The following is a 144,179-nucleotide window of genomic DNA, read 5'->3' as shown; positions in this document are numbered from 1 at the left end:
CACAGATCATAACCGTACATGCAAGGATGCCGTATCTTGATGGTTGGCGTAGAATCCAAGTTACACAAGCCCAAATGGTTGACCATTTCTTTATCAACTACTGTTCCAGTGGGTACTAACTTATACTCATACTCCCACTCAACTAGATTTCGGTTGTAACCCAAAAAGGTGGTCTTTGCTTGGCACAAACTGCATTGATACGTTATTCTTTCTAATGATGTGCAATCTTCCAAATTCAGTTCACCTTCTACTTTTGGTATAAGTAGTTTGAGTCTTGAACAGTTGGAAAAGGAGAGTTCATTGAGCTTGGTAAGACCTCTGACACAAATTGGTAGGCTACAAATTTGATTGTTACTTAGATTTTGTCTTTGTAATGTTGAGGATAGGTTACCAAATTCGATAGGAAAAGCATCCTCCTAAAGATTGCATCCACTAAAACTTAAAGATACTAAAGAGCATGGTAAAGAACTCAATATACAAGGACTTCTTTGAGGCCATGATTCAATGGTATTCTCCCCAGTAGTAGTCTGTAATTGATTTATTGGAATTCTATTTGCTTCAAATACTTTCAGAGATTCCATGCTCCTCATCATCTTCATTGAAGATTCATTAAGATTTGAGCAGCCAGATATTATAAGAGTTTCAAGCACTTTAAGCCTAGAAATGGTGTTTGGAAGCATCCTAATGCTTTCACAATCTTTCATATTCAAGTAAACAAGTCTCTTGAGGTTTCCGATGGATTCATGGACGTCAATCCGGCTTCGACAACCTAAAAGAATAAGTGTTTCTAGATTGGGGCAAAGAGAGAAGTCAGCGATCTTAGTAAGGTCATGAGAATGGCTGACATCAAGCATTTGCAATGATGGAAGAAACTGTACATGTAAGGAGAAAAGAAGAGAAAAAAGAAAATACAGTTCAGGTAGTTAATTCTTATAAATGTAAAGCAAAATATTCATAAAGCTAAAAAGAAAAGAAACAAAAAAAAGGAAAAGGGAAATGGAAAGAATAGAGTAACGTACTTTTGTTCCGTTCCACATTTGCCTCAAGCTGCTGTACTGCATTTCAAGAAAGACAAGGTTCTCCAAAGTAAAATCATTTGGTATAGAACTCAAAGGAAATGCTACCCAACACAACCATCTTAATCCTGTAGGAAATTCTCTATAAGATCCATTGAGTTGTACATGACTAAGCCAGAGTAGTCTTAGTTTGTGCATTCTTGCAAATGCAGCAGTTTCAAAAACTCTGTTATTCAAGTCGATTAGAGCATTTGCGCGCATACTCATAGTAGAGCTTCGACTGTTTCTGTACCCTGATAAGAAAAACGGGGAAACGTACAATTGGCTCAGGAGTTGCACCAAAATAAAACATATATCCACATAGTTAAAGAATATATTTCTTAATTTTTTTTTTTTAAAAGGAATATATTTCTTACACTCTTTTCTTTTAGTACTGTCAACGAATCCTTATGACGCCATTATCTACTTCGTCTCCCAGGCTCCTCGGGAGACTCTAAGCGAACAATTCCTCTTCCCATTTCACGAAGCATTTCATGCATTTCTACATTTTCATACACATCAATTGTCACTAAACATCTATCAACGAGATTTTGAACGCCAATAGCTGTTTGGAATTCACATCCATCTAATACCCTACCAATGTAACCTTGGTTCTTTCCAACAAAGAAACATGCAATGTGGAGGAATAATTTTTGGTCATGGTCATCTTGTAAAGAGTCTTAGCTTATTCGAAGTTTATTCATGATTTCACTATGTGGAATACTTTCTAATTTCTGCAATGCACTTTCCCAGACAGCTTTGCTCTCCCCCACTAAAGAAGAAGCCAAAACTCGAAGTGCTAATGGGAGTCCTCCACTGTGGCTTACTACCTTTTTTGAGAGTTCTATGTAACCGTCAATGGGATGGTTCTGTGCAAAAGCATGCCAACTGAATAGCTCCAATGATTCAACGTAATCCAAAGTTTCAACATTATGAACTTTAGTAACTTGAGGATCCTTGGATAATCTCGAACGCCTGGTTGTTATGATGATCTTGCTTCCCGGATAAAACTGATTTTTCCTCATAAATACTGCATGTAGTTGGTCCATATGATCCACATCATCAAGAACAATAAGAACCCTTTTCGAGCTTATGGCGAGTTCAATCTTAGCTACTCCCTCACTGATACCATGTATTTTCCCTTTTCTCCCGTTCAAAATATCATAAACAAGTTGTGTTTGTATTTGAACTAAGCCATCAGGGAGTTTTGAAACTTCGTTGATATTTTAAAGATAATTGCTTCCTTCAAATCTTCCAAAGTTCAGATTATAAACAAATTTCGCAATCGTTGTCTTTCCTATACCACGCATCCCAAAAATCACAAGAATGCCAACATCAATTGATCCATCTCGTAACCATAAATTAATGTTTTTGGCCCGGGAATGGATTCCAACCATGTTTGGGGTAATACCTAAGGGTGTGCGCCGTAGTTTATTTCCGATCACTGTAACAATCTTGTCGATAAATTTTGACTCGTACCTAAAGATATTTAATGAAATTGAAAATTAAATCAAACATGTTATGATTTTTATAGTATTACACATAAATAATATACTTTAAGGTCTTGTTTGGTTAGCGGAAAGGAAAGTAATTCACTCGTCTTTCTTGTGAAAGAAAAATTAAATTTCGCGAGAACTTTCAATTCCATTGTTTGGTAACATAAGAAAAGTTATCAAGAAATTTATTAAAAGTTTTATATTTAATGTCATAAATAATATGTTGTAAGTAATAAATGTAAGGAAATACCGGGGAGGGGGGAGGGGGGAGAGTGATTCCTTTGGGATTTGGAAGGAACCACTTCCCCCTAGAGGTGGCAAACGGCCCGGCCCGGCCCGACCTGACCCATTTTAAGCCGGCCTAGTCATGCTTCATACCGTGCTTGGGCCGGTCCATTTATTATCGTGTCAGGCTCGTGCCGGCCTATTTACTTAAACATTAAACATGGTCCGGCCCATGGCCCGAGCCCATATCGTGTCAGGTCAATAAACGGGCCGCGCTTATGCCTACCCACTATAAAGCACGATTTTAAAATCTTAATTTGAACAGATAAAAATTAATTTTATTTAACTATTTAGAAAATTAAAATAAATTAAGTTCTACAACTTTTTCTTAATCTTAGCTTTTTAAGATTAGTTTTCTCATAATTTTTAATATTCCACTATAAGAGAGAAAGAAAGAAAGAAAAAAATAACTCAAAATATATTGTTTTTAGTATATTATTGTGAGATTAATCTTTATTAATATAATGAAAATTTAGTATCATATTATTTTTTCCTTTATTCTATAGTTGTATTATTATGAAATTAGTTTTTATTAATAAACATAAATTTAATAGAATAGCTAAAATGAAAACCCTCGAGAGCGAAAGCTCTCGCTGCCCTAGTGCCACCGAAGACAAACGACATCAATGGGAGTCTCCCCACCAACGGTCGCACCAGTGGCTAAGCATAGCGACAACTTTTGCCACCGCGCCTACCAGTTTCAAGCCGAGTTTCCTTCGATTTGGGGTTGGTTTGTGGCTATGGTTGATGGTCACAATTGGGCTGGGTGGCTTCTGGCCACGGCCTAGACGTGGCCTTCTCCGAAATTTATCTCTGGGAAGTAATTCGCTTATGCTTTGGTGGCTGTGGTGGTTGCGCTGGGTTGCGACGGTTCTGAATTTGCTGCTTGCGGTGGCAACAAATAGGGAGATAAGTGGTTATGGGTGTTGTCACACCCCGAATTTTGAAATAAGGATTCAAATCCGGAACATGACTAATAACAATACAAATAACGTTCTGAATTTTTCTCTCAGAAACAACCACACCTTACACCTCTTAATATTACATAAACCAAATCCTCAAGCTACTTATTACAGCACACTCTCATCAAATCAAATTGTAAGCTCAAATGAGTATAATTCTCCTCACAAAACAAATGCTGTAAATCTAATACTAATACTCTAAACCGCACGATCACTGCCCTGATTCTCTTGACCTGTGAGATTACCCGCTACACAATTTGAATAGTGTACCGGGATTGCAACAACACCAAACCCGGTAAGCTTTTTGCAAAGCTCGTGAGTAAACAAGAAAGAACTGTTGATTTATTTAATTACAATTACTATAACTCAAGTAAACAATCAACACACTCACAAGATAACTCCAAAAATCATATAAACATAAAAGTAGGTATTTTTCGATACTCTCTTTTAAAACTCAATCAGCAAATATTGCATCATTAATATGTGAAATAACATTAAAGCAATGCATGCTTGATTTTCTTTTTACCAACACTCTCACATATTCAAAATATATCATGGATAGATATTTGATCAATTTCACATATTTCAAATATATCATGGATAGATATTTGATCAATTTCACATATTTCAAATATATCATGGATAGATATTTGATCAATTTCACATAACACCTTCACATATTTCAAATATATCATGGATAGATATTTGATCAACATAACATAAGTCTTTTTAGTGAATTTTCAGATTAACTGGTATCAGATCATAAATCCACGTGTTAGGGTCCATAATACCAAAACACGGGAAAACCAGGTTGACTGGTATCAAATCATAAATCCACGTGCTAGGGCCATAATCCCAAAGCACGGGTAAGCCGCAGCATACCAAGGCCACCACCAAGGCATGTATACTCAAAGTAAGCACCCTTCCTAAGAGTATAATAGTGCACTATCTGAAGGGACTAGGGCCCACAGCTTAACAACCACGCAGCACCCCCACGAAGCATAACCACGAAGCACCACGAAGCACATTTACCAGTAATTCACTTAAGCACGGGGTTGTTGTAATCACCCGGCTTCATAATTATATTTTTCAGACATAATCAATTTCACAACATACAATCTTTATAAATTTTAGATTGTAAATATGCATATGTACACCCACATAAGAGACATATTATTTCAAGACAAATCTTTACTTCTTAAAATAATTTCCACATATTCACAATTTGGCATATGAAATAGCTTTCACACCACATGATCAACATTTCATTATTCAACAATTAAATGGGAGATTAATAGCTTGAATAATATCCAATCAATTCTCAATCATTTCATCATGCCAATCACACATCAACCAAAATATATATTCCACGTAAATATATATATACGTAATCATCCGCTCAGGAATGACCACTAATACCAACTATAGTTCAAGTATAAAAACCGTGAAATTCATTTGTATAATAAAATCATTTTACTTACCTATGGACCGTAGTTGATCAAGTCCATATGATTTAAAACAAATATTTATTCCATAAATATTTTCACATAATTGCGATATTTTCACACAATTGCGACAAAAATAAAGTAATTAAATTTATTCGGTTCGTAATATGAACCATGTGAGGTTTACTCACCTCTAATCCAGCTGCGTCTTCTAAAAAGTCGAATATATCAATATTCCGAACGCTCGTCAACTCAAACCGTCAAGTACCTAATCAAGTATGGTCTTTGCTTAGTAAACGAAACACGAAATAACCTTAAACGACGATCCAACGGTCGGATTCTAAAACAAAGACGATCCAACGGTCGGATTCAAAAATAAAGGTGATCCAACGGTCGGATCGAAATTATATGATGATCCAACAGTCGGATCCTCACGGATCGCCCTTAGGATCATCCTCCAAAATTATCACGAAGATCCAACGGTCGGATCTTCCTGAATCGTCCTTATAAACATCTCCACAAAATTTCATGAAAATCCGACGGTCGGATTCTCACGAATCGCCTTCCGAATCACTATTTCACAATTATACGAAGATCCAACGGTCGGATCTTCGCCCGTGACCTCACAAAGTCACCGGGACAGTCATACGATCAACATATCAAAACTACAAGTCCATCGGACGGTCCGATCTTCAAAAACATTAATTGGATTATTGAAATCGATCGAAACCGTAAAAATTCATAACTAAATCATACGACATCCAAAAATTATGAATTATATATGCAAACGATCGTATTGAAACGTAGAATCTAAAAATGTAAAGAAATCACATTTTTAACCCCCGGAGGTGGCCGGAAAAGGGCCGCCGGAAAATGGACAGAGTCGCCGCCGACCACCGCCAATGGTGTCGGGGCCTGGCTGCTCCTCTTCATCTCATCAAGCCCAACGATTTTCATAACTAGCATGAAGTCTGAAAATGACCGGAAGGGGTCGAAAATTACCTTGAACAGTATGAAGGTGGCCGGAATATTTCCAGAAACCGGCGAAGAAATGCAGAAACCGGCGAGCTTGATTTTCGACGTAAAAACTTCAATTTCAGGCCTCGATTCCTTCTAGAGAGTTGTTAAGAACATCAAGTTGAACCCACTGGATCAAGAATCAATCAAAACGATGCACTACAGCTCGAGATATCCCGATCGAAAGATTTTGGTTTCGGATCGAAAACTGACCGAGCTCCGACGAACGTGAAACCGGTTACTCCAGGTGCGATCCTTCTAGTATGATGATCAGCAGGTTGAGGGGAGTTCATGGAGCCAAGGATAGGAAGTTTTGGTGGCCGGAGCTAGGAGAAAACCGGCGTTGACCAAAATCGAGCTTAAATCGAAACCGGGCCGCCACCGCCGATAGGGGCCGTGCCGCCGTGCAAGGTTGCCACAGATGGCTTCGGAGAAGGGAGGCGAAGCTGCTGGAGGTGGTTTGGCGTCAAACGGTGGCCGGAGGGTGGAGAACGGTGGCCGGAGCTTCGTGCTCTGTTTTCGGTCGCCTCGGCCCCGAGCGGAAGAGAGAGAATGCTGGTTTCTGAAAATGGAAACCGGCTGTGATTTTTTTGGAAACTTCCAAAAATGGAAGTTTTATACCAACTTGGAAATATTTTCAAAAAAACATAACTAATTCACACGAGCTCCGATTTTTGCGTTCCGCATATGCACGCGATCGTATCGACGAGCACTACAACTTTCGTGAAGGAAGTTTTCTCAAATTCGGTACGCATAAAAAGTCACTTTTTGAGACCCCCCCTAAATAACGTTCGATTTCGAAATAAAACCGTTCGAATTACTTCCACAACTTCTCCAAGCTTCGTACTCGCTCCTAATACCGCGAAATCAAATATACAAATCCACGGAATTTAATTTGGATTTTTCGGGGTATTACAGGTGTTCAGATCCATTTGGGCATGCATGGCTGGTACTGCTGGGTTTGATAAAGGCTTTCCAAGGAGGTAGCGGTCTTTGATTTGGTGGCTGGGATGGAGGAAGACGACGTCTGACGGTGGAGGGTGGCTGAGTTTGGGTGCCCTTCTATGGGTGTATAGATCAATCTATAGTTTCCCAGATTTTAGGTTGCTATCAGGCCTATGTCACTCTTTTATCCCATTTTCACCATTTCGTGGGTCTGGATTTGGGACCCAGGAGACCTTTGTAATACCCCGAAAAATCCAAATTAAATTCCGTGGATTTGTATTTTTGATTTCGCGGTATTAGGAGCGAGTACGAAGCTTGGAGAAGTTGTGGAAGTATTTCGAACGATTTTATTTTCGAAATCGAACGTTATTTAGGGGGGCATCAAAAAGTGACTTTTTATACGTACCGAATTTGGGAAAACTTTCTTCATGAAAGTTGTAGATCTCGTCGATACGATCGCGTGCATATGTGGAACGTAATATTCGGAGTTCGTATGAATAAGTTATGAATATTTGAAATTTGGGAATTTTCTATAAATAGGGAAATTTTCTGATTTTTTTCATAAGGACGAAAAAAATCTGTTTTTGCGGAACAGTCCCCCCCCCCCGTCTCTCTCTCTCTCTCGCTCGAAACCCTCCCCAGGCCCGCCGACCCTCTGACCCGACCCGGCCGAACACGGCCCCTCCGGCCTCCTCCGGCCACGGACCCGGGCTCCCTCTGGTGTCGCCGTGCCCCGCCGCTGCTCCCAGCCTCGGATCGAAGAAGCTCAGCCGTGCGAAATCCGACCCGGCTGGAAAACCTCGACGCCGGCGATGCACGGGCCGATCCTTCCCATTTTCGTGATCTCCTCCTCCCCCTGATCATCCCCATGTAAGTCTTTCATCACGATTTTGTGTGTAGAACACTAGATCAAGGTTTGACTTTTTCGACGTCCCTGATTCAATCTAGGATCTGATCAGACGCACCAGATTAATCCAAACTTCAAAGCTTGATCTAGGGTGATCTAGACCGAATCTCGCTTAGCTCAAGGTATGAAAGTTGATCACCCTTTAATTCTGAAGAAGTTTGTAGTTGGTCACTTTGCCATCGGAGGTGGTTGGCCCGGCGTTGACTGCCGGCGTTGACCGCCGCTTGTGGCGGCGCGTGGCGGCGCGTCCGGCCGTATTTTTGTGTTCTGTTATCAGTTTATTCATCTATGCATCCATACGAGCGTTTTGATATATTATATGATTATTTTAGAAAAAATTGATAAATAGTGGATTTACGTTTTGACGTTACTATTTAACGTTTTTACGTTTTATCTTCGGTTTACGATCTGTGAAGATCAGACCATCGGTTTTACTTCAAATTTTAATATGATGATCGTATGACTGTCCCGATGACTTTGTGTGGTCACGGGCGAAGATCCGACCGTTGGATCTTCGTATAATTGTGAAATAGTGATTCGGAAGGCGATTCGTGAGAATCCGACCGTCGGATTTTCATGAAATTTTGTGGAAATGTTTATAAGGACGATTCAGGAAGATCCGACCGTTGGATCTTCGTGATAATTTTGGAGGATGATCCTAAGGGCGATCCGTGAGGATCCGACCGTTGGATCATCATATAATTTCGATCCGACCGTTGGATCGTCTTTATTTTCGAATCCGACCGTTGGATCACTTTTATTTTTGAATCCGACCATTGGATCGTCTTTATTTTAGAATCCGACCGTTGGATCGTCGTTTAAGGTTATTCCGTGTTTCGTTTACTAAGCAAAGACCATACTTGATTAGGTACTTGACGGTTTGAGTTGACGAGCGTTCGGAATATTGATATATTCGACTTTTTAGAAGACGCAGCTGGATTAGAGGTGAGTAAACCTCACGTGGTTCATATTACGAACCGAGTACCTTTAATTACCTTATTTTCTGTGGTAATTGTGTGAAAATATTTATGGAATAAATATTTGTTTTAAATCATATGGACTTGATCAACTACGGTCCATAGGTAAGTAAAATGATTTTATTATACAAATGAATTTCACGGTTTTTATACTTGAACTATAGTTGGTATTAGTAGTCATTCCTGAGCGGATGATTACGTATATATATATTTACGTGAAATATATATGTTGATTGGCGTGTGATTAGCATGATGAAATGATTGAGAATTGATTGGATATTATTCAAGCTATTAATCTCCCATTTAATTGTTGAATAATGAAATGTTGATCATGTGATGTGAAAGCTATTTTATATGGCCAATTGTGAATATGTGGAAATTATTTTAAGAAGTAAAGATTTGTCTTGAAATAATATGTCTCTTATGTGGGTGTACATATGCATATTTACAATCTAAAATTTATAAAGATTGTATGTTGTGAAATTGATTATGTCTGAAAAGTACAATTATGAAGCCGGGTGATTACAACAACCCCGTGCTTAAGTGAATTACTGGTAAAACTGTTTTGGGTGTTATGATGACGTTAAGCCTTGGGCCCTAGTCCCTACAGATAGTGCACTATTATACTCTTAGGAAGGGTGGTACTTTGAGTATACATACTTTGGAGAGTGGCCTTGGTATGCTGTGGCTTACCCATGCTTTGGTATTATGGACCCTAGCATGTGGTATCCCGTGCTTTGGGATTATGGCCCTAGCACGTGGATTTATGATTTGATACCAGTCAACCTGGTTTTCCCGTGTTTTGGTATTATGGACCCTAACACGTGGATCTGTGATTTGTTACCAGTTAATCTGAAAATTCACTAAAAAGAGAAATGTACTTATGTGAAATTGATCAAATATCTATCCATGATATATTTTGAATATGTGAAATTGATCAAATATCTATCCATGATATATTTTGAATATGTGAAGGTGTTGGTAAAAAGAAAATCAAGCATGTGTTGCTTTAATGTTATTTAACATATTAATGCTGCAATATTTGTTGATTGTTTACTTGAGTTATAAGAATTGTAGTTTAATCAATCAACAGTTCTTTCTTGTTTACTCACGAGCTTTGCAAAAAGCTTACCGGGTTTTGTGTTGTTGCAATCCCGGTACACTATTCATATTGTGTAGCGGGTAATCTCACAGGTCAGGAGAATCAGGGCAGTGATCGTGCGGTTTAGAGTATTAGTGTTAGATTTACAGCATTTGTTTTTGTGAGGAGAATTATACTCATTTGAGCTTACAATTTGATTTGGTGAGAGTGTGCTGTAATAAGTAGCTTGAGGATTTGGTTTATGTAATATTAAGAGGTGTAAGGTGTGGTTGTTTCTGAGAGAAAAATTCAGAACGTTATTTGTATTGTTATTAGTCATGTTCCGGATTTGAATCCTTATTTCAAAATTCGGGGTGTGACAACCTTCTACCGAGTTTTTGCTCAATTGTGCTATTTTTGTTCCTCTGGGTGTGCTGCTTTTACTTTCAGGTGGAATGCTCATTTCTAAATTCTACAAGGAGTTTCAGTATAATCACATTGTGAGTACCACAAGTGAGTGCCTTGGCGAGCAGTGTTCTTTATACTGGGACGAGTTTAGTTTTGATTGGTCTACCGATTCTTTGCATGCCTGGATTGCAAATTCTGATGGTTGGGTCTACAAATCTCAAGGTCGTGACAATAGTTCTATTGTTGGTAATTATCTTGAGGAGGCTAACGATTTACCTTCAGTTTTTGCTAGTTTCTCTAGAAAAGTTTTAGAGCATTGTTATAATGTACAAGGACAATTGGTTTGTGCACCTTCTAGTTTGTTCTACCTTAGCTCTAGGGCCAAGTCGTTTTTGGTCTTTGTATGCTCCCCATTGGGATGCCCGCTTGAGTGATTTCAATCGCTAATTCAATAAACTTTTCCATTAGAAAAAAATAAACATATATTTAATATTTAGAAAAAATACTTATGTCAAAACAATGATATAATGTTTTATTCCACTATTTGACAACATAAAAGAAATAGCATTGGTGGAATTGACATGAGATTTTAAATAAAGAGGTCTAATATTCAAGTCTCATCATTGTAGTTTTTAATATTTTTAAAAACAAAATGAAATTTTGTGTAACGCGCCGGCCCACAATCTGTAGTGCTCGGGCCATGCCGGGCCAATGAGCCAATATTCCTAGGCTCAACCCGACCCATTATTCTAACGTGCTCGGGTCGTGTCGGGTCATTAATGGGCTTGCTTTTAAGCGTGTCGGGTGATTACACGCATTTCTATGCATGTAATTATATCTAAATCACTAGAAATAAGCTAATCTTTGAGCCAATTATAATGTAATTAATCTATTTTTATTTATTTTGTAGAAAATAAGTGGAGTTGCGAAAATCACGATAAAAAGAAGCAAAATTGGAGTAATTTGGAGTCTTGACAAAAGAATGAAATAGTTTACGTGGGTCAAGCATGGTCAAGGCCATTAATAGAGTGTCTCTGATGGTATGTGCGGAATTGCAAAAAGAAGAGAAATGAAGAGAGAAAAAGAAAGAAAAAAAAAATATTTGTGCATCTTAATTAATTAAGTTAATTAATCAATTGATTAGTTACTTAATTAATCAAGTTATGTGGTAGTCATTTGCACGTGCAACATGCATCTTAATTATGCTAACCTTAATTAAGCAAGCTTTTCTTTTCCTTTACGTGGCAACCGTCAGATAGCCCATTTCTTTCTCTTCCTACATGGACCAGCCACCAAGTTACACCTTATCATCTCCTCCTTTTCTTCTTTACCGAGACCACACACAAGCAGATCACCTCAATTGATCATCCAACCCTCTATCTCAAGAAACGAATGGCCACCAACCCACTATATATATTGAAGCACCCTCTTTCTGTTGAAGGAGACATAGCGCCGCACTCCATCAAAACACAGCAACCCTTTGGGCTGCTCTCATTTTCTCCTTCCTCCTCCATTTTTCATGTTTTCTTTAATTTATTTTAGGAATTTGAAGGATTTACTCACCTAAAGCTTCAAAGATTCATCAAAGGCTTCTCCTCTACAAGATTCAAGACTTGGGTAATTGTGGGAGTTATAATTCAAGGATAGTCACGTTAGCTTTCTAGCTAATTGTGGCTACCCTTGTTTTCTCTTACATTTTTATACTCTTTTTTCTTTGAATTTTGTAATCTTGATATCTATGATTATGGGTTGTGAGTAATTTCCTTGTTGAGGGTTAGGGTTGTGTCCCTAACTCAAATTTTGTGTAAAAGTTGTTTAATTTAAGGGTTAAATATTGTTTAGTCCATGTACTTTGGCTCTTTCATCGTTTCAGTCCCTGACATTCTAATTTAATCTAAAAACTCTCTGACCTCACAATTTCCATCCAATAGATCCCGTCTGTGTCAAATTAGGAGTTGGCCTTGGGTGAAATGTCCAAAATACCCCTCTGTTATTTCTTTTTTCTTTTCTTTTTCTTTTTCCTTTTTAATTTCTTTTTTGCTTTTTCTTCTTTTTTTCTTATTCCTTTTTAATTTCTTTTTTCCTTTTTTTTTTCTTTTCGTTCTGCCTACTTTCTCCTTCCTCAACCCACCAATCCCATTCCGATCAAACTCCACAACCCATCTGTTTCTCTCCCCAAATTGAAACCAAACCCAGCAAAGACCTAGCTTGGCTGTGTATAGATGGACATCGAGTAAAAGCAAGAGGCTAGGAGCTGATCGATCACTTCTTCACCTTCTCTGAAGCCATCTCCCTCCGTTGTCTCTTAGCGGATCCGCCCTCATCTCCATTGTTGCCGACGCCATCTCTTAAACATAAGCAGATCCCAATCAGCTCGAAATTCATCGCTCAACCACTCTCCTCTTGTTTTCACAGCCTACTTCTCTCTCTCCCACTCAAATCCCACTTTTTCTCTCCACATCAGGCCTCAATTTGTAAACTTTTCACTGAAAACTACCATTTTTTCAGACTCTGAGGTTTTTGGGTGTTGCTCAAAATGGTGATTTGGATTTTGGATCTCGTTGAAATGGTGGTTTTTGATGGCCAAGTTGACCAAAACCAAAAGTGAAGAAGAAGAATAATGATGGAAAACAAAAATGGCCACCGGCGTGGAGAACAATAATTGGGGTTTCGGGTCGATCTGGATTGGTTTGCCGACGTGGTGCTATTGATGCAGCAGGATATGATGGTCATTAAAAAGAAAAAAGAAAAAAGAAAAAGAAAAAGAAAAAAGAAAAAAGAAAAAAGAAAAAGAAAAAGAAAAAGAAAAAAGAAAAAGAAAAAAGAAAAAAGAAAAAGAAAAAGAAAAAAGAAATTAAAAAGGAAAAAGAAATTAAAAAGTAAAAAAGAAAAATAAAAAAACAAAAAAGAAAAAAAGAAATTAAAAAGGAAAAACAAAAAAAAAAGGAAAAAAGAAATTAAAAAGGAAAAAAAGAAAAAAGAAATAACAGATGGGTATATTAGACATTTCACCCAAGGCCAACTCCTAATTTGAAGCGGAAGGGACCTATTAGAGGGAAATTGTGAGATCATGGAGCTTTTAGATTAAATTAGAATGTCACAGACTGAAACAATGAGAGAGGCAAAGTACAGGGACTAAACAGTATTTAACCCTTAATTTAATGTAATGATGCAATTTTCATATGATGGATGCTTATATCAATTATTGTTAGGTTGAAATGCATGTCTAGGAGCTTAGTTAACTCTAGGGTGTCTATTTTGAGCATGTCTAGGACGGAGTTAGAGGCTTGACCCCCTCTAATTCCTAAGGTAGAAACCTTCAATTTCGTATTCGAAGAGTTATAAGCATGGTGATTTACACCTGTTGCGTGATTGCGCGGGCGGGTCACTTAGTAGTCTAATTCCTCGATCTCTAGGCCTCTTGATGTGAATTAGTGACCCTTGAACCGGCTCTAATTCATGCCAAGTGAGTTCCTACGACCCCTGAACTGGAGTAGGAATACCATGAAAGGGAATTTCGGTCCTTGAGCCTTGAACCGCCTTGGACACGACTACCGCCAAAGTAGGAAATTTGCATCTACATTAGATTAGTTTCCGACACATGAGATTTGGTGAAAAAACCACTCTAAGACCCGACATTCTCATTTTTATTTTTATTGCTTTACATTTCATTACTATTTGTTAAGTTAGAATCAACCCCCAAACATTTAACTCTTCCACTCATTTGTGCATATCCACCACTAGGCTCTTAGTTTTGATTAGGCTTTGGTGAAAATCAAAACCGAGCATTACTAAGGCTTAGTGCCTTTGAGTAGAATTTTTGTTTATTTTGTTCTTCTTTTGCATGCTAAATGACTTTAGTTCCGACTACCCAAGGATTGTGGGTTAGCCACTAATCCCCGTAGTACTATAATTTTGGGCTTAATACTTCCCTATTTTGACACGATTCGTACGCTTGCGAGAGTATATGCATCAAGTCATCGGGTCAGTGCCGGGTCGGGCCAATGGGCCAATATTCCTAGGCCCAACCTGATCCGTTATTCTAACATGCTCGGGTCGTGCTCGTGCATAATGGCCCGTTTGCCACCTCTACTTCTCCCCTTACTTTTCCTTTCTTCAGGAAAGTATTTCATTTCCTTTTGCATCCCAAATGTAAGAAATGATCAAGTTTCATTTCCTAATGCTTACTTTCCACGAACCAAACAAGGTTTAAGTAGTTAATATAACGGTAACTAAACACGATAAATAACACTATGATAGAAGAAACAAAACCAACTACAATGGTACGTCTAGACTGCAACAAAAAGGTACATTAATGATTGGTTTCGTCAATCGAAACCGACGGTTTAGTCCTCGTTTGTAAAAAGTTTGTAGTAGCTACCAAAAACCACTTGCCAATACCATTGTTTTAAGTGACTCTTGTTTATTTGAAAAGTTTTTTTTTTTTTTTCAATTGGCACTAGAATAAAACATAATCAGTCCTTTCATTTTTTGTGTGAGAAGGTAAAATAACAATAATAATAACCAAGTTTGAAGGAAATTACCCATCGGCCTTGTTTTGTAAGATCATGCCAGCTGTCACGCCCCTGATTTTACACACATGAAAATCGATATATATAACCCCATAATTATATATGCGTGAACGTCCAGTCATCAATACAAAATACCTGGAATCTTTTTCCCTTTAACTTACACAGATATTGATGCACTGAACCCTCAAAGTTAATATACACTCGCTCGCGATCTATGTGATGACCAGCGAAATCTATGTGATGATTGCTATCTATGTGATGACCAGTGAAATCTATGTGATGAACGCTATCTATGTGATGACCAGCGAAATCTATGTGATGATCGCTATCTATGTGATGACCAACGAAATCTATGTGATGATCGCTATCTATGTGATGACTAGCGAAATCTATGTGATGACCAGCGAAATCTATGTGATGATCGCTATCTACGTGATGATCGCTATCTATGTGATGACCAGCGAAATCTATGTGATGATCGCTATCTACGTGATGATCGCTATCTGTGTGATGATTGGCGAGATCTACGTGAATCTATGTGATGATCCTTGAAATCTAGGTGATGATCAGTGTGATGATTGCTCGGTAGAGGAGCTGAGTTGTTATTAAGTTAACAAAGATTGAGAGGACTGCTGTGATAGTTGAGGTTACCTACAGACGTCAGAGTGTAGGATTACTACGATTTGAATTGCTTGACTTAATGTGACCTCCTGAACTAAATTATATGCAGGGGTTACTATGATTTGTGTGGCTTGTTTTGATATGTGATTGCCTTGTTTCTTCTTGATTGTATTGATTGATGGTTTGATTTATCTTAAGAGCATAGTGGTGACGAATTGTACTCTGTGTTGAGGATAGGAAGGTGACTCTTTGATTTTCACCTTTGATGTCATGTTGATGACAAAAGCTCCTAGGGGGGGGGGGGAATGGGAAATGAGTGTGATTATGAAATTCGCCGTAGTGCGTTAGGATGGCGTCAAACATTGCTTGAAGAAGTCTTGTTTGACTTAAATTTGTGTAATTGGATGCTAGGATTGAGGTTATGAGCAGGAGGCTTTTGTGAAATTTGTGTAATTGGTTTTGAGTTACTCATACGGGCTTCATAAGCTTACCGGGTTTTGTTGTGTGGAAACCCGGTGCACTATTCAATGGAATGGTGTAGGGGTTAATCTTGCAGGTCAGGGAAATCGTGGCTGAAGCTGAGGTGGCGCTTTTGCAGCTTTACGGTAGGAAGCCATGTTTGTGACTTTACCGTTGATAAGGACTTCCGTTGTATAGTTACTCTGAGCTACATTTACGTTTTATCTTGTTGTTGACAATTTAATTCGTAAGCTTGTGTAATATATAACTCTATGGAGCGAGTGTATATTAACTTTGAGGGTTCAGTGCATCAATATCTGTGTAAGTTAAAGGGAAAAAGATTCCAGGTATTTTGTATTGATGACTGGACGTTCACGCATATATAATTATGGGGTTATATATATCGATTTTCATGTGTGTAAAATCAGGGGCGTGACACCAGCTAAACTTGTAACTTCCGTAAGAGCCGCCATCCATTCCTGCACTTCGTTGGATGATTGAACTTTTCGATATCTAGCAAAAGCTTCTGCAAGACTTCTTGCCTGCTTCCTTAATTGAGATGGACCAATGTCGTAGAAGACTGGAAAGACAACATGATTAGAGGTCCTCTTGCGTTCAAGGATCATGAAAAGCTCTTCAAGGCACCATTTCGAAGATGTGTAATCTTTTGATACAACAATTACAGAACATTTTGACTGTTGGATGGCTTTCTCCAATTCCTGCTCGATATCTTCTCCTCTCTCCATTTCACTGTCATCTCGGAAAACCGAAAGCCTTTACCCACGAAAGCTCTGTAGAGGTGGTCGGCAAAAGTCTTGCGAGTATCTTTGCCTCTGAAACTCAAGAACACAGCATAAGTAGATCTAGGAGAAGAATCGGAAGTAATGGCGGATCCAGGATTGGAACCTTGGACGGGCTGGATTTCTTAAACAAAAAAAAAAAAATATATATATATATATATATATTATGGAGAATCTCGACGGTGCGAGAGAATTTTATTAATTTAAAAAAAAAAGGTACACCTAGTCAGGGGGGGGACGTAGTGAGCCTTACCCCTCAAATGTATATTTATACAAAACTAAAAAACAAAATCAACAACAAATAAACGTGCAATGCAATACAAGATCCTAAACTAACTAAATCTAACTCTACGAGTTCCACAAGCTTCAAAGTCTTTGATCACCGATTCATTGTCAATAGATTCAGTATATTCCTTCTCAATGTGATGGACCATACAATCACCAAGAAACTCATCTTCCATCTTGTTTCTAAGTTTATTCTTAATGATGTTCATAGCTGAAAATGCTCTTTCAGTGGTTGCCGTAGAAACAAGAATAGTCAAAACTAGACAAATCAATCTATAAAGCATAGGGAAAAATTCTGACTTCCTTGTTTGAACCAACATTCTGCACAAATCAGAAATGGGTTCCAAATTCTGGAACTTTGGATCACTACGCATATCTTTCTCATAATATGCACACTCTAATTCTAGAGCAAACATTTCACTATCAACAAAATCTTCAGGATAAAACTTCTTTGCAAGATTGCATGCATCTTCAGTTTTAAAATTCTTGAAGTTATCACTAGGATCCAAGGTTGAACTAAGTATAAGAAGTTCAGATGTTTGGTCTGAGAATCTTCTATTTAACTCACTCAACTGAAAATCAACTAAAGCATTGAAGACATCTATATGGTAATGATGTTCAACTGTAATGAAACCTCTTTGTTGGCAACCATGACCTGTACCATCCTTATAACGAGAATTCATATCAGGCATATCAATATCATGCTTTTCACAAAAAGATTCTACATTTCCTACTAAGTCATCCCAACCTTCTTCTCTCATCTCTTGAAGAAGTGATTTTGTATGTCCAACAAACTTCATAGCATGTATGAAGTCAAGAGATTTTCGCTGCAATGTCTGGCAAAGAACTTCAGTAATTTTCATCAATTTGTGCATTAGAAGCAAGCAGAACACAAAATCAAAAGACCTCATAGCTTTAAGAATAGACAAAGCTTGTCCTTGCAATTCCAAGGGTGCTTGCTCAATCATATCATCAAGAGTTTTTTGTTGTTGAACTAAACAATTCAATCAAACTCTTAATTGAACGAAAATGTGAGCTCCAACGTGTAGCAGCAGCTCGTTGCAAAGTACAAACTTGATTAGCACCAGTACCTGTTTGAAGTTGGCCACAAGCTACCAAATCTGCAATTTCTTCATTTCTCACAGCTTTTAAAGCAGAATGACACTTAGTAGAAGAATCAACAAAATTCACAATTACACTTAAAGTTGAAAAAAAATTGCCAAATGTCATGCACCCCTTTAGCTGTAGCATTCAATGTCAATTGCAAGCGGTGAGCAAAACAATGCACATAATAAGCATAAGGACACTCTTCAAGAAACAATGCTTGTAACCCATTATAAATACCTCTCATATTTCTAGCACCATCATATCCTTGACCACGCATATTTCTCACTTGAAGATTGTACATAGTAAGTACTTTAGAAATCTCATCTTTAAGAGTTTGTGAGGTAGTGTCAGGAACACTCACAATCTTAAAAAATCGTTCTCGAATAATACCTTGACAATCAACAAACCTCAAAATAATGGCCATTTGTTCCTTACTAGATGTATCTACTACTTCATCAACAAGAATACAATATTTGGAATCTCCAACTTCTTCACGTATCTTGGCCCTCACTTTATTACCAAGAATATTTAGAAGTTGCTTTTGAATTGATGGACTAATGTACTTGGCATTTCCGGGAGCATTTCCCAAAATAACTCTCTCAACCTCTACACTTATTCTTGAAAAGGATTTTATGACCTCTCTAAAATGTCCCGCATTCAATGAGTCTTCAGTTTCATCATGGCCTCTAAAAGCAACTCCTTGATTAGCTAGCAATCTTACACTTTCTATTGAAGCCTTAAGCCTCAATCGATTGTCCTCTATATCTTTCACATATTTTGGCTGAAAAACCGTTTCAATTTGTTTGGTAGGATTTCTTATTAAATCCCATTTTTGCATTGCAGCATGATGGGGAGAATTAAGGCCTCCTACATGCTTCATCAACACATTATCACTACCAGAAACCCTCTTCCAAGCCTTAAACCCATCAATGGTGAATGCTGGATGGTGAGAAACTTCAGTGTCAAATAGAAAACAAGGGAAGCAATATGCCCTATCAAGAGCAATTGAATATTCAAGCCATGGATACGACTTGAACCAAGAAAACTAAAATCTACGTTGTTGACTCCCTTGTTCAGCAAATGGAAATTCTAACTCGCGTTGAAAAGGACCCAACAAAACATAGGTTTTTCGAATACTATCACGCTCATTCACTGAATATTTCCATATGGCACAACGTAATCCAAGATCACGTTCAAGAGCATTGATATTATTTTGTGGTTCAGGAATGGAAGGTTGAGGTTCAACATCAATATTTGGAGAGGATATGGAAGGTTCAGAAATCACATTTGAACTTGAAGACTCAACATTTGTTCTTTTAAACCTTGTGTCAATGAATTTTGATCGCTTCGGTTTTGGCTCATGATGTGACATTTTACTCTAAGTCTCTAACACCTATAAATTAAGAAATTAACTTTGAATTAACTACTTTTGATAATAACTAATTTAACAAAAACAAAAGCCACAATTTTATATGCACAAATGCACAATGAAAAGAAAAGAAAAAAGTACCTTGGAAAGCAATAAGCATTAGATTGTAGCTACTCTAATAATGGAGTCCAGAAGTACTTCCATCCTGCACAACAGCACAAGATCATACATAGATGCACTGATGCACACATGAACAAGAAATTAAAACAAAGAAACCCCGAATCAGCCCACAGCCTACTTGATTTCCTCATTTCCAGTCTGCAACCTTCATTCTTCAATCCACGAAAGCTTCAATCCAAATATCCAATACAACCTACGAAATTGAATTTCACATCAATCCAGCCAATCCTTAACCCTATAAATTACCCCAAATTGGATTGATTCAATTAAAGTATTAAACAAAATTGAACTTACAAAATTAAACAAAGCATCTCCTTGATCAGTTCATCAGTTGATCTCTGACTCTTTGACTCTGAGAGAAGTGGAGAAGGGAGAACCGGCTGAGCCACAGGCGGCGAGAGAAGGAGGAAGTGGGAGAGAGTGAGACTGTGAGAGACGATCGATTCTCCAGTTGACACATTCACTGAGTCAAAGACCTAATTTGACTATCGTAGGCAATCCTCTATAAATCAGACTATCAGAGCCCTAATTTCAACAAAATCCCCAATTTTACTGAATCAAATCAGTAACGAATCGGTTTGATTAAGAGGAACTAGATTCAGAATCAGATAGCGAGCGAAAAAGAAAGAGTACCTGGTGTAGTCGGAGATGGAGAGTTGGAGACGATGAAGTCTAGTGGTAAAATTTCAAATAGGCCATAGATCTGTAGTCGATGAGTGGACTAGTGGAGTCGGGAGAGTCGGCTGAGCCGCAGGCGGCGAGAGGAGTGAGAGTCCGTCGCCTAGTCTCGATGAATGAGAGTCCGTAGCGTCGTAGCCATGTCTCGATGAGATCGAGAGAGTGACTGCCTAACTGGGCTTTGTCTGGACAAACCCCAATTAAAAAAAAAACATACATCTAATTTTTTTTTTGGGCTTCAAAATCTCGGACGGGCTCAAGCCCATTCTAGTCTATGAATGGATCCGCCCCTGATTGGAAGAGGAAGGATGTTGAGCTACTCTGACAACAACTATGAATACAAAACCAAATCAATACTGCTTGAGGTCTTGGTGCAAATTAAGGCTTTAATTTCCTGTTTCTTAGGATCGTGTACACAAGTAATTGAAGTAATGATATTGGCAAGCAGCTCGATCATTGACTTGGAAACCAATAGTACGGAGCAGCTGATACAGTTACGTCTTTCCACGCCTTTTTCTTTATAGCTAATTAGCTATAATTGGAGATCGATGCCTTTCTAATTAAACAACTTCGCATTACCTCAGGAAGTTCTTTACTAGTCTTGATGATTGATACATTAATCATTTTTAATTCATGAATTCAAACCCGCATTTACTGTTAACTCAATTAAAGTACTTCGTATTACCTCAGAAAATTCTTTAGTAGTAATGATGATTGATACATTCAGTGACGGACGCACATAGGGACGAGGGGGGCACCTGCCTCCAGTGGCTTTTCATTTTTTGGGAACTGGCTTCATATTTTATTGAGAGCAAACTCACCTGCCCCTAGTGGCTTTTCATTTTTCTGGGAACCGGCTTCATATTTTATTGAGAGCAAACTCAGACCAAGCAGAGGATGCTTCCTCCGATGCAAACTTATAGTGGGAAAATAGACCATCATGTCACTTCAAGTCTTCAAATCTTCAATAGAATTTTAGAGCCACATTATCGGGTCTCTCTCCAAAATTGTAGCATTCATTGAGTTTCCCCAAGAAAGAAGCCACAATCTCAAACTGTACTTATTGAACAATAATTGCAGCTCACATGCACGTTGTGGCTTCAGTTGGAGTCACGAAGATCCTACTTTTCTTGTACTATATATACATATATATATATATATATATATTGGAGGCTGCTGTTTCTAAATTTAAGCAAACAACCAAAAAAAAAATGCTGTTCTTTTCACTATTTCCCTTTGCTAGTTACACTGAGGAAAAGCTGTTTCATGAGACATGAATCCGGGAGAGGATCCTCTCCTAATATTCTTATCTTCCTAACCTACCTAACCTTTTAACAACAAAATGACACGTGTCAATACTTAGATCCAAGGGCTCATATGATTTAGCACTATATCTATCTATTTTTTATTCAATTAGTGTGACTAAACTACTCTCTCTCCCTCCCTCCCTCCATCTGCTTCGATTCGCTTCACAAGCCCTCCAAATCGCTCTCTCTCTCCATCTACTTCGATTCGCTTCACAAGCCCCTCCAAATCGCTGTGTGCCGCCGACAAGAAATTCGTTGTCAAATAGAAAGGAGGCTTTGAGCAACGATCGAAGGTATTTCATCCTCCATCAAGATCGATGGTTTAAGTTCACCGTCGACGCTTCGATTGGTTTGGTTTGGGATCTCTAGTTTGTTTGATTACTTTTGGTTGATTTTATTCTCTTTGTCTGGGCTTGTTCTTCATCCCTATAATTTGGGGATCTACATTTTGAATTGGAAGCACTTTTTTATTTTACATTGCAAAATTAGCCCCCTTCTGATCTGGGATAACTCTTAATCAACAGTTCGTCATGAGGTGTTGTCATGCAGAATTTGTGTTATGTTTTCGTTCCGTTATTATTGTTTACTCTGATTGTAAAGAATTGCTCTTGGGCTTCACATATGATAGTCGTCAATTATGACTTAAATCTAGGTTTTTTTATGTCTAGATGTGATCATTATATGTAGTTGGCAGGTCTTATTTTCCTTGATATTATGGTCTATAGTTTGTAGGCATATATCATGTCAAGATTTGATTATTATATGTAGTTGGCAGGATCTCCCAAGATTTAACAAACCAAGAGTGGTTCCTGAACATATCAGTATAAAACTATCTAAAATAGAATGAATATGCATGAACCTCCAAAAGCCTGCATATTCATGAAGCTATGTTAAATGAAATCTATTGCCAAGCAAATTTACAAAGACAATATTTTTACAAAAACTGCATATCTTTGAACTAGTTTTGTTCAGATGGTATGATCATTGTATCTAGTATTTCAGCCAAATGTTATTCCTAAAGCCAACTGTTTCGCTGATTTTGGACTTGATGGTGGCAGAGAGAGAACTGGAAGAGGTCAGAGAGTTGTTTGGTCAAGCAGCATATTGTTGTTTGAACTTGAAGAAACCAGAATGAAGACGGTTACTAGCTAGCATTCTTAATGAATCGAGGAGACTGCCATTGTTATAATAGAGTGTGTGTACAATTGCCTTCTCCTTTTGCAGAATTTTTTTGGGAAACCAATTTGTATAATGGAGAGTTCTTTTGGGAAACTAATTTGTGCTAGTTTGTGTATAATGCAGAATTCTTTTGGGAAACCAATTTGTATAATGCAGGGTTCTTTTGGGATACCAATTTGTGTTAGTTTGTGTATAATGCAGAATTCTTTTGGGAAACCAACTTGTATAATGCAGCATTCTTTTGAGAAACAAATTTGTATAATGTAAAATTCTTTTAGGAAAGCAATTTGTATAGTGGTGTCATGCATTTTGGGAAACAAGTTTGTATAATACAGAATTCAATGCAAGCACACTTGAACATATTGCCTTCATGATTAGTACGTATGAAATGGATCTGATTAATCTTAAAACTGAATAGCCCTCCCTCCATCGAAGCATCATCAAACAATATTACTACCTATTACTAAACCATTTCTTTCAAAAATGAAACAGAAGCAGAATAAGAGAAGACAAGCATACATATATTAATAATAACATATGTTACAGAGAACATGACCAATTACCCATTTGGAAATACAAAACCATAAAGTACCAGCTGCAGACTTTAAATGTTATCAATATCTTCATCCTCAAACTCTATGTAATCATTAGCAATTCAGCACCACCTTCGTTTTTATCTTCAAGACCCCCAATAATACCGTCGTTAAGACGTGTTCTCTGGAAGCTCTCCATAAGCCTTCAGCAGCCTACCCTTTTAAGGTTTGCAAAATCAACATAGCCCTCTCCTCTTACAAAAAATAAGACATATGCTGCACAATTGCCCTCTCCTCTTAAAAAATAAAACATAATGCTGCACAAATGCCCTCTTCCATTCTTACAAAACAAAACAGAAGGCTAAACAATTGCAGAAGCCTGCACAACCTGCTAAGAACAAACCACAAAGGACATATTCACATAAATCATAGAAAATGAAAGACCATAGTATCATATAAATTTCAGAAACGACAGAACTGGATAATCAGAACAACAGAAAATGAATGATCTAAATCAAGCTCATTCAAGAAGAAGGTACAGACTTGGATAATCAGAAGCTGTATTTGATATGTGATATTGGCACGGCTCAATCAAATCACAGAACTTTAAGAGGAAAAAGCTGATTTCTGATTGAACCGCACCAATATCTCATGTTAATTAAAGCAAGCTCCCTCCATTTTTGTACCTGAGAATACTTTTCTAGTTACAATCAAAACAAGCACATAAACACATACACACATATATATTCTACTCCTACCTCAGAGTAGATATACATGATCAAAGCACATATAGAAGTAGAAGCATCGAAGGGGTTTGAAGTGATAATTGATTTGCCTCAAAGAAACAACAAGAGAGATGGAGGCTAAAGAAATGAAGGGTTAGCTATGTTTTCTTTCATTGAGTGAAAATAGGATGTATGTTTTCCTGAGTTGTGTGAGAGAATCTCATATGCTAAATATGAGAGAGGGATGATAGAAGGTTGTTACAGGGAACATGACCAGTTGCCCATCTGGAAATACAAAACCATAAAAGTACCAACTGCAAACTCTAAATCTTATCAATATCTGTAGAAACAACAATAATAAATGACAGAATATTAATATACCTGACTAAGTAAAGAGGCAAAAAAGTCTTGTTCCAAAAATTGATCTGCATTACTTGTTATAACGGAAGCATCATTCTTTGGATTGTTTGTTAGATCAAGAGTAGCATTCTCTTCATTACATCTTGGATCAAAAGTCACATTGTATACATCATTCATTGGATCAGGAGTAACCTGAATTATAAAAATCAAAGAATAATATATGTAAATAAAATTAAACAAACTAATAAGGAAGTAGTTTTATAGAAATAACAATACCTCCATTGCTTTTTTACTGAGTTGCCTCTGTTATTTATTTTTGTTCATGCTTATCTCTTCTTGACTCTTGATTCTCCATTTTCTTCCTTTAGATGTTTCCTTCTTCTTTAGCCCTTTTGCATTCACCACATTACCATCTACATTGAGTTGTCCAGTAGGAGTGGATTGAGTTGTATGACCATTCTCATCCACATTAGCATTCATTTCAGATCGTAGCAATTCTTCAACTTCTTTTGCTAACTTCTCTGCATTTGTCATGATTAATTTGTATGCTTTTTCATTTTCAGAAGCCCTGCTTGATATTCTAATGTAGGTGGAACATAAAGATCTGCACCAAGAGGCTTGTTGCAACTTAGGGTCTGGTTGAATTTCACGCCCATGCATGTGTTGAACACTTTCAGCTCGAGCTTTTTTTGTCCATCTTTTTAAGATATAATGCTCAGGAATTTCTTTGATTTGCATCACTTCTCTAAGGACCTTGATAATGTGCCTACATACAACCCCTTTCATCTCAAATAATCTGCAACTACAAGAGAGTATATCATCACTATCTCTCTTCACTTGCGTTCTCTAGAGTAGCCATCTCTAATCACAGTATATATCTTTCCACCATCAACATCAACACAATCTGTTATAGAAGCTTCAAGAGATGATTCAAATTGATCTTGAAACTCTTCAAATATTAGTTTAGTGTAAACTTTTCTTGCTTCATATAGCATTTTGACATGCATTTTCAAAATAGGCAACCTGAAGCACATATCATATTCTGCTTGTAACTCCTTGTACCTTTTATCAACAACCATCCTCTCATAGTGTGTAAAAAACTCTGACAGATTGTGGTCAGAGTCTAAATATATTTTCAAGGCAGAGTTAAAACTCTCACTTAGTTGAGTGCTTCTTATTCCAGCTGACCATGCTCGCTTAATATACGGAAAGCCCCACTTTTCTCTTAAATCATATATGCTACTCAACCAAGTATTGTCACGCGCACCATATTTATCAAGCATAGCATTCCAAGCAGATATAAACTCATCTTCCTCCTCAATATTTTCCACGAACCTTGACAAAATACTTGTGATTCCACCATCCTCTGTCAAAAAACTACTCCCATGCTTTTATGGCATTTTGCATCATATGCCATTTGCAAAGCCTATGATATGCATCTGGCATAATATGTCGAAGAGCCTTTGCCATTGCAGCATCTTGATCTGTAAATATTGTCTTTGGAGCCTTTTCAAACATTGCCCTCAAAAAGGTCTCAAACAACCATATAAATGAATCTGTTGTTTCATCATACATTAAAGCCACCCCAAATATAATAGTCTCACATTGGTGATTGAATCCAACGAACACAGCAAGAGGTCGATTAGATTTGTTAATCTTGTATGATGTATCAAAACTAACAACATCCCCAAATTGGCCATAATCAATGATCATTTTAGCATTTGCCCAAAATAAGTTTGTTATTTGCTCTTCACTGTCTAATTGCATAGCATGGTAGAATGAAGGCTTTTCCAATGTTTGGTCTGAAAAATATTTCATAATATATCCAGCTTCTCCATACTCCAAGCTTCTTTGTCTCTATGATCTAAAGTAATTTTTCACATCTTGTTTTGTATACCCAACAACATCTCTTCCACCTGCTTGCTTACCCATAAACTCATATAGAGACGTGACACCAATTCCAGAATCGCATGCTAAGTCTATATCAATGCCTTGATAGTCTTGTACTTTCCATTGCGAAGGAAGCATGTGGGAACATTCTTTCACCACAAGAGGATGATTGTGCTCTTCAACAAAATGGCTAACAAAGAACTTATTGTTCTCCCTATTCAATTTAATACAAAGTTCAGCATGGCAACCTGTTCGTGTCTCTGCTCTGGATTTTCTAATCATGTAATCCCTCTTATCTTTAGATCAAATACCTTCCTTATAGCAAACAAATACTCTTGAAGTGATTTCACCAGTTTTCTTATTCTTAGCATGACTCTCCCTTCTAATACTAAACCCCTCTTTTCCTCCATATCTATTGTAGAAGTCATAAGCTGCTTGTTCAGAATCGAACTCCATTCCTTTTCTTGGTTTCCAATCCAATTCCAAATCAAAATTCTCTACATTAACATCTGCTGCACCCAATGCATTATCCATCTGCAACCAATTCCTTGTACAGTAAACTGAAAAGATACAATCAATACAGAGAACACAACCAATATAGCAAAAAAATTTGTCCCCTAGCCTCTCATACTTTTCACTTTACTAAGCAAGGCCAAATCCAATGCAACTACAGATACAAGAATTAGTCCAAAAAAAATAAAAAGTTACAAGAATAAGATTGCCTTGATGCTTTGTTTTGGTTTGATATCAATATATGAAAGACAATTGATACATGAATAGATCGAAACTTGAATGAAAACTGCATTTTGGGTCCTTTTTTTCTGTAATAATGAAGCATGGAATTCCTCTTTGTCAATAGCAAATATAGAGTTCCTAATCTCTAAAACACACAATATGAAGAGAGTTCAGAAAAGAAAACCCAAAATAAAAGGGGATTACACTTACATGTCGTAATGGAATGCAGGGAAAGTGAGATAGATAGAAGAATCAATTTCACGACTGAAGACACGGTGTTTCTACTTCATCAAGAGTGCCAAAGAACAAAAGAGGGAGAAAGCGAGGGAAACAAAACAATCGCGCGGCAACCTGAACTCAAATGAAAATGGAGATAAAAAAAAAACCTAAATTTATTGTAGGCCATTGGATGTAAGTTTGGACATGTGTCAGTTTGATGTTAAAAGGTTAGGTAGGTTAGGAAGATAAGAAGATTAGGAGAGGATCCTCTCCTGCAGACGAGGTTCACATTTGATGTATTATTTTGAGGGGGAAAAAAAGCTTTAGTTGCTAATTCTTACCACCAGGGTTGGACCCATTTTTTCCCTTCGTTAATTGTTCATCCTCTTCCTACTCTTTCAACGATTCTACAAAATGCTCCTTGAAAAAATCTAGAAAAAGATAAAATCAATTCCAAAATTAAGAGGAAGTTTAGACTTTATATTTCCTCATGTGATCAGATTAGTTGGTTCTAGGTTATTGGAAACTGCTGCCACGATCTTGCTATACATATACTCACTGAAATTTTTTGTATTCGTCATAATTTTATTTTGTGGTAGTTTATTTTTTTCTGCCCCCATAGCAAAATATTTCTACGTCCACCACTGGATACATTAATCATTTTTAATTCATGAATTCAAACCCGCGTTTACTGATAACTCAATATAAACACTACCTTTAACATTAAGGACAAAGAATAATTTTCTGTAAAGAATTTCGTCAACAACTATTAGATAATGTAGATCCAATTAATTTTCTATTTCAAGCAAAACTAGCGTTGAACTTCGTTGTTAGTTGAATGCCAGAATGAGGTGGCAGGTTTAGTAATGGACAGTCAGTGCATACGTATTCTTCAGGATTAATGGTGTATTCTAGGGCACCTTCCGCAGATTTAACCACTGCAATTTTGATTTTGGTGCTTCATGAAAATTTCAAATGTTATATATATATATACAGATCTCATCCAGAGCAGAGCTCCGTTTTGAAATTAACTTGTGAAGTTCGAGTTTTGGGTCACTTTTCGGTCGCATATCCACATCTTGACCGTTCAGTTTTTAGGTATTAGTGTATAGATCATCTCTGTAAATTTTCAACCAAATTGATGATCTTAAGGTATCTAAGTCGCTTAAACCAATGGACGGACTGAATCTGTCAACCTAAACCGTACTAGCTTTAAGGCAGTTATCAATGCCTTAACGATCATCATTTTGGCTGAAAATTTGCAGAGATGATCTATACACTAGTGCCTAAAAACTGAACGGTCGAGATGTGGATCTGCGACAGAAAAGTGACCCAAAACTTGAACTTCACAAGTTAATTTTCAAAGCGGAGCTCCGCTCTGGATAGGATCTGTATATATATATATATATATATATATATATATATATATATATATATATTTATATATATATATATAGAGGCTCAGCAGGCCTGTGCCTATGACCCCCCAATTTCATGGGCCCCAAGATTTAAGTTTACTCTCATATATATGTTAAAGAAAAAAATTGATTACATTCAGTATTGAGCTTCAGTAACTTTGCTTAATAGATTAATGTTTACTAGTAGATTTCAGTTATTTCTGATTGGGCTTGTCCCATCTATTGCCTTAGGTTGTGGTTGTGGGCTTTGGTTTTTCTATGTTCTTCTTCTTCTTCTTTTTCTTTTTCCTTTTTTTTTTTTTTCAAAAGGTTTTTCTAATGTGGTGTTAATGAATGATTTTATTGTTCAAAACAAAAATGATTTTATATTCCTTAACAAAGCAACTGTCATGTTCTCAATGAGCGGTTATGGTGATACTCTTTCAATTATTATTCAAGCCTCTCCCAATTAATGTCAAGTATTTTATTCTCCATAGAAAGGTAATTTAGGATTTAGGTAATTTGATTATCATTCTCATCACACCAACTGCAATTAGTTAGTAACAATTTGCATATTTACTTAAATTCCAGATTTATATTTATAGTATTTTGTTAAACTACATTGTGACTCCTACGTATATTATTATATTATAGTTTTTGAAAGGAAAAGAAAAAGCTTAAGGACATACATGAAGGTCAGGAGCCCCATTTATTTTGTTCGCGTAGAGCCCGGGAAATCTCAAGACCGGCCCTATATATATATGTATGTATGTTAATCAATATTTTGATACTTAAAAAAGTAGTTTAAATGATATTTTTTTGTAGTTTCGCAGAAAGTTAAACCCTTAATTTTGACTGCTGTTATAACACCACACTCAGGCTGGCATTCAAGAGGACCTTGAGAAAGTGTCCATTTTTATGGGTGACTTTTGCAAATGAAAAATGTGTCGGCAAAGTTGTGTTACACAACTCTTTTTGGTTTTGTCAGAAGAGGCTCTTAACAAATTTCCATATATGTACGTTAATCAATAGTTTGATATTTAAAAAACTAGTTTAAATAATAGTTTTTGTAGTTTCGAAGAAATTAAACCCTTGGTTCTAGCTGGCCTGCTATGATACCACCACCAGGGTGGCAGGTGGGCCTTGAGAAAGTGTCCACTTTTATATTTTTATGGATGGCTTTTGCTGCTTTGCAGATGAAAAATCTGTTGGCAAAGTTGTGTGTGTTTGTTTTTTTTTTTTTTTTTGAAATATGACGTTAAGCCTTTCATATATCAAATATAGGTGATTACACAACATGACTTACCCCCGAAAGAGCCACGTTAATATCAAGCCATGTAGGCTACTCTAGAGCAACCAAATGAAATCACTATGGTAATAGGACCAAGAACCAAAACCTAGATAATATTAGGGCAAGAAAAGAAAATAAAAAACCCTAACTTATTCAACGGATCCCAGGACCTCCCTACGCAGAGGGGGCATCCCTAGGATCCATAGTAACTAGACACAATGACGTGTCCTCCGCCATGGCAGCCTTAATCACCGCCATAAACTCCATCACCACCCTTCCCCGACGTGGGATCAACTGCCCCTTTGCCGACGTCCGCAAAAATTGCGGATCCACCATTCTGCAATCCTGACGTGGTAATACTACCACCTTCACCAATCTCTGAGCAGCCTGCAAAGTCGTCAAAACAGGCTCGTAGGCCTCCGCCACCGCCAAGATAGCCACCATCAGGACCCAACATCATGAGCAATAGATCCATACCCGCCTCAGATCCATCACCACCAAGCACAATCGTCGTGCCGCCTACAACCCAAGCAGCACAACCAGCATCAAACGACGTCCTCCCAATTAAGAACGGATCAGACCACCCCGACTCGAGTGAAAGGGAGAAACCACTAGCACGTACAGTCCGCACCAAGTCACCGCTGTCGTCCAACCCAGCTTTGTTGCCGTAAACCATAGCACCTTGGCCAGACAAAAAAACGATAGAAAGGAGGAAGGCAAAGCCAACCCATGACGCCAAGAAGAGGCGACGACGGACAAGGCGACCCACCAGGCAACTCATGCATGATCAGTTTGACGGCTAGGTAAAACCCTAGCAGAGTAAAGAGGCGCAAAACCATATTATTGATATAGTAAACTTCTTTTTTACTTTGTTACGAGATGCTCTTAACAAATTTGTCGACAAATGTATGTTGCTTTTTATTTTATTTTATTTGTGGGATGTTTTTGCCATCAAATCATTCTTAAAGTGTGTCTCTTTTTATTTTATTTTTTTAATAGGAGGCTCTATGAGTTAGTTGTTAGTAAAGGTACGTCTTTTTCTTTTTCTTTTTAGGGAGGCCTTTATTAACTAATCGTTCGTCGAAAAAAGTCTGTCCATTTTTATATTGTTTACAGGTGGTTGTTGTCAATGACACATTCGTCGGAAAAAGTTTGTCCGTAGATTTTATTATTTATGGAAGGCTTTTGCTCGATAAACAATTTGTTAGCATATGTGTACAAGTCCCTTTTTATTTTATTTTTTATAGGAGGTTTTGTCAGCAAAGGTATATTCTATAGGTGGCAAACAGGCCGGCCCGGTCCGACCCGGCCCATTTTAAGAGGACTTAGTCGTGCTTCGTGCCGTGCCTGGGCCGGCCCGTTTATTATTATGACGGGCTCGTGCTGGCCCATTTACTTAAACATTAAGCCCGGTCCGGCCCATGGCCTGAGCCCATATCGTGCCGGGCCGTGCTTGTGTTGGGTTAATAAACGGGCTGTGCTCGTGCCTACTCACTAAAAGCACGATTTAAAATCTTAATTTGAACAAATAAAAATTAATTTTATTTAACTATTTAGAAAATTAAAATAAATTAAGTTCTACAACGTTTTTCTTAATCTTAGCTTTTTAAGATTAATTTTCTAATAATTTTTTATATTCCACTATAATAAAGAAAGAAAGAAATAAATAACTCAAAATATATTGTTTTTAGTATATTATTGTGAGAATAATCTTTTTTACTATAATGAAGATTTAGTATCATATTATTTTTTAATTCCTTCATTCTATAGTTGTATTATGATGAGATTAGTCTTTATTAATAAACATATATTTAATATTTAGAAAAAATAATTATGTTAAAACAAGGATATAATGTTTTATATCACTATTTTGACAACATAAAAGAAATGGCATTGGTGGAATTGTCATGAGATTTTAAATAAAGAGGTCAAATATTCAAATCTCATCATTGTAGTTTTTTAATATTTTTAAAAACAAAATGAAATTTTATGTTTGTAACGGGCTGACCCACAATATGTCGTGCTCAGGCCGTGCCGGGCCCATTACGGGCTCGGGCAGGGCCAATGGGCCAATATTTCTAGGCCCAATCCTGCCCGTTATTCTAACGTGCTCGGGTCGTGCCGGGCCACTAATGGGCTTGGGCTGTGTCAGGTCGCTTTTAAGCATGCCGGGCCCGTGCCGTGGTCGTGCTTAGTGGCCCGTTTGCCACCTCTAGTATATTCTTTTTTTTATATTTATATATTTTTTTTCATTTTTATATGAGGCTTTTACCAACAAATAATTCATCATCAAAGATGAATCCCTATTTATTCTTTTATGTTTGTCGCCATAATTAAAGTGTGTTTTGGAGCTCATTAATTTGGGGCAACAGGCCTAGGATTAGCCTTGCACTAGGAGTGCCTAGGACATCTTGGCTCGATCATCTCGGATGTTCTAGATTCAGTATCTCGCATGGAAAGTACCTACACAACTCATTTATTATATTTATATATATGAGGGCCCTTCTAGTAAGAAATCCTCTTTTTTTTTTGCTCTTCTATTTTGAGAAATCTCTTGTGGAACCAACTTTTTAATTACATATCAGCATCTTAGCCACTGAAGTTTTAGATTCTATGCAAATTTTCAACCAAATTGATGATCATGAAGGTACTGAATTTGTCCAACCTGAAAAGTTTATGTTTATAATACTAAATCACGATTATGAATACCCTAACGAACATCAATTTTGGCTGAAAACTTGCAGAATTGTTGTATTCATAGAGACATAAATACTGAACGGTCGAGATGCCGATATGTAATTGAAAGTGGGTGCCACAAAAAATCTCTTAAAATGACTAAAAAAAGAGATCCTTCACTAGAAGGTTGCTTGACATTGAAATTGAATTTTGATGGAGCATGTGACGCAAAGCATGGAGTCTGCGTGATTGGCATGGTCTTTAGGGATGAACAAGGAGGTTTGAAGGGAGCTATGGCTATTCCTCAAGTTGGGAATCTATCAACAAGGTCTATTGAGGCTCTTGCGCTACTTTCTTGGACTTTTGTTTACTATTCATGTTGGATTCAGAAACCTGAAGATTAAAGGTGATGCCCTCACTATTATATATTAGTGCTTTGCAAAAACGATAGTGATGATTTGAGTTTCGAAGGTCATATTGTGGATGAAGTTAAGTCATTTGATTTATGCAAATAGTTGGCATTTTATGAAGTGAGAAGGCAACATGCCTTAAATATTAGTTAGTCTTTTCTTTGTTTAGAGTCGGCTGGGTATGCTTGGCTTCATTAGTGTATCAGTATGGACTTTGAGTTTGAAGTCTAAAGTGGTCAAGGTTAATTTTTCACTATCTCCTTTCTTTGGGAGAGGATGGGGGAATCTTTGCACGATATCTCGTTGAAAGCTTTCATTGTTAATGAAGTTCTCTTTTGACCGAAGATAAAGAAGGTTGCCTGAGAATAAGTTTGTATGACATTTTGATTAAAAGGTTAGTTTTCCAGTTGTAACACTTAAAAGTGACTATGAAAATTGTTATGCGCGGAAATCTTAATTCATGTGGATATGCTTTTTTTAAGCTTTTGCAGAAAGCTTTACGAGGATCAAGACTTCTTGGTAAGGTCACAATTTTGTGTTTAAAAACTGAAGAAGATCAAATTTCTTATCTTCCACAAATGATGGGTGAGAGAGGAATTTATTTAGGATTATGTCATATTAGAAATTTGATCTCCTTCAGTGTTTATATATGTCATACAAACTGTCACATTATAAATGGTGTAATAGATGTTCATAGAGGCACAAGTGGTTTGAGGGTGGTGATTTAAAATATGTTACAGGAGGCTTAATGGGTGCGTTGGCTAATGAAGGGGTGTTGCTACTACAAGTTGTTGAGGCACTTGCTCTTATGCATGGCCTAGACTTCTTAATGCTAGATTCCATCAAGATGCATTTACTGTGATTAACTCAATATTGGGAAAAGTAATAGAATTGAAGTAACAACTCCAACCACAAAAGGATAAATATGCAAAGAAATAAAAGAATAAAGGAAAATGAACACCGAATATAATGTTGTTCGGCAAGATGCATACGTCCACGGGGCAACAACAAAAACTTTCACTATGATATAATGGGTGGGTACAAGAGATACAGAACTTCAAGAACACTACTTGAAGGAAATCTCACACTTGTTTTACTTACTAACTACTACACTCTCAACTTGGATGAGATGACAATGAGCAAATGACCTCTCCTTATATTGGCCAAGCAGGAAACCTCTAGATGACTTCATTAATGCTCCACTCATCCAACCACCTCAATAAATGCACCTTCATGAATCTTCCACATTCATCTTGATTCATACACTCTAACATTATTTTAGAAGCATGTACTCCAACATTATTCTATAACCAATTAAGAGATGTTCTAAAGAGCCCTCATAAATTCATATTGGGAAACTAATGACATTCATGAATATACTTCGTATTTGGTCTGGACATTTAACACACACTTCAAGAGTTTAGTGACGATCTGAATTTGGAGGAAGATGTACTTGATAATGCTACCTTTTCTCCAGCGATGTTCATGGCAGCATGTCCGACGAAGTTGCAACCACGAGTCGCACGCAAAACTTGTTCTTTGGATTTGCCTATGTATTACATGAATATTGTGTGGTACTATTTATATACTTTTTTTTTTTTTTACTTCCTTAGATCAGACTAGGTTATTTGTAATTTTGTATGTTCTTCAAGCTATGAATGCAATTGCACTTTAAAAATTAGTCAAACTATTCAAATGTACATATTTCAGAAGGAGAGAGAAAGAAGCAAGTGATATTAAATACAATAAATTCATGTAGGAACCAAAATGGATTCCATGTATCTGTCTTTAGCGGAGAAAAAGAAGAACCAGCAAACAGATAAACAGAGAGTTAACATGACAGCAGCAATGATGAGCACCTTCCACTTTCTGGGACCCCGAGCACGGTTGTTACTGCCTTCAGTATGGGTTTCTGCTGCAAGGTTGTCATCTTCATCCCGTTGTTCTTCATGGTCTGAAAATGAGAGGAAGTGAATCAACATATATGTATGTTGAAGGATCTCGACATAATGTGTGCCTCTACAAACTAGGGTTTAGAGTTGTAATAGAAAAGCGTTCTAGGTATTCAATTGTATTCGGATTCTATTACCTATTGTGTACCTTGTAACTCCCTATATAAAGGACTCCTATTATCAATAATAAACACAATGAAAATTCTCCTACAACACGTTATCAGCACGAGTTCTAACCCTAGCCCAAAAGAAAAAAACTGCTGCAGCCTCTAACCCTAGCCGAAAACACCTAAAACCACCACAGCTTCCTGCCTGCGTCCCTAACTTAGGATTGAACAACCACTACAATCCTAACTTAGGATTGAAATAGCATCTGCAATCCTAACACGTCTGCTGCGTCCCTGCTTACTGCTGCTGCCCCTTGCGTCTCTTTGCGTCTCTGCTGCCTGCGTCCCTAACTTAGGATTGAACAACCACTGCAATCCTAACTTAGGATTGAAGTAGTATCTGCAATCCTAACACGCCTACATCAACACCCGCGTGTTCTCAAGCCCAAAATCATCACGTAAGTTTTTGTAATTAAAGTTGCTGCTTTCGTGTATTTAAATTCCTTTTATTTTCTGCAGAATATATGTTGCCAAATGATTTTGAGTATTTAACAAAGCGGAATTGTGGGGATTCAAGCTTAACGAACTAAGAGTGTTCGTATGAAGTAAGAGTGTTCATAATTAAACAAACTAAGAGCGTTCGTATGAACTAAGAGTGTTCGTATGAACTAAGAGTGTTCGTAATTAAACAAACTAAGAGCGTTCGTATGAACTAAGAGTGTTCATAATGCTTGGACTAAGAGCGTCCACAAGCATCAAATTGTGACCATATTAAAACATCATTGTTTGGTCCAATCCAAAAGAGATTCTTGGAAATTGATTTCTTGGTAGCATAGCTCGGAAATCTTATTGTTTTAGTTTTCGTGGAAGTTTAACTCCGAAACTAATATATCTTCTCTTCTTATTTTCAGGATGTCGAATGAACCTAGACTCGACTTTCCCATGCTTGACTCAACAGGCTCGGATTACCACAGTTGGGTAACCGATGTTGAGAACCATCTCACTTCAAAGGGAATATTACCCATAATCCAGGCACCTAACCCGGATCTTGTGTTCGTACGAACACCTACAAAGCATGCTCAAGTAGTTATCTTGATGCGACGCCATATGGATAAGGCACTCAGATTAGAGTATATGTCGATCAAGGATGCAAGAGAGCTATGAGTAGCGCTAGAAGAGCGTTTTGGCAATGTCCAAGATTCCCTCCTCCCTGACTTGAAGGTTCAATGGAACAATCTGCGCTTTGTTGATTTCAAGTCTGTTGCTGAATATAATTCAGAGGCTCTTCGCTTACAATCTATGTTGAGATTCTGTGGACAACCTGTCACAGAGCAAGAGTTAATTGAGAAGACTCTCTCCACCTTCCCCGTTTCAGCCATTGTGGTATCAAAGCAATACCGTACTGAAGTCAATGCTGGACGGATCACGAGGTTTCATCAGCTTATCAATATCATATCTGTAGCTGAGAAACATGATAACATACTCGTGAGGAATTATAATTCAAGGCCCATTGGAACTAAGCGCGTTCATGAGGCGAATTATAATGCACCCAAAGGAGGGCGCAAGGAGTAGAACCCTAGGAATATGGGACATGAGGGACGTATGGGTCCATATAACCGCCCTAATCAGGAAGGAAACCGCAAGTTTGGAGCGGATACAAGTGGTGGCAATGCCAACGTGGGAGAGGGGGTCGTGGCAACCCTAGCTGTGGTAGTGGAGCCATAGCTCGTGGTGATGGCACCATGGGAACGCCCGCAACGTGCACAACGTGCACCTCAATTAAAGGGAGGTAACCACAATAATGTGTGTCATCGATGTGGATCAATTGAGCATTGGTTCAAGTAATGCATGGCAAGCGAGCAACTAGCTGCAAGATACAGGGCATATAGGGACCTGAGGGAGCAAGAAGTGTACCTTGCAGAAGAAGAAGAAGAAGATGGTGGAGATGTCAATCTCACCATAGAGGACTTCAAAGTTGAAGATGAAGTGCACAAGGATGCAACAGACTTTGATTAGATTAGTCCTTTTTATTTTTCCAAGAACTTTTGTAATGGCAATATGCCTTAGTCAATAAATGACAATTGTATTAACTCTTTCTTATGTGGCGGACTCAATAAAATGTGATGTCTAGGAAAGTCATTGAGATTATTAGTACCACCAACATCTCTTTCTACTTTCCTGGTCATATTTGATCGGAGTTACCAAACTGATAGAGTGACTACAATGTGTCTTAGTTTGATTTTATTTTGGATTAGATTTTGGAAACTTTGATGTAATCATTGGCTATTAACAAAGTGTCAATTCTTTTACTTAATGTCTTGGACATACCTTAATTCGGTCTTTATTATATAAGAGCCAATGGTTTTCATGTGGAAACACATTATGAGAATGGACAGAGTTCCTTTGCATCACCTCTAGTGACTACGAACATAAACGAGTATTAGACAAACTTATGTGTCGCTCTAGTGGGTTGTATGCAACCACTATTCGAGTTATTGAATCCAACCATGCATGAGAGACGACTTATGGGATTTTGACACATATAGGCTTTGGCATGATAATCCGTGTATTAAAGACTTTACACGGACATCCATTTTCAGAATGAAGAAAAGTAAGAACCAAGAATTGGTTCGAGGAGCTGCACGTGTGCCTCATGGCGCCATGATTGTGCATAGACCGGCCACACATGGCCGACGCCGCCTACCTTTGTGGCAAATATATGGCATTGACGCCATAAACCCTTATTCAACTCCTCTCCCTACTTCTCAAGTCCATTGTGACATTGTGGCTTAACCAAAATCTTCATTGGTTGATTATAAGGCCCATGTTTCGTTCTGTAAAGCCTGTTATTTAGGATTGAGACCATCCTATGGAAAGGAGATTGAGGAAATAATTTCATTCTTACAAAGAATCTAAGGGAATTCTGTGGATTTGATCAACCAACTTGCGGACCGTATAGATGTTTTATGGTGTTGGTTGATACGCAAACACGCTGGTCACGTGTTGTGCTATTATCCACTCGTAATGCTACTTATACTACACTCCTAGCACATAACATATGGCTACGGGCTCACTACCCAGATCATCCCATTCAGTCAATTTGACTTGATAATGCTAGAGAGGTTACATCGAAAATTTTCGATGACTATTGCATGTCATTGGGTATTGATATCAAGTATCACATCCCCATGTACACACCCAATTGGTCTAGCAAAAAAGCCACCATTAAAAGACTACGATGGTAGCCCGGACTTTGGTAATGCTCACCAATATTTCCGTTTGGGTTATGCAATATCGCATGCAGCTATGCTCATTCGTCTACGACTCATAGCATCCATTCAACTTTTATTTGCGTTACAGCTAGTGACTAGGTTCGAGTCTAAATATCTCGTACTTATGCATATTTGAGTGTGCGGTTTATGTGCCAATTGCGCCGCCACAGCGCATCAACATGAGTCATTGCAATGAATGCACATATATATTTGTGTTGGACATAGGCCTCCAACTATAAGTCCGCTAAGTAAAACCCTTGACAGGCGATCTCTATTTCGCTGGATTTGCGAATTGTCACTTTGATGAGACAGTCTTCCCGTCGTTAGGGGGAGATTAGAATGTCAATGTTCAACAGGAACGACAGGAATTGTCGTGGTCTGTCCCCACTATGTCTCATCTTGATCCCCTAAAAGTGACGAGATCATATATACTTGCTGCAAACACGTCTGCAAGGATTGATGTCCCCACAAAAGGACATGGTGCCACCCAGAGAAGATGGGTACTGCACCACTACCATGGATGGTGGTATGGTGACGCCACAAAGGTGGCATAATGGCGTCATAGGCCATGGGTTCAGCTAGAGAGAGTAGGAGACCCATAGGTTCGATGGATTCTCGCCCTAAGAAGAGAGCAAGTTTGGCACAACTTGATCCATTGATCATTGATACTCAAAATCTGTCTCATGAGAATATTTTGGATTGTGGTTATGTCCAAGAGACATCGTTGGGGGACGCCTCAATGTTAGAACCAATTCCTGAGAATATAGAGATCTCTACGAACTACACTAGTGTACATGAGGACATGGAATTGTTGAGACCAATGACATCGAACCTTACTCCGTTGAAGAATGTCAATGTAGAGAAAATTGGCCTAAATGGAAAGATGCGATCCAGGTTGAATTGGATTCACTAACGAAGAGGAAGGATTTCGGGCCTGAGATGCCAACACCTCCTAACATAAAACCTATTGACATTAATAGGTCTTCGTTAGATAGCGTGATGAGAAAAAGAGATGGTTATGGCGCAAGGTTTCTCACAACGCCTTGGAATAGACTACGAGAAGACATATTCTCTCGTAATGGATGTCATTGCACTCCACTACCTTGTCAGTTTGGTAGTTTCCAAATAACTGAACATGCAGCTTATGAATCTGGTCACTATGTATCTCTATGGGGATCTAGATACGGAATATAATGAAGGTTCTTGTGGACTTCATTTACCCAAGTCAAGTGGCTCTAGACCATGAAGCGTATTTGCAACGAGGTTGAAATGCTCACTAAAATGACTACTTGATTGGGAAGAGATATGATGAACTATGCCCACGTGTTTCTATGACAAGTTCCGGATTTGCAATTTTCGCGGTTTATGTTGATAAACATAATTGGAACCCTTGAGAGTTAAGGGAAACCGCTGAACACCTGAAATCCGAGTTTGAAAGGAAGGACCTTGGGAGAACACGGTTTTGTCTAGATTTAGAACTTGTATACCGTGTCAATAGATGCTTAGGCATTTTTGATAAAGTTAAAGATGCACCATGGTAGTCCGTAGTCTTGGCCCTAAAAGGGATCCGTTTCGTCCTAGGGATGATGACGAAGACGTGTTAATAGCAGAAGTGCTTACTTATGTACAATAGGCGCATTATTGTACTTAGCACAATACAAGACCAGACACCTCAATTATTATGAACTTGTTGGCTAGATATAGCCCCGCGCCAACGCAACGCCATTAGATTGGTATAAAGACAATCTTTAGATATTTGAGAGGTATGATTGATATGGGTTTGTTCTATCCCTACAGAGAGAAAAAAAATGACGGAAGTGTGGGATCAGACCCCACAAGGCAAAATGCCACCTTCCATGCTCCTCCTCCCCTCCATCAAAATGACAACAAGCACTTCTAAATATTGAAGTGAACCAAATCCGATTAGAGGATGATGTAGCGGACTCATATACTAAGTCGTTACCAAAATCCACCTTCGAGAAACATGTGAAGAGCATCGGATTGAGAAAGTTATCCGAACTCCCATGATTGTGGCAATCAGGAGGAGATATTGACATCAGGGGGAGGCATGATGTCTACATGTTCGATCTCGAAGAGTGAAGGACGTGTTGTGCTCTTTTTGTCCTTCGACCAGGGTTATTTTTGTCCCACAGGGTTTTTGTTACCTGGCAAGGTTTTTAACGAGGCAACAATCAAAGCGTCATTACCAAATTTGAGCGGCACAAGGGGGAGTGTTGAAGGATGTCGACATAATGTGTGCCTCTACAAACTAGGGTTTAGAGTTGTAATAGGAAAGTGTTCTAGGTATTCAATTGTATTCGGATTCTATTACCTATTGTGTACCTTGTACTCTCTATATAAAGGGCTCCTATTATCAATAATAAACACAATGACAATTCTCCTACAACAATGTACATGTTTTATGGGGCAATTTCATTAGTTATTATGAAGAAAACTTGTGCTGCTAAAATTGCTAATGGCCTAATACCATTTGGTCTAGTGACCATTGATTACTTTATAAGTATAATGTCCTGAGTTTGACTCACGGATTAGTTGATATATCTATTCTTAGTTGTAATATATTTTCAGATGCTTATTGACGTTTCTACTCAAAATTTTAGTTCCTAATCTGTTGGCATTTTTGTTGCCTATTTAGTTGGAGTGAAAGCAAAGCTTTGTTGTCTAACACACCTGATTTAGCTAGATTTGTGTTGAGATCAGAGTCCTCGAAACGATGAGCAGCACTGATGGCAGCGGCAAGGATGAGAGCAGCGATGATGAGCACCTTCCACTTTCTGAGACCCCGATCGCTGTTGTTGCTGCCACCCCTCATTGCTGATTCAGGAATAGGATCACCCACTGCCTCTTCTTCATCATCTCCTTCTTTATCTAAGGAACACAAAAACAGCAGGAAATGATACCCCCCCTTAAATTTAGAGGTAAAACATTTTAGTGAAAGGGAATCCATATATCCATCTAGAAGTGTTTAATTGCTATACAAAGCAGCATTCAACAACTTAAATTATATGAACAAAATTAATCGTGTGATGCAAATTAATGGCAGTTTAATTTGTTGTCTTAAAAATATTTGGAGTAGGTCAAATGCGCGCGTCAATAAACAACACACCTTTATCTACAGTTGAATCAGGTTCATAGGACAGCAAGTATGTTCCAGTCAACGGCTCATCAGATGTTAACAAATCTCCGCCAGTGGCACATGGAAAACAAATGGGATTTCTGGTGTAGTGGTCGGTACACATCTTATCTTCTTGCTTCTCCTGTACAACCTGGATCCCCCACTCCTTTACTTGATACCGAAACCTTGCATGTTTTACCGAGAGTGAAACAGCCACTTGATCCCCACCTTTTACTTGATTCTTCATATTCCAATGGGTTAACCATATCATGTCTTCTCCCTTACCTGGAATACCGTGATATATTGGGGCATAATGCCAGTTGTCGTCATTGCTCTCATTTATGATTTTGATAGTTATTGAACCCTGGTCCCTACTAGAAGAATATCTTTCATCGTCGTTATCAGAAATTGCATAGATAATGAAGATGTTAAAGCCTCGGATTCTGATATCGGGAAGTGAAGGCAAAGGCAAGGTTAATGATATTGAGGAGGAGCCTTTGGTTCTATGGCTGAATTGGCCTGGAACCGCATTTCCAGGAAGAAATGTGCTGAACATATCTATCTTTCTTGCATTTCCTCGAATATATGAGTTTGTGCCATCATACTCATGCAGTCCCTGTGTCACATATGGTAATCACAACTTTGTCAACTTTTCATATATCATGAGGAGAGAGAGAGAGAGAGAGAGAGAGGCACCTGGATTCCACCCTGATGAATTATGTCGTAACCTTGATACGGCATGCACATCCGAATGGTTGGCATGAATTCGAAGTCCAATTTGCTCAAGCCCAAAAAATTGAGCATTTCTACATTAACACTTTTAATGGGTTCTAACTTATATTTGTATTCCCACTCAACTAGGCTGTGGTTCCTACCACTTCGGTTAGGCGCAGCATAGGCACACCAACTTGATTGATATGTTATTCTTTCCAATGCTGTGCAATCGGCCACATCCAACTCGTGGTCTACTTTTGGTAGCTCTACAAGGGACTTGAGGCTCAAACAGTTCGAGAGAAGGAGTTTTTCTAGCCTTGTCAGCCCCTTGACGCAATTTGGTAGGCCACAAATTGGATTATTACTTAGATTTAAACTTCTCAATAAGGCTAGGCTAGCAAAATCCTTAGGAAAAGCCTCATCAGTGAGATTGCACCCACTAAGACTTAAGGATAGTAGAGAGCATGGCAAATAACTAATCCATAATTTGACCTCCCCACAGAGATTGAATAATTGACTTACTGGAATTCTATCCAGTTCAAGCAGTTTGAGAGACTCCATGTTCCTAATCATATCTATGGAAGAGTTGTTAAGATTTGAACAACCAGATAAAATAAGTGTGTCAAGTAGCTTTAGCATACCAATGGTCTTTGGGAGCCTCCTAAGACTTTTGCAATCTTTCATGTTCAAATAAACTAGTCTGTCCAGGTTTCCAATGGATTCATCGACATCAATCAAGCCTTCACAATCCATGAGAATCAGTTTCTCTAAATTGGGACAAAGAGAGAAGTCAACGGTTGCAATAAGGCCATGAGAATGACTGAGATCAAGGATCTTCAAGGATGGAAAACACTGTAATGGAGACGGGAAAAAAAAAAAAAAAGTAACAATGCGCGGAGTTAGTTCTTGTATATGTATTAACCACCCCTAATTATTTCAGATACTATACAAAACCTAAAATATAGGGAAAGAAAAAGAAAAGTTCTAAAGAGTAGAGCAACGTACCTTTGTTCCGTTCAAGATTTGTCTCAAGCTGCTATACTGCATTTCCAGAACAACTAGGTTCTCCAAATGAAAATCATTTGGTATAGAATCTAAAGGAAATGCAATCCAACACAACATTCTCAATCCTGTAGGAATTTCTTCATAGCATCCACTGAGTTGCACATGACTAAGCCGGAGAAGTCTTAGTTTGTGCATCCTTGCAAATGCATTGGTTTCCAAGATGATCTCATTCAAATTTTTTGTAGTGACTCCAAGGTGCCTTTGCATGTTTAATTCAAGACCTTCAATTTTTTTTGTCCCCTAATTAAAAGGCGAGAAAAAATGGGAGATATAAGTTACACAAAAAGAAATACATATATACATATAAACAACATAGTGAATTTTGCTTACATTCTTTTCTTTCAATACTTTGATAGAGTCCTTGTGATGCCATAATCTACTACGTTTCCGAGGCTCCTCTGCTGCTAGGCGAACAATTCCTCTTCCCATTTCACGAATCATGTCATGCATCACCACCTTGTTATTGGGGCCAATTGCTACTAGGCATCTATCAATGAGATTTATAATGCCAATAGTAGTGTGCAATTCACATCCATCTAGTATTCCAACAGTGTAATCCTTGTCATTTCCAATAAAGAAACAAGCAATGTGGAGGAACACTTCCTGGTCATGCTTATCCAGTACATCGTAACTCATTCTGAGTTTATGCATGATTTCGCTATTAGGAATAGATTCTAATTTTCTTAATGCACTCTCCCATACAACTATATTTTCCCCGAACAGGGAAGAACCCAAAACTCGAAGTGCTAATGGAAGCCCGGCACAGTGGCGTACAAACTTTGCAGTCTGTTCCGCGTAGCCTTCAGTAGGATGATCTTGTCGAAAAGCATGCAAACTGAAAAGCGTCAATGATTCACTTTCATTCAAAGCTCGAACATAGTGCACCTTAGTAACTCCATGAGCTTTTAATACCCATGCACGCCTTGTTGTTATGATGATTTTACTTCCTTTATGGAATCGATATTGCATCGCAAGTAATGCATCAAATTGGTCCATATGATCCACATCATCAAGAACAAGAAGAAGTCTTTTACAGCTTATGGCATCTTCAATCGCAGTTTTTCCTTCGCTAGCATTTCGTATTTTTACTTCTCTTCCATTCAAAATATCATAAAGGAGCTGTTTTTGTAATTTAACTATGCCATTGATTTGTTCTGAGGTTTGTCTAATATTTTCAATGAAACTGCTTCCTTCGAATCTTCTGAAGTTTGAATTATAGATATGTTTTGCAACTGTCGTCTTCCCTATTCCAGACATCCCAAAAATTACATGTATGCCGACATCATTTGGTCCATCTTGTATCCATTGATTAATTTTGTTGGCTCGAGCATGAATTCCAATCAGGTTAGGGCCAACGCTTAGTGGTACTGTACGAGTAAGCTTGTCACCTATCTCTTTAACAATTGTTTTAATAAATTTTGATTCGTACCTAGAAAGTTGGACATGCAAATGAAACTAAAGATTAGTCAAACAAGTCATTCAACTAAATAGTTCAAACAGTGGGTATGAATTATGAAAACTAGCCTCAATCTGTACGATGCACGCATGATTGATGAAGGCCCTTCAATTGTCATCTTTTTTTATTTCATTTAAATTATATTCATGATTTTTTGCTTATTTCTAGTTTCCAATTTTCGCATGAGTTTTTAATTTTTATATTAAATGATATTTTGGGCAATTCATATTTTGGTGAAACTTGAACTCTTCGTTTTATAGCATAACTAACCTCATACTCGTGCGATGCATGTGTAGTTGGTGAAAACCCTCACTTGTCACCTACTTCTTTATTGCATTTATGTTTTTCTTTAGCTTTTATTTTTATTTTACTAAATAATTATTAAACGTTTTCATTTTAAATATTAATTTTCTAGACTCAAGGGTATTTTGAGAAATCTATAATTTGGTGAAGCTGCAGCACTTTACTTTATACTACATATATATATATATATATATATATATATATATATAAGAGCACCAAACTGTTCACATGGTTAGTAACTGATTAAGAAAATTATGCTCAACCATATCCAATGGTGGAAATAATTATTTTTAAGTTAGGTTATAGAATAATAATAATATTTAAGAAAATTAATAATAATTTTTTGGTCATTTATTGACCGGATGAACGCAACTGTTGCGTTAATTATGCAAGAAATATGTACGTGTTTAATTCAAATTATATTGCTTAGAAAGAGTTTGCAAAATATGCAACAATTCATGTGTTATGGTTGGTAGCTCCAAAATTTTAAAGGGTTCAAGTTATAAATGCTCCTGTGATTTGGGTTGATGCTCAATATTAATCTTGGCAGTTTCAAAATATTTAATTTTGCTCTCATGATTTGCGAAATTGATCAAAGTTGGTCTAACGGCTAATTTTGACAAAAAAAAAAATTTGTGCAATTCATGTATAAGTTTGTCATCCAATAAATAAAAATAAATTAGAAAAAAATAAATTAGAAAATATACAAGAAGGAATCGTTTACAGTATATTAATGTACCGATACATCAAGTAGATTAGGTTCAATACAAAAGTAGACTAGCTCTACATGGGTAGACATGTATGGAGTTAGTCTACCTTTGTACCGAGTAAGTCTACATCTATATTGAACATAGTCTACTTGATATATCAGTACATTAATGTACTGAAGTATTTTCCATACAAGGGATTCTTTTTTAGTTTCATTTTTCAGATGCTATTTAATTTAATGTTTTTATTTTTTAATTGAAATGACAAATTTATTATTGGACATGAGTGAATTTTTGTCAAAAATAGCATTTGGACTAATGTTGATTAGTTTTGCAAACCACATGGATGAAATTAAATATTTTTAAACTACAAAATTAATTTTGAGTATCACTCCAAACTAGAAGGACTATTATAACTTTTACCGAAACTTTAATGTATCTAATTTGAAAAAATGAACTATTTTTGAAAAATATATATTTTGGTTCAGGTAGAAAAAATAAAATGAAATGAAAAAAAATTTAACAACAAAATAATTTGACAAGAAAATGAAAAAAGAAAAAAGAAAAGGGAAGGCTAATATCTGAAGGGGAAGTCTAAGGTGTGTTGATGTTTGTCATACATCAACTTTTTAATTAATATATATTAAATTAAATTAGTTGGTGAAACCTGTTGTACAGGTCAACAGGTTATCCAATTACAATTTGACATGTGTACTTAAAAAAAAAAAAAATTACCATACTAAGTACTCATTTATTCTTTTATACGTAAATCGTTCAAAAACTTGTAATGAATATCGTAAATATAGTAATTACTTTTATTACAACTATAATTATCATTAAATACGACCAATGTGGTCTTTTGTTGTAAAATGCCTCATCGATGATATAATTTACAAAACAAAGGACTCTAATTACAAAAAGAACAACTGGGTTACAAGAATAAGGACTTGAAAAGTTTTAGGTCTAATATGATTATTTACCATATAAACAAATCATTTGTTGTTACATTGGTAAGTGGATCGTTTTTTTTTGTAAATGGATCATATTTCATGTAGTTATCATAAAAACAACCATAATTACCACTTTATACCTCAATTGTTGTAATCTATAGTAAAATGCATTGTCAAACGAGTAATTATCTCATGGATGATGAAATTTACACATGAAAAGTATTAATTACAAAATATAGAACTTTAATACACAATTAAGGACTCGCGCCTCATTTACAATATATACATAAAGTTTTACCACTTTGATAGCAATTCGTTGTCACATTAGTAAAATGGTTCTCAGACTTGTAATATAAAAAATTACCACAAATAAGAGTTTGATTACTACTTCTACAACAATTCGTTGTCAAACTTGTAATATTGAAGAATTATCACAAATACAACCTTGGTTATTACTTTGGACCTCAATTGCCGTAAAATCTAGAAAAAACATTGTTAAATAAGTAAATAACTCCTAAAGGACAGTAATTATAAAATAGACAACCTTATTACACAATAAAGGACTCACCGCAAATTTACTTAAATATATGAAGTTTTACTATTATAGCAACACATTCGTTGTTTTATTAGTAAAGTGGTTCTGAAAACATGCTGGGCGTTCGTCCGCTACATGACCCCAAATTCCAAATACAGAAGTCTAAAGTTCGAGAGCCTCTCTCTCTAAAAACTAGAGAGAGAAAACAGATCTGCAACCAACACGCCTCCCCCTCCTCTCTTGCCCTGATCTTGATCCCTCCGGATCCAGATCGTTGGCTCGAGGGTTGGGGGCGGCTCTTCTTCATTTTGTCTTCTTCAGTTGTCTTCTTCAACGCTGTGCTGGAGCTTTGGGTCAGGCTGGGGACGCTTGGATCCTGGTCGGTTCGTCCCGCTGGTGTGGTGCGGAGGTGTGGCGCGGTTGAGCGGTGGCTGTGGCGGTGGCGGAAAGGCCAGTTCCCGGATCGGTTTCTACCGCGGTGGTTGCACGGCTGCCTTGGGATCGGGTTGCAGTTGTCGAACAGATTCAATCTGTGGTGGCGCGGTAATGTGCTGCGGTGTGGCATGACGATGCGGTGTGGCATGACGCTGCAGTGGTGGATATTTTACAGATGGGACTGGGAAAGACTCTGCAAGCTGTCGCTTTATTGAGCTATTTGAAGGTTCAAAACATGTCACGTCGACCATTCCGTGAGTTTCAAAAATTTTGGTTCTGGTGTGAAACTTGTGAGTTAATAATTTGGTTATTGGTGTGCTTGATACATATCAAAACTCAATCAATTATATATGCCAGACTTCATCAATTATATATGCCAGACTTCATCTTAAATTTGCTTATTGTTGGAGTATGGATTTCTGTGGTTTGGTGATGGGGACGTATTTGAATGACGAAAGAGTCGCATTTCTACTGATATTGAGACACTTGAACAAAATTAAAGAAATCACAGGTTATTTGTGGTGACTAAACTTTTTTTGCCTTATAAATGGGGATAGTAAGATCAGGGGGAGCATAGGAGATTAGCAATTACAGTATGGACTATCACATATTCCATTTTGTTATTTCTGTGCTACGTAGGAATAAATAGTAATCAGTGAGGGACACTAGCTCTTTTTATCGAGGAGGTATTGTTTTCAAAACATTTAGAAGATTTTTAAAATCCTCTTATTAAACAGTTAGCTGTATATATTGAGGCGTGGATACACTGGTTTCTTCATTGGGTTAATAGTTCTCTTGCATTAGAGCTGATAAAACTTTTTTTCTTCCACCTTTTCTGTCATGATTTTATTTCAATTGGACAAAACTTGATGTAGCCATTCTGCTCAGATAGAGGGCATGTTCTTTTACTTCATGTTTCACCGGTTATGTTACTAGCTAGACTAATGTACTAATATTTAGTCTAACATTAAAAGATATCAAATTTTGCATGAGTTTAGACTTTTTCTAACAAACAACATGAGAAGACCTTAATTTGCTCCCCAATTTCATCATAATGAATATTGTCCAGCACCATTAATTTGCTCTCTAATTTCATCTTGGGTTGAAATTCCTAATGATTTACTTATTCTCACTTACTTCTAAAAGTGAATGAGTGTAGTTTGTTTCCAATTTCTTCTTCTCATCTCCAGCACCTTTAATTTACTCCCAAATTTCATCACTTCCTTTCTTCAATGCCCTAATCTCTTCTTCCACGGCAAGCTTTTTGCCTTCCAAAGCCCGAAACTTAACCTCAAGACCTTCATACTCACTCTTTCTTTTCACAATGTCCAACTATCAGTTGCAACTTGCAACACAATCCAACCTGCCACAAAAACAAAAGGTACTTCACTATCAAATCCCATGATGTTTTTTTTATTTTTTATTTTTATTTCTGCATTGAACTTAAGAAACCTTTGATTTGATAGTCAGTTAACCAGATACATTACTCTTTGTCAGGGGTGAAGACTGCATTATACTTGGACATCGTCTATGTAGTAGATATTTACAATTTCTGATTAGCCAACTTGGGTCCTTATTTTCTATGAAAGGTCTAAGTGATCTCCATTGTTTATAAGCTTGGGAAGCTGTAGAAACTCTGATGGAGGCAAGGGTTGTTGATGTTCTTCAGAGAAATTCAACCGAAGCTATGATGGAGGCAAGGGTTGTTGATATTCTAAATGCAGTAAGGCTTATTTCAATACTACTGTAGATATATAGCTTCGCTGGTATTGCATCTACTGCTTTTTAATTTGAGATTCCAGATAGCATCTACTGCTTTTTAATTTGAGATTCCAGGGCTGTCAAAAGAACTGAATCGACCATTCCCATTTTCAATATGGAAGACATTGACGAGTTAAGGTGAAGGAAATCAACTATTATCAATTAAACCTGAAGCCTTTGCTGAACTGAAGGTGAAGGAAATCAAGAATGGGCGGTTGGCAATGACCTCAATGTTTGGATTCTTTGTTCAGGCTATTGTAACTGGAAAAGGGCCAGTTGAGAACCTCTATGACCACGTTGCTGATCCCGTGGCCAACAATGCATGGGCATACGCTACCAACTTCGTCCCCGGGAAGTGAAGAAACCTAAATTGCTGGCATTTCATGTGCAACATTATTCAACGTTGTTATTTTTCTGTATCCAGTAAAAAGATGCAGCTTCTTTTTGCTTGAACAACTTCTTTGTTTATTGGCCAAAAGAAAAGAAAAGAATACAAGAAAAAAGAAAAAAGAGAACTGTTTATTTGTCTAAATGCGGTGCACATTCAGGTGCTCATGTCAACAGAGGCATGCTTTACTGCAATTTAGGTATATCTAAACTAGAATAAATTAAGCAGACTGCTTCTAAATGTCAAAACAGAAGTGAATAAAAATTCAAAACCATGTTATTATCACATTGATAAAGTTCCCCATCTTTCCATCTACATTAGGCAAACTAAGCTGGAATGCATTATGCATGAAACAAAAAGACAAGGAGCACCCAGTCTACATGCCTTCGGCCTATACAGTGTCAAACTGTCAATGACATGATGGAAGAGGCTAACATGTTCCAGTGTAGTCTCAGCATAATGCCTGAGATTGGTGACTGATGATGATAATCCAAATAGGAAGACCCTGTTACAAGCTTTGACCTAAAGAAATGCAGTTCTAACAATCAAATGTAACTTGCAAAAGAGTATGATAAAATGTAACTAGTTGTAACTTGGTGTGTGCTATTAGTTATTTCTTAGGTTTATTCTTTGATCCACGAGGCCGACCAGGACCTTTTTTCTTGTTCACGTTGGCTGCATCTATTTCGTGGATTGCCTTCATTTTCTTTGGAGACCTTTGCAAACCTTCATCAGTATCACTGCGTGCTGTGCTATCTTGATCTATCTTCATTGTCTTTGGTCCACGTTTCTTGCATATAACTTTTTGCAGTGACCTTTGTCTAGCTTCAGCAATATTGTAGCGTGCTTGGTTGTCCGGATGCCTCAACAAGGTGAGAGCTATGCGCAGACGCTCGTTCACAGAATGATACTGCATGCATGAGTTTATTAGAATTTTTATAAAGAAATAACTTGAAAAATTAGATGCTGAATTTCAGATAAAATAACTACCTTGTCCCCTGCTTTGGATGCATTCTCATAATCCTCCATGAATTTAATCATAAAAATACCACAATTGAATCCATTTTTTTGTACTGGAACACAATCGGGATGAATAATTTTAAATGAAGAGAATGTGCATCCTTCATCAAAATGAATCATAATCTCGTTATTAAATATCATGTCCAGTGTCTTCAGCTGCATCGTTAAGAATCAAGAAGGTGTGATTTTGAAAATGTGTACATATAATCTGAATTAATAACAATAATGCACAAAATAATTTATTACCAAATGATAAGCTAGATTCTCTCGTGGAGTCTTGCGAGCGGAACTAGGAAAACTATCCAATATCTCAACTTCCTTGCTTCTTATTTTTACTAGCATAAGGAACCAGTGGTTCCCTTTTACACCCTCATCCAGAATGGGAATAAAAATCTGCACACTATAAATTGTTACTACATGAAATATCTGTTTGAGAAGCTCAATTAAACAAATTAAAAAGTGTATATGATACCTTTTCGCATTTCTCAAATACAAAGTATCGGAACTCAGCCTTATTTTCTTTTTTCGCGTTGGCAGCAAATTTTGACAAATCTTGACCTTCTTTTTTAGAAAGTGCTTTGGCCTACATTAAAATACTAAACTTAGTCTCCTACAGTCAAATTTTGCATAGACAATCCAAGTATATACAACCTTACCGCAAAATATGCACTAAAAAACCATTGAGAAGGATCTCCATGTTTCCGAAGAATTTCAATTACAGCGCTACCCAACTGGTATCCAGGAAAAAATATGGTACAGTTATAGTTACGAAAAAGATGTAAACATGATGACTAAAATAAAAATTGTACTGTACTTGAAATTCATACCTTGTTGCTGACATATTGACCGGGCTCTAAGCATCTCATATCATCACGGTTTAGGAAGTTTTCGTCTGTTTGGAAAACCATAATGCTGCAGAACAAATTTATGTTTTAATTTTGTACATGTATGTATCAGATTCTTGTTGAACAATGTATGAAAAGTATGAAGGCTTACTCCTTTTTAAATTAAAGTCTTATTTGTACCTTCAACAACCTCTATACTCCACCAATAGCAGTAATTGTCAATTGATTGTGGAATTCTTCAGTCATTGTAATTTCATAAATCGCTACCAGTTCTCGAACATATTAATACTAACTCTTTCCTTTTGTTATTTTCTTTCATTGGAGTGCAGATGCAGGACTTTGGAATATGAAGTTGCTTTGGAAGGATTTAGTTATGTGCTTCTTTTTTACAATTATGAGCTCTGGGAATTTGATTCGAGTGATGATTTAAGATGTGGAATTTATTGTACTTTGCGTTGGTCAATTCATGATTTTTTGGAAGGATTTTTCTTTTAATGCTATCTTTTACTGAGAATGTTATTGCACCTTTCGATATTAAAGTTATTTTGTATTCATCATCAGTAGCCTCTGTTTTGAATGCTCAAATTACTAAGTTTCAAAGTAACTCAAATGAAAATCGCCAAAAGATAACAGAAGGATAAAATGATGGCCAAAACTAATAAAGAAGTTGTTTGCTAAGGATAATATGCCTAACACACAATAAGATGTGTATAAGAAAGGATTTAGACAGACCTTTTGCACTGAAACTGAAGTAATGATAGTAATCATAAATAACTAATAACTCATTGTAAACTAAATTTACACTAACAAAATTAGATTGACCATAACTGTTGGTAAATAATTGAAAAAATCTTTGTTTACATAAAACAATTATTACTCTGGTTTCAACCAAATGTTTCAAGCTCTGTTTCGTCGACGTTTTTTCTGCGGGCATGTCGTTTTTGTGTGTCCATAGTTCTTGCACCAACTACACTGTCTAGATTTTTTAATACTTGTGGTCTTTTGGGTGCCTTTGGTCCTCACCTTGATTGGATCTTTTATAATATTACTGCAGTGCTCTGGAGTAACAATTTTTTCTTTCTCTTGCTTCCAAAAGTCTGATAGTATGGGCTCTAGTCTGATGAATTCTCTGTTTAGGATGTCTGTGCCCTCCTTTGTTTTCGATGCAAGAAAACACAGTTTACTCCCAAAACAATTTAAATCGCCGTACCTGCACGATATATGATTTATTATTGATTGTTCAATACAGTATAACAAGACATCAGTTAAGATTCACAAACGAGCCTAAAACTAATCATAATGTGCTGTTAAAAAAAGAAAAGAAAAGTAAGTGACATTGTTAATGTAAAACAAGAAGAATTATTCAATATAATTAAATGAAGTATGTACCTGGCAAATTCTATAGCTTCATTAGGGACGTTGTCTCCATGAACTGATATTTGCATATCAGATTTTGCAGACTTCGTCCACCTCTTCATTAATAAGGATGAAGGAATCTCATTCATACGCTCATGTTTCATAACGTTAAATATATGACAACATGGAATGCCTTCGCATTCAAACAGCTTACATGAACACTCCATACGAGGATTGTTTTCATCAGGATAGTAAACTGTCGTGTACTCAATCTCCTGTTTGTTGTCATTGTAACTAGATGTAAAGTATACACGACTTGAACCAAACACCATAGTTCGAGATGTTATTAAATCGCCGACCCCATCAATCTCGTTACGTACATGCTCAAACACACTATCAGTGAACATGGTACCTGCATGATGTTCCATGTTTAAAAAAAAAAAAACACATGAATAAAGTTATGTGTCCTAAAATCTTAAAGCAGATGCTAAATCTTCAAGTGAAAATAATACCTGCATGATCTTCCAATTTTCGAAGTGAAGAAGTAAGGACATGACTAGAGTTATTGGACTTAAAATCCTCTTCCACAACCTTGTTCCTAAGCCGTAACAATGCCCTATCAAGTGCCGGAATAAGTTCAAATAATTTCACACCGCTTTTCAAATAACCCTTCACATAGCTGTTCATACCCTCACATCTCTGAGTGCTTCTCATACGGGCAAAAAAATGGCCACTAATAAATGCCTCTGCCCATATTTGCCTCTTTTCATACATCATCTTAACCCAATCCTTATTGTGGAGACCATGTGTGTTAACCATAGCATTCCAGTGTTTTCAAAACCATCTGGAGTGACTTCATCCCACATACAACGTCTAAATTCAGAAAAGACATTGTTCTTACGCAGGTGCCTCCGGGCGTTCTTTGCTATGTGCCATGTACACAGACGATGAGGACAACCAGGGAGTACCACTTCAATAGCCCTTCGCATTGCTTCATCCCCATCAGTCAAAACAGCAACAGGCCTTTTGTTATTCATAGACGATATAAAGGTCTCCAAAACCCATGTGTAAGTCTCAATCGTTTCATCCATGAGTAATGCAAAACCAAAAACTGTGGTCGATAAATGATTGTTTGAACCAACAAACAACACTAACGGCTTCTCATAAGGATTGGTTTTATAGGTACTATCAAACACCAAGACATCTCCAAAACAAGTATAATCCACCAGAGAATTAGAGTCTCTCCAAAACATATTCGCCAACCTGTTATCTTCATCTATGCTAAACTTGCAGTAGAAATGCGAGTCTGTGGCAACTTTGCCTCTCATATATGCAAGTGCAGCTTCTGCATCACCCTCAAGTAAAATTTCTCGGCGTCTTGAATCTAACTTGTTGTACAAGTCCTTCATAATAAACCCGACATTCTTAAAACCTCCTGATCTATCAACAATGTATTCATATGTATGACAAGGCTTAACAGACACTCTCTGCATAGATGTAGCCAGTGCTAAATGATGATCTTCAACTGATCTGTGTGATCGAAGAAGATGCGACTCATGTGCTTGTGCAAGCTGATGTGAGTGGTTCGTTATGAAATCATCAACAATATATGCATTAATATTCGAACGGTACCTTATTTTGAACAAGCATGGACAATTGAATCTTGTTTCTTTCTTTGGCTTGCGAACTCTTTTCTTGTTACTTATGTACTCTTCTCTTCTTTTCCCTTGAGCAGAACAAACCAACCGCAATGAAGTGACTCTCCCTGTTGTGCGTATACTTAATCTCTTGTAGTCGTTTCTAACACCAAAACCCATGGCCTTTGCATAAGCATTGTAAAAGGACTCAGCTTCCTCCACAGTCTTAAACTCCTGCCCTTTAAGATCTTCTGTAGACAACTTATCATATCTAACTCCCTTATATTGCATTTCATTACAGTCACTTCCATTACACATTGAAGATTCATACGATCCATCCATGCCTAAAATAGAAAAAAAAAATTACAGAGACTGAGATTACAAACTAATATGCAACATATAATTAGATGGATTATCTATATCAAATTGAAACCTGTAGGATTATTAAAAAAAAATTATTGTATTGGGAACAATATGTACGTACATAGTAGACGGTAGACCAATTTAAGGAAGAAACAGGGTTTAGGATTTGTAAAATGGGGTCTTTTGGGTGTTTTGAATTGTGAAGTAGGTGATGGTGAAACGAAAGCTAGTTCCTGATTTATATGAAAGATCAAACTAAAAAGATTTTAGTTTATTATCTCCTTACATGACAATAAATGAATCAGTAGCTAGGCCTTTTTATCAAAGTAAAAAGAATTTTTACCTTCAGGTTGGACTACAATACATGCTCACATTCATCGTAACAGTTACTTTTTATGTAAAAAAGCAGAAGCACCCTTTTGTCCAATCCTCAAATAGAATACCAGAAAAACTAGTCATTTTTTTATGCCCTAATGAGTTTTCTATTTCTAAACCAAGAACTATAGCTTGGATTTGAGAGCACGTTATGAAATGGGTCCTTATTAATAGGTTAAATTTTAGCTGATGTCGATTTCGAATGGGTCAAAGTTATGTTTTGTGATGAAATACACCTACTCTAGAATCTGTGACCTTAAGGATAAGAAAGAAGAATTGCAAACCAATCAATATCAGAAGCTTAGTATGCATAGATGAAATAATGTTCACTCAAAACGATTTGAAGATGAAGTACAAAAAAACAAAAGAACAAAAAAACAAAGCACTATTAACTTGGCTGAATTTTCCTTGTCATGTCCAAACCCTAAACCTCATATCCAATTACTGCATTATGGGGAATTTTCATGTTTTGTTACTGATAAATACCTCATATATACGATCCAATCCATCCTCAACATCGTTTTGCCTAGTTTATTTCGAGCTTATATTAAACAGAATCCACTCAGTTACTTGACCCTAGCTGTTAAGCTAATTACCAATCCAATATCAGTGTCTCTCTGGAAACAAAATATTAATACCAAAGCCCTGAACTTCTACTATAGAAATGATCTCAGCATGGCCTAGAAGCCCTATATGGCATGCCTTTGGTTAAGACCGATAAATATAATTTTAGTAATCTTAGTAAGGCTCCCAACAATCTTAGTAAGGCTCCACCTAGAAATCTTAGTAAGGCTCCCAGTAATCTTAGTAAGGCTCCACCTAGAAATCTTGTAATCTTAGTAAGGCTCCACCTAGAAATTTTGGTAAGGCTCCTAGTAAAATCTCTCAAGGTTTGACCAAGTTGAGCTTTGCTACTCTCTTTTTCCTTTTGAAAGATTTGAGCAGTCCCTGGAGTTAAAACCTCCCTTTCATCCCCAACTAGACTATAAATCCCCGACTAGACTACTTCAAGATATATGGTTCAACGAATGGTTTATTGTGTCTTCGCGATGAACTTAATAATTCTATTCATACTAGATTAGGATAAGTTCCTATATATGCTAGATGTTTCCTTGTCATTCAAAAGAAAACTTAATTCCCAAGGGAAACTGGAATCTAAGACAATCCAAAAACTAGAAGAAAACATGTTTACACCAATCGCATCTACTGGAAGCAAAACGAGGTTAATTGAAAAAACTTACTGGAAGGGTGATGACAGTTCCCACACCCAAATTCCACCATGCTAGCCACATGAACTAAAACACCGGAAGCAAACACGGGCTTGCATACAACAGAACGATCTCAAACATACAGACAACACCGTACTGCTGCGAATCAAAATTTCCTTTTTACCGGCACATGAGAAGTTTTGGTGCAATCACAACTGAACTCGTCAAGCATTTTGACTTCCTATCATCTTCTCCTCTTCAAATTAGGGTTTTCTCTTAGAACAAAATTAGACAGAAATTGAATGACAGTTGTAAAAAATGGACGAGTAATCTGGACGGGACAATGTTCTTCCTTTAATCTTCTTCTTCTCCTTTTCAATTTAGGGTTTTCTAATTTTTTTTTTTTTGATATGTAAGTAGGAATCTTTAAAAAAAGAAGAGAAAAAAAAAAAAAGATACAGGTTACCTGGTAAGCAGGTTACCACTATTGCATATTTCAGACCGTCAGATATATTCAACTTTTAATTAAATCCAACGGTCTAAAATATTCAAAAAACTTGATGTATCGCATACGTCAACATATACTAGAATTTTCCATATCTGAAAATGAAAATAATTATTAATTACCCATCATCTTGGTTCCGTAATACCATCCCTCCAAGATCTGCAACTTTCGTAAGTGCGTCCTTCCATTCTTTCACCTTGTCCGATAGTTGAGTCTTTTGGTGTCTGGCAAATGCCTCCCCAAAACTGCCCGTCTGCTTCCTCACTTGGGATGGATCCACGTTGTAGAAGACTGGTAAAACTACATGATCTGAGGTCCTCTTGCGTTCAAGGATCATCAACAGCTCGTTAAGGCACCACCGGGAAGACGCGTAATCTTTTGAGAACACAATAACAGAACTTCTCGACTGTTGAATGGCTTTCTCAATCCCCGGACTAATATCTTCTCCTCTCTCAAGTTCATCGTCATCTCGGAAAGTACGAAAGCCTTGATCTTTAAAGGCGGTGTAGAGGTGGTCGGTGAAAGTCTTACGCGTGTCTTCGCCTCTGAAACTCAAGAACACATGATACCTACAATATCCATCATAATGAGGAGAACCACTATTGGAAGAGGAGCTTTCTTGAGCCATGGATAAACTCAAAAATGATCAATGAGTCGATGACCAAATGAAAGTTAAGATAGCTAGACTTGCAAATGGAGTTGTCTTGTTCTAAAGGCAATAATGGCCGGTGATAAGCTAAAATAGTGGTCATGAATGGCGGTGATAATTTTGAGTTGACTTTGTTATTTCATTTTTAAAGAAACTAAGACGATACAAATAGTACTTTGGAATTTTTGGATAGCTATTGCATAGCAGATTCTCTTTGTCCCTTTGACCTTCTGAAGAGATTGAGTGATGGCACAAAAAGTGGTATATGTTTTGGGTAATACGACGATGCCCTAGAATTATTGTTAATCAAATCCAATTGCCCAATACTTTTATTAAACAGCTTCTTACCTAATGAAAGTCCTCAGTCTAATTCGTTGACTTCTAGCTGTCTCCGTAAGGAAAAGAATTATAATTAATGATACGAAGATAAGCGTTGGGAATGGTGTTCATTCACATGGAACTGGAATGGTGCAGCAAGTTTTGACTTGAGTAACCACAATAATTAAGCATGATATTCGTTGAGAGGTCAAATTCTTTTTTATTCGGGTGTGATATTCTTTTTTAAGCAAGTACATTTGTGTGTTCTTCAAGCTATGAATGCAATTGTCATTAAAAAGAAGAAGAAGAAGCTATGAATGCAATTGCACTTTCTGATAAAAAAAGAAAAACTGAAGATTATTCAAGCTATTCAAATGTACATATTTCAGAAGGAGAGAGAACAAAGCAAGAGATATTAAATACAAGAGAAAACTATATATAAACTTAAGGAGTTTTGACCGTTTATCTTAATTTTATAGACTTTTTTTTTCCCTTACACCACCCACTTATTTTTTTCTTACTTGCTCATAAAGACTCTAATATGAGCAACCTCGAAGCCACTAGAAACCAGCTGCTGCGAGAGTCTTAAAAATGAATGTGGATGCAGCGTACTTACCCAACCAAACTCGGGGAAGTGTGGGAGGAGTGTTAAGAACTGATGCAGGACACTTTGTAGCTACCTTTGCTGAACCCATCCCACACATTGCCTCTCCAAAACAGTGTGAGTTGTATGCCATTCGCTCGAGGCTTGATCTCTTAAACACTCTGCATGTGCAACAAGTCGTTATCGAGAGTGATTGTACAGAGGCAATAACTGAAGCCTCATGTCTAGATCATAGTCTCCTTGCTAACACTAGTTCAAAAATTGAATCAGACGACGGCTAAAAACTATCGTCTGATGCGGAACTGACTGTCGTATATCTCGGTGCCGTCTGATGAAACATGATTTAGAGAACTGTCGTCTGAAGAACTTGGCATCCATGTCGACAACTTGTCGACATCATTAACTATAGTGTGAATGTCACTCAGACAACGGGCAACTTAAGAACCCGTTGTGTGATTGTGATTCAGAAGTCATTTTTTTTTTATAACTATTGTGTGAATAACAAAACATTGATAGCACCCATGATCTGTATTACTCTCACACAACAGTTTTTATTGTATGGCTGTTGTGAACATTGTGTACGTACAACAGAAAATGAAATCAAAAATCACCAAATGAACAGTAATTACCAATATATATCTAATATTGTTATAATCCACATAATTGTACTGAAATGTATTAGACAATATTGCCAAAAAGGAGCACTATATACTACTCCAACACCAAAATATGGAGCACATCTAGGACGGTCAAATCGACTGATTCTATTTCCTCTGTAACATTCTTCACTGCATCAACATGCAGTTGATTCTTTCCGGCATTATCTTCATCTTCAAGTTCTCCAATTGCTGCTTCAAAGTCAATATTTGTCAGTGTAATAGTACCTTAGACCTCATTATCCCATAAGCACTAAATGTCTTTGCCACTTCCCCAGCTCTGCCACAACCATCAATCAGTGCCCCATATATGTGAACATTTGGTTCTACTCCAGCACTTACCATGAAATAAAGTGAATGATCAATCACATCTACATAAACTTGCAATTAGATTAATTAATTATGAATGTAACACCTTTGTGTGTTTTTCAATATGATCATTGGATGGGTGGAACTTACTTGTATATTGAGGAGAAAGCCAGCTTGACTGAAAGAACTCAAACATAAGGCTGATGTAAGGAGTACCGCTACAGCCGTGGGTGTGTTGGCATAGTTCAAGCACAGCAATGACACTCCAGGCCCAACGAAACCAATAGACTGTTTGGTACACATACATGTCAAAAAGGTGCATTAAAACATGTATATGTTCAAGTGAGTTTACTGTAAATCAGCATTTGATACAAAAGACTTTGCTTTCCTAATTGGATTCAATTAAATTCAACTTAGACTTTCCTTATAGAAGCAGATTCCATCAAACAGATAATTTAAACGAGTAAGAAATTCCCCTGTCACATGGTACATGATTTTTGTTTCAAATTAATATTTATTCAAGAACTCTTGTTTCCCTTTTGCAGACAATTCTTTTATAAGATCGAAGAGGTACTATTTTGCTCTATAATTATAGTGACACCCAAAAGAGATACCTGCATGATCTTTCAGACTATAGTCAAAGAGTAGCCAACCTTGATTAAGAAATTTGATGTTTTGCCAGCAATGCAGCTGGAAATTGCATTGCCTACAAATACAAATGAGTATGGATTTATATATTGAGAGTGTTACAAACATAAATATCCTTCTGCATTCGTGTAGCCATTAAAAACATTCTGCTAACATAGCAGTTAGCACGTACCTTTTCTCTGAAATGAGCAGGGGAGAACTGCAGTGATAATAGCTGGCTAAAGATTTTACAGATGCCTAGTTTCTAAGCAAGATACTAGTACTTTCACAAGGTTCCTTGCTAAAAGATAGAAAGTAATAAGTAATAACTAGGAATTGGTAATTGACCAAAAATTTGGTTTAAATAAGAAGCAGGCAAGCAGCTATACTAATATAAGGGTATAAACTTGAAGCTCTCTTTTCTATTGAATAATAATTCTTACCCTTCTCTTTAGAAAAGCAATATGAGCCGGAATAGCTTCATCATAGGTAGCAATGGAAAAGTAATCAGTTCCTACATTCATAACACATAAACAAGAGTGCATCAGAGCAAGCACATAAATGGATTACACGTATTTAATTACTGGAAAGTGTGGGATGAATTTATGAATGCAATCATATGCTTGGGGTAGCATAAATTTATGAATTTATGTGCATCAGAGCAAGCACATAAAGAAAATAAAGTTTAAGATATGCTTGGCCAAACCTCCTCTTCACTCGCGTCTCATAGAGAGTTTGATCATCAGCGAATCTCATAGAGAAATTTGCAAACAGTATGAGAATTTTTGGCAGAGAACGCGGGGGGGGGGGGGGGGGGGAATGAAAGATAGTTTGGTGCGTGGGTATTAAATTGGTTCCATTCCATTATTGATTACTTGTACTGTGCTGACATGAGGGATAGGCCACAACTTTATCAATTTTTGGTGAAAAACAACAATATATGAAAATCTCTCTCTCTCTCTCTCTTTCACTCTCACTCAAAGGGGCTCGCCTTCTCCCTCGCAGAAACTACTTTATGTGATGGATATGATAAGGGGGGTGACAGTGAGATTAACACCAGTACACAAAACCTCATTATCAAATCAGTATATCTCTAATACTACCCAAACACACTTGCAGCAACCAAGTTCAATTACATACATAACCATCTTGGCAAGACCCAAAACCCACCAGAAAAACAAAGAAAGTTAGAAAAATACTTCATTCCAAACCGAATATATGCACATGAGTAAACAAAAACTAAACCCTGCAAGTGTTGAACACAACCATTGCTCCTACTTTCCTCAATTTAGAGGTATCGTTCATGACAAAATAAGCAAAGGCCAAAGAAAACTTTAGTTAAATTTCTATCTTATTATTAAAAACACATTACATTAAGCCTTAAGTTCTAAATTATAGTGGTTATTTTTTCCTCATATATCTATTTCTTGCCTACCACCCAGATGTCATATAATAAACACATCTACACCATAATCTAAATGCAGGTGCAGACTTTCTCATGGCATCCATTATTATCATCAGTACATCCCAAATGACGCATGGTTGGTTACGTACTGTATACACTAACAACAAATCATCCCCTAAATATACTCACTCCTTAGAATTGTAATTAATTTAAACCAATGCTAATAACAAACATCAGTAATAATACAAAGATTCCATACTTGAATGAAGACAGAACAACGAACCAATATCAAAGAACAAAAACAGGAACACAGTGGCAGAAAAACAATCCAGGTAAAAACAAACAAATAAGAGTAGGTTATGTTCAAAACAAAGAACTTCAACTCACCCTCTTTGCATTTAATGCTTCAAGGACTCGATATCGAGCCTGATTCTTCTTCTGAACTTCTACATTAGCCTGCTCAATTTTGGCTTTTAGCTTTGGATCATCATATGTCCGGTACCTGACAATTTTGACATTTGAATCAAAACTTAGTTACCCATAATCAAAAGACTAAAACTTTGAATCAAAACTTACCCAGAAACCTTCTTAATTATCTTCTTAGCCCCAATATTGACATTTTTGTCTTCAATCCCAAATCCACAGCTCCAATGTTCGAATTCAAATCTTGGTTACCCATAGCTGAATTTCCAATCCGCCTAAAGCAACACGCCACTGCCGAAAGATATGAAGAACACTAGAGGTCTACCCATTAGGTTTTCTACAGCCTTTGAACAAGAAAACCCCAAACCAATCAGTTCACACAAAAAACGCAATTTAATTCCTTCAATTTTTAGGTCTCAGAAACAAAACAAGAAGACAACGAAGAACCGGCATCAGAAATTGCAAGAGAGAGGGGGTTGTTACCGGTGAGATTGTTGGATTTGATGTTAGCTTGAGCGCAATCGGAGTAGAACTAGGAGTTGTTGGGGTTGACTGAGATGGCCTGGGTGTAGAGGTCAACGGCGAGCTCAGAGTGGTCTCGATGAAGGCCTTCGCTATTTCCCAGATCCAATAACCATTAGGTTTTGGTCGGGGTTTGTCGAAGAGAGATAGAGAGAGAGAGAGAGAGAGCTTTCGTTGGGGTTTGTGGAAGAAGAGATAGGGTTTGTCAAAGAGAGAGAGAGCTCGGGGTTTGTCAGGGGGGGGGGGAGGGAGAGAGAGAGCTTTGTCGAAGAAGAGATCGAGTACGGGTTTTGGTTTTGGCTTTGTGTCGAGAGAGAGTGGGCAACTGTCGAGAGTGAGGAGTGATGGTTTTGGTTTTTGGGTGAAAAGTTCTTGTTTTTTTTGCCTAAATGTAGGGTTTCAAGCCCTCTCCTATGAATTTGGACAAGCCCCCACAAAGACTCACACAACAGAATTTTACAACAATGTGGTCTGAGTATATGAGTTTTAAATTTGAAATTTGTCTCCTATCTATTTGGCTTCCCTCGTTGGGGAGTTGGAGAAAAATGATGGTGGGAAATCTCCTTGCTTTCTGCCACACATATTAATCAGACCACATTTTTATTGTTTCTCGTCGTATGATTACTACATGTTGGGGGAAAAATTTGGGTTTGAAGTGGGGTTTGGCACCACAGACATGGTGGGAAAATTGCCGCTCAATTATTTTAGGGGCATACAACAGTTTTATCCTTAAACGTCTTCTGAACTAGTTCATTATACCATATCAGACGACAGGTTTTATAAAAGCGATGTACAAAAAAATAAAAATCAATCAGATGACAGAAAACTATGATGCGTAGTCTGAGAGGTGTCGTCTGATTCAATTTTTGTAGTAGTGTAATAGAGATCTAATAGATGACATCAAATGTGCTATGGCATTAATCCCTCAAGTGCAGCTGTGTTATGCCCCTCGTTCATCCAACATGGTAGCGCATAGACTTGCTGGAATAGGTTTTGAAGCCAATCATCAATTGGTATGGCTAGATCAACCTCCAAAATGTATCCTTGATGTTCTTTAGTATGATTGTAACCATCTCACTACTTGAGTTTTCCAATCAATGAAAGTTCATTCTTGATTCAAAAAAAATAAAGACTCCAATAAGGTCTTCCTTAATACCTAATTAGGTTTTTATTTTTATTTTTTTTAAGACTATTTTGCTCTCACCCATTTATTACATATATATATATATATATAGAGAGAGAGAGAGAGAAAGAGAGAGAATGGAAGACAAAGAAGCCATTGGACACTTCGCCGAAATCCCGTCACTGACTACGGGAATCCTGTCGTCGGCGGCCAGAATCTGGTCACTAATCGCTGGCCACTGAATTTCTCAGAAAACCTAGCCAGAGGTCGTCGGAGTTCTCATAGGTCGCTAGAGAGGTTTATTGCACCCCCAATAAACTTTTATGTTGCCGGAATGGGAACTAATCTCCCAAAAATTTAAAAAATAAAACTTTAGTTAAGAGAAAAAAACGATGAGATTACATCAATTCAAAACATTTATTAGGGGACCCCAATAAATGTTTTTATTGTTTCCAATAAAACATTTTCTTGGAGCAAAATGATGTAATCTACATTAACAAACAAAATGAAGGCCAAAACTCCACTTCAAGACCACAATGAATCCTCTATTGCAAGACCAAAACCCCACTAAAACCCACAAATACCCAGTACCTAGATTACAAATTTGATCGCTTGTACTCAACTATTAACCCAAAACCGTTCAAACCCACCAAATGAAGACCATTCTAACATGCATCTCAAAAAACTCAAACTAAAATGTTGAACAAAAAAGAAAAAAGAAAGAAATTACGAGTAGTTGGCTTGGGAAAGTCAAGTATGACTCTGATTGCATAGGCAATTCTTGCTAGGAAAGGATCTTGGCATAATTGCCATAAACCAGATTGAGATTATTAGCTAGCCACCATCCTTCTCCTCTCAATTGAGTCCTTCCTAGTGGAGGAAACAGACGCTGCCAATTGATGAGCACGGTTTAACTTCTCAGATATCAAGGCCTTGCTTTGATCCAACTAAAGCTCCGGAGTCGCCCTAGCTTCAACGAATTCAGGTTCTACTTCATCTTTGGGTTCAACTTTTGGTTCAGCTTCAGGTTGGGGGTGGGATTGGATTGTTATTGATATTGAAACAGTGGAATGAGAAGAAGAGCTAGGATCCGGACGAGAATCAATCTAGTCGACGCCATTGACGATAAGCTAGTCGCCTTCGTGACCACGGAAGCAGCGGGATTGCCATGATGCTTAGTCGCCGGTGAGTAAGAGAGAGAAAGACGGATTGACGCTTGTATTTCTTAATTATACGGAGGGCAAAATTGTCATTTTATTTTAAAATAGGTAAGTGGGAATAAAAATCTGCTGTTGGGGTAATTGGGTTAATTTTAGCCCATTTTGGTGCTTTGGGTCAAGGCTCCTTAACCTAATTCTTTGAAGACTTGGGAAAAATCTATACATATTTTCTTATAAATCTACACCTAATCCACATAGTTTCCTTGAAGAGTGTTGATTTAATTAATATTTTTTGTGTTTTCCTATATGCCTGATTTGCTCTTATAGTCGTGAAAAGTAATACAAGATGATAATTGATGTTTAATTTTACTATATTTAATCTTTGATTGTAACCACTCATTGAAATTTGAATTAACTTTTTTTTTATTTTGTTATGAAATAAAATCCTTAAAAGAATTCTTATTTTTCAATTTATTACAAATAATTCTAGATAAAATTCATCTAAAGTCCAAAATTCATCCTTTATATTGGATACAATTTATAGGGATGCATTTAGTCTTATATATCTAAGTATTATTCATTGATAAATTGCAAAGATTTTGGATGTTTGGATTTGAAATTTAAGATTGAGTTAATATGTGATTCAATTACTGAACTTTAAATTATTTACCTTATTTTGTTCCAAAGGAAAAATTAACTATTAAAAGTAGCAGTTGGATTGAAATTACCAAAAATAGATGCGCAGACTGCATCCAATTTTTATATAGCAAAATAGACGTGGAATGAAAAATCTCAATATTGAAAAGATAGCTAGACAAGCAAATGGACAATCATCTTGTTTGAAAGGCAATAATGGCCGGCGTTAAGCTATAGCTAAGATAAATGGTCTTAAATTGATTTAACCAGAAAAAGATAATACATGGTCCTAATTATTATTATTATTTTTTTTGGAAGAGGGGATCAATTAAGCAGCCCCAAGCTAGCCCAATGGGCTGTAAAAAGAAACACTTAACCAGTTTGATGAACAGGCCCATACAGACAAAAACTAAAAAATGAAAATTAATTTTCTCCTGGGCTCCAAGAGAGCTAGTATCAGAAAATTAATCCTTAAAACATAGGTCCGATAAGAAGCCTAGCCTACTACCAAAACCCTAGTTGTTGCCATCCAGTTTGTTCCGCGAGCCATGCACTGTCACCGAGGTGCCGCCAAAAATAGAACACCCAGAAATTCCATTGTGATAAACCGATGCCAAACCAATTCCAAAATACAGATCAAAGGAAAACCAACAACCAAAAGGATGAGACCCCTCACAAAATCATCCTTTTCTCCACCAACTCGACCAAGATGTAATCATGGCTACCGACAAGGATCTGAGATCCAGGACATAGAACCAGAACAAGAACATAAACAGTAACAATGGAGAATGGGGGGTGAAAAACCCATGCGTGAGCACCCATACTCGGCTAGGTAAGTGACATGCACTTTGTGATCGCAGCCATAAGGACCATTTTGGAGGTTCTGGGTAGAGATACAAGATGTGTTGTGGGATTGATTGAATTTTGACCTAGAAACATATGGGATTGTTTGACAATGAGAGGAAAAGAAGAGAAAAAACAAGGAACAGAGTCCTCCTATGCTGGACATCGCTAGAATTACGCCATAAAGGGTAACAAAATCACCACAAGGGTGAGAAAGGAGCTGGAATAGCTTGATGGAAGAGGTGAGCAGTAGGGATGGAGAGAAATTGGGTAAAAGCCAGAGTTGGTATGGCCTCCCCCTACTCTTCCATCGTCAGTCTAAATCCTGAAGGATCAAGATTTGGATGAGAGAGTAGGGGGAGAGGCGGGTTTGAATTTGAGATCTGGTTTCTCTCTCTAGTTTTAGAGAGAGAGGCTCTCGACTTAAATTCTTATCATTAAGACAATGCAGGTAGTTGATTCTTTAAGTAAAAGACTAAACAACTAGTTGTTGGGCACATTCTCTATCCCCTTTTGAATAGTTTGAGTAATGCTTTTGGCCAGTAGGGGGTCGTCAATGGGCTAGGCCGAGTCGGGCCTTACAATATTTTTCCAGACCGGGCTGGGCTTTATTATAAATTTCAAGATCCAATCTCATCCATATAAATCGGGCCTTGCGGGTTTTTACGAGCCTGGTCGAGCCGGGTAACCCTTGTTTATCCAGGCCAGGCCGGGGCTATATTCTCTAGTTTCAAATAATAAATAGTTAGATATATTAGAAAATTACAAATAAGTGTTATTTTGAGACTTATATTAGTCATAAGGCCACTAAATTTTTTTTGTACACATAAGGCCATTTGCATTCACAAATTATTTTGTGCATGACAATTTTACCCTTCTACCAAACAAACCCAATTGCATCAGTCTCACCATCTTACTTCGATCACATATCTCTCTCTCTCTCTCTCTCTCTCTCTCTCTCTCTATGTAGCGACCTCCTTGCTCTTCTCCAGCGGTGAAGATGTCGGTGACGCCGTTTGGACGAGGCAACGAGAAAGCTCCTTTCTATTTCTCTACTGCTCCAATTCGAGCACCACCGCCTTCACGTTGTTGTCTCAGCCTCCGATTCCCGTGACCACCGGCACGGCGCTATCAGATCTTGCACCACCATCTTCAGCTTCGATTTTCCAGAAAATGAAGCTAATGAAAAAATTACAAACCAGACGAAAATGTCAAGAAGTCAGCGGCGGTAGTCCGATCGCTATTTGATGATCATGATTGGAGGGGTGAAAGGAGAATCGCAACGATGATGAAGTTTCACGGCAAGGCGAGGTAGCCCAGGCATCGATGACATCATCTAGGGCTCAGGTATCGACTCCTTCACTCATTCTTTCATTCTCTAGCGTGTTCAATGGATGGAGCAGTAACAATAACGACTATGAATGGCAGAAGGTGACCTCTGCAACTCGCTAGAGGAAGAACAAGGTCAAGATTACATCAACAATCACAATAGGCTCATTCCGGCGCCGTGATCTCCGGCAGAGAGCATTTTCCGAGGTGTGGAGAAAGAGGCAGAGGAGCAAGTTCAGAGGCGGTAGGAAGCTCATAAGGCAGAGGCGGTATTGTCAATTTTTCCATCATTTTACAATTGGTTAGTAAAAGTTTGAAGAATTTTGATTGTTTTGAGTTTTAGTTATTGTTGATTGCTTTCCATTACTTCAATTTCAATTTTTGATTTTGATAAGTAAATAGTTTTATGCTTCTGGACTGTTCTTGTTTTGAAGCTTTGGATATGAAATGAATATACATTAGTTTTGCTTATCATGACATGAAGATTGAGATCGCTGGTGAAGTTTTTTCTGCATTTTTAGATTTCATGTGATTTGTAGACTATTCTTTTCACTAGATATGTTGGTATTACTTGCACATGAATAGCTTTATATACATGAAACTTTTGAGTTATTGCTTGAGACTTTAAGGCTGTAGTTTGTTTTTGGTTTATATACATGGAACTTTTGAGTTGTATATTTTCTTGATGGTTCCTTGCACCTAGAAGCTGCTTGTGTACAATACGTTGCTGTATGTGTTTTTTATCCGTAACTCACCATCTCCTTCATCACCTTCCATAGTTAGGTAGGGACATTATAAAGCTTGAGTTGTACTGTAAATTACTATCGATTGTTTTTGTTTTGATTGGTTTCAAGTTAGTAGCTATCTATGACTATTATCGTGACTTTCAACACAATAATAGTAGTTTTATATGCCTATGTTAGTATCTTTTCAAACTAATGTCATTAGATTTTCTGTTTGCATTTTGATTGATTACAAGTCAGTAGTTTTCTATAACTGTTATAATGGCTTTCCAACACAGTGATAGTAGCTTTATATGCCTATGTTAGTAGTAGCTTTTCTATTTGCATTTTGATCGATTTCAAGTTTTCTTTTGTCAAATAGCTTATCAAATTAGAAAATCAAGATTTTGTATGAAATTCAGTTTTCTTTGCTTGAGATTTCATATCTCTAGCCTTTCTTGTTTGAGGTTTGTGTTACACTATCAACATGGATAAGCAGTTGGTTTTGTAGCAATTAGTATATGTCTATAGCTTTTTATTACTGGTCTACTAGTTTTCTACATGTGCTATAATAGCTTTCTGTTTCTATTTCAGTAGCGTTTTATTACTGGTCTAGTAGTTTTTTACATGTGTTATAGCAGCTTTCTGTTTCTATGTCAGTGGCTTTTAGATTGTTGGTTTTTCATTATCAAGTTGATAAAGATTGCTTGTTTTGTTGTATTTTTGTTGCAGAATTCTTCCCCTTTGCATTGGCAGTGGTAGATTCCAAAAATCATGTGAAATTTAGTAAAGCCTCCATTGACCAAGAGATCATCCTGCCAACCAAGAAATATTGAAATGAAGCTTGGTGTTCTAGGTGGAAAAATAATGCTTATGGTTATGTCAGTGTGGTAGAGCTTGACAACAAGAAACATCAACAGTGGCCATCTGAAAAATGATAGTAGCATTACAATATTGATAATAGCTTTATACAACTATTGTAATGTATTTTCACAACTATGGTAGTGATTTTTTAGTACTATGGAAATAACTTTTTACATAGTTATATCATTGTTGAATCTTGCATACTTTTATGTTTTATTTTCTCGACCGCAGTAGCATTTTTATTTTGCTTGTATCCTTTACATTTTTCATAGCTTTGTTAGTCTCTAAGAATAGCTTTCTCAGTCTCTAGGAGTAGTTTAGGTTTTGTTGGTGGGGATAGTAGCTTTAAGTGTTAGAGAGCGTAGCTTTTGTTGGTGATGGTAGCTTTGGTTGCTGGTGACAGTAGCTTTTGTGACCTTGCCGAAGGTCGCCGGAAATCTTATCGGAGTAACTTTTGTTGCTGGTGACAATAACTTTTAGTTTTAGGGTTGTTGGTGACAGTAGCTTTGGTTGCTGGTGGCAGTAGCTTTCGTGACCTCGCTGGAGGGCACCGGAAATCTCACCAGAGTAGCTTTTGTTGCTAGTGACAGTAGCTTTTGTTACCTCGATTGAGGTTGCCCGAAATTTAACCAGAATAGCTTTTGTTGTTGGTAACAGTAGCTTTTGTTATCGCCGGAGGTTGCCGGAAATCTAACCAGAGTAGCTTTTGTTGCTGGTAACAGTAGCTTTTGTTGTGTCTGAGTTCGCTGGAAGTTGGTCGGAGGTCGGCCGGAGACCTTGTCGGAGAGCAAAGAAAAAATGATTATTGCCTTTTTACTCTAGTGGCAGTTATGTAAATATGTTAGTTTTTATGTACAAAATTTAACATCCTTTTTAATCTAGTGGCCTTATGAGGGAAAAAAATAGTTGGTGGCCCTATGGCTAAAAGAACATTAAAAAATAGCCTTATATGTAATTGGCCCTATATATATATTAGGTTAGATTGATAACAATGAAACAAAGCAACGGGAAAGCTTATTTCGAGCTGGTACAATTTTCAATCCTTGCCTGGAAGTTAAATATTTCTACCAGAAGTGTGGTCCAGGAAGCTTACCCTTCCTCTATGAAACAAAACAAAAATCCACTGATATGAACACTGGTATCCAAATGAAAACAATCTAGCAAGGACTTCTACCATGAACATTATCTTGAAGGAGCCCCCAAATTGAAGCAAACAGTAGAAAATAGTAAACTGACAACTAGTTTTGGTCTTTCAATGGGAAGCCTCATAATTTGTGCCAATCATCTCCATAAATAAATAAATATATATATATATATATATATATATATATATAATTGACTACACATAGTATAGTATTTAATTTGCGGGCTTACAAGCCGAGTATTCTTTTACAGGCCTTTGGCAGGCCAGGCCGGGTTTTAAACCCTTAAACCAAGCCCGGCCCTCTACTCACCGATGCAGGCTTTTGCGGGCTTTTATGCTAGCCGGGTCAGGCTTTTACCCATCGAGCTTGCGGGCCTCTATCGGTCCACTTGATCCGCAGGCTAAATGATGAGGCCTAACTTTTGATTTAGTAAAATTACAGAGAGCTGCTTAGAAATGATAGCTCCTATGTAATGTAATGTTTAGGAACTGCTTTTTGTTTTTGTTTTTCTATAAATAAAAGAGAGACTTATGTTATATTAGCTCTTCTGTAATAATTGATTTAGGCATCAAGCGCCAACACACAATCAGAAAGTAAATGAGTCAGCATATTTCGAAATTAATTCATTGCTCATCCCTATATCTAATTTTATTAGTAAAAAGAACATGTACTATACAAAACTATCTCAAAACCGAAAAAGAGTAAAATAAAGAGTACGTTAAGTCCGAAGTCAAATTGGTTGACTTCTAGCTAGCTCGCTAAGCGAGAAAATTATAATTCATTTGACATAGAACTAGAACTGAAGTAAAAATGGTGCAGCAAGTTTTGACTTGGTGGAAGGCTAGGCTAGCTACATATTTGGATATTTGGGTCACTGGCGGATCTAATCACAGACTAGGACGGGTTCAAGCCCGTCCAAGATTTTGAAGCCCAAAAAAAAAAAATTAGATGAATGTTTTCTTTTTTTTTAATTGGGGTTTGTCCAGAGTCTCCACACAATAGAAGCCCAGACCGCCAGTAGCCGACCCGAAGTCCCGAACTAACTCCCCACTCCCGAGTCCCAACTCCACTCATCGACTATGGACTCTCACTCAGTCACTTTCTCCCACTCCTCTCCTCCTCTCACCGCCTCCGGCTCAGCCGGCTTTCCCGACTCCACTAGTCCACTCATCGACTACGGATCTACTGATCTACGGCCTATTCGAAGTTTCGAACTGGTCAACTAGAGAATCGTCTCTCCCAGTCTCACTCTCTCCCACTTCCTCCTCCTCTCGCCGCCTGTGGCTCAGCCGGTTCTCCCTTCTCCACTTCTCTCAGAGAGTCAGAGATCAACTGATGAACTGATCAAGTTCAATTTTGTTTAATTTGTAAGTTCAATTTTGTTTAATTGAATCAATCCAATTTGGGGCAATTTATAGGGTTAAGGATTGATGTGAAATTCAATTTCGTAGGTTGTATTGGATATTTGGATTGAACCTTTCGTGGATTGAAGAATGATTGAATGAAGGTTGCAGACTGGAAATCAGGTAGGCTGTAGGCATTTGAGTTAGATTTGTGATTCGTCTTCGGTTTCAATTTCTTGGAATTTGAGTTAGATTTATGGGCTGATTTGGTGACTTGAAGATTTGCACCTTTTCTACTTCAAGATTCACTGCTTGGGGTTTCTTTGTTTTAATTTCTTGTTCATGTGTGCATCTATGTTCAAAGAAAGCTCATCTTTTTCTCATCTTGTTATTGTTGCTGTTGATGTATGGTTTTTAAAAGACTTCGTTAGAAAGAAGAAAACCCAGAAGGAAGTATCCAACTTCATTAGCCCTCTATAGAATTTGACATACAGCACTCTATAAGTTAGTTATTTCCAGCTGAATTTGAGAAAGGCAGAGACCCTAGAATTTTGATATGGGTTTGTGTATGGTGCTTTTATGAAAGATAGGAATTGGGTTTTGATTAGAAGAGAAGGAGCTGGTGGAATTGGTGTTGTTTGGTGAATGGAAAAATGGATTTCTGGCCGGAATTTCTTGCGAGCAGTTGGGGCAAAGAATTTGTGGCAGGAGGATGTGGAGGCATTGCTGGTATGTGTGTGTGTGTGTATTGTTTAAGAAATCCAAGCCCGCCCAAGACTTCAATCCTGGATCCGCCACTGATTTGGGAAGTTGAAATTGAAGGTCAAGTCTAGTCTTTAATTTGAATAGCAAGAGTGTAAAAGGAAAAGCCTCTTTCCCACATGAGAGCTTCCTATTTGGCAACAGGTGCGCGCATGAGATTGAAAGAAAGAAAACATGCTTAAGAGGGGAAGTCTCTAAGGAGGTATTGTGTTCTTGACAATTAGGGCGCACAAAAACTATTAAAAATAATTAATAAATTATGTAAACGACCAACAAAAAGAATCAAACTAACAACAGTAAGATCCAAACATTTCACTGCATCAAAAACTCTTGAGTACAACTACATCTTATTTATGCAAGGATGTACATTATGTATATTTGGATAAAGGTGAAGCCACATTTTTTTTTTTTTTGAAATAGAAGTTGAAATTCATTAGATCAACAGACAAAAGGTTATAGTCTACAAAGCTTACATAAGAAAGCCAAATCAACTGACTACCCTATCCAAGCTATAGCAAACTAATACAATCTCTGAGGCGCTCACTGATTAGGAAGCCTATACAAAAGTGATCAAACTTCGCCCTATACCGCTATACGGAAGAAATATTCAACTAATTCTTGCTTGCCAAGCACACAATTGTGTTACAAACAAGAACTAGAAACGTCATAAAAGACTTATAGAAGCTTCATCACCCTCACATAGGCTTAAAGAAAATTTGAAAAATAAAACTAGTAAAGAACCAGCTCCTTCCCTTTTGGGTTGGAGCTTGAACCTGCATCTGCCTTGTCAAGCTTGGGCAAAAGCTTTTTCTTTGCTGCCCTAGATTCATCAACCTTCATTGCTTTTTTTTTTTCACCATATGGTAGCTTATTTTTGCTACCTGCAGGTCTATCTCTCTTCCTTTTCATCTGAATAGGCTGCTCCTCGCTCTGCGCCACTAGTACCAAACCCAAATTCTCCGGTTCCAAAATTTAAATTCCTTTTGCTCACAACAAGACTCAATTTCAGCTTTTTAGGAGAGATAGTGATAGTCTCCTCCTCCCTACTTCTTCTTTTACCTGTTAAAGCCTCAGGAATGATCATCATCTCCGATAATTCCCGAATATGAGCTTGACGACGAGGACGTTGTAGCAACACTTTTGGATTGTGAAGCAGTCTTTCCGGCATTTGATTAGGGACAGATGTACGAAAGATGAGGTTCTAGCTTGCTACTGAAACCCTAGCTCTAGTACCTGCATTCAGTCTGCTTGTAGACACCGTCCTAGATGATGAAGCAGAGGTACCAACAATCTGCAACGCCAGTGCAGGTGGAGCCTTCCCTGTTTGCACACCCAAAACAGTACGTTCCGCCTCCTCGTCATCCTCCTCCAAGGTTGGACCCGAGCATGGGAGGCCAACATTAAAACCACAAGTAGGGAAACTTCCAAAAAGCTTATCATACCTGAACTTACAAAGAAACTCAACTTCATCCTCAACCCAATACCAACGTTTGAAGGATAAAGGCCGGTTGAATGGGATCTCTACCCGAATTCAAAGATTTCCAACTTTCTTTGCCTGCTTATTAATTTCTTTGAAATATCCAAGAGTGTACCCAATCATTGTCATCACTCTTTCAGAACGATACGCTGGAGGGATTCCTTGCAGTGTAATTCAATACGAGGTCACCGTGAAAGGTACAGATTCAATGACAGTGACGTCATCATAGTCAGCTAGGGCAACTAGTGCATGATTGTACCCCTACGGGGCTCCCTTCCAAATCCGATCTTGATTAGCCGCATCAGACAAGGTAACAAGAACCTCTGACCTTCCGCTTCTTCAACACTCAACAAGCCATTCACTCTCCAAGCATTGCGGAACATCCCCAAGAAAGAATGAACCTTGTATTCCCGAGCAGTAAGAAGTTTCCCAACCAAAAACATGTCTGCCTGACGCAAACATTTCTCTTGTGTAGGTCGCAGATCGACTTGCTTTCTCCCTTCAGCAATGGCAAGAGAAGGAGCAAGGCGAGCAGCCATGGTATCAACAGAGGACATTGTTGAAGATTGCATAGAAAAACCGCAAACCCTAACCCTAGGTGTAGAGAGAAGAGGCCGCTCTGCTAGGTTTTGTCCTAAAAAAAATAATATACTTAAGTTGAATATGTATAAATTCTAGTAAACACTCCATTTTTACTTAAATGTGAAGCCACATTGTTTGTGAGTTCAGTTTAAAATGTTCAATGAAGAAATTATAAAGGATGTAGTACTAAATATGTCGCATTATTCGTAAGCTTAAATTATTTTAACATTGAATGTAAACAGTAAACACTACTCAAAATAGGATACAGTGAAGCAAAATCTTTAATTTAAGTGTACATCTTTGCATTTCTTTTCCTTATTTTGTGTAATAAAATATTAACTTAGTTAACAAAAAATATGATGCAATCATGCAATGCAATATGTCTTTGGAAACATTTTATGGATGGAAAACATAACTTATTTCTAATTCAAAGGAATTGCATTCCCACTTGATCGAGGTACTCAATAGCTCTCACCATTTTGTTCGAAGCACCATTTGTACCACTGGATTGAGGAAGCTGCGTGTCGGTTTATGATTACAGAAAAGTTAAGATTTACAATTTGAGGTGGCATTGCGGTATTGTTTTTCGTGCAGTAACAGCTCTTCAACAGTTTTAGGTCGTAATTCCTCTATTCAGTTGGTGACGAAATATTCTAACTAATAATTATTTTGGTGAGGATGGTTGTTCATGTTCTTCTCAATGTTTTTTTTTTCTTTTTTTTTTCTTTATTCTGATAGAGGAAAGACAAACTATAAGTAGAGTGGACTTTTCGACACTGAAAAATCCAAAACCAGCTAAACCGGCATCGAACCGTAAAAAAAGAAACAGACACCGAACTGTAAAAAAGAAATTAGACCCGAACTGAACTTGTTGGTCGGTGTCAAAAACTGCATTGAACCGGCCATTTCGATATCGGCTCTCGATTCTGTCATATAGAAAATCGGCAGTGAACCGAACCGAACCGATTCTATCTAACCGTATTGGTTAGGTACCGGTACAATTTACAATAGGTTCTCGCACACTTGATTAATTCCCCTACATTTAAATAAGATGACAGCTTATGATTGGTCACAACTTTTCTATTATAGACTTCTAGACACACGATTCTTACTACTCCACTATTAGTCTCCACCCTCAACATCACTATATACTCACTTACCTCACCACACCAATCACCAAAACCATCATTAGCACAAAATGGGCCATCACTAGAACCAATTCAAGCTTGTCAGATTCTCCGACTTCGTCCGACTAACCCCTGACCCTACCGATTCAACGTTCCAGTGTTATTGCCAACTGAAGAGTTCCAATGATTCCTTGTAATCCAAAGTTTCAACATTATGCACCTTAGTAACTTGCATGCTGAGCCTTAACAACCTCAAATGCCTTGTTGTTATTATGATTTTACTTCCTGGATAAAACCGGCCATGCATCCTAAGTACTGCATCTAATTGGTCCAAATGATCCACATCATCAAGAACAAGAAGAACTCTTTTAGAGTTTATGGTATCTGCAATCTTAGTGATTCCTTCACTAACACTGTATTGTCACCTTTCTTCCGTTTAAGATGTTAGAAAGAAGTTGCATTTGTATTTGAACAAGGCCATTGGGTTGTTCTGAGATTTCTTTGATATTTTCAAGGAAACTACTTCCTTCAAATTTTCTGAAGTTTGAATTGTAAACAAATTTTGCAATGGTTGTCTTCCCTATTCCACTCATTCCATAAATTACAAGTGTGCCAACATCAGTTGATCCTTCTTGTAACCATAAACTAATGTTTTCGACTCGAGAATGGATGCCAATCAGGTTAGGGGCAGCACTCAAGGGTGTGCGACTTATGCTTAGTTTGGGATTGCCGTGCTGTGAGTGGAAGCACTTTTCAATTTGCTGTGAGAGGAAGCGCTTCTGATTTTGATGTGGCAGGAAGCAACTGAGTGTTTGGTAAACTGTTTTTGAAAGTGCTGTGAGAACGAAAAGCAATTTTAGAGTGTTCGGTAAACTGTGAGTAAAAAGTGCTTTGATGGTTTATAATTACTAAAAATGACATAAATGTTGAAAATACCCAAATAAATACCACTAAATAAAAAAATATATGTTCATCTAATTCTTCTTATATTTTCTTTTGATTTTTCTTTTTGTTTCTCTGGAGTGCATTTTTCTATCGATTTTTCCTTTTGTTTTTTTTTTTTTTTGGAGTGCATTTCTCATTAAGGGACCAGCCCAAAGAAACAACGAATTACTAAAAAAAAAAAAAAAAACATGAAATAAGCTTAGAAACAAGAATCAAACAGTAAACAAAAATAGAAGAAGACCATTATCTCTCCTCATCCACAACGATCAGGGTAGAAGGAAGAAAAGCCAAATAGCCAATTTCATGTTCATCTTGTTAATTTTTCCTCGTGATCTACCTTTCCACTCCGTTTCTTTGCTCAATTTCATTTACCCATATTCGTTTCCCCTCTTCTTTTTTTTCACTTTCTCTCTCTTCACTCTCATGAATTCTGCATCTATGCTTTGTTTTGGGTTCTGAAATTTAACCATGGTGAGATACTGTGATGATTATGTCGAGTTTGTTCCCAGATCGGAAGGGGATTTTGAGTCGGCTTTTAATCTTGCAGGTGCCACTCTAAGTTTCTTTTCTGGAAATTTTGAGATGGTTTTCTAGGTTTCAATTCAATGTTGATGAGCTCTTGAGATATGAAGATGGGTTTGAGTCTATTTTGCTTATTGATCTTGAGAGTTTGAGATTATGGGTCAGATGTTTTACCTCTTCAAAATTAGGGGATGTTGCTCTCTTGAATTTTAGTGAAGAGGAAGAGGAAGAGGCGGAGGTGCTGTAGATGAGGCTGTCATGATCTTTGCAGAGGGACGAGTGCGAGAGAGAAGGATGTAAAAGTGAGAAAAGCATGAGGACAATTCGGATATTCATCAAAATTTCATTTAATCTTCCGCGTCCAGAGTTGATTCCCGCAGAAACTGAAATCAAAAGCTACGAATTGTAGCTTCTTCAATTCTGTGGTTGGGAGAAGCACTTTGGGTTAGAAGTTGATCCTCCATTGTTTACCAAACACCACCAAACAATATCGGAAGTGCTTTTGAGGTCAAAAGCAGTTTCAAAATCAGTCCCAAACTAGGCCTTAGTTTTCCTCCAATCACGTTAACAATCTTTTGGATAAACTTTGATTCGAACCTAAAAGTTGCAATCAAAATGAAAATAAATGAGTTTTTATATAATGCACTTACAAATTCTCACGTAAATAAAAAATAAAAAAACAAGATTAAGATATTAAGGTTCAACACTGGGATGTATGCTCAGAAGTTTGACACTAATAGTTAACAGTATGTTGAATCCCATTGTAGCCAAACAAAATTTCCCTTTCTATTCCTGTCATCCTTTTCTGTATCATTCAATAACCCTTTACCAATTTGACAAAACCAATTGTAAATCTCTCTCTCTCTCTCTCTCCCTCTCCTTCTCTCTCTCTCCCTCTCTCCCTCCTTGGTTCCATAATTTTTATATTTCATAATCAGATTTGACCTTCAAAAATTGACAAATAACAAAAAAAATAAAAATAAATAAAGGCTCTGAATGAAGGAGCTATGAGCAGATAAAAGGGTCTATATAAATTCCTCCTTGTATATCAGTGTATCACCTAAAATCTATCACTTCCAACATGAACATAGATTTGAAATTCTGATTGAAACCGGGAAAAGCAGCGAAATATACTACTCAATAACTTAATTCTGACTTGTTACTTTACTAATTCACATGCTAAATATCCCAATGATCATGTAAAACTATACAATTAAGAGTTGTAATCAAGCAATGGTAAAATGGGGAGGTTGGAAATGAAATTACCCATCAGCTTGGTTCTGCAAGACCATCGATCCCCACCAGATCTGCAACTTGTGCAAGTGCTTCCCTCCATTCCTTCACCTGGTCCGGCAATTGAGTTTTCCAATGTCTAGCAAAAGCTGCGGCAATGTTAGGTATTGTTGATCAATTCAAGCTGAGCAATAAATGAAGAACAACGAAAACAATATGGGAATGACTTATCTTATTCACAAAGAACATGGCTATATAGCCTTTACATATTCTTCACAGAATGAGAAATAGCAGCCCACGTTATGCATGACTTATGCTACGTGGTAAATCAACAAGGAAATAGTCAAAACAAACTAAAACCAGTAACCTTGACATTTAGAGTTTTATTCTAACAAGGAAACCTACATAACAAGAAACCTAAAAACATGCAACAAGTCCATCATTCTCCCCCTCAAACTAATGCGATTTGAGGAATTAGTTTACATCCACCAAGTCACAGACTCACATCTGAGCATGTAGTCTTTGAAAGGCTTCCAACTTCATCAGCTTAGTTAGCAGATCTGCTAGCTGTTCATGTGTACCACAATGCACGCGTTCTACAGCACCATCTTGAGTCAGATTACGAAGAAAATGAAATCTTACATCGATGTGTTTGCTACGCCCATGTAGAACTGGATTCTTCGAAAGCTTCATAGTGGAACTGTTATCACACATCACAGTGGTGCTTCCATTTTGAACATAGCTCATCTTCTCTAAAATCCTCCTCACCCAGATTGCCTAACAAGCACAAGCCGCTACAGCTACATATTCTGCCTTAATAGTCGAAATAGTGACTATAGGGTGCTTCTTTGAAGACCATGACACAACGCCTCCACAAGCATAAATACATAACCTGAAGTGCTCTTTCGATCCTCCAAATCTCCAGCATAGTCACTATCTGTATAAGCAATGAGTTCCTTGTTTCCTTCCTTGTAATATATGCCATAATTGACAGTTTCCTTCAAATATCTCAACACTCTTTTAGCTGCTTGCAAATGTAACTCAATCAGTTATGACATGAACCTGCTAATTAAACTAACATTGAACATCAAATCAGGCTCGAAGCAGTAATATACATGAGACTTCCTCAATCTGTTTAAAGTAGGTCTGATTAATCCGAACACCACCTCCATCTCTACCTATCTTGAAACCAGGAACAATTGGACTCATCACTCCATTACTATTCTCCATACCAAACCTTCTGAGAACTTCCAAGGCATACTGCCTTTGACAAACAAAGATCCCATCCTCCTTTTGTAACACTTCTAAGCCAAGAAAGAACCTCATTCTTCCCAAATCAATCATTTCGAATTCTTTCATCATGGACCTTTAAAATAAGCCATCATCAACTCATCATCACTAGTGTAAATTAGATCATCAACATACACTCTCACTCTTAAAATATTACCTCCATGACCAGTCTTGATGAACAAAGTTTGCTCGTTGTTGCACCTTTGAAAACCCTCCTTTGTGAAGTAAGCTTCCATTTGGCTGAACCAAGCACGAGGTGCTTGCTTCAACCCATACAACGCTTTCAATAGCTTGTACACCTTGTCTTCACTACCCTTCTTCTCATACCCCAATGGTTGCTCCACGAATACATCTTCATTCAGGTCACCATGAAGAAAAGCTGACTTGACATCGAGTTGGTAAACTGTCCAACTCCTTTGAGCAGCCAAAGCAAGTATCAACCTTACCGTATCCATCCTAGCCACCGGAGCATATATTTCTATAAAATCCACACCTTGTTGCTGAGAGTAGCCCTTGGCAACTAGTCAAGCCTTGTCCTTGTCAACTTCTCCAAACTCATTATACTTGGTCTTATAGACCCACTTTACTCCTATCTTCTTTGCTCCTACAGGTAACTCAACTAGCTTCCATGTTTTGTTTCTCTCAATTGCTTCTATTTCTGCATCCATGGCCTTTCTCCACCTCAAGCTTCCTACTACCTCTTCGAAACTAACAATATCATCAGACATCACTAGAGCCATGTTTGCCTCTAGTTCCAAATCAGAAAGCCCTTCTCCACTTGTGTAATCACTCATCCAAACTGGTGGTTGTCTATTCCTTTCTTCTCTTGCTTCAGGAGTTTCAAAACCTTGATTTCGTGAATTAATCACATCCTCATCCACCTCCTCAGTATTTGAACCACTCCCTCCAGCGTTCCCCATGTCTTCAGCTCTATTCTCACTATGATTGTCTGAATCTTCATGTTCATTCTCATTGGTATCCTTCTGATCTTCTCCCCATTCCAAATCCATCAATAGCTGCTCCTCATAGCTTGCGTCTCAGTCCCACTTCTTATCTTCTTCAAAAACCTCATCTCGACTAATCAATATCTTTTTGGTGATAGTATTGTAGAGTCTGTAGGCTTTAGATTCTTCACTAATACCAAGTAACACACAAGCAACACCCTTATTCTCTAATTTGGTTCTCTTGACATCAGGGACATCAGCATGAGCTATGCACCCAAAAACTCTCTTTTATGAAAGCATAGATCGAACCATGTTTAGAATTGTCATGTTTTTCCTTTCTGCCACTCCGTTTTGTTGTGGAATGTAGGCAGATACTGCCTTTTGATCCTATTCTGCTTGCAATACTCAATGAACTCATTTGAATTAAATTCGCCACCTCTGTTAATACGGAGGCATTTGATGAATAAACATGTTTCTTTCTCTACAAGCTTCTTAAAGCACACAAAGGAATTTAACGCCTCTGACTTCCATACCAGAATGTACACCCAAGATCTTCTACTATAATCATAGATAAAACACAAAATGTACCTCTTGTTGCTATTTGACTCTGGCGTGATTGGTCCACAGATGTCTGCGTGGATGAGTTGAAGCTTTTGTGTTGCCCTCCACGCACCTTTCTTTGGAAAAGAATCCCGGTGCTGCTTCCCAACAAGGCAGTCTGTACACTTCACTTTGGAGGCATCAAATTTAGGCAAACCATACACCATGCTCTTATCTTGCAATGTCTTTAATCCCCTGTAGCTGAGATGTCCATACCTGCTATGCCAAAGATGAGGCAGGTCCTGTGATATTGTGTGAAAACAGCTTGTAGTCTTTGTTATTGCTTTGGCAAGTAGAATAAATATTCGATTGGCTAACATCGAAGTTTGAATGATTAATCTTTTCTCTGGATGGTGTATCTTGCACATTCCTCCCTGCATTAGGATTGCTAAATCTCTTTCTTGTAACTGCCCCACACTGAGAAGATTATTCTTCAACTCCAAAACATAGTAGACTTCTGTTACGACATGATAGACACCATTGACATGAACCTTCACACTCCCTTTTCCCATCACATTCATTCTGGAATTGTTTCCAAGCTTTACTAAGTGTTTGAAACTATCATTCAACTTATGAAACATTTTTGTATCACCACAAATGTGGTTTGAGCATCCGGAATCTATAAACCATGCATCCTCTCTATTGACACCATGTTCCTCCACATATGCCATCAACATCAGTTTTTCTTTCTCATTCAGCTCCACATATGCACCTTCTGTATAGCTCTCGCACAACCCCACGTGAGACATGAGTAACGTAGTCTCCTTCTCTTCCATTTCTGCATAGTTAACCTGTTTTTTCAAACCTGGACATTCATACTGAAAATGTTCAAGTTTGTGACACCTATAACATTCAATAATGGCTCGATTGAATGTTTGGTGTCCTCTCCCTCTGCCTCTGCCTCTCATAGAGCTTCTACCTGCATGTTCTCTTCCTCCTGTTCTCTCCTCGAAAGACGCCTTGAGGGCCTGCTCTTCACCACGTTGTCTGTGGAACTTCTGCTCATGAACTATTAGAGAACTCTGCAGTTCATCAATAGACATCGTATCAAGATTCTTAGACTCTTCAATAGAATAGACTATGTAATTAAATCTGTCTGTTAAAGACAGAAGGATTTTCTCTATGATAGTCACATCTTTCATTACTTCACCATAAATACGCATCTTATTGGCCACAGACATAACCCTAGAAAAATAATCAGTAACGGTTTCACCAGATTTCATCTCTAAGGTTTCAAAGTCCTTTCATAAGGCTTGGAGGACTGATCTCTTCACTATGTCATTTCCTGCATACTTTCTCTTCATCAAATCCCAAATATCTTTCGATGTATCCTTCTTCAGAATGGTTTCCAGGACCGTCCTATCGATTTCCTGGAACAGGTAGTTCTTCACTTTGAGATCCTTAATTTCATCTCATCGAGCTTCTTCTGAGCCGTCTCCGACACATTTGAACCAGGTGTCAGCACTTCGTAACCAACTTTAACCAAGCTCCAGTATTCCTTTGACCTAAGGAAGTTCTCCATTAGTATACTCCAGCGGTCGTAGTGACCATCAAATAGAGGAATTTATGGTTGCAAGAAATTTCCCTCACTCGTCATCTCACTTATTTGGAAGTCACTCTAAGCTGCGGCTTATCTCTCTTTCTCAAGGCCAGTGGGGGCTCTGATACTAGATTGTTAGGTATTGTTGATCAATTCAAGCTGAGCAATGAATTAAGAACAACAAAATCAATATAGGAATGACTTATCTTATTCAAAGCAAAGAACAAGGCTATATAGCCTTTACATAATCTTAACAGAATGAGAAATAGCAGCCCACGTTATGCATGACTAATGCTACGTGGTAAATCAACAAGGAAATAGTCAAAACAAACTAAAACCAATAACCCTGACATTTAGGGTTTTATTCTAACAAGGAAACCTATGTAACAAGAAACCTAAAAACATGCAACAACTCTATCAGGCAAAACTTCTGGTTTGCTTCCTCACATGAGATGGATCGATGTCGTAGAACACTAGCAAAACGACACGACCGCGAGCGTTGTCGGCGTGGCGTTAGACGATCACGACAAGCTTGTAGAGGCACTATCGGGAAGAAGCGTAGTCTTTGGAAAAGACGACGACGAACCTCCGTGTTTGGTGGATGGATTTGTTCAGCTCCGACTTGATATCGAGTCCTCTCTAGATTTAGTTGTCGTCTCGGAAAGTAAGAATTCTAACGTTGACCAGGGCCGTGTAGAGGTGGTCAGTGAAAATCTTTCAGGTGTCTTTGCCTTTGAAACTGAGGAACACATCGTAGCTAAATCGACAAGGAGGAGACGTGGAAGAGGAGGCTTCACCAGGCATTTGATCTCTCAGTTGGCTTCTGTTTCTGGAAAACATTTGAAATTTTAAATACCCTGCTCAACGACCAGAAATTATCAAAGTCCACCCAGTGACTTTGACTAAAAACAAACAATATATAAGAACAATCTCACGCCCCATTACTCTCAGGTGTTTGCAAGCTCTGCACTCCCTAGTAAACCACACTTGTACCTTCTATATTTTATATTTTATAATTTTCTGTGCATCTATTTAACATCTAGACAACAAAACATGACACATAGGTATTATTAGGACTGCTATTTGGTTTGGTAATTATCAAATTGACTGAATACCAACTGATGTTTTAGGTTTGATAAATGACTTTTTGGTAACCAAGACAGATAAAACCGAAATAAAAAAATTACCAAAAAAGTTAGTTTGGTTTTAGTAAATGCCGAATCTACTGATTATCTAAATATTAGCTCTATATGCTGCGGTTTTCCATACACATACATGTATATTAAGAAATAAACATAAAAATTTTCATAATAGTATGAATATTACTACATTAATAATATATGTATTTCATGTAATCTGGTCAAAGATGGTTAAATAACCTAGTTTTATTGAAAATGGTTAAAACTTGATGCAATATATACAAAAGAAAACTATAATAACTTGATGAATACAAAGTTTATAACTATAAAATTGAAAAACCTAGTATTGTTCATTCTAATTTATATTACAAAGAATTAGTTATTCTAAAGTTAGTAATACCAAAAATTGAAATATCGAATTTGATAGATATGATTAAAAACCAAAAATTTTGATTGGTAATTGGTAGATCAATTTTGAAGGAGGAAGCCTTCAGTATTTGATCTCGATCTTCTCACATGTAAGGCCATCTCCAATAAGGAGGGCTATAGGTAACCTTAAGCCCTTTTTGCTAAAAAATGGACTCCAACAAGGGAAGGTCAAAAGGGCTAGAAGTGGAGAGGTGGGTGGAGAGAGCTACATTTAGCCCTATGGGTGGCCCTTTAGCCCTTGGTGGGGCCAACGGCAAATCAGCCCAATATTGCTATTTGTGATGGAATACTTTAATCCAATGGTTGATACTCAAGCAAAGGATTTAATCCAATGGCTTACAATTAATAAGTATAATTATACACATGAGAGCAACTAGCCGTAGGTTGCATATATTTTTTTTTTTTAGTATATATGTAATCCAAATAAAACGGTAACATTTGTGTTACCAAGAAAAAAAACGGTAACATTTATGTTACCAAAAAAAAAAAAGGTAACAAAACGGTAACTTTTTTCCCACCTTACCTATATATACATATATTCACTTGTTCATAATTTCTCACACTTTCTATCCTCTCCAACACCACTTCTACTTATTTGAAGCATGTCCACTCCTTCTCTCAAAGGTGTGAATTGGACAAGAAAAGAAGATGAAGTTTTTTGTGTTGCATATATGAAAGTATCCGAAAATTCTACGAAAGGTAATGGCCAAAAGGGAGACGGCATTTGGAAACAAGTGGAGAGAAAAGCTAAGTGCACGGGAATTGATTCCGAATACCGGCTCAACATCAAATGACTATCATCCACAAATGCCATTCGATGAAGACGAATACCGTTAATATAAACTAGTTTCTTTCAAGTGCATTTTTTTTTTAATTTATTCATTTTGTATCATGTTAATAAAGTTTATGTAATATTTTATTTATGAAATAAATGCTGAAAGTAAAGTAGAATTATAAAATCATAAAAATTAAAAAACATAATGTAAAATCATAAAATACTTGATAGGGCTAAAATTTGGCCCTCCCTTACTGGAGATGGTTTACTTGTTCATGAATAAAGAATAATATTTCTGGGGGCTAAATTATAGCCCTGACCCCAATATAGCCCTCCCTTACTGGAGATGGCCTAAGTTCTATTGCCTTGGAATATGAGCTGGAATCTTTTGCTTACATCTGTTGATGGCTTTGGAGGAATAGGAATTTACATATGCATGAAGCCTTGTTGGAACCGGTAGGTTTGGCTAATGTTGCAGGCGAATGGCAATTGGAATATGAACAAAGTTTGGTCTGAACTGAAGCTGTGCAAGCTTCTCCAAACCACATTATAATCTGGCAGCCACCACGGCAAGGTTGTTTGAAGATGAACTTTGACGGAGCAAGGGATGTTAAAAATGGTGTTTGTGAGTTAGGTGTGGTATTCAGAGATGAAAGAGGAAGCTTAAGAGGTGTCATGGTTGTCCCACAGTTTGGGAACCTTCCCCAAGGTCTTTCGAAGCTCTAGGTCTTCTACATGGTCTCAGGTTTGCTCTTCATGTTGGGTTTAGAAATATGGAGGTTGAAGGCGATGTTTTAAATGTCATTAGTGCCTTGCAAGTTGAGAGTGATGATCTCAGTTCTGAGGGTCATATCTTAGATGAAGTCAAGTCTCTTTCAATTTGTAGTTGACACTTTGTAAGACGGGATGACAATAAAGTTATCCATCATCTTGCCAAAGAAGCCTTAAAACTTAGTCAACCTTCACATTATTTAGAGTCGGGGCTTTTGTGGCTCCATCCGTCTGTCAGTATAGAGTTGTACATAACTCAAAAGAGCTGAGAGAGCTTGAAGGTACCCACGAGATATTTTAAACATGTACAATACATTCATGTAGGTACCAAAATGGACGACATGGATCTCTTTCTACCAGAGATAAAGAGAGAATTAATAAAAAAGACAGCGGCAATGATGAGCATCTTCCGCATTTTGAGTCCCTGTGTGCCGTTGTTACTGCCATAAGTACTAGCTGCTGCTCCAAGTGTTCTTATATACAGCAGCCGTAACTTCAATCATAGTTAACAAAAAAAAATTATACTTATTTTAAAATTACTCACGCTTTTTCAAAGTCAAATACCAAAAACATCTCCTTACGTGACACTTATTGTGTTGTAAGACTGGTTGACGTACGCAAGACTTGCTCAATAATCATAATCATAAGCTGTTAAAATGTTAAATGCTTTGCCAAAAATTTTCTCACCGTAGGAACTGGGCGGATAGTCTGAACCCTACCAATTAATTAATTAGTGCAGGGCTGCTTCCAAGTTTCTTCCACCATTCTCAGTTCAATTTAATTCAAGTCATTGTCTTTTTTCAAAGTTGAGACAAATTTCAGTCTAAAGTCATTGCTGTCGAGTAGAACACAAGTAGTCATAAACAGAGACGACAGTAATAAAACACACTAGTCCAGCTGAAGGGCATTACAATCATCATAGGCCAAGCCTTCGGACCTTTTGCAAGGGTTTATGAATCTCCATAACGAAATCGATCTAATTGAGGTAGGATTTCAAGTTTTGTTAATTTACTGAAATTAATTTGGGTGGGTACGTTAGACCCTATTCTCATCCTATTCAAGAAAACACTCCTTTTGTCATGTTGCTTCTATTAAACATTTAATTTCCTGTGTTATAGTAATCTAGTAGTACCGCTGGCATAAACCTTGTTCCTCATGGGTGCTTGGCTATAAATTCTATAATAAAGTAGATTGACTTAGTCTAGGTGCCTAATTACCTACCAAAACATGAGTGTCAAAAGACATTACACTAAACCAATTAGTAATCATCAGCTTTTAGACCACTTTCCAGGCTTGATTAGCGCAGGGCTACACTGCTACAATTTATTTATTTTTTAGTTACAAAAAGTTCAGGTAAGAGGGAGGCTTCCTTACACTACCAAGGTCAAGGCAAACCTACAACCTTGATCCAACAGGAATTACGAAACTAGCCAGTGTCCCAGCCCAGCCCATTAGTATGTAATTATGCAAGACATTTTTTAGATTACCCACCAACAAAGGATAGTCGGCAACGAGATTTGAACTTGAATGGAGGCTTCAACACAAGGTCGTCCTTACCAACCTTTGTTGGCTACACTACTACAATTTGGGCAACAACAACCATCTATTATCAGGCTTTGACCCCATACCCACATATTATCGTGCTTATAAGCAAAAGCAACGCTGCAGTCACTTTTAATTGAGTGGGTGATCTATAGAAGGGTGACTATACCAAAACATAAGTCACGAGTGTCTTTATATGGGACTCGGCTTCTCTGCTATAACAAGCAGTGCTAGGATCTGCTTGGACTTACTACCAAGCTGACACGTCATCTAAAATCAATCCAAGGGCCAGAAGTGGAAGTCTCCAAAACACAAACCATATACCACACACAGCATATCACTCTCTCTCCCCCTCCCTCCCTCCACTCCTTTCGGCAACAATTGTCAGAGAAACCGCGTGAACCGCCACCACAAAGCAACAATCATATTTCTCAATCTGTCTATGAACCCACTATGCCAAAAAACTTATCAGACGACAGACAAAAACTGTTGTGTGATTTGGAGTGCCACCATTGTAGAGCGAGCCGTTGTCTGTTGAAAATTCAGACAACAGTGGAACACAGTTATCTGAGAAACAAACAGGCAACGGGTATGTGTTATAACTGTTGTGTGATGGCTCGACAGATGGCTCGGCAGATGCCATGCGCAGCTACGCAGCAGTTGAAGCTCTGCCTTCAGACAACAGTGCTTGGTTTCAAGCTGTTGTATGTTAAGCATATCAGACAACAGACTTTTAGTTTGTGTGTTGTCTGATTGATCCTCAAACTTCAGTGCTTGGACTATATCTGTTGTATGATCAACTTTGGGACAACATAATTCAATTTCTTCTGTTGTCTGATTAACTTTGCGACAACAGAGTTTAATTACTTCTGTTGTGTGTGTGTAGATTAGAAGACAATGATTTGTTAAAAACTGATGTGTGATATGAATAATTGTAGTGTGATTTGTCCCCATTTTTGGCCATCCAGACAACAGGCAGTTATCATTATATCTGTTCTGTTGTCTGATTATTTGAACATATCCCATTCCTGAATTAAATTGTGCATTTGATCCATTTACATACCAAATATAAACATTGCAAACCACTAATCATTGTGTGATCAAAATTGGGCAAAATTAATGCTCCATCATTACCTAAATAATGGTACTGATCAATATTAGAAAGAAATGTGAATCCAATTCATCAATTGAAGTACGCCAGTTCATACATTAAAGAATCAAATGTACTATAAAGAACGTATTTCCCAATCATCCATACATTAAAACACACAAAATCATTGCAATAGCTCCAAGATATATGTATTGACGACAAAATTAGCCCACTCATTCCACATCTGAAAATACCAAATCATCTGGTGCTCTTAACTGCTCTCCCAACAGAGACGCTTCGTCATCTTTCCAAAGCCTACTCCCCCTTCTCACTTCTACCAGCAATACCATATGAAGTACCAAACCTATAATTCAGACAAAGCAACAATATTCAGTTATGCAACTCTATTACCTAAAACAAAATGTTACCTAAAATAAAATGTTACATTCTATGTTGTTTCAAGTCCAGTAGAGTAACTGATATCAAGACTTAACAAACCTTAAGAGTACTAAAGTAATCAGCCACGGAATGTAAACACAACTGTACTTACCTCTCTTTCTTGTCTAGGCAGAAATTGCCTATGCAGAAAAATGCTGGCAACGGTTTATAGAATGGGACCTAAAAGTCATTACAGTTCTGATCCACTGTAGGAAAAGCTATAACACCTTATCTACTATATCTATCACGGTGAAATGCCACCATAAACCCAACTTCAAGGATCAGCTTCCTTAAAGCTTTGAAGGCTACAAAGCAGTACTTGATATTAATAACACTTTATTCAGTACATAAATCAAGAAAGCCTAATTATCATAAAACAATATAAGATAATTTGGGTAATTGATCATTCTCTAGCAGTATAAGCCTAACACTTTATTTAGGGCACTCATGTACATATGATATTTTTGGGTAATTGATCATTCTCTAGCACCATAACCTTGGTTTAGAGTGTTCAGCAAAGACATTTTATGGCCAGTACAAAATATATGTCTATAGTCATCAAAAACCATAAGACATGTTAATAGATAAGAAGAGTATAATAAATTTATAACTGGTATCCTTCAACTATTGCAGTAACAAGTAACTAGCATAATAAGATTCATATATATATATATAACTATTAGCCTATTGAAGCCTATAGAAGTTTGATCTAGCAGCACAAGGACTAGAGACATATTCAGATTCAAAGAAGCTCAGACCAAGCAAAAAAATAAATAAATAAGAAGAAGAAGCTAAGGAATGCTTCTTCAATCACGACAAGAAGAACAAATAAAAAGTACTTGTAATGACTTGAAACTTAAAAAGCTTTTCGTAATTTCTTCAATAGGTTCTCTGGATTCACCTTCTTTATCCAATATGAGTGTTTAACTGCAATCGAAGACATTCACACAATGCCCAGACCCAAGTAAAATATCAAGCATTTTTCATAAGCAGCAAGTATAAATGAAGAGGTCTTACAGCTAATCTCCACTTGAATTTGAAGCCCTATATCCATTACTGCAAGAAGACAAACATAGATAAGTTAACTAATGATTGTATAAGCTAAGTATTTTAAATACTCACCATCTTCTCCCTTCCCCTCTTCGCATAGCAAAAACAGAGATAATAATTAGTAAGCATAACAAAAGTATGGATAGAACATACCTTTGAGTGGAGTTTATGTGCTTTCTCTGAGAAGATACTTCCAATTTCTGATATAAGCCTGCAGACTGAACAATAATCTCAAATAAGACATGCAGAGGAACTAGAATATCCTTAACCAATATGTGCTTGACAGATTTCTACCTATTCTCTTAGTTTGCATTTTAATAATATGTATATTGTGTGATGACATAAAAGTAAGAGCTACAGAAATGAGGCCCTCTTAACAAGCAGTTTATACAAATCTATGATGTCTTATAGTTATATATCCTTATATGTAGTTTTGAAATTTTAAAGCTTGATAAAGTACGTCAGAATGGCCTTTTAGAGAAAGTTGGAGATGGGGAGGAGAAAGTACATCAGACTATAGTCCTTTTGCAACTATTTCCAACTCATTTGAGCTTACTACAAATGATTGACTTCCATGCTAACTTGTATTTACAAGGGAAGAATTCAATGATATATATACCGAACTTAACATAAGCACTTCTGCAAACTTAGATTTACAAGGGAGAATTCATTGATATCAAGAATGTAACACAAGGAATTGTGATTGTTTGACAAAAGCTTGAACGCTTAATTACCTACTTAGGCAAAAGAGTTACAAGACAATTCCAATTGATTTTTCTTCAACAAAGAAATGTTTGGGAGAGTCTAATATCTGGTAATTATGAAAGAAAACAATTGTTTATAGATAGAAAAATCAACTATCAAAGTAACAACAATATAACATTGGCTTTTCTTTAATTGTTGTTCACAAGTTGGTTCTGAAAACTGTTCTTACCATTCATGTAATTTTCAAGACTGAAATAAGTCTCTTGTCAGAGACTCCAATCCCAGCATTGAAGAAGGAATTGCTCCAGTAGGCCTCTGAAATCTGCAACCATTTAAAAGAATACACAAAACATAGACCAAATGTCACTCCAGTTTATAGAAAAATGGTATAAATTGGCATTATACTATCAGGGTATACAACTACAAAAGCGGAATAATTACACCAATACTTTACAAAATAGTAAAAATACTGAACTTTTGGAACAAAAAGGTTCCAGTACCTATTTGAGTTAGAAAAACTGCACGTATTGCAATTGGCAACATGCTACCATATAGCATCAATAGTTCAAAATTCTTCGCCGGCCTCAATGTGTCGAGACTGCCTGCACTTACAATCATAAACTCACTCCTCACGAAAATCCATCGACACTGTATAAACATGTCGAGAAATCAAAAGCTCTCACCTCAACTATGGTCTCTCTGTTTTCTTCATCAAAGACTTGTTGAATATCCTTGAGTGCATCTCCAAACTTTTCTTTAAGCACTCGTTCAATCCCCATTTTCATGGTGGTTGTTGAGCTAGGATAGCTTCCACAAGCCCCTGTTTCAACATTTCAGGTCAATTCCTTTAAATTACAGATTCTCATTACCACAAACTGAAACTAAAACATTAACTTTGTTTCACGATCAAATTACATGTATGATTTGGAATTAACAGAACCCAAAACTCAGAATTGGGACAAAAGAAACGGAAATGAAATCCCACCTTGGAGCTTCAGAGAAACGACGCTGTCTTCGACGGACACAACGTCGACGTTTCCACCATCGTTGATGAGATAGGGGCCGACGTCCTCGAGAACCAAGTCAATGTTGGGAACTATGAGCTCAAATTGCTTGGCCGAGTAGAGTCTCGGAGAAGAAGAAGAAGACTCGACGACAGCGCTTGCGTTCGAAGCTCTAATGGCAGAACAGAGAAAGATTCTTATTTGAGGAGTTAGACGGCACCATTTTACAAGCATAAGTTGTGGGGATTGATGGGATTTCGCTGGGATTTGAGAAGAAGGAATTGGGGTTTTGGGCAACCAGGAGAAATCAGAAGGAACCATGAATAACCCAAATTAAAATCAAACGGAGAGGGTTTTAGAGAGAGAGCGCTTGCCTGCGGAGGCGATGGCGCCGGAGAGACAGTAGCGGGAGTGAGCGGAGGAGAGGGAGGCGGTGGTGGCTGTGAAAAGAGAGCAGAGAGGAAGGATGAGAGGGCTAGGGTTTCGGGGAAGAGCCAGAGTGATGGGTCGCCAGTTCTTTCGGAGATAAAGTGAGTGAGGATGAAAATGGGCTGCCAGAGAGAGTGGGAAAACTGACCTAAGTGTGTGGGAAATGAAAATTTTGTTCCCCTGTATTGAAATTTTTAACTTTGTCTTTTCCGAGTTTTTTTTTTTTTTTTTTTTTTTTTTTTTTTTTTAACTTTTTCACACAACGCATGTATGAAGTTAAGTTGTCTAAGTTAAGGGAGCAAGGAGGGAAAGTTCCCGCCTATGTGCAATCAAAGTAGCAGTTTTGACGTTAGGGACATACATTTCTCATTCAGACAACACAAATAAGCCATTCCGTTGTAGGAGCTTAAATCGTGTACCAGCATTTCACTCAAATATTGGCCTTTTTGGGGCTACTCACTCACATTTTGGAGTACATGTGATTTTCTTCCAAACTTGCACAACGGAAACAAAAAAATGCGTTGTATGTTATTTTGCAACTTACTCTCATACAACATATACAACAATACTGTTGTGCAAGGTGAGTCAAAATTTCGACCCAAATTTGAGCAAGGTGGGGGGGGGGGGGGGAATTTTTTTTACATTCAGACAACAAACAAATCCTTAAAACTGTTGTACAATAATCTTGGACCCAAAAAAAATGATGTACGACCTCCTTATACAACGCCAATCTCATTAAACCTGTTGTGTGAAGCAGTTTCAGTGATTACACAACGGAAATTTTTTTTTCGTTGTCTAAAAAGTGTAGTGTGATGCAGTTTTTGGCATAGTGTACCTCTATTAGTTCACTAATCTTCTACTTCACTCATTCACAATTCAGAATTGCAATTTCTCTCTTTCTCTCTCTTTTTTTTTTTTTTTTTCCTGCTTGGTTTCTCTGTTTCGGTCTCTCTAACCCAGAATCCCCAAATGCCCAGAAAACCCTAATTCAAACCCAAAAAGGAATTTAGGGATATGGATCATTGTTTTCTGGTGGGTGTGAGATTCCACCCGACTGATGAAGAATTGATCGGCCACTACCTCTGCTGCAAGAATAATTCTAACTCGGCAACCACACCATCCTTGCTTCTTCCTGAGTTTGATTTATAAGGTGAGGCCAAACCCTGGATCATTTGGGAGGCCTATGGGGGACCCAATCTGAAACAAGAAGATCTCTTCTTTTTCACTCTCCATAAGAAGAAGGCCAATCCCCGTGGCGGCCATGCTAGTACTCGGTAGAGGAGATGGAATTGATAGGAGACGAAGTTGCAGAAGGCGTGGAGGGAGGGAGGGAGAGAGAGTGATATGTTGTGTGTGGTATATGGTTAGTGTTTTGGAGACTTTCACTTCTGGCCCTTGGATTGATTTTAGATGACGTGTCAACTTGGTAGTGAAGTCCAAGCAGATCCTAGCACTGCTTGTTATAGCAGAGAAGCCGAGTCCTTTTATATGTGACTTCTTTCACTTTCTGACTTGGTGGACCCCTCTAACTAAAATTGCCACAAATATTAATGCATGTGGCTACCTATTTTATTATATTATTAATAGCTCACCATTATCTTTATTCTTGTTTTCATAAATAATAACTACAAAAAACAAAAAAGAAGAAATTATTAAATTCTTCAATAGTGATAACTGAAAATACAACAGTTGTTTCTTAATATTGGAAATAGAACAATTTCTTATACAAGGGTTTATCCCCCCTAGAATACATCATTCCATTTATACCTCTATAAACTAACTTCTACTAAATGACTTCAACTTCTGGTTAAGTTTTGGTGACAACTTCAACTTTTGAAAATTTTGTATATAAATGGAAGTTATAAATATGATATCTAAACAAAAATTCCTTACTAAAACCCATGGGGTTTGGTCTAGTGGTAGCAAGCTGGTCCTGCATGTTGGGCGAACGCTACAGTGATACTCCTGGTAGTAAGGAGGTCACTGGTTCGATGATCCGCATGTGAAAAACACTCTATGGGGAGGGGTCTTACCCATGTTGCTCTCGACCCTGAAGTGATAGTCCCACCCGACCACCATTTTTATATCCAAAAAAAAAAGAGTCCTTACTAAAATATAAAATAGCAATTATAATAAAACATATGAGCTGACCTGAAATCCATTTGCAACAGATCAATTGGAGCTGCCATTAATTTAACACCACCCTTCAACTTCAAAGTTTTCTACTACTCAGTTAATTCCCTATATGAATATTACACATTTTTAGTATGAAAATATACCTTAATTCTCTGTCAATAAGTAATACAGTAAGGGATACAAAGCTCTTATAGTGGCAATATAAGAAAGCTAATAAGATGAAGTCGTCCAAAGCAAAAACCAGCATATAACATTTGAAAAGTATTGTACAAAATCTCACATATCAAAAGATACCAAGTCATGTACTTACAAATCTTCCAAATAGATTATTTCAGTTGCAACTTCTTTGTTAAACTCCTAGTCAAACCTGTAAGGCAGGAAATGGATCATATGCCACAAAATATGAAGTAATTGTAGAAACAAATGGAATTCACAAGTACAGACTAGTATAAAGTTTCTAACTTCTGTAACTCAGGTATAATTAGTCTAAGTTGTTCAATTAAACACACAATAACATTAAACGAGTCATCATAAAAAGGTAAGTCGGCATCAAAATGCATCTGACTCATCTGAGTTAAGCAAAGTTGTACTTGTACATCTATGAACTCCAACTTACCCTTTGGCCATTTTATTGAGCAAAAAACAAATGATTAACCTGGTTAACATATATAAAAGAAAAAGATTTACCTAAATAAACTATGGTTCATCATCTGATTGGATGCCTAGCGTACTGAAAGTACAAAGTTCAAACTATCAGACGAAATATTTCTATAACACTTAAACTACAAATGAAAATCAAAAGTATGCTAGAATTTATATCATCAAATTAGTGAGCTAAAATAATGCTTATCTATCAAAAAAATTCTTACATCTAGCTAGTCATAGGGCCTTGTGAACTTCTTTTCCACTGCCAAAACAATAGAGCTAGATAAGAATAGCCATGTCTTATTAGAAAATTAAGAGAGAGAGAGAGAGAGAGAGAGAGGATTGAGAAGAGGATATAGACGGAGTGAGAGAGAGAAATCAGAGTGCGTGATTTTTTGTTTTTTTTTTTATTGTAGGAGAGTGAGTGAATGAGTTGATAAACATAAATTAATGAGTAAAAATCTATTATCTAATCGGAGTGGAGTACTAAAGTGGACCACACTGCAAAAGTATGATGAAGAAAATGTTAGAAAATCACAAGTGATGATAAATGTGTCACTGTATCACCCATATTACAAATTTGCCCAACGGGATGAAATCAGCTATTATCAATACACTATCCTTATTTTGTCCTCATGCATTTATTGGTTCACAAAGATTAAAAAAATATTTTCTTAATCTTTTGTTCTATTTTTTATTCTTGATAGACCAATAAATGCATGAGAACATAATGTGGATAGTGTAATTAGAGACGGCTGATTTCATCCCTTACCCAACATATCCACCCGTCAATCAATGTGTGGCTAAGCAATCGTGGCATTTGGTCATTATTGTAGTAGTGCTTGCTGCTTCCAAGTTTCTTCCACTACAAATTTAAAATTCGACCATGTCCCCTCCTCTGTCCAATCAAGTCCAAGTCTTTAGTCGGCGTCAATACTATCATGACCATATTTACCAATATTTACTTGATGTAACTAATTACCGATGAGCCATATCCTAAGACTCAAACTACATGCAAAGAAATACCACATTTTTGCAAGCTCAAGTTGATTTGCCTTTAATAATATTCCCTTCACCTCCTGACTAGCTTCCTCTTGCTTTTACAAACTTAATGGAGAGTTTCACATACCATCAAGTCCTGACCCTTCTCCTTTTCATCAACTTTTTACAACCTACCACTGTTTTAAGTTCATTTGGCAATGAAACCGATCGCTTGGCTTTGCTAAAATTCAAAGATTGCATAGCCTCTGATCCACATGGGCTGTTGAATTCATGGAATGACTCCGTTCATTACTGCAAATGGCCTGGAATTACTTGTGGTAGACGACATCAAAGAGTAACAGCCTTGAACCTACCACACGCTGTTTTGCACGGAACCATATCTCCTTACATTGGCAACCTCTCCTTTCTTAGGTTCATCAACCTTCGAAACAACAGCTTCTTTGGCAACATTCCGCAACAAGTTGAACATTTATTCCGACTCCGCCATCTCAATCTCAGTATCAACATGTTGGAGGGGGGAATTCCAGTCAACCTAACCTTCTCCCGCCAATTAAGCATCATAACCATTGCATGGAACCGCCTTACTGGGAAAATTCCTTCAGAGATTGGTTCACTGAAGCTTGTGTGTCTTGATCTTCAGATTAACAATTTGACAGGAGGCATACCACCTTCCTTGGGAAATCTTTCATCAATCACTTTTCTTTCCTTACAAGAGAACAATTTGGTGGGCAACGTACCAGAGGAAATAGGTCGATTGAGAAGCTTATCATTTTTTTCAATTGGTCCCAATAATCTCTCGGGTACGATACCTCCCTCCTTTTTTAACATATCATCTATGAACCGCTTTTCACTTTCAGCTAATAAATTTAAGGGCAGTATTCCACCTGGTATAGGCCTAAACATGCCTAATCTCCAAGTAGTGTACCTTGGTACAAATGAATTCTCTGGCCAAATCCCAGCTTCATTTTCCAATGCTTCTCAGCTTCAGATACTTGATGTTGGGGAAAATAATTTTGTTGGGCAAGTTCCTGCAAGTTTTGGAAATTTTCCCAATCTCCAGTTGCTCAACTTCGAGGTCAATAATCTAGGAACTAATTCATCAAATGATTTGGGATTTATAACATTCTTGACAAATTGCAGCAATTTGTGGCTGTTTTCTCTGAGTAATAACAATTTTGGAGGTGTTTTACCCAATTCTGTAGCCAATTTCTCAACCCAACTGACTCAACTCTGCCTTGGGGGCAATCAAATAGCGGGAACAATTCCTGAAACATTAGAAAATCTCAGCAATTTAATACTCCTGACCCTGGAAGAAAACTTGTTCACAGGTACCATTCCAGCTTCTTTTGGGAAGTTACAAAAGCTGCAAGTATTAAGTTTAGATTCCAATAGATTATCAGGCCAGATCCCATCTTCCTTAGGAAACCTCACCCAATTGTATCACCTCCACTTATTAGAAAATGAATTAGAAGGAAGCATTCCTCCAAATATTGGTAACTGCAAAAATCTGCAGCAGTTGGATATATCAGACAATAAGCTTAGTGGAGATATACCATCACAGGTGATTGCTCTGTCCTTCTCTATCTTGCTGAACTTGTCGCAAAACTTGCTGACTGGCATTCTGCCTGTGGAAGTGGGTAAGCTGAAGAATATCAATACATTGGACATCTCTGATAATAATTTGACCGGAGGAATTCCAGAAATTATTAGAGGCTGTTTGAGCCTTGAATTTCTTTACCTACAAGGGAACCACTTTCAAGGAATCGTACCTTCTTCTTTGGCTGCTTTGAGAGGTCTTCAGTATCTAGATCTTTCACGAAACAACTTGTCAGGACATATTCCAAAAGACCTACAGAGGCTTCCATTCTTGATCCATTTGAACCTTTCGTTCAATAATCTGGAGGGTGAGGTACCGAAAGAAAGAGTTTTTCAAAACACAAGTGCAATATCATTGGATGGAAATACCAAACTTTGTGGAGGTATTTCAGAATTGCAGCTACCAGCATGCCCCATCAAAGTACCAAAGCAGAGAAAGTTGCATGCTTTCAAACTAAAGTTCACAATTTCCTTAGTTGCTGGATGCTCTCTTTTGTTTGCAGTCGTCTCAGCTCTTTATTGGAGGAGAAAAACTCAAAAGAAGAAGCCATTAATAGCAGTATCATCGATTAATTTCCTTCCAAAGGTTTCATACCAGACACTTCATCATGCTACTGGTGGATTCTCTCCGAGCAATCAAATCGGATCAGGCGGTTTTGGCTCTGTATACAAAGGAATTTTTAATCAAGAAGAAAACAATGTTGTTGCCATCAAGGTCCTCAACCTTCAACGAAAAGGTGCTTCCAAGAGTTTTGTGGCTGAATGCAATGCACTGAGAAATATCCGGCACAGGAATCTTGTGAAGATCTTAACATGTTGCTCCAGCACAGATTACAATGGTAATGACTTCAAAGCTCTAGTTTTTGAGTATATGTCAAATGGAAATTTAGAGGAGTGGCTGCACAGAGAAAATCAATCAAGGAGTTTGAACCTTCTTCAAAGATTGAATATTGCTGTTGATGTGGCTTCTGCATTGTGTTATCTTCATGACTATTGTGAACCACAAATCATTCATTGCGACATGAAGCCGAGCAACATTCTTCTTGATGATGACATGGTTGCTTGTGTTGGTGATTTTGGGTTAGCAAGACTCATCTCAACAACCACGAACTCCTCTCAAAATCAAAGTAGCACAGTTAGAATAAAGGGAACCATTGGCTATGCTGCTCCAGGTAACAATCTTCCACTACTTTATAATTTCTTAAATTTTTATCTATAATTTTATTGAATTTATATATAGAAATATGGACAAAAGAATAGGACAAAAGAATAGAGAAATAGGAGCATGGTAGCTTATGCTTAATGTGGCACAGTGGCAATGACAACAAACTTAAATTTTAAGCCCTAACAAATGACCAAATACAAGTTAGCAAGCAATATAAGATATGTATCTCAAAGATTGTAATATTAATGCAAGACATAAATGATTTTTTTTTTGCAAAGAGAGAAAAGATACCAATGATGAAGTTTATCACTTTCTGTCTCAACCCAAAAATGGAATATATTTGTATAATTCATTCATACATTAATAATGATGAAAAAGTTTTCATAGTAGTCTGGAAACTCTGATCAACAAAGAAACTTTCCATACTATAGAAGTTAGGTTCCAAATTGTACAAAGAGAACTAATATATATACACACACACTTGATTGTTTTGTGAGTCACAGAGTATGCGTGTGGTGTTGAGCCATCAAGAGAAGGAGATGTATATAGTTATGGGGTGCTCGTGTTGCAAATGTTCACAGGAAGAAGACCTATCGACGATATGTTTAAAGATGGTTTGAACCTCCATAATTTTGTCAAGATGGCCATACCAGAAACAGTGATGCAGATTGTAGATCCTACTCTTCTTGTCACTTTAGAAGAGACAGCACCTGCAACATCACAAAATGTAGTGAACTACATCAACTGTTACAATAATGAAATCGAAGCAGTTAAAGAAAACATTGACAATGAGAATTTAAGCAAGATGAACACTGTGTGGAAGTGCATACTTCCAACCCTTAAGATTGGACTTGCATGCTCGGAAGAATCACCAAGGAATAGAATGTCTATGGAGGAGGTCCACAGGAAGCTACACCATATAAAAGATGCTTACATTGGTGTTGATCGACATCTGTCAAGAAAGGCCAAGTAGAAGCTAAACAATAGGTACTGTTATTTTCTTCTTTATGTTGTGTGCAACAAAATGATATTTTTTTGCTCTTTTTTATTTATTATTTTTTTATTCTTCCTTACTTCTTTATGATTGCATAATAAAGTTTTTGTGCAAAAATACTTGCACAGTATGGCATGGGAAGCAAAGTGTCAATATTCTGTGAGTTATACTATTGACAAAGACGTTTAAAGGTAGGATGATAGCCTGGAAGTGTGGAAGAAATAAGTTGTAGCTACTAATAAGTGAGTGCTTGATTTCGATTTCTAGGTTATGAGTTGCTCATTGTGTAGATTTCTAAAGATCCAATGGAGACTAGTAATGTTGTATCTTAATTATGTGTAATAAGTGATGTAATCCAATTGGGTTTGTGAGAATTATCAGAAAAGGCAAAGCAGTCCAATTCGTAGCCATAGTTTTGTTTTGTGTAAATGGAAACTAACAAGTCCAGGAGTACCTTTCTGAACATTGGCATTATTGGAAAATCGTCCATCCCGATTCAATCCAGCACTTCTTCTTAGAAAGAACATTTCTTCAAACACCTTATCTTCATCTAATTAAGTCACCCACCCACATTTTCTACAAAATTGAATAATGCAACATTAAATAAAGAGTCATTTTGAGAGAAAAAGAAGAAGAAGATTGGTATATATAATCACTGAAATGTCAAGTTCTAGTTTACAGTAGTACTAGAATAATAAGGGTGAGATCGACTGTGTTCACCTTCTACTCTATTATGGCGCTCGAGCTAAATAAGTTAGAAACCAAGAACTTGCTTAGAGAACTCATTGAAAAGTTATCAAGTTGTGAGAGCCCAGCCCCACCATGGAGCTTTGTGTACCCTGCTTATGTCCATTTTGGTTCATATGCTTTCATGTGATCACCCCTTCTCCTTCTTATGAACTCCTTTTCTGTTAGAGTGCTAGTGTTGCAAACTCGCAAATGATACTGATCATGTGGCTTAACTCGGATTCAAAGAACCTATAGCTACCAATCTACATGGCTTCTTGAAACCATAGAATGAATCTTTTCACTTGGCATGGAATTACTTAAGGCAAAATGCATCAAATAGAAGTACCCTTTAATCTACAAGGCCATGATTTTCATGGCACTATATCACCTTTCATGAAGCCTTTCCATTCTTAGGTACCTCAACCTTCAAACCAACAGCCTCTCTCGCAACATTTCACACCAAGTTTATCACTTGTCCTGACTGCAATATCTCAGTGTCAGTGAGAACATATTGGAGGGGGAGATTCTGGTTAACTTAAACTACTACTATGAATTGAGCATCCTCAACTTCCAAACCATCGACCTAAAGGGAAAAATTCTGATGGAGCTTGGCTCATTGTTGAAGACTTAAAGCTAATGATCAGGCTTAATATGATAGGAGGCATCCCAAGCTTCCTGGGAAATCTGCAAAAGACCAAGAAGAAGCTTAATGATTGGTGGTCCATTTACTAAATTCCTGTTATTAACGAGGACTTTTTCCTTTTTGTTTTAACAAGTAAGGTGTGAATCCCCTTGAGGCGGATTCAAATGAGATGAAATCTACTTGATGTGGATCCAAATGAGGTGAAATATTCTCAACGTGGATTCAAGTGAGGTGAAATCTCTTTGAGGAAGAGATTCAAGTGAGGTAAATTCTCCTCAAGACAGATCTAAGTGAGGTGAAATTCCCTCAAGGTGGATCTTAGTGAGTGAAATTAATCTCCTCAAGGAGGTAAAATTTCCTCAAGACGGATTCAAGTGAGGTGAAATCCCCAAAAGGCGAATCCAAGTGAGGTGAAATCCCCAAAAGGCGGATCCAAATGAGGTGAAATCCCCTCAAGGTGGATCAAAGTGAAGTGAAATCTCCTCAAAGCAGATCCAAATGAGGTGAAATCCCCCTAAGGTGGATCTAGGTGAGATAAAAATAAAATCACAGGCTCTAATCAAGAGACAAGCCTGGTTTGGTGCTTAAATGTAACTTACGCGCAAGGATTGAAATTATCGCACCACGGGGATTGAAAAGCTAATTTCAATCCTTGATTATGCCGATTACTAAGTCACCAATAATTAACAAATAAACCTTAAAAAATAGCATCAAGCTATTTACATGCCCGGCTTGGAACAACCAAGTCTAAAATGGGTCAAAAGAACCACAAATAAATGCAGAACCTCACAACCAAATGATATAGACAATGAAAGTGGTTTGTTAAAGTTGGTTTTGATTGTGAAAAATAAAATTGACAATTGAAATTAAAATTGTAACTAAAAATAAAGATAATATAAACTAATCAAGAAATGGAAATTTAGTCATTAGGATATCCTCTTAGCCAAATTCAATGCACAAATATGTTCTGACAATGGTCACTCAATTCATGATGGCATTAAGAACCGTACCCAAGGCTTTTTAAGGCTCATGGGTCATTAGATTTTTTAAAGGGTATTCCTACTCTGGATCAAGGGTTGTAAAAACTCAATTGAGACAATCTAAAGTCTTGTTAGGGCCTCTAGTTGCACCAAAAGGTGAAGAGTTCTAGAATCAAGGCTTCCAAGCTAGCCAATACAGCAATCAAAATTGATATTGTAACTAACCATGTTCTAACCAAGTGTCCTAGCCATAAATTAGAGAAGTGATTAGGTCCCTTAATTTGTTCTAGACATGCTCATCTACACATTCAAGAGTTAATCAAGCTCCTAATTATGCATCTAAGCCAAATATTATAGAGTAGAACATATGCCAAACGCTCACTAAGTGACTGCTTGATTGGGAAGGGATAAGTTAAATTAATCCCGCGCGTTTCCATGACAAGATCTGGATTTGCAATTGCCATGATTTATGTTAATGAATTGGAACCCTTGATGAGTTAATGGAAACCTCTGAATACTTGAAATCCGAGTTTGAGATGAAGGATCTTGGGAGAACATGATTTTGGCTCAGTTTGGAACTTGAGCACTGTGTTGATGGATGCTTAGGCATTTTGACAATGTCAGGCCTTCAAGCATGCCCATGATTGTCTGTAGTCTTGATCCTAAAATGATTCTTTTTGTTCGAAGGATGATGACGAAGATGTGCTAGAGGCAGAAGTGCCATATTTAATTACAATATGTGCATTATTGTATTTAGCTCAATGCACAATATCAGACATCTCATTTGTTGTGAACTTGTTAGCTGATATAGCTCTGCACCAACGCAACGCCACTGGATTGGTGTAAAAGATATCTTTCGATACTTAAAAGGTATGATAGATATGAGCTTGTTCTATCCCTATTGATGGATGATGGATTGGGACCATCACACACCAAGAATGTCGCCAACACTAGCATGCGTCTTTTATCCCCATCCCAAAACAAAATTAGTGTTTTGGAAGGTCTTGCTGATGTTGGGTACTCTCTGACCTACACAAAGGTCGTTTAGGAACTGGTTATGTCTTTACCATGGGAAACACCGCTATATTTTTGGAGGTCTACAAAGCAGACCCTTGTCGCTACTTCTTCGAATCATGGAGAGATTATTGCTCTTCATGAAGCAATTCATGAATGCATATGGTTGAGATCCATAATTGCACACATTCGAAGAACATATTGTTTGAAGTCTACCACAGATGAGCCTGCATGCATTTATAAGGATAATGCAGCTTGCTTTGAACAAATAAAGTAAGGTTTCATCATGGCAACAACACCAAGCATTTATCGCGTAAATTGTTCTTTAAATCAGCAATAACAAACACTTCTAAAGATTGAGGTGAATCAAATTTGATTTAAGGATAATGTAGTGGACTTATTCACTAAGTCATTACCTAAATCCACCTTTGAGAAACATGTGAAGAGCATCAGAATGAGAAAATTATTCAAACTCCCATGTTTGTACCAATTAGGGGGAGCTCTCAACATCAGGGGGAGGCATGATGTCTACATATTTGATCTTGAGAAGTGAAGGACGTGTTGTACTCTTTTTCTCCTCCTCAATGTTGTTTTTGTCCCACTGGGTTTTTATTATTGGAGCAAGGTTTTTAACGAGGCAACGTTTGAACCGCCATGGTGTTATGATGACATCATGTTTGGACGGCACAAGGGGGAGTGATGTGTGCCTTACCAAACTATGATTACTTTCTATTGTTGTATTAGAAGAAGATTGTTCTAGATTGCTAGTTCTAATTAGAATAGGATTCCTTGTACTTAAAGATTATGTACTTGTACTCCCTATATATAGGGGCTCCTATTATCAATGAAAGATCATCTATTCTCCTAATTCCCTCTTTGCTTTCAATAGCCTAAAACAATAATTAAGTAATCAACAATATAGATACATAATCAATACTGATTATACATAGTAAAAATGTCAATAAGTTGAATAATTCAAGCATAGTCTAACTACTTATTCTGCAAATAAGGTAGTTAAGTTGTCGTGGTTTATAGTGAATTATGATAAGTCCACATTAATTTTTACCGTCTCCTACTTGGACTATATATCAATGTTCAAACAAGAAGAATGCTACTGTATCAGATGTAGTGATTATGAAGCGTGCACATAGACAAGCTAGAATCATCAAACCATCCTTAAACCCAGTGATTCTATGATTGATCATATTAAACTACAGGAAATCAAACATTTAACTAAGCATCAGGACCCTGCAATTTTAATATAACCTTTCACGGAGCACAGGAGCCGTATGTTGTACATTAAACTTCAAATTACTTACAGTAATAATCTATAACCTTTCACGGACCACAAGAGCCATATGTTGTACATTAAACTTCAAATTACTTACAGTAATAATCTGTAATGTAAGTAAATAATGCATGATCCATTCATAAGAATATTCTTCTAACCAAAGAACCTACAACTTAAGGCTTCTAAAGAAGCTCAACACAAGTTTCATCAACATGTTGTAATATATCTGCAAATAATGCTATCGATCTGAAGTAGCTTGTCACTCGAGTAGGATAATATATGCAGGAAATTCAGCACTTCTACTTAAGGTTGCATAACAAAATACTAAAATAGGAACTTCAAAAGTTAATGTTAACTGATCTAAAGTTCAATGAAGTTTGCGGCAGTAAAATTAAATTTAAAGATTCAGAATATCAATATTTAGGCCTAGCTCCCACTAATCTAAAACAACAAATCTGCTAGTGCTCCCAAAATCTTAGCATGACTTAAAGCAGAATGTATTTGTCCAACTAATGGTTTTGAAAACCAATACCTGAAACTAATGTTGTTTAATCCATAAAAAGAGTTCAAGAAAATGTAATTTCTGTAGACATTACTCTTAGCAGCATTAGACTTGGTGAAATGAATGAAGTGTAGAATAAATGAAGCAAAAAATCTAGGAAAATTATTTTAAAAACTCCGCGATTGTCTCATGAACTCACACACACACACACACATACACACACACATATATATAATCTAGAAAACTTCATTGTTTACAGCAATATAGCCAAACCTGACAATAAATAACATGAAAATTTAATTCCACTGATTCAAGAACATCGAGTTTTCTTAGAATGACAATCATATAACTGCATTGACTAGAAGAATCTCGAATAAGTAGAAAATTAAGAATTCAATGTGTTTTGGAATGCTTCAATATTATTCACCTCCAAAGAATAGGAAACGATCTCCTACAAATATACAGAGAGACGTAATCTAAAAGTACAAAGAAAGTAAATATTTACAGAATATTCTACACTCCCCCTCAAGTTGGTGCATATATGTCAATCATGCCCAACTTGTCAATCGAGTTATGAAACACTTTCCTTGACACTCCTTTTGTAAGAACATCTGTTAATTGATCTTCTGCATACATAAAAGGAAAATGAATAATTTTCATGTCCAGGTTTTCCTTAATGAAATGTCGATCTACTTCCACATGCTTAGTCCGGTCATGCTGAACAGGATTGCGAGCAATTTCAACAGCAGATGTGCTATCACAATGCAAGTCCATAGGTTTCTTGAGTTTAAAACCCAAATCTTTCAACACATTATGAATCTACAACATCTCACACACTCCATGTGCCATACCTCGAAACTCAACTTCAGCACTTGACCTCGTAACAACCTTCTGTTTCTTGTTGCGCCAAGTCACCAGGTTTCCTCCAACAAATGTAAAATTCCCAGATGTGGACCTTCTGTCTGTCTTATCACCATCCCAATCTACATCAGTGTACCCTACAACTTCCAATTCACCCTTTTTTTCAAACAACAAACCTCTTCCAGGTGCCATCTTAAGGTATCTCAAAATACGATACACTACATCCATATGCTCTTCACTAGGACAATGCATAAACTAACCAACAACACTCACAGCATAAGCAATATCAGGTCTAGTATGAGAAAGATAAATAAGCCTACCTACTAGACATTGGTACCTTCCTTTATCAGTTAGAGCTTGATACAGACAGATGGCAAGGTGGTGGTTCATCTCGATCGGTGTCTCAATAGGATTGCAGTCAAGCATTCCAGTTTCAGCTAACAAATCAAGTACATACTTTCGTTGGGATAATGAAATCCCCTTCTTAGACCTTGGAACTTCAATTCCAAGAAAGTACTTTAATTGCCCAAGATCCTTCATCTCGAACTCCTTAGAAAGATACTTCTGTAGAGACTCCATCTCTTTTAAGTCATCCCCTGTGACAATCATATCATCAACATATACTATTAGAGCGGTAATCTTACCCTGACTACACTTGATGAACAAAGTGTGATCCGAGTTGCTTTGTCTATATCCAAACGTCCTCATGGACTTGGACAACCTCCCAAACCAAGCTCTCAGAGACTGCTTCAGACCATAAAGAGACGTCTTCACCTTACAAACCTTGCCATGTCATAAGGCAAATTTTTGACTCCTAGTGGCATGTCCATATACACTTCTTCCTCCAAGTTACCATTCAGGAAAGCATTCTTCACATCAAATTAATGTAGAGGCAAATATTTAGTTGCTGCAAGTGAAATCATGATTCGAACGGTATTGATTTTTGCTACAGGGGCAAACGTTTCTCCATAATCAATTCCATAGCGCTGAGTGTTTTGGCAACTAATCTAGCTTTGTACCTGTCACTGCTCCCATCAGCTTTAAGTTTTACTGTAAACACCCATTGGCATCCAACAGTCTGCTTTCCAGCAGGCATATTCACAATATCCCAAGTCGAGTTTTTCTGCAAAGCCTCTAGTTCTTCATTCATTGCTTGAGTCCACTTCGGATCTGCCAGAGCATCCTGTACACTACTAGCAATAGATACAATGGATAATTGATCAACAACAAGTGCATTTGACCCAGACAACCTATGGTTAGACATGTAATTAGCTATAGGATACTTAGCTTTGGTTTTGATGTCTAGATCATATTGTTTCTTAGGAATACCCTTGGTAGCCCTCTGTGATTTCCTAGGCTCAATATTACCTACCCCAAATGATTCGTTTGAAATTAAAGGTACCTGAGAAGGAACACTGGCAGCGGAAGCTTCAATTGACGATGTAGAGAGGGGGAAGAACTCTGATAGATGAGGGCTCTGAATTATATTCAGTTCATTGGGTGCATCACCACTGGGCATTAATGCATCACTGTCACCCTCAAGGTGTGTGGTAGTATCCTGGCGCGTAAGGCCTTGGTTTGACACGTCAAGGCCACTTTAGAGCTGCACAGTAGTATGTTGGCGTGCTCCACCTGTCTTCTTTGACAAACCATAAAGTTGACTTGCAACATCACTATTTAACTTGTCAATCTATTGCCTTGAGCCACATGGTCGGCTAGAGCCAAGAAATTGTCTTTCTGAGGGCCCCAAGGGTCCATCCATTTGTCCATCTTCTTTATCTCCCATCATGGGTCCACCTCTATCCATTTGTCCATCTTCTTTATTTCCCATCACGACACCTCCACCTTCTTTATCTCCCATTGGTCCACTTTCTTCTCCTGCAGACCCCATGGTAAGTTCACCTCCATCTTCTTCTCCTGCGGATCCCATGGTAAGTTCACCTCCATCTTCTTTTTCGTTTCCTGCCCCATCGCTGTCAACTGATATTGGGGAGTTCCCAACTCCAACTCCAAATTTCAACTCCAAAGCTTATAATTCTTCGAATTCTTCAAATGCAAATATATCCTGAGGATTTTCTTCACAATCTCTCTCCCCCTGAAGGGAAGACTCTGAACCTCTCCTTGAATAATAAGGCTCAGATTCGCGAAACGCAACATCAAGAGAAACATACATAGTGCCAGTAAGAGGATCATAACATCGTTAACCCTTTTTGAAATCCGCATAATCAACAAATATACACTTACGGGCATGGGAATTAAGCTTGTTGCGTTGAGGCTTGGGAATATGAACATAAGCTACGCATCCAAACACGCGAGGTTCAAGGTTTGGTAGCGACAGAAGTGACAGAAGTTTCTGCTGAGGATTTTGAAATTCAATGACTAAGAATGAGTATGATTAATGAGGTAGACGGCGGACTTCACAACTTCTCCCCAATATTCACGTGGTATATGCATGCCAAACAAAGAGGCACAGACAACTTCAAGTAACTGTCGATTCTTCCTTTCTGCCAATCCATTCTGTTGAGGAGTATATGAGTTGGAAGTCTGATGTCGAATTCCATGAGATTGCATAAACTCCTGCATAGGGCCATTAACATACTCACCACCATTGTCAGATTAGAAAACACGAATAGACTGTTGGTATTGTGTGGACACCATTTTATGAAAAACTTGGAACATGGAACACACATCACTCTCGTTCTTTAATAGAGATACCCAAGTCATACGAGTGCAATCATCAATAAAAGTCACATAATCCGAGTTCCAGAAAGAGAAAGGATCCTGGCAGGACCCCAGACATCCGAATGAATCTTCATAAATGGAATGGGACTTTTATTAAGACTAGGTGAATACGAAATTCTATGACTCTTAGCCAGTTCACATACAACACAAAGAAAAACTGAATCACTGACAACCGAAAACAAATGAGGTTGTAGTTTCTTAAGATAACTAAAAGATAGATGACCCAAATGACAATGCCATAGCCACACTGTTTCCTTAACACTCTCTACTCCATGGACTTGATTCACTTGTCCTAACAACTGTTGTTTGCCACTCTCTGTCAGATCCAAGTAGTAGAGCTTCCCCCTTCTAACACCATAACCAAGAATCCACCGAGTCAGAATGTCCTGAAACACACATAAAGAGGGATAAAAGGTCACAATACATGCTAGTGCTAGAATAATTGGGCCAACAGATAGGAGATTATGTGCCAATGAAGGAACAACCACTACAAAAAAAAATTGCAATGGCCACCACAGTTAGCGTCGGCGCCTAAATGCCGTCGCCGTTGGTCATAGATTTGCTACGGGAAACAAGGCGTCGCAAAATTAAAATTATTTTGCGACGGCAAAGGAGAGCCGTAGCATAAAAATGCTTCAATTGCGACGGCATTAAAGATGTCATAGCAAAGTTTTTCCTCATTCTTGCTTCGCTACCATTGCCGTAGCCTTTATAATTTTGTAGATATACTATTTGGGTGTTAAAATCACTCTACAAAGAGTTTGTGCCAAAAATTTCTACGGAACAGACTGAGAGAGAGGAAGAACGCGTCCCACGCACGCGAGAGAGAGAGGAGAAAATAGTACAGTTCGTCAGTTCTCTCCCGGTCGAACGCCGCTGGCGCTCCCGCTGCTGCATTCCGGTCCGGGAGAGGTCTGGGATGGTAGAGTTTGTCGTTGGCGGAAGTGAGTTCCATGGCTGGAGTTAGGAGGGCCGAGCTCGGGTCTGGCAGATCCTTTTCGATCTGTCTTCTCCGAATAGTGGTCGATGGCAGACGAGGGGCGGCGCTTGATTGCGGCTTGTCGGCGGCGATATCTGGTGTCTTTGCTGCATCGGAGATCTGTGCGGCGACTGGATGCTCGATCCCATGCCAGAGGTAAGGCTGGTGCGGACCTGGCTCCTTTTCGGATCTGGGTTCGAATGTGGATCGGGTTCCAGGGTGGCCTTCGTTGGGTTGAGGCAGCGAGGCGGCACAGGGATGTGGTGCGGCGGCGTAGTGGCCCAAGGAGGCGATCTGATGCCGGGGATTGCTGTTGGTGGTGATGTCCTTATGGATTTGGTGAAGCATGGTGGTCTGGGCCTGGGCGTTTTCCGCTGGTTTTACTGCTTTTGGGGTTCCTTTTCTTGTTTGGACGGTTGCGTTTGCAGTTCCTTTTCTTTCTCTATGAGTTTGACTCTCTCTTAGACTTTGTTTTCTTCTTTGTCAAATATGTGAGATAGTTTGTTTCTGTGAATTTTTGGGAAAAAGATTGGAAGCAATGTTGAGGTTCTGAGGTTCATTTTGCTATAATTAGTGCTCATTTTGCTGTATTTTGGTTGTTTCTTTTGGTTTCAGGACGATTCCTATGTGGACAGCTACGTCAGCACCATTGGAGTTGATTTTGTGAGTACATATATATCTATATCTATATAAGCACACACATTACATGTATGTATAGTGTACTTTTGTTATTTATGATTCATATTTTGTTGTTCATTTTCAGAAAATCGGGACTGTGGAGCTAGATGGGAAGACAGTCAAGCTGCAGATTGTGAGTAGGAGTTGCTTTGTTTTCCACTTAGGTGGTTTTTGCCTATTTAATTTCTTTATATGTACTCTGCTGTTTATCCTTGTGTGATATAGATCATTTAGGTTTCTATGGCTTTAGTCACATCCGATAACCTATGAAACATGAAGTACCTTTCTATGTTATGTTCAGGCTTCCTCTCTCAGTGAAGTTATGAATAAATTAAACTTGTTTGATGCCATCTTTGGGTTTTTTGCTTGTTAAGTTTGTGGGACTGACTCTGTTGTGCATGATCTCTTTCTTTTGCTTTCTGCTTGTTAAGTTTGTGTCTAGTTTAACTAGACAGTTTTGTTTCTTGTGAATGTTTGTTGTACTGATCGAACACCTGTTCAAGGACAATCAGTTCTCCATCAAAAGCCGTCTGCATTTCTCCATATCAAAGACTGTCTGCTGATGTTCCTGTACAACTTCATGAGAGGTTTCAAGGTCCGTCATGCTCTAACTTTCTCAGTTTCATCCATTTCATTGTAGCTGGTAGTTATTATGATTATAATGTTATATTAAATTCAGTGTGAGTGTGCTGCTGCTACAGGTGAGAGTATCACTTGGTCCTCAGTTATAGAGGAACCTGGAGACCATGGAGAAGCACACTTAGTAGCTCTGGGTGAATTAGAATTCCGTAAACAATTTCTAATATTAAGTGATGCTGGAGGGTAAGGAACATTTTTACCCTTTGTGCTTTCCTTGCTTATTTGGCTAGTAGTCTTGGTTAAATTGTTTACCTGTTTTGGGTGGTCATTTTGTTTTTATTTGTCAGAATGAAGTTGAAAGATCTGATAGCGGCAGAGGACATTAGGCATTGGAAATATTTGCCAATGGTAACGTTTGAGAGAAAAATTTGGGAATATCTAGGTCGAAAATGCATCAGCCCTGAAGACTGTTGATTGGTAATTTACATTCTCTGATTCTTGCTCAACTATACATTATTGATTACCCTAATCTGTATATAGCTCTAATGCAAGACTATTGTAATTTAAGGTATACACAGCCACTATGAATTCTTTCAAGAAGATGTAAAAATTATCAACATCATATATAAGTGCATTGGATCTAAGTATGTTGGAAAGCCAATCACTATGTCCTTGCATCAAAGTAATCATCTGAGCCCTTACGTAGCTAATTTTTAACTAATCATTTAGTTTGAAGATGCAAATCCTATCGATTAGTTTTAAACTTTACTCAGTTACTTCAGAGGCTAAAATATTAATTGTTAACTTCATAATTTACTCCATAATTGTTAGTTTCTTTCTCTTTCCATATTAAAGAATCATTGTTAAGTTCTTTAATACAGGCACAATGTCACGCCCCCAAATCCAAGGCCAATATTGTACTGAAATATGGCTCGTGAATTTGTGACGTGAGTCAAAACAATACAATTTTCTTCTTGAATAAATCAACAAAAAGTAAAAGAAATTATATACATTTTTGAATAGTACTTTTATTAGAAAACAAATATCGGTAATATATTTACAAAACCAAAGTTAAGCAAAATTCGAATCAGTACAGGTATTTACTAGAAATAGTAGTAGAAAAATATTATTTTATCTAGTAGGTTCATCCCGTTTCCCCAAGCATCTACTCAATACCTGAAAACAAGAAGGTGTAGCATCATGAGCAACACAAGCCCAGTAAGTACACAACTTACATTCTTATATTAATGTGTCTTATAAGAAATCAAAACTGAACAACCAATTAAAATGTACCAAGAACCATTTATATGTTCATACGAATTCTTAAATATGTATATATATACACACAATACATACACACACATATATACAAATATATTCATTCGTGTGAATGGTTTGGTAATAAATCACATAGTCACATCTTCTTATCAAACCAACAAATATTGCAGCATTAATATGTGAAATAAACTTTAAAGCGACACATGCTTAATCACAACCAACAAATATTGCAACATTAATATGTGAAATAACATTAAAGCAACACATGCTTGATTTTCTTTTCACAAACACCTTCACATAATCAAAATATATCATAGATAGATATTTGATCAACATAACATAAGTCTTTTTAGTGAATTTTCAGATTAACTGGTATCAGATCATAAATCCACATGTTAGGGTCCATAATACCAAAACACGGGAAAAACCAGGTTGACTGGTATCAAATCATAAATCCACGTGCTAGGGCCATAATCCCAAAGCACGGGTAAGCCGCAGCATACCAAGGCCACCACCAAGGCATGTATACTCAAAGTAAGCACCCTTCCTAAGAGTATAATAGTGCACTATCTGAGGGGACTAGGGCCCACAGCTTAACAACCACGAAGCATAACCACGAAGCACAACCACGAAGCATAACCACGAAGCACCACGAAGCACATTTACCAGTAATTCACTTAAGCACGGGGTTGTTGTAATCACCCGGCTTCATAATTATATTTTTCAGACATAATCAAGTTCACAACATACAATCTTTATGAATTATAGATCGAAATATATGTATATGCACACACACATATAGATACATATACTTAGGAATAATCTCATATGAAAGCATGTATAACATAATTGTATATCACAAATAAGTAAATTCACTAGCAAACAACATAATTAAAAAGAAGCTTATACATAATTGAAATCAAGTAAAATAGATAATAATAAAGCACAAACATTAAATAAGTAACTATAAACAATTTAACAAAATTAAAATATAGTTAGTATAAACATTAAAAAGAAGCTTATACATAATTGAAATCAAGTAAAATAGGTAATAATAAAGCACAAGCATTAAATAAGTAACTATAAACAATTTAACAAAATTATATTATAGTTAGTATTTCAGTCCTTATGTCCAAATTCATTGAAGTTCATCAACCATGTTCATGTTTCTCCGATTAGAGTCATCAAACTTCAAGATGTGTTATGTTGTCCATCACAAGTCCGATTTAGTCAAATGAGTACACCATTTCAAAGGGTTTTTCACAAGGAATCTAATGGAATAAGTCATGTAGTCCAAATCAGAGTGATATAGTCCAGAAATGGTGAAGAACCATAACAGTGCAGAAACCGATATTTTTAATACTGTCCTTTGATGTCTAAGTAATTACGTACTGTGTATTTTATCATTACTTCTCAAACTCTCCAGATCAGAAGTAGAGGTCCTAAGCTTCAAATTGATATAAAGTTTGTAGAAAATAGATAAGAAATGAGGGAGATATGAATTTTTGAAGTTGTGATGGCTGTATGAGATTTCCAGCAAGTTTAAAAGTTGAAAACTTTGATTAGCCATAACTTCTTCATTTCTTAACCTTTTTTAGTGATTCAAAAGCCTAAATTGAAGAACTTTTGATGAGGAATTTAATACTGTAAATATTTTTGACAAAACAGATTTTGTTATATACGAAAATACTGGTTTGCAGAAAAACAGATCCTTTTCCATCTTATCATTGATTATGTAGTTTGATAAATCTTAAAGACAAAAGAACATAAAAATGTATTCATGTACTTACTTAAGGAACTCAGAAGATCTTGTGATCAAACTTTGGACTTCTTTCACAAAAGGGAACTTCTTAAGAGAGAAAGGGTGAAGGATTTGTGTGAGGAATTTCTAGTTGGGTTTTTCTTCAACTAAGGGAGTTTTGATCAATTTTGCATTTGATCTTCAAGCTTGTAAGAAGTATGATCAGATCATATGCTTAAATAGGCTAGAATTAAGCATAAAATAAGTAAGTGGCAAATTATTATAAGGTGAGTGACTAATTACTATTTAGGTTAAATGATTAAAATGATAAGATAAAATTAAAAAAAATAAAAAGAAAGAAAGCATAAATCCACTTGCTAAAAATATATATATATATACATGCATATATATATATATATATATATATATATGTATGTATGTTCACATACACATCCATATGCACATTTACCCAATTAATAAGTAAAGAACTTTAGTAAAAAAAAAATTACAATAATTAGTACTAAAATGACATGCATCACAAAAATAACATAGATGAGAGTCTTGAGCTCAATAACAAAGATTTTTCAAATATAGTTAATAATATAGTGTTCTATAGTTGACACTAATTTTCGGGTTATTACACACAAGCCTACCTTTGTATCCATTATTATATCTACATGATGCCCCTTTCATGTTTTTGATGTATTATAGAGTTTTGATTGGGATTCTGGAAGCACACAATGTCTTGGGTTGTTACGTCAACGTGGATGGGAGTTACAGATTCAAGGTTTGTATGCTTACCTCTCTGGTATAAGTTTAATGTTTTGTTTACATGTTTGCATATGTATACCTGTGATCAATTGGTTCCAAAGGCATAACCAGATAAGGGTACTGTTATTTGACTTGATTCCCTCTGTAATTAATTTAAGTGTAGATTAATGATGGCGCCCACATTTTCTACGGTTCCTAACTTAATTTTTGTTGTTGCCTTTGGTTGATGGGTAATGTGCTATATTGTTTGTCCTGCCAGATGAGGAGACAAATGGCTACTCGGCACAATATTCCTCAACTGGTTTTACTGATATGGGGAACACAGCTGATGGAGGTATTTACAGACATTTCATCTATTTGCTTGTATTCATGGTGAGTGGTGAGTGCATCTATTTCTACTCTTCGAATTGATGGAAAGGAGTTCTTTCGTCAAGCCAGGTAGGTCTAATTATTTCAAGTCTAATTGATTTCATTGTAGTGAGGTTTGAAACTGATTGAAATATAATGCAACATAGGAGCCACCTATCATATGAGCAATTCAATGCATTTCTGGCTTATTCATTGTGGAATAGTTTTGACTGTTTGCTACATCTATGCAACTGAATATCTAGCTTATGCATTGATTACAAAATAGTGAACAATTTGTATACATTTTCTTCCAGGAAACTCTAAGGAAAGTAGAGGAGATCTTTGGGACAGATAACAAAGATCTGTATTTATCATTTCAATGATTGCTTAGCCGTAACATACACTAGTGTCCCCCACACAGTTGCTTGTAACATTTATAGTAATCAGTAAGTTCATCCTCAGTTTGTCTCTCCATCCCTGCATTAATATGTTTCATGGAGTTGTATTTGGCTGTTGGTGGTCAGCAAATCTTTAAGATTATGGTCTTGGTGTCTTTATTGCTTCTTGGTACATATGAGTTATCAATGGGTCAGTCTCCTATTTCATTCATGTTTTTGTATGTGCGCATCAAAATGTGATATCTTAATCTATTTCTCATTTAATATGTTCTTATATTTCTGTTTGGTTATGAAATGATGACTTTGCTCTTGACTTTGCTCTTTCTTCAGCTGTTGGATGATGAAAATGAAGGGTGTTCGATATATTAACAGAGAGCATCCTTTTGGCTGCACCAGCACAGGTTTCTTCTATTCCATTTTCATTAGACTATGTTCACATTCTTAATACTTGAAACTGTTGTGCTTTCATCATTATTATTATGTGTGGTCTGGCGGCTTACTTAAATTTTTTTATATTTTTTTTATATTAGGTCCATGATTATTTATATGAACTTCCCATTAAAACGCTTCCACGAATAGGACACGTTTTAGAAGAGAGGTTGAAGAAGCGAAAAGTTTTGATGCGTGGACAGTTGCGTATGATTCCTAAGGTGTCTTTATTTATGCATTTCTGTCTTTTTTTTATCAGTGCATGTAACTTAGACTTGTGCATATGAATTGAATAATTTTTCGTGTTCCTTCAGGATTACTCGCAGCAGCCCCCTATTCAGGAACTAATTGGAAGGGATCTTCATGATATATAATGAATGGAAATTCAGACATATTTCGAGGTAAGTATGGAACTATGGATTTAGCATTCTTCAAATCAACTACTCTTAGCTTTAATCGTAGAAAGACCTGGATTTAGCACACTTGCTGACTCAAAATGTCAAAAAGTAATTAAGAGTTCAAGTGAAATATTAATTGTATGTACTGGTATGAACAATATCTATGTCATGTGTACATCTCCCATTAATTTTCCAGCTTTTTGTTTCTTTAATGAATGCTTGAAGATTTCTGACTTTCTGTTATAGGAGGCTTGCAACAACACTAGAGTAATTGGTACATGAAGTTGATCGAGGAAGATCCCTGCAAAGTTCATCTTGAAGTAGCTAGAGGAAAATAACCAACTTGTAAAGCTTAATTATCGATCTTGTAAATTTTGGTAGAAGCTTCATTCATTTTGTAACATCATTTATGAGGAAAATTGAAGTGTAACATTTCCTTTTATATAAGCTTCATTCATTTTTGTATAGTTTTCATTCATTAAAAAAAAAAAATTATTCATAAATAATAGTTTTGCGACGGCATTTTTGCCGTAGCAAATGACTTTTGGCGACGGTAAAAAACTTCAGTAGCGGTTGGTGGTGTCGCCATTGGTATTTGCGACGGCAAACATTTTGCCGTCGCTAATAGTCTTGCGACGGCGAATTGCCGTGGCAAATACCATTGGCGACTCCACCAACGGCGTCGGAAGAATTACCGTCGCAGAGCCGTCGCCAATGCTCTTTTGCGACGGCAAAAGAGGCTTTTGCGATGGCATTGCGCCGTGGCCATTGCAATTTTTTTTTGTAGTGAACTAACACAGAATCAAGGGTTAATGTATTAGATAGGACAACAGAACCTTCCCCGGTAACAGGAGTTAGAGTACCGTCAGCAGTAGAAACAATATTTTGAGATTAGGGTTTCAGCTTTTCTAAGTGACTAGGATCATTAGTCATATGGTCAGATGCACCTGTATCAATTATCCAAGAACTATTCATAGATACCTTACCCTTCATACCTGTACCTTACCCTTCATAGTGGAGGCACTAGATGGTTGCGTTTCCTCTGTAGTAGCCACGACAGCTTTCCAAGGTTCTTTCGCTGTTTTTTGGTGAAATCCCACCAATCAGGGTAGCCAATCACTTTATAACACTGTTGCTTGCTATGACCCACATCTCCATAAACCGGACACTTTGTATTTGCATATGGATTTGTTTTACCCGGAGGGCGACGTTGTGATGGAGTTGAGAAGCCTGAGGAGGGCCCCTATTTGCGTTGGACAGCCATGGCAGAGGATTCAGAGGTGTGTCCCATTGCCTACCTCTCAGAATGCACCTTTCGAACATATGCATAGCTTTGCTCCAAGTCGAATTTCAGGTCTTTGCGCAGAATCTCACCATAGACTTGATCATACTTTGAATCGAGTCTACTAAGAAATATGTGAACTCGCATTCGTGCCATGGTAGTGGTCTCTTGAACAACTGCTGCCACTGTGTTATTCTGAGAGGCCATACGCTGATCAATTTCCTGAAACATCTCCACCAATTCATTGTAGTAGGTAGGAAGAGTCCGACCATTCTGTTTTGCTCCAAAGCACTTCTTGTTCAATTCAAAAATCCTGGTTTCATCAGAATCATCATAAAATGTCTTCTCAACAGCTTCCCACACGTCTTTGGCTTTTGGGAGTCGGATATACCGATTCATGAGGGATGATTCCATGGAATCAATTAACCAACTCTTTACTTTTTAGTTCTCTGTGGTCCAAACTTCAAATTCAGTATACATTTGGTGCAGCTCTAGCTCCAGTGAGATAGCCAACTTTTCTTCATTCTCCAATCCTCATCTTCATAAGAGGTGCCCATATGGTGTAGTTGGATTCATTCAAGGCAACGCCAGTTGGAAACGCTGAGTTATCTTGAGCGGTGGTATGATAATGGTTAATAATTGGAGGCATGCATGTTGTGGAGTGCAAGGGTGGCAGCGTCGTCCTCCATCTAGCAAAAATAGGGGCCTGTACGAAATCAATAAAGGGAACTATAGGGACTATATATAGCAGCGCAGCAATGCTTATCGACTGCAGGAGTTTTGTCGGCTAGGATGGCTACGGCTTGGCTTGTAGCAGAGCTTGGTTTGTCGGTTGCAGCAGGATTGTTGGTAGGGCAGGGAAGCTTGTCGTCTTGTCAGTTAGGCTTAAGCAATTATGCAGGCTGTGGTGGTATAAAGTTGTCCCCACTTGATGTAGCTATGCTGCGGCTTTCAAGGCTATCCGTGGCAAATTCGAAATAGACTTGTGATGGTGGAAAAATAACTTTGATCGGGTGGTCCGTAAAGTTCTTCGAGATTCGAATTTCGGGTTTCAGAGGAATACGGTGCAGGAAAGCATGCTCTGATACCAAGTAGAAAATAAGAATTCAATGTGTTTTGAAATGCTTCAATATTATTCACCTCCAAAGAATAGAGTTTATAAAGTGATACAAGAGTAATCCTAATAGGAAACGATCTCCTACAAATATACAGAGAGACGTAATCTATACGTATAAGGAAAGTAAATATTTACAGAATATTCTATAGAATATATATAGCTAATATATATTGAATTGGCAGGTAGTACTGTTAATTCTTGGTAAGATACAAATTCTGGAAATGCAGACAGTTTTTATCAAAAGACCATATGCAATTGTGCTCGTCTATGAGACTTTTATACATGCAGAAGAGAATGAACAAACTGATCTGGATGTTTTATCTTCTACTATCCCAAAACAGGCAATGCACCTAAAACTGCTTAAGAACATAGGGTAATAACCACTTCACTGCTCACTGGAGACACAAATAGCTAAAACATAACAAATATTAAACAAACTAGTATTTATTCAGGAAGGCCAGAATGATTTTGGTAAGTGAATGAAAAATTAACTTCTTTCTAATACTCTTAATCTGACAAATTTCCAACTTCAACATGACACCTTTATAACAAAAATTTACTAAAAATCATCAGCTAAGTTATCTACACATTGTTCTCCTCCTTTAACAATTTGGTAAATATGAAATTTCCAGCCCCACGACCAAAACTATAAATATTGTTTAACAAAGATGCAAAAACATTGTTTTTGGTTATTATATGCAAAACCTACACAAAGCTCTCATATATAGTTATTCAAAGTTACTGTAATTTACTTCACAAACTTTAGTAAAATACAAAGTATATCTAAATGAGCAATTGAATTTATTTAGACAGCCACTGAACACACAATTAAAACAAGTACACTACCGAATAATGGATTCTTAGTCCTAATTAATATAGGCATTTGTCAAACTATTCATGTACATCTAGGATGTTGATATCATATTCAGTACTTATTATATATATAGAGTAAAAAGGTGATGGAGTTGAATAATTCAAGCATTGTCGAACTACTTTTTCTACAAATAAGCCAGCTAAGTTGTTGTAGTCCATAATGAACATTTTAAGTCCACATTAATTCTTACAATGTACATATTTCATACGGAGAGAGAACGAAGGAAGAGAAAATAAATTCATGTAGGAACCAAAATATTGGACTCCATGTATCTGTCTCTGGCGGAGAAAAAGAAGAACCAGCGAACAGATAAACAGAGAATTAACATGACAGCAGCAATGATGAGCACCTTCCACTTTCTGGGATCCCGCGCACGGTTGTTACTGCCGTCAGTATTGGTCGCTGTTGCAAGCTTGTCATCTTCATCCCGTTGTTCTTCTTCATTGTCTAGAAAACGTATAGATAACAGAAAATGACATGTAGTGAATCAACATGGATATACATGTTTCATGAGGCAATTCCATTAGTTTAGATGAAGAAATAACTTGTCGCCCAGTATCATTTGGTCTAACGACATATGTATTTGTAAATGGAATGTCCTGAGTTTGACTCACGGGTCAATTGCTATATATTCTTAGTTCTAATATCATCAGTTGTTTGCTCAAAACTTGTGCTGCTAATCTATAGGCTGGCATTGTTGTTGCTTTTTATTTTCTATTAGAAATTAAAATAGTTGGAGTAAAATCAAAGCTTTGTTGTCTAACACACCTGCATTAGTGACAGTTTCAGCTAGATTTGTGTCTAGAGCAGAGTCCTCAAAATGATGAGCAGCGCTGATGGCAGCAGCAAGGATGATAGCGGCAATGATGAGCACCTTCCACTTTCTGAGACCCCGATCGCTGTTGTTGCTGCCATCCCCCATTGCTGATGCAGGAATAGGATCACCCACTGCCTCTTCTTCATCATCTCCTTTTTTATCTAAAGAACACAAAAACAAGAAGAAATGATACCCCACCTTAAATTTAGAGGTAAAACATTTTAGTGAAAGTGAATCCATCTATCCATCTAGATGTGTCTAGTTACTATATGAAGCAACTTTCAACAACTTAAATGAACAAAAAAAAATTAAAATTGTGATGCAAGTTAATGGCAGTTTAATTTGTTGTCTTAAAATATTTGGAGTAGTTCAAATGCGCGCCTGATAAACAACACACCTTTATCTACCGTTGAATCAGGTTCATAGGACAGCAAGTATGTTCCCCTCAACGGCTCATCAGATGTTAACAAATCTCCACCAGTGGCACATGGAAAACAAATGGGATTTGTGGTGTAGTGGTCGGTACACATCTTACCTTCTTGCTTCTCCTGTACAACCTGGATCCCCCACTCCTTTACCTGATACCGAAACCTTGCATGTTTTACCGAGAGTGAAACAGCCACTTGATCCCTACCTTTTACTTGATTCTCCATATTCCAATGGGTTAACCATATCATGTCTTCTCCCTTACCCGGAATACCGTGATATATTGGCTCATAATGCCAGTTGCTGTCGTCGCTCTCATTTATGACTTTGATAGTTATTGAACCCTGGTCAGTAAATGAAGAATATCTTTCATCGTCATTGTCTGAAATTGCATAGACAATGAAGATGTTAAAGCCTCGGATTCTCAGATCATGAGCTGAAGGCAAAGGCACAGTTAATGATATTGAGGAAGAGCCTTTAGTTCTATGGCTGAATTGGCCTGGAACCTCATTCCCGGGAAGAAATGTACTAAACATGTCTATCTTTCTTGCATTTCCTCGGAAGTAAGAATTTGTACAACCATACTCATGCAGTCCCTGTGTCATATATGGAAATTATAAAACTAATTAGTCAACTTTTTCTTATTTCATGAGAAATGAGAAAGAGAAGGAAAGCAACGCACCTGTATTCCACCATGATGAATTATGTCGTAACCAGTATATTTTGCGCACAACCGAATGGTTGGCCTGCATTCAAAGTCCAAGTTGCTCAAGCCCAAAAGTTTGAGCAATTCTACGTCAACTTTTCCAATGGGTTCTAACTTATATTCATATTCCCACTCAACTAGGCTGTAGTTCTTACCACCCAGGCGTGGAAATTGGGCACAGGATTTTGACTGATATGTTATTCTTACCAATGCTTCGCAACCGGATACATTCAACTTGAAACCTACTTTTGGTAGCTCTACAAGGGATTCGAGGCTCAAACAGTTGTAAAAGGAGAGTTCATCTAGACTTGTCAGACCCTTGACGCAATTGGGTAGGCCAGTTATTGGATTATCACTTAGATTTAAACTTCTCAGAGAGAAAAGGCTAGTGAAATCCACAGGAAAAGCATCATCAGAAAGATTGCACCCACTCAGACTTAATGATAGTAAAGAGCCTGGTAAATAACTCCCCGACTTGACCTTCCCACAGAGAGTGAATAATTGACTTATTGGAATTCTATCTAGTTCAAGCACTTTCAGAGACTCCATGCTCCTAATCATCTCTATTGAAGAGTTGCTAAGATTTGAACAACCAGATACAATAAGTGTGTCAAGTAGCTTTAGCTTACCAATATTCTTTGGAAGCATGCTAAGAGTTTTGCAATCTTTCATGTTCAAGTAAACAAGTCTGTCTAGAATTCCAATGGACTCATGGACATCAATCAAGCCTTTACAATCTATAAGCATGAGTTTCTCTAAATTGGGACAAAGAGAAAAGTCAAGGGTAGCAATAAGGGTATGGGAATGGCTGAGATCAAGCGTCTTCAAGGATGGAAAACACTGTAAAGGAGACAATAAGAAAAACTTAAGAAGTGACAATGAAATTCTCGTAGAAGTACAATTCCCTAATAATTATTTGAGATGATGAAAATAAAAGGGAAAAAGGCCAAAGAAAAGAGTAGCAAACCTTTGTTCCACTCAATATTTGTCTCAAGCTGCTGTACTGCATTTCAAGAACAACCAGGTTCTCCAAATGAAAATCAACCGGTATAGAATCCAAAGGAAATGCAATCCAACACAACAATCTCAATCCAGTCGGAAATTTTTCAAAGCTTCCAGTGAGATTTACACGACTTAACCGGAGTAGTTTTAGTTTGTGCATCGTTGCAAATGCATTGGTTTCCAAGACAATCTCGTTGGGATATCTTGAGTTAGTGACTTCAAGATGCCTTTGCATGTTTAATTCAAGACTTTCAATAGTTTTTGTACCCTAAACAAAAAACGAGAGAACCAATGGGGGATATAAGTTTCGCAAAAAGAAATACACATATAACATGATTATATCAGAGTGGTTGTTTCTTACATTCTTTTCTCTCAGTACTTTGAAGGAGTCCTTGTAATGCCATAATCTACTACGTTTCCGAGGCTCCTCTGCTTCTAGGCGAACAATTTCTCTTCCCATATCACGAATCATGTCATGCATCACCACCTTGTTCGTGGGGCCAATTGTTACTAGGCATCTATCAATGAGATTCGTAATGGCAACAGTAGTGTACAAATTACATCCATCTAGTATTCCAACAGTGTAATCCTTGTCATTTCCAATGAAGCAACAAGCAATGTGGAGGAACACTTCCTGATCATGTTTATCGAGTACATCATAACTCATTTTGAGTTTATTCATGATTTCACTATTGGGAATAGCTTCTAGTTTCTTCAATGCACTTTCCCATACAACTATATGTACATACATGTCCATTTGCAAGCATAATTAGCTATAATGAGCCACGCTCATGGTACCACCAGGGGTACCAACGCCCACCATATGAGTGACTGGCGTAAAGACAGTTAGCCGGGTTACCGCCTGAGCCCCGGATCAACCCCAAAGCACCGCCGACGCGCCGCCACGCGCCGTGTCAAGATGGCATCAGAAGCTACTGAAACTGGGAACTGAAGCACATCAGTCCCACATCGAAAACAAAGAGAAGATCATCCTCTTCCTCACCTATAAAAGGTTCTCTCCTCTCTCCTCATTTATGACGCATTCAATACTTACCTACTGTTACTTTGTCAACATAAATACATTGACTAACTTAGGCATCGGAGAGTTGAAGACCGCCCGGCGCGGTCTCCCTCTGACGCCCATTGTATTTTATTTGACAGGTAACGGGAACCACTCACAACAAAGGTATCGATCCGCCCGCCGGATCAGCGTTAACTAAGGTCCAGCTACCGCTAGACTTTTAGACATTAACATTGGCGCCGTCTGTGGGAGACAAGCCTCCAGACGCTAACCCTCTGAGAGTTAGCCACGTGTCAACCGTCATCATTCTTTAGCTTCCAAGGGAAGTCACCACCTGACAAGTAAACCCCCAACCATGGCAAGTATCCGCTGAGCGAAACCCCGCCAGCGGATCCTCACTTGCATCTCCCAAGTGACGGAGTCTCCGCTGAGCGAAACCCCGCCAGCGGATCCTCACTTGTCATCTTCCAAGTGACGGAGTCTCCGCTGAGCGAAACCCCGCCAGCGGATCCTCACTTGCATCTCCCAAGTGACGGAGTCTCCGCTGAGCGAAACCCCGCCAGCGGATCCTCACTTGCATCTCCCAAGTGACGGAGTCTCCGCTGAGCGAAACCCCGCCAGCGGATCCTCACTTGCATCTTCCAAGTGACGGAGTCTCCGCTGAGCGAAACCCCGCCAGCGGATCCTCACTTGCATCTCCCAAGTGACGGAGTCTCCGCTGAGCGAAACCCCGCCAGCGGATCCTCACTTGTCATCTTCCAAGTGACGGAGTCTCCGCTGAGCGAAACCTCGCCAGCGGATCCTCACTTGCATCTCCCAAGTGACGGAGTCTCCGCTGAGCGAAACCCCGCCAGCGGATCCTCACTTGCATCTTCCAAGTGACGGAGTCTCCGCTGAGCGAAACCCCGCCAGCGGAGCTTCTCTCCTCATTTGGTAAACGGGGCGTCCTCCGCTACACAGCGCACCGCTAGCTGACCCCCTTTCTCATCTGACAAGCTGCGTACTTTATTCAGCGCAACACCGCTCAATAAAATACCACCAAGCACGTCTACTTGACGCTGCTTCCTGCTACATCTAGCGGGGGGACTTCCGCCAGCGGCGGATCCCGAGGCCACGCCTCTCTGACAACGCCGCCACGCGGGGTTACGGTCAGAATGTCCCTACGGGACACGGGGACTAGTCAACAGTCTACGACAGCCCTGATCAGGTACGTTGACCCCCGTCACCTGGGTGCTAAGATTGGGCTCGCAACCCAACACCCTCTGCTCCGTGCAGCGCTGCTCCGTGCAGCTCCCCCTCAACAAACAATAACAACGACCATCCGGAGGTCCATCTTAGCCGGGGAGTGGGGGACTCCCTGGGGGGCCTAGCAGGGGCCCACCCGAAAGGGCACAAAGCGTTTGCTCAGTAAATCCATGGTTGACAACGCACTGACGCTAATTATGCTTCTGCAAAGTCTAGCGGGAGAAACGCTTCAAACCGCCGATCAACTCCCCAACCAAGATTGCCCTCCTTGACTGGGGATTTGGGGGACTTGTACATACATGTCCATTTGCAAGCATAATTAGCTATAATGAGCCACGCTCATGGTACCACCAGGGGTACCAACGCCCACCATATGAGTGACTGGCGTAAAGACAGTTAGCCGGGTTACCGCCTGAGCCCCGGATCAACCCCAAAGCACCGCCGACGCGCCGCCACGCGCCGTGTCAAGATGGCATCAGAAGCTACTGAAACTGGGAACTGAAGCACATCAGTCCCACATCGAAAACAAAGAGAAGATCATCCTCTTCCTCACCTATAAAAGGTTCTCTCCTCTCTCCTCATTTATGACGCATTCAATACTTACCTACTGTTACTTTGTCAACATAAATACATTGACTAACTTAGGCATCGGAGAGTTGAAGACCGCCCGGCGCGGTCTCCCTCTGACGCCCATTGTATTTTATTTGACAGGTAACGGGAACCACTCACAACAAAGGTATCGATCCGCCCGCCGGATCAGCGTTAACTAAGGTCCAACTACCGCTAGACTTTTAGACATTAACACTATACTTTCCCCAAATAGAGAAGAACCTAAAACTTGAAGAGCTAATGGAAGCCCTGCGCCATGGCGTACAAACTTTTCAGTATGTTTCTCGTAACCTTCAATTGGATGATCTTGTCGAAAAGCATGCCAACTGAAGAGCTTCAATGATTCATTGTATTTCAAAGCTCGAACAGAATGCACCATAGTAACTCCCCGTGCCATTAACAGCCTTGCTCGCCTAGTTGTTATGACAATTTTACTTCCCGGATAAAATCGCTCTCGCATTGTAAGTAACGCATCAAATTGGTCGATATGATCCACGTCATCGAGAACAAGAAGAACTCTTTTACAGCTTATGGCATCCTCAATCTTAATTTTTCCCTGGCTAGCATTATGTACTTTCACTTCTCTTCCATTTAAAATATCAGAAAGGAGCTGTTTTTGTAGTTGAACTAGGCCATTGGTTTGTTCTGAAGTTTCTCTAATATTTTCAATGAAACTGCTTCCTTCAAATTCTCTGAAGTTCAAATTATAGACATATTTTGCGATTGTTGTCTTCCCTATTCCTGACATCCCAAAAATTACAAGGATACCAACATCAGTTGATCCATCTTGTATCCATAGATTAATTTTGTTAGCTCGAGAATGGATTCCAATCAGGTTGAAGCCAACACTCAATGGTGTACGACTAAGCTTGTTTCCCATCTCTTTAACAACACCTTTTATAAACTTTGACTCGTACCTAGAAAATCAGGGTATACAAATAAATCAAGTTAAATAAGCCATGACTTAGTTAGAAAAAAAAAAAAAAATTATGAAGTTTCAAGGAACATGCATGAGAAAGTTCCACCCAGTTTGTTTTTCTTTTTGTGCATATTTGCTCTTACCCCTTAATCTATTGAGATACAAGTTAACTTACCAAAAAAAATTTGTCTGAAGATCGAGAACAAACGTTTTGCGGAAAATGTAAATTTCCAGAAAACTTATGCAAAACAATGGAGCATGAAAATAAATACTTACCCATCATCTTGGTTCTTCAAGACCTTCCCTCCTAGATCTGCAACTTTTGTAAGTGCAGCCCTCCATTCTTTCACCTTGTTCGACGGTTCATTTTCTTGATGTCTGGCAAATGCCTCCGCAAAACTGCCAGTCTGTTTCCTCACTTGGGATGGATCCACGTTGTAGAAAACAGGTAAAACAACATAATCGGAGGAGGTCCTCTTGCGCTCAAGGATCATCAAAAGCTCATTAAGGCACCATCTTGAAGATGCGTAATCTTTCGAGAAGACAATAACAGAACTTCTTGACCGTTGAATGGCTTTCTCAAGTCCCGGGTTGATATCCTCCCCTCTCTCGAGTTCATCGTCATCTCGGAAAGTGCGAAAGCCTTGGTCGACAAAGGCTGTGTAGAGGTGGTCAGTGAAAGTCTTACGCGTGTCTTCGCCTCTGAAACTCAAGAACACATGATACCTACAATATCCATCATTAGGAGAAGCCATATTGATCAACAAACAAGCAACTCAGGAATGTATATATGACCGAATAATGAAAATATAGCTATAGACTAGCAAATGGAAAATCGTCTTGTTTGAAAGGCAAATAATGGCCGGTGATAAGCTATATAAGAATCCTAAGGTACATGATCTTAAATTGATTTAACCAGAAAAAGATGATGGTCTTCTACATTCCCACCTTTTAAGACAATGCTAGTAGTTGACTCTTTAAGAAAAAGACAGAACAGCTATCGTTGTTGGGACATTCAATTCTCTGTCCTCTTTTGAATAGCCTGAGTAATGCTTTTGGGCTGGTCAAAAAGATGCTTTAGAAATGATGGCTCTCCTGTAATGTTTAGGAACTTCTGCTTTATCTTTTTATTTTTTTATTTATATATAAAACGGAGAGTTTTGCTATATTAGTTCTTCTATAACAGTCATTTTAATTTAGGAGTCAAGCGCCTACCTACAATTAAAATATGAAATGTGAAGTGACTCAACATATTTGAAAATTTATTGCTCATCCCTCTAAATTTTATTTATATAAAAAAAAAAGACAAAAATAAATTTATACAAAACTCTCCCAAATCTGAAAAGGAGTAAAATAAAGGGTCCGAAGTCAAATTGGTCGACTTCTAGCTACCCGTAAAGCGAGAAAACTATAATTCTTTTGGCATGGAACTAGGACCCAAGTGATAATGGTGCAGCAAGTTTTTGACTTGGGTGGAAGGCTAACTACACATTTTGGTAGTTGATGAAATTGAAGATGAAGTCTGGTCTTCAATTTGGGCGCTTCAATTTGAATTGCAAGAAGTCAAGAACGTAAAGCGAAAAGCCTCTTACTCTTTTGAGAGTCTCCTAGAAATTGACAGCAGGTGCGCGCATGAGATTGAAAGAAAGAAAAAATGGTTAAGAGGGAAAGCTTTCAGGAGGTATTGTGTTCTTGACAATTAGGGTGTACAAAAACTATTATATACTTAATAAATTATGTAAACGACCAACAAAAAGAATCAAACCTACAACATTAATATCCAAACATCTCACTGCATCGAAAACTCTTACAACTACATCTTATATATCCGAGGATGTACATTATGCATATTTGGATAAATGTGAAACTACATTGTTCGTGAGTTCAATCTAAAATGTTAAATGAAGAAATTAAAAAAGACTTATAACTAAATAAGACACATTATTCGTAAGCTTAAATTATTTTAACATTGATGTAAACACTACTCAGAATAAGACACAGTGAAGCAAAGCCTAGAAATTGACAGCAGGTGCGCGCATGAGATTGAAAGAAAGAAAAAATGGTTAAGAGGGAAAGTCTTTCAGGAGGTATTGTGTTCTAGACAATTAGGACGTACAAAAACTATTATATGTTTAAGGAAAAGAGATTCGAGAGAGAATTGTCAATCATATTATTGAGAATAGGAGCCCTATATATAGGGATTACAAAGTACATGTTCGAATGTTATAAGGAATACTAATCCGAGTAGGATTAGGAATTCTAGAACCTTCTCTCCTATTGCTACTCTTATTTTGATAAGGCACACTAAGTCGATTTTCCTTCAACATTCCCCCTTGTGCCGCTCAAACTTGGTGGTGACGCTTCATCCATTGCCTTGTTAAAAACCTTGCCAAGTAACAAAAACCCTGTGGGACAAAAATAACCCTGGTCGAAGGACAAAAAGAGCACAACACGTCCTTCACTTTTCGACATTGAACATGTGGACATCATAACTCCCCCTGATGTCGACATCTCCCCCTGATTGCTACAATCATGGGAGTTCGGATAACTTTCTCAATCCGATGCTCTTCACATGTTTCTTGAAGGTGGATTTAGGTAACGACTTAGTGAATAAGTCCTCTACATTATCCTCTGATCGGATTTGATTCGCTTCAATCTTTAGAAGTGATTGTTGTTGCTGATTATAGAAGAACTTAGGCGATATATGCTTGGTGTTGTTGCCCTTGATAAAACCTAACTTCATTTGTTCAATACAAGATGCATTATCCTTATAAATGCATGTAGGTTCATCTGTGGTAGACTTCAAACCACAACTTCCTTGAATATGTCTAATTACAGACCTTAGCCATATGCATTCATGCACGGCTTCATGTAGAGCAATAATCTCTGCATGATTTGAGGAAGTAGCAACAAGGGTTTGCTTTGTAGACCTCCAAGATATCGCAGTGCTTCCCATGGTAAAGACATAACCCGTTTGGGAGAGACCTTTGTGAGGGTCAGAGAGATACCCTGCATCAGCAAAACCCATCAAAACATTGTTGTCGTTTTGATGGAGGGGAGTAGGGTGAGGCCGGCCACCCTTGGTGGTGGTGGTGGCGTTGGCGGCAATATGGCCGGCCACTTTATCATGGTGGACGGTGGCTCCATGCGTAATGGGGTCCGATCCCATTTTTCAGTCATTCCTCTTCTCTCTGTAGGGATAAAATAGGCCCATATCAATCGTACCTCTTAGGTATCGAAAGATTGTCTTTACACCAATCCAATGGCCGCGTGTTGGCGCAGAGCTATGTCTAGCTAACAAGTTCACTGCGAATGAGATATCCGGTCTTGTGCATTGAGCTAAGTACAATAATGCGCCTATTGCATTTAAATAGGACACTTCGGCCTCTAATGGTTCTTTGTCCTCATCCTTTGGACGAAACGGATCTTTTCCGGGCTCAAGACTACGACCAATCATGGGAGTATTCACAGGCTTTGCTTTATCTTCATTAAAGCGCCTTAGGATTTTCTGAGTGTATGCAGACTGATGGATCAAAATCTCATCACTACGGTGCTCAAGTTCTAAACCGAGACAAAACCGTGTTTTCCCAAGATCTTTCATCTCAAATTCGGATTTCAAATATTTAGCAGTTTCCTTTAACTCATCTAGAGTTCCAATGAGGTTCATGTCATCGACATAAACTGCTACGATTGCAAATCCGGAACTTGTTCTTTTAATGAACACGCATGGGCATATTTCATTATTAATATATCTCTTCCCAATCAAGTAGTCACTTAGACGGTTATACCACATCTGTCCAGATTGTTTTAATCCATATAGTGAGCGTTTTAATCTTATTGGAAACGCGCTCCGTGGTTTAGAGCCACTTGATTTGGGTAATTGAAGTCCATCTGGAACCTTCATATATATCTCTGAATCTAGATCCCCATAGAGATATGCTATAACCACATCCATAAGCTGCGTGTCAAGTTTTTCGGAAACTACCAAACTGACAAGGTAGCGGAACGTTATAACGTTCATTACGGGAGAGTATGTCTCCTCGTAGTCGATTCCAGGGCGTTGTGAGAAACCTTGCGCCACGAGGCGGGCTTTATATCTAACCACCTCATTTTTCTCATTACGCTTTCTAACTAAGACCCATTTATGGCCAACATGTTTTACATTTGGGGGTGTCTGCGTTATAGGCCCAAATACCTATCTCTTTGCTAGTGAATCCAATTCAGCCTGGATCGCATCTTTCCATTTAGGTCAATGCGCTCTTCGTTGACATTCTTCGACAGAGCGAGGTTTGATATCATCATATTCTATGATTCCTTTTGCAACATGATATGCAAATGCATCATCAATTGCCATAGAATTTCTATCCATCATCTCATGTACACTAGTGTAATTCATGGAGATCTCTCTATTCTCTGGAATTGGTTCTGTCATTGGAGCGTTCCCCAATGATGTCTCTTGGACATAACCATAATCCGGAATATTCTCATAAGATGGATTATTTACATCGATGATTAATGGATTATTTTGTGCCAAACTCGCTTTCTTTCTTGGGCGAGAATCCATCGAACCTATATGCCTCCCGCGCTTCCTGGCAGGAGCCATAGGCCTAACCTACAACATTAATATCCAAACATCTCACTGCATCGAAAACTCTTACAACTACATCTTATATATCCAAGGATGTACATTATGCATATTTGGATAAATGTGAAACTACATTGTTCGTGAGTTCAATCTAAAATGTTAAATGAAGAAATTAAAAAAGACTTATAACTAAATAAGACACATTATTCGTAAGCTTAAATTATTTTAACATTGATGTAAACACTACTCAGAATAAGACATAATGAAGCAAAGCCTTTAATTTGGGTGTATCTCTCTGCATTTCTTTTCTTTATTTTGTGTAATAAAATATTAACTTAGTTAAGAAAAAATATGATGCAAATCATGCAATGCAATATGTCTTAGAAGACATTTTATGGATGCAAAACATAACTTCTTTCTAATTCAAAGGAATTGCTTTCCCACTTGATTGATGTAGAACAGATGGCGGTCCAATTTCAAGAACAATTGGATCGTGCTAAAGGTGGAAACCGAAAAGTGACTAGTAGACGTGAAATGGGCCTCCGGAGTCCGATTGGGACGCACTTTAGCTTTTCGGAAAGGGAATCGCGCCAGAAATCAAACTCATCGCTATGCCACGACGTGTGACCTTTTTCGGGCTTTCGGGGTCGTTTAGGGCCTCAAAACTGCATTTTTCTATTTTACCCGTTTTTGGTTTTCTTAGTTAATTTTGGGTTGTTTTCGTTTTTATCCATGGGCCTTAGGGTTTCGTTGTTAGTCGCCCTAGGGTACTTTTCTCTTATTTATGCAGCCGCAAGCGGCTGCAGAACGCATCTTATCATCTTTTATCAATTAAATTGAGATTATTCTCTTTTATCTCTGGTGGACTCCAGAATCTTTTGCTTAGGTTTATTGCTGGTAAACCTAGTTATCAATCCGACTGCGTCAGGTGGTATCAAAGCAGGTCTTCCCTGTCTCTTTTATTTACCTTCGTAGCAATGGGTGAAGTCACGAAATCAGATATTGAAGCTCTTACAGCAGCGTTTACCGCTGCCATCAATTCCATGAATAATCAGATCGGAGAAATTCGTGGATTGTTGGGTGAGAGGAACAACAACAACCACAACAACAATAATCAGCGTAGAGATAGGGAAGGAGGCCAGCGAGTTAGGGCTCCACGTGGTGAAGTTGTTGATAATACATCAGAATCTGAACCTGAAGAAGAAATTTTACAACATGAACAACATGGACAAGCTGACCAGGATTACAAAGTCAAGGCCGAAATTCCTTTCTTTTCGAGCAATTTGGGTGTAGAAGATTATTTGGATTGGCAGCTTCAGGTGGACAGGTTCTTTGAGATTATGGAAGTGCCTGAACACAAGCAAGTTAAGCATGTAGCCTGGAGATTGAAGAGTACTGCAACAATATGGTGGGATAAGTTGCAGAACACTCGAAGGAAGCAGAGGAAGCAGGGTGTTAGAACATGGCGAAGAATGAAGCAGTTGATGATGGAAAGGTTCTTGCCAGATGATTATGAGCAGATTCTATATAGGCTGTATATTGAATGTGTCCAGGGAACTAGGACGGTGGCTGATTATACGGCTGAGTTCTTACGCTATTCAGAGCGTAACGAATTAGGAGAAACTGAAGGCCAGAAGGTGGCTCGCTATATCAGTGGGCTGAAGCCTTCCATTCAGGAGAGAATTGGGTTACAAACTGTTCATACTATGGCCGAAGTTACAAACCTAGCATTGAAAGCAGAGTTGTTGGAGAAACCTTCGCGAGCTTCTTCTTTCCAAAGGTATAACTACCAAAGGAGTGCAGATTTGGTTAATGCCTCAACTGCCAAGGGTACAACTACGCTGCAGAGAGCAGAAAACGCCTTTAAAACTTCTAATCCCCTTTTAAAGGCGCGGGCAGTTCTAACAATTCTAGTGGTGCTCAAAATAGAGGCCCGAATCAGAGGTTTAATAATCCTTATGCTAGACCTACAGGAGATGTCTGTTATCGATGCAACAAGCCTGGGCATAGATCTAATTTGTGTCCTGAGAGGAGACAAACTGCCCTTATAGATGATTATGATGAGGATGAAGAAGAAGTTGGAAGAGATGGCGATTATGATGGAGCTGAGTTTGCGGAGGAGGAATCTCCTGAGAAGATTAATATTGTGTTGCAGCGGGTTCTACTATGTCCTAAAGATGAAGGGCAGCGGCGCAATATTTTCAGGTCACTTTGTTCCATTAATAACAAAGTGTGCAATTTAATTGTGGATAATGGAAGCTGCGAAAATTTAGTGGCCAAGAAACTGGTGGAATATTTGCAGTTACCTACGCAACCTCATGAGACACCTTATTCCCTCGGGTGGGTCAAGAAAGGTCCACAAGTTCGAGTTGTTGAATCCTGCAAAGTACCGGTAACCATTGGTAAGCATTATAAAGATGAAGTTTTATGCGACATTATTGATATGGATGCTTGTCATATTTTGTTTGGACGACCTTGGCAATTTGATGTGGATGTGACTTATAAAGGCAGGGACAATGTGATGTTGTTTATGTGGAATAACCATAAAATTGCTATGGCTCCTGTGTGTCAATTTGAGAAGTCTGGTATGAAGAAAGTGGAGAGTTTCCTGACCTTGTCTAGCAGTGAACTTGAGATGGAGAGGGCCTTTAAAGAATCTGAGGTTTTCTGTCCAGTGGTGATAAAAGGGTTGTTGTCTGCAGAAAAGGAAGAAGTGGTGATCCCCAAGGAAGTGCAGAACATATTGGGGGCATTTAAAGAGCTGATCTCGGATGAGTTGCCCAACGAGCTGCCACCTATGAGAGACATTCAACATCAGATTGATTTGGTGCCTGGAGCTAGCTTGCCCAATTTGCCACATTACCGAATAAGTCCCAAGGAGAATGAGATTTTGAGAGAGCAGATTGAAGATTTGTTGAAAAAGGGGTTCATTCGAGAAAGTATGAGTCCTTGTGCAGTTCCAGTCCTCCTTGTGCCTAAGAAGGGCAATCAATGGCGGATGTGTGTTGATAGCAGGGCCATTAATAAGATAACTGTGAAGTACAGGTTCCCTATTCCTCGTTTGGAAGACATGCTTGATGAGCTAGAGGGTTCCAAAGTGTTTACCAAGATAGACCTTCGAAGTGGATATCACCAGATTCAAATCAAGCCAGGAGATGAATGGAAGACAGCTTTTAAGAGCAAGGATGGCTTGTACGAGTGGATGGTTATGCCATTCGGATTGTCTAATGCACCCAGCACTTTTATGAGGCTTATGAACCAGGTTCTTCGCCCTTTTATAGGTTCCTTTGTAGTAGTGTATTTTGATGATATACTGATATATAGCAGGACCAAAGAAGAACATCTGGTGCACTTGAAGCAGGTTTTGGTAGCTTTACAGGAGAATAAACTGTACATCAACCTAAAAAAATGTACATTCTGCACCAGCAAGTTATTATTTCTGGGATTTGTGGTTGGAGAAGAAGGCATTCAGGTTGATGAAGAGAAGGTACGGGCTATAAGAGAATGGCCAGCTCCAAAGACAGCTTCTGAGGTGCGGAGCTTTCATGGTTTAGCTACCTTCTACAGGAGGTTTGTGAAGAATTTCAGTACCATTACTGCCCCTATTACTGAATGTTTGAAGAAAGGCAAATTCCAGTGGGGAGAGGAACAAGAGAAGAGTTTTGCCTTGATCAAAGAAAAGCTTTGTACTGCACCCGTTCTCGCTCTTCCTAATTTTGATAAGGTTTTTGAGGTTGAATGTGATGCTAGTGGCGTGGGAGTAGGTGCTGTGTTGTCACAAGAGAAGAAACTAGTAGCATTCTTTAGTGAAAAGCTGAGTGAAGCTCGCCAGAAGTGGAGTACTTATGATCAAGAATTTTATGCAGTGTTCCGAGCATTGAGACAATGGGAGCACTACCTGATTCAGAGAGAATTTGTACTGTTCACGGATCATCAAGCCTTGAAGTACCTTAATAGTCAGAAAACTGTGAATAAGATGCATGCCAGGTGGGTGAGTTTTCTGCAGAAATTTCCTTTTGTGATTCAACATAAATCTGGTACTCTTAATAGGGTGGCAGATGCTTTGAGTAGGAGGGCTTCCTTGCTGGTCACCTTAGCTCAGGAGATTGTGGGGTTTGAGCTCTTGAAGGAGTTGTATGAGGAAGATACTGATTTTAAGGAGATCTGGACCAAATGCAGTAGCAATAATGCAGTTGCAGATTTTTATGTGAATGAAGGGTATTTATTCAAAGGCAATCGGTTATGTATCCCTAGTTCTTCATTGCGAGAAAAACTGATTCGAGATCTGCATGGAGGGGGTTTGAGTGGGCACTTGGGCCGAGACAAAACTGTTGCTAGCCTTGAGGAGAGGTATTTCTGGCCACAGTTGAAGAAGGACGCAGGAACTATCGTAAGGAAGTGCTACACCTGCCAGGTTTCTAAGGTTCAGTCTCAAAACACAGGTCTTTATCTACCTTTACCTGTTCCTGATGATATTTGGCAGGACCTTGCTATGGATTTTGTGTTGGGACTACCCCGTACCCAACGGAGAGTGGATTCAGTGTTTGTGGTAGTTGACAGGTTCTCTAAGAAGGTGCATTTCATCGCATGTAAGAAGACTGCTGATGCTTCTAATATAGCTAAACTGTTCTTCAGAGAAGTGGTTCGTTTGCATGGAGTACCCAAGTCCATTACATCTGACCGAGACACCAAGTTCCTTAGCCATTTCTGGATTACCTTGTGGAGGATGTTTGGAACAACTTTGAACCGTAGCAGCACAGCTCATCCTCAAACTGATGGACAGACAGAGGTTACTAATAGAACCTTGGGTAACATGGTTCGGAGTGTTTGTGGAGATAGGCCCAAACAATGGGATTATGCTTTACCACAGGTGGAGTTTGCTTATAACAGTGCTGTGCATAGTTTATACTGCTGTTCCTCGACATGTGGTGGACTTGGTAAAGCTTCCTAAAGTTCCTGGTGTTAGTGTTGCTGCTGAAAGCCTGGCCAAGGATGTGCAGTTTGTTCGAGAATCAACTAAGGCCAAATTGGAACAAACTAATGCCAAGTATAAAGCTGCAGCTGACAAGCATCGGCGAGTTAAAGTGTTCCAGGAAGGTGATGACGTGATGGTGTTCCTGAGGAAGGAGAGATTCCCTGTTGGTACCTATAACAAGTTGAAGCCCAGAAAGTATGGTCCTTTTAAGGTGGTGAAGAAGATCAATGATAACGCTTATGTTGTTGCACTTCCAGATTCAATGGGCATTTCTAACACTTTCAATGTTGCTGATCTGCATGAGTTTCGTGAAGATGAGGCTCTTTATCCTGAAGAGAACTCGGGGTCGAGTTCTTCGGAGGTGGAGGAGACTGATGTAGAACATATGGCGGTCCAATTTCAAGAACAATTGGATCGTGCTAAAGGTGGAAACCGAAAAGTGACTAGTAGACGTGAAATGGGCCTCCGGAGTCCGATTGGGACGCACTTTAGCTTTTCGGAAAGGGAATCGCGCCAGAAATCAAACTCGTCGCTATGCCACGACGTGTGACCTTTTTCGGGCTTTCGGGGTCGTTTAGGGCCTCAAAACTGCATTTTTCTATTTTACCCGTTTTTGGTTTTCTTAGTTAATTTTGGGTTGTTTTCGTTTTTATCCATGGGCCTTAGGGTTTCGTTGTTAGTCGCCCTAGGGTACTTTTCTCTTATTTATGCAGCCGCAAGCGGCTGCAGAACGCATCTTATCATCTTTTATCAATTAAATTGAGATTATTCTCTTTTATCTCTGGTGGACTCCAGAATCTTTTGCTTAGGTTTATTGCTGGTAAACCTAGTTATCAATCCGACTGCGTCATTGATAGAGGTACTCATGATCAGCAGCTCCAACTATTTTGTTCGGAGCACCATTTGTACCACTTGATCGAGAAAGTTGCGTGTCGGTTTATGATTATAGATAAGTTTGAGATTTAAACATCAAGGTGGCATTGTGGTATTGTTCTTTGGATGTAGTGACAGTTCTTCAACAGTTTTAGGTCGCAATTCCTATATTCAGTCGGTGACGAAAGATTCTAACCGAAAATTATTTTGAAGAGGATGGTTGTTCATCTTCTTCACAATGTCGTTAGAAGAAAGACAAAAGTAGGGGTGGACTTTTCGACACCGAAAAACAGAAAATCGACTGAACCGACACCGAACCGTAAAAAAGAAACCGGCACTGAACCGTAAAAAAGAAATCGAAACCGAACTGAACCTGTCAGTTAGTGTCAAATACCGCACCGAACTAGCGATTTTGATATCGGTTCTCGATTCTGTCATACAGAAAATCAGTACAGATACCCCGTTGTATACTTTTACTCAACCAAATGCTCCAAAGGGAGAAAGATGACTTGAGGTTAGGAAAAAAATTCCATTCCCACTTGATTTTTGCTTCCAAGAAACAGAGAGACAAATAAGAGTCTTGATACATAGAACTAATATACTCCCACATTAATTCCAAGACTAGTTTCCAAATACATGACATGAACCATATAAGAACTGTTTCAATGCAACAATCAAACTTGGGATCATGTACAGAAAAGATTGAGGATAAAGTTCTTTCTCCTCTTCTCAGGCATTCCCACAAACAGCTTTCTCCAAGTAGCATCACCGCGGAAGAGCTTCAAGGCTTTTGAGTAACTGTCATCATCAATTTCGTCCATCTTGTTCAAAATTCCAAAACATTGCATCAAGTATTCTTCATCGCTAACCTCCTTAGAAACTGATTGAACCTCATCATTACCACGCAGAGGTGCAGAATCGGTAAATCTTTGCTCAGCTATTTCATGTCTCTTCTTTGAACTCTCACCATGCACATTGGTAAAGGATGAGAGCTTTCTCTTTCCACTACTTTTCTCAGTATTAGTGGATACACTTTGATTTCCACGCTCTTCAACATTATCAACCTCAACTTCTAGGTTTCTTCCAACATTATCATCAGCATCATCCTCATCATTAACATCAACACGATCATTATAACCAACATAATCATCATCAACATTATAATCAACATCATTATAATCATCATCCTCATTACCATTATCATCAACATTATCCTCATCATCATCATACTCAGAATCCCTTTTTGTCGATTCTACTGGCGTCTAGACAGCAAAACAAGACAAATATTAAAATCATAAATTAGCAAACTGAGAATAACAGAATCAATGCTTACCAAAGATGGACCACTAAATTTCTAAGCTTTGTGCTGTGTCTGTGTGTCTCTGTGCTTCTTAAAGGTTGACCTAACATATGAGTGGTTTTGATCATTACAGTTTTTTATTTTAGTGAGGGTGATTGCACTGATATGTATATACATATAGAGCCATAACACCCAGTCATTATACAATATCCTCTGTTTTAACAGAAATGAGGCTGCCCTCATCCCAACAAACTGGAAAATGGAAATACATTTCAATCAGCAGAATCCGACATCTTTTAGGTTTCCTTTTTGTTTTCTTTTTGTGCTTTTTTTTTCTGTAAATTATCCAATGAAAAAACTATGACGCATCTACATGGCTTTGCAATGTGCAAATCACATCAACTAATAACTGAAAAAATAAATTAATTACCATTGCACCGATACTAATTAATTGACTGATTAACAAATGATCTACAATGATGCAGAGAGCTTTCAAAATGATATTTTAGCCTCCTACTTTTTTGCTTGTTTTACTTGTGTAACAACTGATCATGGCATCGTATGCAGAATGCATCCAAACTACAAAACCAGCAGCACCTGTTGACTAAGTACAAATGCATACAACCAGAAATTTAGAATGTAGATAGAAAACGTTTGAACTGCCATTAGTGGTACCAGTTTTCTCTAAAATGTAAGAGAGAAGTTTAAAAAACAAGCACTAAATTATTGTGTTCTCTTATATTTTCGATGTCTCTAAAATATGTTATCTCATTCACAACATAATGACAATATCATTCACAATTGCATCACACATACAAAAACTAGACAGATATTAAAGTGAAGATACTATCTTCTCAAGCCTTAACAACATAGGTACAGAAATACTGCAGACTTTAGCAAAAAACCCACAAGAAACAGGATTACTCATTTTACCTCTTGTGCAGCTGCTATATGTTTCGGGTAGGGTGGTGAACTCTCAAGATGACCGTACTCTTGCTTATTCCGGTTAGCAGAGTTTATCTTGCAACGTTTCTGCTTGGAAAACATACCAAATGTGTGATTAATTTCTAGATATGCATAACTAATCAATAACAAATCATTCAGAATAGTAATGTATCTAACTAATATACCTGATAGTCCTCATCTGTGAATAATTCATCACACAACCACTCCCATTCAGCCATTTCTCTATTATAAAACAGCTTTATGGGAGGGTGTGCCCGTGCATATTCAGGGTCATAAGCATGCTGCTTGTAATGTTTGTTCAGCCTGCTCCTCCATAGTGAGTACGACTTGGACATATGAGCCTCAATAAATTTCCTTACAACCAGGTCCGTACCATCAAAATCAAATTTAATCTAATATCAAAAGAGATAGCGACTCAGTTTATTAAACAAAAAAATTTAACTTAGCAATGTCTTATATAACTCACCGCCAAGGCCTTGGTGATTTTTTCCTTATCCGAAGCAGAGACTTCTTTCCAGCGCTTGACCATAAGTGGAGCATTCTGACGCGTTTGTATCCCTATCTCTGACCTAAACTTAATATTGGCTCGAACATTCTGGGGGAGCTTGTGCTCACCATTCGTACGGATTGGAATCCTCTGCTTGCAAGCATTGATCAGAGCTTGAGTTCCCAACCCCTGTGTAATGCCACGGGTTTTCCTGGCCTGTGCATAAGAAACATTCTGACCTGCTTCACCTATAAGAAACAAATTAAAGAATGCCAGTTTATAATCTGAGAGCGACTAAACGTCCCTTTCTTAGTGGAGTTATAAAGAGTATAAATGGAGTCACCACTTCACATAACTACTACCAGCATTTAGCACTTCCTCCCAAAAACTTTAGTTTATAACTACTAGAAATAAGAAATTCCATACATTAGAGTAGCAGAAATGATTTGCAACAGCCCTAAATAACAAAATTTCCTGTTCTTAGTAAAGCTTCATGAAGCAGTGAGGTATGAGAAACTTTATCATGTATATTGAAGGAAAAAAAAGAAGCTATGTAAGCAGAAAGAAGCTATTTGTTCTTTTTTTTTTGTCGGGAGAAAAAAACATTAGTAGTTGAACAGAGTTGAAACAGTGATTAATAAAAATCAAACAAAATTATGAGCAGTCAGATTTAAATACTACAGTTCCAAGATTTCAAATGAACCATGATAAGCAGTATACCAAAAATTTCTATTTGCCCCCTAGTTGGGGTGACGAATGCATGTTCTGACTGTGCTTGTGATTGCAGACGTGTTTGTGGGTGTGGCTGGCTTGCCTTTATTGACTTCCTCTTCTTGTTCTTGCCCACTGTTGTTGATTGCAACATCCTGAGCTTTAACATTTAAAAAACAAAGTAAACAAACAGGTATTATTAATCATCTAATAACAACAGTCTACTGTGTGTACCCTGCCCAAAACCCAAATACAAGTCTGAAAGAATTATCATGTAAGAGTGAAAAAAAAAACTTCAAGTATGAAGAAATAATCTCGTATCCTTTATAATGGTGTGTTCTGTCTTCTATACTGCAGATGATGAGATCAAGAATCATCGTCATAGGTTAAGGGGTGCCCACGACTAACATTTACAATAAACAACTTGCAGCATTATAGAAAGATAACGGGATGTAAACCAAGTAAATTATCAAGTGCAATACTCGTCTATTATGACAAGACATGTAAACAAAAAGTTATTAGAACTGGAAGATGGAAGCTATGATAAATATTGATACGCTTGACATCTAGCTCCTTTTCTCCTTATTTTGGATGACTGATACACCTAGGTTGATAGCACACAAATTTACTCAAATAATCCTACCAACCCTTATCTATTTCTGTTTGTGTTATACTAAATCTTAACTAAGAAATCAGAGTTGCCAAATGCTGCACTGACCAAAATTTTCAAAAGAAATCAGAGTTGGTCAATCTATAAATGTCATACTTGCCTAAATTTGTGTCAACCAGAGAAATTACAATAATTGCTCACAAGACATTGCTTCAAAAAAGTAGTACATTCGACCACTCCGTACTATGAAGATATGTTGTTTAGATGATAAATCAGCATACACTACTTTGATGCAGAGCTATGACACCCATGGATCCCAGAACCCATAGAAAAAAAAAAAAAACCAATAATCCACATCCCAAACACTCGAAATTAAAACCATCTCAAACACAAGCAATCTGCCAGAAGAAAAGGAAGCATAATTACCAGAGATGAGACATACATAACAAAGTTACATATACAATAGGACCAGAATCGATGATAGGGCGGCAAACCAAAGTAAAATTAAACACTAAAAATCAGACAAAACTGAAAACCAAACTAAAATTAACAAAAAAAATTCTGAACTCTATGAGAGGAAACAAAGAAACCGAAACTTTAAAGCTTTTACCTACTAAGAAAGAAGAGGATGAGGCTACGGAGTGAAGTGGGAGCAAGTTGACTATGCTGATTTGGGGCTGGAGGTTTTGCAGAGAATAGGAGAGGAGAGGTCGGTGAGATTTGTGTGCTGTGGACTAAAAAACCAACTCGTCTCCTATTCTATCCTGACCTAATTTTAGCCCAGACCACGTCGTTTCACCCAAAATTGTAACTTTTGAAAATTGACATGTTGTTTGACATTTCGCATCTTCGCGCTTCTTACCGCCTAAAATTTTGCCTCTTATTCACAGTCAAAAGAAAAATTATCTCTCTCGAATTCCGTGTTTGGAGACGAATGCAAAAGAGGCCGAGAAGGCATCCTGTAACACACAATCTAGGAGGGGAAGAATAAAGTGATGCATCTCTCGAATTCCAGGAATAGGTGACAATATTGGTTTCTTCTGTGTTTTGTTATAGTTTTTCGTTGCAGTTAATGGTCCGATCCGATTTTGAATTTGATGCTTTTTTGGGCGGTTTTATAACTGAAACACCACAGTTCAATTCTAAATCGATTGAAAGCTAATGCAATTCGGATTTAATCTTGATGATTGATCCTCAACACCCTGCCTCATTTTCTTGCTAGCCAAGTCATTTAGGTTCCTTATTTCCTTAAATTTACTTAATTTTGTCTCTTCTCCAATTCCTTGTTCTCGACCTGCAACCAGTGGGGTGCTGCCAATTTTTACTATAGGATCTGGTCCCTCCTGCAAAAGTGTGTGTCCACTTTCGATTCTTGATCAAATACTCGTCAGTGCTAAAACCACGACATTTTGTGTGCTCAAGGATCCAGCAAAGGAACAAAAAAAATAATCTCATGCGTGAATCTTATGCCTCAGTTCCCCTGTCTCAGCATGGATATTATCACGACTCTAATTGAGACAGAGGAAAACATATGCACAGCCCCAGAATGGCATCCCCCTGTAATCAGTTTCAACCTTCAAATGAATCACTATGCACATAAAGCAAAATGAATTTCATTATGTTGTGTATTCTGGAGGCAATCATTGTTACAAAACGATAACAGATCTTAAGACAGCACATTCCAAAAGAATGAAATGAACATAGCACAATCTTGGGTTGCCAATGAGGTTCTCTGTTAAAATGATGACTGCCACATCGAAAATTGAGATGCTCCCCAAGTATATTTACCTGTCACGCCTATGCATCCACAGAACACTTGCTAATTCATGGAGAGCTCATGCACTGTGCTTCTTTCGCCAAGGGAGGGGAAAGCGAGCAAATAGAGAAAGAGAAAGAAAGAATCCAGCAGCAATGATGAACCCCTTCCAGTCTCTGAAATCACAATTACTGCTGCCCCCTGTTGGTGCAAGCATGAGTTCATCCTCTTGCTCTTCTTTTTCTAGAGGATACAACAGAAAATTCCCAAAGATTAGAGGAATCTTTTTGAAATGAATGTGAATCAACCCAGAAGCTTCTCATGAAGCCATCAACTATCGATGCTTGGATCAATGAAATAAACGTATATGAGTGGCTAATTGTATATACGTCTATTAAGTTCCAAAACATTTGGTGTAGAAACAATTAAGAAATGTGTTAGTAAATAACATACCTGTATCTGAGTCTCCAATGAACTCATGTAACTGAGGCTTATATATCAATGGTTTAGCTAGACTGGAGAGGAAGTATGTTCCTGGCATGACCTCAGACCCTGACAAATCTCCACCAATGACATATGGATAACAAGGGTCCCTGATTCTGCGTAAACTCATATTCTCTTCTTTCTCGTGCACAACATGGATACCACACTGCTTTACCTGACGCCAAGGTAATATAAATACTGTAACAGTCACTTCATCACCACCTTCTAATTGATCCTCCAACTTCCAATGGCTTAACCATACCATTTCTTCCCCCTCAGGTGGAATACCATAGAATGATGGGCAATAGATCCATTCCAGAGCCTTGGTCCTATTTCTGACTTTGACAACTATTGGAATAAGTACATCATAATCCGAATAATTGACACCATAAGGAGTTTCACTGACAAGATTTTCATAGACAACAAATATGTTCAAGCCTCGAATTTTTACATTAGGAACTAAAGGCACGACAAAATATATCGAGGAATCTGTACTCTTATGACTGAACAGACCTGGAACCTCATTTCCAGACAGGAATGTGCTGAATATGCCACCTTCATACAGTCCCTATTCCATAGAAATCATAATATTAGTCACCTTGAGAGAGAGAGAGAGAGAGAGAGAGAGAACCTGGATCGGACACAGATAATGATCTGAGGCTTGTGGTTGCATCAGCTGAACAGTTCTCATAGGTTCCAAGTTGCACAACCCCAAAACATTGATCATTTCTACATCAACACTTCCAATGGGTTCTAACTTGTACATGTATTCATTCTCAACCAGGCTACGCATTTGGCCAAAGACATTGTTTGCTTTGCACAAACTTGATTGATATGTTATCTTTTCCAATGAATGACAAGCATACACATACAATTCATCTACTTTTGGTAGTCCTAAAAGTGATTTCAGACTTTTACAAAAGCAAAAGCAGAGTTTATCAAGCCTCTTCATATCTCTGACGCAATTTGGTAGGCTACAAATTGGGTTATCTTGTAAATCTAATCTCTTCAATGAGGATAGGT

General features: G+C 37.9%; 7 protein-coding genes and 2 long non-coding RNA genes across 11 annotated transcripts in view; 1 reads left to right on the top strand and 8 right to left on the bottom strand.

Annotated features, from left to right (window-relative positions):
• The window catches only part of LOC112176518, a 2,450-nt gene extending 1,280 nt beyond the window's left edge, over window positions 1-1,170 (bottom strand). The window contains exons 1-2 of the long non-coding RNA XR_005804449.1: window positions 1,020-1,170; window positions 1-872 (exon numbers count right to left, since the gene is read on the bottom strand). The exon at window positions 1-872 is cut by the window's left edge and continues 743 nt beyond it. This is a non-coding gene — a long non-coding RNA (uncharacterized LOC112176518). The remainder of the gene's footprint in view (window positions 873-1,019) is intronic.
• A 33,912-nt stretch (window positions 1,171-35,082) lies between these two features.
• LOC112186117 (disease resistance protein RUN1) lies at window positions 35,083-58,165 on the bottom strand. The gene is made up of 7 exons (XM_024324476.2): window positions 57,544-58,165; window positions 43,908-45,006; window positions 43,518-43,817; window positions 42,495-43,364; window positions 41,790-42,414; window positions 41,354-41,551; window positions 35,083-35,285 (listed from the first exon to the last, which is right to left on the bottom strand). The coding sequence occupies exons 1-7, from the start codon at window positions 58,047-58,049 to the stop codon at window positions 35,083-35,085; spliced, it is 3,801 nt and encodes a 1,266-aa protein (XP_024180244.1). The 5' UTR covers window positions 58,050-58,165.
• LOC121050954 (ubiquitin-like-specific protease 1A) lies at window positions 50,200-52,073 on the bottom strand. Its single transcript, XM_040512561.1, has 6 exons — window positions 51,960-52,073; window positions 51,789-51,863; window positions 51,605-51,715; window positions 51,379-51,525; window positions 51,103-51,288; window positions 50,200-51,022 (listed from the first exon to the last, which is right to left on the bottom strand). Exons 1-6 carry the CDS (start codon window positions 52,038-52,040, stop codon window positions 50,723-50,725), a joined length of 900 nt encoding a protein of 299 aa, XP_040368495.1. The 5' UTR covers window positions 52,041-52,073; the 3' UTR covers window positions 50,200-50,722.
• A 33,394-nt stretch (window positions 58,166-91,559) lies between the features above and the next one.
• LOC112189572 (nifU-like protein 1, chloroplastic) lies at window positions 91,560-92,385 on the bottom strand. Its single transcript, XM_040506567.1, has 3 exons — window positions 92,046-92,385; window positions 91,744-91,880; window positions 91,560-91,658 (listed from the first exon to the last, which is right to left on the bottom strand). Exons 1-3 carry the CDS (start codon window positions 92,383-92,385, stop codon window positions 91,626-91,628), a joined length of 510 nt encoding a protein of 169 aa, XP_040362501.1. The 3' UTR covers window positions 91,560-91,625.
• Window positions 92,386-94,329: 1,944 nt separating this feature from the next.
• Window positions 94,330-95,341, bottom strand: LOC121051875. Its single transcript, XR_005807316.1, has 3 exons — window positions 95,317-95,341; window positions 94,940-94,996; window positions 94,330-94,734 (listed from the first exon to the last, which is right to left on the bottom strand). It is a non-coding gene; the product is annotated as an uncharacterized LOC121051875 (long non-coding RNA).
• A 943-nt stretch (window positions 95,342-96,284) lies between these two features.
• LOC112189742 (putative receptor-like protein kinase At3g47110) lies at window positions 96,285-100,463 on the top strand. 2 transcript variants are annotated; one of them, XM_024329090.2, is made up of 3 exons: window positions 96,285-99,044; window positions 99,541-100,024; window positions 100,160-100,462. In XM_024329090.2, the coding sequence occupies exons 1-2, from the start codon at window positions 96,386-96,388 to the stop codon at window positions 100,008-100,010; spliced, it is 3,129 nt and encodes a 1,042-aa protein (XP_024184858.1). In that variant the 5' UTR covers window positions 96,285-96,385; the 3' UTR covers window positions 100,011-100,024; window positions 100,160-100,462. The 2 variants fall into 2 exon arrangements, with proteins under 2 accessions (XP_024184858.1, XP_040367155.1); XM_040511221.1 differs by having other exon boundaries at window positions 99,541-100,463.
• Window positions 100,464-119,761: 19,298 nt separating this feature from the next.
• Window positions 119,762-127,293, bottom strand: LOC112181773 (disease resistance protein RUN1-like). Its single transcript, XM_040514621.1, has 8 exons — window positions 126,687-127,293; window positions 125,672-126,408; window positions 122,978-123,351; window positions 122,582-122,884; window positions 121,591-122,454; window positions 120,880-121,504; window positions 120,434-120,643; window positions 119,762-120,112 (listed from the first exon to the last, which is right to left on the bottom strand). Exons 1-8 carry the CDS (start codon window positions 127,163-127,165, stop codon window positions 119,904-119,906), a joined length of 3,801 nt encoding a protein of 1,266 aa, XP_040370555.1. The 5' UTR covers window positions 127,166-127,293; the 3' UTR covers window positions 119,762-119,903.
• A 10,052-nt stretch (window positions 127,294-137,345) lies between these two features.
• LOC112171761 lies at window positions 137,346-141,688 on the bottom strand. 2 transcript variants are annotated; one of them, XM_024308913.2, is made up of 6 exons: window positions 141,528-141,688; window positions 140,317-140,467; window positions 139,576-139,844; window positions 139,274-139,501; window positions 139,077-139,175; window positions 137,346-138,105 (listed from the first exon to the last, which is right to left on the bottom strand). In XM_024308913.2, exons 2-6 carry the CDS (start codon window positions 140,459-140,461, stop codon window positions 137,530-137,532), a joined length of 1,317 nt encoding a protein of 438 aa, XP_024164681.1. In that variant the 5' UTR covers window positions 140,462-140,467; window positions 141,528-141,688; the 3' UTR covers window positions 137,346-137,529. The 2 variants fall into 2 exon arrangements, with proteins under 2 accessions (XP_024164681.1, XP_024164733.1); XM_024308965.2 differs by having other exon boundaries at window positions 140,317-140,462.
• An 822-nt stretch (window positions 141,689-142,510) lies between these two features.
• Window positions 142,511-144,179, bottom strand: part of LOC112182032 (disease resistance protein RUN1) — a 5,071-nt gene continuing 3,402 nt past the window's right edge. The window contains exons 4-6 of the mRNA XM_024320462.2: window positions 143,788-144,179; window positions 143,127-143,724; window positions 142,511-142,916 (exon numbers count right to left, since the gene is read on the bottom strand). The exon at window positions 143,788-144,179 is cut by the window's right edge and continues 481 nt beyond it. Coding sequence (XP_024176230.1) covers window positions 142,753-142,916; window positions 143,127-143,724; window positions 143,788-144,179 — 1,154 coding nt within the window. The 3' untranslated portion in view covers window positions 142,511-142,752. The remainder of the gene's footprint in view (window positions 142,917-143,126; window positions 143,725-143,787) is intronic.

The sequence above is a fragment of the Rosa chinensis genome, chromosome 1, assembly GCF_002994745.2.
Source record: "Rosa chinensis cultivar Old Blush chromosome 1, RchiOBHm-V2, whole genome shotgun sequence".
NCBI lineage: Eukaryota > Viridiplantae > Streptophyta > Magnoliopsida > Rosales > Rosaceae > Rosa > Rosa chinensis.
This window is presented reverse-complemented; position numbering and strand designations above follow the sequence as displayed.

Bases quoted from the DNA above. Each gene is read 5' to 3' on its own strand.
- LOC112171761 (XM_024308913.2), bottom strand. From the start codon at position 140,461: ATGTTGCAATCAACAACAGTGGGCAAGAACAAGAAGAGGAAGTCAATA. The intron at 139,845-140,316 runs GTATACTGCTTA...TGTTTCTTATAG, and splicing joins GGGGCAAATAGAAATTTTTG to GTGAAGCAGGTCAGAATGTT. The intron at 139,502-139,575 runs GTGAGTTATATA...TTTTGATATTAG, and splicing joins AAATCACCAAGGCCTTGGCG to ATTAAATTTGATTTTGATGG.
- LOC112189742 (XM_040511221.1), top strand. From the start codon at position 96,386: ATGGAGAGTTTCACATACCATCAAGTCCTGACCCTTCTCCTTTTCATC. The intron at 99,045-99,540 runs GTAACAATCTTC...TGTGAGTCACAG, and splicing joins CATTGGCTATGCTGCTCCAG to AGTATGCGTGTGGTGTTGAG.
- LOC112186117 (XM_024324476.2), bottom strand. From the start codon at position 58,049: ATGGCTCAAGAAAGCTCCTCTTCCAATAGTGGTTCTCCTCATTATGAT. The intron at 45,007-57,543 runs GTAATTAATAAT...CCAACTTTCTAG, and splicing joins TTACGGAACCAAGATGATGG to GTACGAATCAAAATTTATTA. The intron at 42,415-42,494 runs GTGCCTCTCTCT...TATGTGACACAG, and splicing joins TTCATCAGGGTGGAATCCAG to GGACTGCATGAGTATGATGG.
- LOC112189572 (XM_040506567.1), bottom strand. From the start codon at position 92,385: ATGGTTCCTTCTGATTTCTCCTGGTTGCCCAAAACCCCAATTCCTTCT. The intron at 91,881-92,045 runs GTGGGATTTCAT...ATGTTGAAACAG, and splicing joins CGTTTCTCTGAAGCTCCAAG to GGGCTTGTGGAAGCTATCCT. The intron at 91,659-91,743 runs GTGAGAGCTTTT...AAGTGCAGGCAG, and splicing joins ACAGAGAGACCATAGTTGAG to TCTCGACACATTGAGGCCGG.
- LOC112181773 (XM_040514621.1), bottom strand. From the start codon at position 127,165: ATGGCTTCTCCTAATGATGGATATTGTAGGTATCATGTGTTCTTGAGT. The intron at 126,409-126,686 runs GTAAGTATTTAT...CTGATTTTCTAG, and splicing joins TTGAAGAACCAAGATGATGG to GTACGAGTCAAAGTTTATAA. The intron at 123,352-125,671 runs GTCTAGCGGTAG...ATGTACATATAG, and splicing joins TATAGTGTTAATGTCTAAAA to TTGTATGGGAAAGTGCATTG.
- LOC121050954 (XM_040512561.1), bottom strand. From the start codon at position 52,040: ATGGTTTTCCAAACAGACGAAAACTTCCTAAACCGTGATGATATGAGA. The intron at 51,716-51,788 runs GTAAGGTTGTAT...ATTTTAATGTAG, and splicing joins TTTTTAGTGCATATTTTGCG to GCCAAAGCACTTTCTAAAAA. The intron at 51,023-51,102 runs GTAGTTATTTTA...TCATGCATGCAG, and splicing joins CATCCAAAGCAGGGGACAAG to TATCATTCTGTGAACGAGCG.